At 41.4% G+C, this 121896-nt stretch overlaps 1 protein-coding gene, 1 long non-coding RNA gene and 1 pseudogene across 11 annotated transcripts; 1 reads left to right on the top strand and 2 right to left on the bottom strand.

Moving 5' to 3' along the window:
• Nucleotides 1–331: 331 nt before the first annotated feature.
• On the bottom strand, nucleotides 332–56972 carry Wdr89 (WD repeat domain 89). Of its 10 annotated transcripts, none has more exons than XM_063241046.1 (6): nucleotides 48060–48223; nucleotides 47344–47448; nucleotides 35185–35388; nucleotides 10319–11694; nucleotides 7050–7174; nucleotides 332–3771 (listed from the first exon to the last, which is right to left on the bottom strand). In XM_063241046.1, the coding sequence occupies exon 6, from the start codon at nucleotides 3738–3740 to the stop codon at nucleotides 2583–2585; it is 1158 nt and encodes a 385-aa protein (XP_063097116.1). In that variant the 5' UTR covers nucleotides 3741–3771; nucleotides 7050–7174; nucleotides 10319–11694; nucleotides 35185–35388; nucleotides 47344–47448; nucleotides 48060–48223; the 3' UTR covers nucleotides 332–2582. The 10 variants fall into 10 exon arrangements, 9 of the variants coding, with proteins under 9 accessions (XP_063097116.1, XP_063097117.1, XP_063097119.1 ...); XM_063241047.1 differs by having other exon boundaries at nucleotides 7050–7156; XM_063241049.1 differs by lacking the exons at nucleotides 7050–7174; nucleotides 10319–11694 and adding an exon at nucleotides 15428–15505.
• LOC111757551 (uncharacterized) lies at nucleotides 48496–53306 on the top strand. The gene is made up of 2 exons (XR_010044853.1): nucleotides 48496–48725; nucleotides 48942–53306. It is a non-coding gene; the product is annotated as an uncharacterized LOC111757551 (long non-coding RNA).
• Nucleotides 56943–58294, bottom strand: LOC100715326 (angio-associated migratory cell protein-like; annotated as a pseudogene).
• Between the last annotated feature and the right edge of the window lie 63602 nt (nucleotides 58295–121896).

Raw genomic sequence — 121896 nt, 5'->3', positions numbered from 1 at the left:
GCTTGTTACCATGTCTTTTTTTATCCTGTCTGCTATATTTTGTTTTATTTTTGTTTATTGTGATTATAACTTGAAGTTATAATCACATACTATAAAATTCACCCATTTAAGGTGGTGGGGTGGGGGGAGTGGGGAAAGGCTGACCAAGGGGTACTAATCTGTGCTTCAAAAGGAGTTCTGAAGTGCTACCGCACAGTAAGGGCACCAATGATCATGATACACCCTCGAAGGAAGGACTTGGAATGGTTTCATCATAGTGCAGTGTTTGAGGAGACAGATGTTTATCCTGACTTAAACATTACATAATGTATACACATACGGAAACACTGCATGGTGCCCCACAAATGTGTAATTTTTATATTTTTATGTATTGGTTAAAAATAAATGTAGACATTTTTAAAAGTGAATAATTTACAGGTTTCTAGTATATTCAGTTATGCAGCCATCATCAGTGCATCACAGAACATTTTCCATACCTCCACAAACAATCTCACACCCTTCAACTGTCACTGATTCTCCCGTGCTTTACAGCCTCTCAGCGCTCAGCAACCACTAATACATGTTTCTCTCCATACACTGTGCTATTCTTGGCATTGCACAGACTCATACAATACATGGCCTTTCACTTCTGTACTTAATATGGTTTCAAGATTCATGTAAATCGGGGCTGGGGGTTTAGCTCAGCGGCATAAGCACCTGCCTTGCAAGCAGGCAGTCGTGAGTTTGATCCCCGGTACTGATAAAAAAGAAAAAGAAAAAAAAAAATAAAAAGATTCATGTAAATCATAGCAAGTGAAAACATTGCCTTTTTTTTGTGGCTAATAGCTCATTGAATGGATACATCACTTTTTTTTTTTTTGGTATCAGGGATTGAACTCACAACTTTGCACTTGCCAGGCAGGTGCTTATGCCACTGAGCTAAGTCCTCGGGTCTGATAGATCACATTTTGTTCATCCATCCATCTACTGATGCACTTAGATGGCTTCTATCTTTTGGCTATCATGAACACACTTAATGTGTCCCACAATATTCTTCTGGCTTTTTTCCAAGTATATTTGACAACTATTCATACTTTATAGCACCTTGGTGCTATAGTACATTCAACCCCCAGCACCACCAAAAAAAGAACGCCATATTTTAAATATATTGAAGTGACTTACCTATTGTTGTCTCAGGTGAGTTAAACTGATTCACAGCCTAAATGTAAGCTGCGTTCATTTACAGGAAAATAAATTTTCTTCTACTTGCACAGATTCAAAGGTGTTCTTATTAACTTCTAAAAGCATGTATTAAAGATTCCAAAACAACATTTGTGCTTTTTCTGTGCTTTTATATCTATAAAAGGATGTTCTTACCTTAAAGATACTAGATATTCAGTAAAATTAACTTTTTTTTAATTGATTTTTTTACAGAAATATTTTTTAAAACTGACAAAATAAGCAGTAAGTAGAACTTCAATTATGGGAGAAAATTTTATCACAAAACATTGTTGAAAGGATACCTTAAAATAAAAATAATCCTAAATGTTCAAATGTAGTAACAATTTCCTCTTCATCAAGACATTTGCTTACTGTTTAACCAACAGTAAGAAGTATTAAATCGCTGATACAAATACTTACTATATTTCTCATTTTATAAATGTCTACACTTTATTTCTAAGAAAATCAACTCTATCTATCACTATTGAGTATTTACATTTAAATACCCAAATCTGTTGTGGGTATTAAGCAGGCATAAACTCCTCAAAGATAACACTTATTTGATTCTAGAAAGGATGAAGATAATTAGAGCTGAAGATAACTTTTCTTTTAAAAGAAAACTCAAATTTTGTTATTTCTCTGATTTTTTTTTTTTTTTTTTTTTTTTTTTTTGTCTTTTTGAGACAGGGTCTTGCTATGTGGTTCAGGCTGGCCTTCGGCTCAAAATTCGTCCAAGCTGGTCTCGAACTTGCAACAATCAGCTTGCCTTAGCCTCCCAAGTGCTGAGATTACAGGTGTGCCACCATGCTTGGCTCAAAGAGATACTTCTTTAATATTTTCTAAATGAAACATGGCCTTATAAAATGAGGATCTAATTTTACTTTCAAGTCACTGGTTTTTACAATCGACTGAAGGTTTTAAAAATATTTTATTTATTATTTTTTTTTTGGTATTGGGAATTGAACTCATGACCTCACACTTGCCAGGCAGGCACTGTGCTACTGAGCTATATTCCCAGTTTAAAAATATTTTGGAAGTCAGGCATGGTGATGCATGCCTGTAATACCAGGGCTCAGGGGGCTGAGACAAGAGAATAGTTGAGTTCAAGGCCAGCCTGGACTATATATTAAGTTCAAAGTCAGTGAGACTCTGTCTCAAACAAAAGAAATTTTACTACTACATATGGACCTGAATTAAACAATTTTCAAAATCTGTTCAGGCCTCTGAGCTAACTTGCTTGGTTTTCTGTTTTTGGGTTTTTTGTTGTTATTTGTTGACTGCTTTAACCTATAAGCTTTAAACACATTTACCAGAGGCAGTACACCAGAAAAACTACTTGAGATTATAAAACCGCTGAAGTAAACGTCTAACATTAAGTAATATCATTGTTTTTTTCTTTTTTTGTAAGGGTTTTTACTATCAACAAGTACTTTTTGGTGCTCAGAAAATGCTCTTTTCATGCTGTCTTTCAAAGTGCTCTCTATAGCTCCAGATTTCCAAAGTACCAAGCGTGCATCTTCTCCCCCAGTGAGCAAAGCATTACCCTGCACATCCCAACAGAAGGAACGGACAGTGGCAGCATGCCCTCTGCCAAGGCTGGTCACAGGAGTCAGTCCTGACGGGGTGCAGGTCATTAAGTGAATCCTTCCTGTGTGTGCTCCTCCAATAATGAACAATTTGTCTATTTTTTCATGATATAGACCTCCAATCAAATAGTCCAAACTACCTTCTTTCACATTAATTATTTCTCTGACATCCTGAATGTTCAAACGTGTAATTGGTTCCTCAGTATCTAAGTGATTAAGATCCCACCAACAAAATCCTTCTCCGTATGTCATGCAATAAATCTGCTTATAATCTCTCCCAGACCAACCGACGCAGCTCACTGAGGAAGTGGAGTTACATGTTGTAATCAGTGCACGTTCTTCATCATCGGCACTAATATCAAACACATTTACCAAACCATCAGTGGAACCTGTGACGACCATGTTGGGATCACTGGGATGGAAACGCACTTGAGTGATATCATCACTATGGGTCTCTGAGTATGCACCAAGTGGGTCTCTAGTAGTGGACAAAGCCTCAGAATTAATTCTTGCATCCCAAAATACTAACAATGCATCATCATCAACTTTTTCTGTACCAGCGCAAATAACATGATCATTACAGTTGATATCAAAACTAAGGAAAACATTGGAAGGGTAACCCTTGAATAGCTGAACAGGCTTCTCACCAGCTAAGCGAGCATCCCAACATTTTACAGTGCCATCAGTACTTGCTGAATATATGCTGTCACAGGAATTTGCAAATCTGATTCCATTAAGAAGTCCAGGGCGTCCACTAATTTCTCGCAGCACATTTAATGTTTCTTTATCATATATTCTTATTGATCCATTAGAACATAAAACAGCAACCGAGCTTCTTTTCGCTGCTTGTATAGTCTTTGATGTGTCTATGCCAAGTACGTAAGTGGGTTCTTTGGGTTCTGAGGAACATTTAACAATATGCAGATTAACAAAGCGTTCCTCAATCTTCTCCATATCAACAGTAGCATCCAGTGGTAGTAAAAGGCTGTAATACAAATATAAAAATTAAACTTTAAGACTCCCTAGTTGCAATGAATTGTTTTACTATCTAGCGTAAAAATAAAAGTAAAATGCATTCTACTATTTTAATTACTTCCCTCTACAATGTAACTAAAACTTAAGATAGCTTCTAATTAAATCAGTCTGCAATACTGGATTTACCAATATATTTTATGCTAGTTAGAGAGTCAGTATAATTTACACTACTCAGTAGTTCCGCTCAAACCCAATTTTTTTTTTTTTTGTCTTTTTCGTTTTTATCAGTACCAGGGATCGAACTCATGACTGCCTGCTTCCAAGGCAGGTGCTTATGCTGCTGAGCTAAATCCCCAGCCCCAAACCCAATTGGTGCTACTCACAGTCCTTACCACTGGCTAGGATTTGAAATCACCTTCTTCATGCAACACAGAAATGTACAGGCAAAACACACAAGCAAAATAAAAAGTCTCTCAAAAATGTTCATGCCCTAAATCAGGCGTGCTGATGCATATCCATAATCCCAGCACTCAGGAAGTTGAGGCGTGAGGCCAGCCTGGGATACACAAGTGAGTTCAAGGCCAGCCTGCACTACATAGCATGACACTGTCTCAAACCAAAACCAAAACTAAAACCAATGAAACACACAAACACATACACAGACAAGATACTCAGGCTTTAATCCCTGGGACCTGAAAATACTAGGTCACATGGCAAAGTGCAAGTTGCAGATCAAATTCAAATTCCTAATCAGCCTAATCAAAGCTGACCCTAAAATAGGGAGATTACCCCAGATTACCTAGGGAGGTCCTGTGTAACCATGAATGACTTTAAAAGTACAAGAGGGAGGCGGAGGAAGATAGCACAGAGAGACAGTATTGCTGAATTTAAGAGGGATCATAAGCCAAAAAGTGCGGGTGGCTCCTAGAGTGTGCCAAATGCAAGGAAACATTTCCAGATGGAAATGCGGTCCCGCAGACATCTTAATTTCAGCCCAGGGACTTCTATTTTGAACGTCTGGCCTTCAGAATTACAGGCCAGTCCACTTGAGTTGTTTCACGCTGCCAAGCCCTAGTTAAGAGTTCTGGAGAAATGCTGCTCAGGTAGTAGCAGCCATCAAATGATGAACTGGGACTCTGGAAGCATGCTCTTCACCACCGCACTACACTGACTCTCCGGGGTAGGTGGTGTGTAGAACAAGTTCAAACTCAGAAAATTATGCGTTCCGAGTGAGTTTCAGGCATATTTCTCTATGGTGTGGTTCATCAATGAATATCCTAGTGTGCCTCACAAATTCACATGTTCATTCATTCCTTTTTTTTTTTTTTTTTTAAAGCACTAGGAACTGAACCTAGAGCCTCTGAACCTAGCTATATCCTCAGCCTTTTAAAATGTTTTTGTTTTGAGACAAGGTCTCACTAATTGCTAAGTTACCCAGGTGGGGGGAAAAGAGGGTCAAGCTTGTGGAGCATGGGGGTTACAGGTGTGTACCACTGTGTCCAACTCAATCTTAAAGTAAAAAAAAATTTCTGTTGCCTTAGTAGTATCTTTCTAAGCATCTGTCTTTTCATCTTTATTTTTTGGCAATAAATATACACAACTTCATATTTCAAAGATATCTCAACACAGGTGTTAAAATACAAATACAGAATAACTTCACACTAAAAATGATGGTTTGGGGGCTAGGGACGTAGCTCAGTGGTTCAAGTGATGGCCTGGTAAGTGCGAGGTCATGAGTTCAACCCCTGGTACCAAATAAAATAAAATTTAAAAATGATGGTATGTTAAGATTCCTCTAACCCAAATAGAAGATAAAAATTCTTAATGGATACATAATAAGCATATTCTTTATATATATTTTATTAGTGTACATTTGCAATAGAGCGGTGGTGCTCATTTTGGGGAATTGCATCTTATAACAGCTTATTTTATCTTTTTTTTCTTTTCCTTTTTAGGTGCTTTAAACAATTTGTTTAACTGAAATGAACTTTCACTTATTTTACTGAATTGACTTCCATTTATTTATTTTTTTGTCGGTACCAGGGATTGAACTTGTGACTGCCTGCTTGCAAGGCAGGTGCTTATGCCACTGAGCTAAATCCCCAGCCCCCTACTTCCATTTATTTTGATACATATTTTCCCCATGGTGATTTACAGGATGTTAAAGTCAATATAAATACTTCACAAAAATATGGCATGGTATACATGTGCACAATACCTCGGCAATCTCTTTCAGCAAGAAAAGCACTCAAGAGTAAAGGCCTGACACAATTAACCAGGTAGAATGAAAATCTGCTCCAAATACTTGTTTCAGAGGTAAAGGAACCGCATCTGTTCAACTAAGAACACCATCCTTACACAGGATGCCTTTTTTTATTTTTAAGTAGGGCCCAGAACAGTCAGCCCCTTATTAGGTGCTGAATGGCAGAGCTACATTCCCTGCTTATGTCGTGAATTTACAGGGAAAGGGTCCCAGCGACTCAGGCTCCTTCCCATCGGTTCTCACAAGTGCGCCTCACTGGGCGGGGCAGGCAGGCGCTTCATTTAAACCCAGATACCTTTCTCTCTGGCTTCTTTTTCTGATCATTTTCCTTGACACATTTCAGGAAGCTGTCACCACACTGTGAGTGTTTCATACGCTCAATATGCACATTAACCCTTGTGGCAAGTATCTTGCCTTAACTTGCCTATTTACAGCAGTGCCAACAGCGTGCTGGGTAACACAGACTTCCTGTTTCGCCATGGTGACATTTGTGTGGCATTCCTTTTTGCCCTGTACCCACTCCCTCAATGTCTACCACACCACCCTTCGTGTAGACTCGTATGTACATGGCGAAAGGAACAATCTCACGTGTTGGAAAAGGCCCAGACCACATATACAGGGCCCCCCCTCTTTCCCTCTGTGTTTGTCATTTGGCAAATTACTGGAAGATGGTGGTTCTGGCTACAGGGAAGGCGGCTTACCTTTGATCCTTCACTTCCTCTTTCCCTAACCTTCTTCCTCATCTCTAAAAATCTGCCTTTTGTTTCCTACCTTGTTTCTTTTGGCTTTCTGTTTGTTTTTGAAACAGACTCTGGCTGTGCAGTTCAGGCTGGCTCTGAACTCACTGCGTAGCCCACACTGGCCTCAAACAGTGATCCTCCCGCCTGACTCTCCTTAGCGCTGGGATCACAGGTGTGTGCCACCAAGTCTGACCCGATTTCCCCTTTATTTTGTTCATTTTCCCCTTGTTTTCATATAACAGAAACCGCGCAATACTTGTATTTAACTTTCTGTGTCTGACTTACTGGCATTAATTAGCATTACGGTCTCAGGTCCCATCCATTTTTCCACAAATGACATGGTTTCATTGTTTTTTATGGGTAAATATTCCAATGTGTGTTGTCTTTTCCATCTTTAAAAGTGGAAGTAACTGTTAAAAGAGAATTAACTGAACATATATATGAAATGTATTCTGTACAATCTGATGTGGTAAAGTATACATTCAGTAAGTAGGATGTAAGTTACCTGTATAATCACTACCAATACCACTAGTATCTCATGCGAAAGAGTAGCGCTGTCAAGGTAGCTCCAAATAGCACAATTAAACTAGTAGGCAGAAAATATTAAAAAGCTGTATTTAAATTCAAAATAGGACTATATACTACTCCTACTTTAATTTTGAATTCTTAAAAATGTGCCAAAAAGCAGGAAAAACAGGGCAGTAAATACACACACAGCACTTCACCTCCTATGTTCCTCAACTGTTAATTTCATGTCACGCACATCTTTTTTTTTTTTCTTTTTTGATGAACCATTTCAAAGTTAGTTGCAGGTAAAATATCACTTCACTTCTGAACACTTTATTTTTTTTCCCACGGGGCAACAACAGTGCATACATTGTGCATTATCATCTCCAAATCATTCACCCAGAGCACAAGACATAGGCATTCAACTGTCCAAACAGCACCAGCAAAACGAACACTTCAACACAGCAACACCTACCCAACATTTTCCCATGACATTAAATGTTTAAAAGTCCAGACCTCTTGTCTCAGAAGTCCCCCATTCTGGGTTGGCCTAACTGCATAACTGAATCTCAGTTTAACACTGTGAGCTAGAACTCCACGGAGATGCCTCTCCAGCTGAATATCAGCACTGAGGTGCAGACAGTGCAGTGTGAGTACTTGTTCACAGTGGTGACTAAATTAAATTAAAGGCTGATCTCTCCATTTATAGTTAATAAATAACCAAGGAGTGATACTGTGAGATTTTAGAATAGGCTAATCTTAACCGCTCTTTCTTCCTTTCTGTTTTGTTTTCTTGAGACAGAGTGCCACTATGTAGTTCAGGTTGGCCTCAAATTCAGGGCAATTCTCCTGCCTCAGCCTCCCAAGTGCTGGGATTACAGGCATGTGCCACCAGACTCAGCTTCAACAACATTTTGACTAAAGATTTTTGGCACTAATGATTTATGCTTGCCTGAATTAAATGGTACTCTTAAAATGAGCTCTGTGTGGCCCAGGCCTCAAACCTTGGGATCAAGCGATGCTCGCGGCTGCCTCAGGACCGCAGCACAGTGCTGCTCTGCTAGGAGCAGCTCTGCCGGCTGTGTTCCACATGAGTGACTCCTTCCTGCTAACGGAGCTGTGAGACACACACAGATCCTACTCACCAGCCCACATGAAGAAGCGCCCTTCGTGTTTGTTACACTGCTTATTCAAAACTTTTAAGTGTTAGTTATCAACTACTTCAAATGTACAATGAAGGGTAGAAAACACTCTTACTAGATACCCAAGTACGTAACACTGAGATGTAACAGATGCTAACATTTTGCCATATTCACTTTAGCTTTTTATTTACTGAAACATGACAAACTAAAACTTTACACCTGTCGGAATTTATAAAAAATGGTCTCATGCTTATATATCTTCTCTTGAAACTGCTCATTTCATTCAATATATTTCTTGAAAAATGTTACTTTACTGCCAAACTTGTTACCTGGTTCATTCCTGCTTAACTGTCATTAAAAATGGTCATTCAAGACAGGAGTGGTAACATGTGTCTATAATCCTGGCTACTCAGGAGACTGAAACAGGAGGATCAAAAATTGGAGGCCAGCCTGCGAAATACAGACCCTGTATGAAAATAAAGAGCAAGCGAGCGTTGGGGATCAAATCCAGTGAGTGTAAAGGACCCATGGGTTGGACCTCCAGTGTCATCAATAACAAAATAAAACAAAAAGAAGAAGAAAAGAAAAAGCTCTAAGAGTTCTAAGAGCAACAGGTAAAACAAAAAGGACTTTACATGCATCTCTATTTGTAGGGAGGAGATGCTTACAAAAATTACCTTCTTTTTGGTACTGGGAATTGAACTCATGAGCTCACGCTTGCCAGGCAGGTGTTTGTGCTACTGAGCTAAACCTCCAGCCCCCTGCTTATAGAAATTATTAAAAGAATTAAATTCTTTATAAAAGTATTACAAAGCACAAAGGTAATAGTGAGATTTTATATTTATGAAGAAAACACTAGTTGTGATTCTTTACCACAAACTATTTACATATATCCTGAACTAAAACTTTGTATTTATTTACTTTTTTTTTTGGTCTTTTTGAGACAGGGTCTTGCTATGCAATTCAGGCGGGCCTTGGGCTCACTTTGTAGCCCAGGTTGGTCTCGAATTCGCAATGATCCTCCTACCTCAGCCTCCCAAGTGCTGGGAGCCACCATGCCCGGCTATTTTGGTTTTTTTTGAGACAGGGTCTCACTATGTAGCTCACACTGGCTTTGTATACACCATGTAATTCATGGCTGTCCTTAAAGTCAGATCAATGCTCCTGCCTCAGCCTCTTCAGTGCTAGGATTGCAGGCATGCACCACCACGCCCAGCAAGACAATTTTTTACTACAACTTAATACTGATCTCTGCATATAAGAGATCAGGGGGATAAAAAACAGGAAAGTACAATGTGACTTCTGAATAGGTAATAATTTACAGGACGAGGCTTGCCCATAGAAATTGTCCCCTGCAAAGCGTCAGTTCAAGGAATGCTGGGATTTGAAGGTCAGGCAAGCAGAGAAGGCCCCAGATGGAAGGCAACAGCAAGCACCCCATGGTTAACAACGGTACAATCAGAGGTGGGCTACATGTGCACGGTTTAAATGAAGTTAAATGAGGTACACTCACAAAGCAACCAACAGTCTACAGTGGATCCTTGACTTATGAACGCTATTTGTATACAAAGGTTGGTTATAACTCAAGTTGGTTGTAAATCAAGACTACTTTTCCCTGGAGCCAGGAATTTTAGCTCAGTGGCACAGGTGATGGCCTGGTATGTACAAGTTTGTGAGTTCAATGCCTGGTAACAAAAAAACTACTTTTCTCATAAGAAATAATGGTAATATTCATAATGTGTTTCAAATCTCCATAAGCACCCCTTATCCAAGCTTTTCATAATAAAAGAAAAGAGTTGTATAATGTGTGTTACCAGAAACACCAAAAATTTTCCTAGTGTATTCACCACAAAGTTATAAAACGTGCCTAGGTCACCAGAAACAGCAATTTCATACCGTACTCACCATTCAGGTGGACAGCTTGGGCTTGCAGGGAGGGAGGATGAATGGAAGGGGGTTACTGCTTGGAAGGGGAGTCCCCTTCCACAAGAACAGCAGGAATCTGGCTCTCTGGGGTCCTTGCTCTCCTTGGGAGAGTCTGCAGCTCACTGGGACCTGCTTCGGGGTCACTAGGTCTCAGCCTTTTCAGGATTAAGAGCTGGTCTAAGGCCGTCTGTTTCTCTCTTTTCTTTAACACTGTCCTGTAGTACGACATGACCTTGTCATTAAGCAGGTGAATGCAGTGACTGGCGTTTTCCCTGTCTGGGTGGGTCTTCACTATAAATGTTTGTAGCTCTGTCCATTTTTTCAGGACTTCCTTTATTTCAGAAGAACTTTGTACCAACTGCTGACACTTTTCCTCTTGAGAAAGCTCCTCAGCTGCCATTCTCTGCTGCTCAGTCAGAAGCAGCTGAAGTTCCCGTGTGGACGATTCCTCTGAGTGTTCCTCCTCCGGTTCCTTAACATCACCGCTGTCTAGCTGCAAGCCTAGGTATGCTCTCTGGGGCATTTTCTTCCAGAAAAGGCCACTTTCATCACAGTTGAAAACTTGATGAGAGCAAAAGCCACTTCTCTGTGTCATCTTTCCAAAGTGATGCACGTAAGTCTCGGCAGTCCTTTTACCAGCTCTGCCTGCTTTACCATACCTAGTTATGCTCTGAACTCCGGTTCTTGCTTTAAAATTGTGAAACCAGCCCTTACTGGCACGAAATGTTTTACCATTATCACTTACCGATGGATTATCCTTTACAAGATCTGCATTTAGAGCCCTAGCTTTTTCACAAATTATAGACTCAGATAGGTTACAACCTGCTGCCTGTCTTTCATTTATCCACACTAGTAACAGCCTTTCCACCTCATCTAACACTGTTGGTCGTGACTTACTAATCTGAGTGACACCTTTAGCAACACTAGCTTCCTTATACAAATCTTTTCTCTGTAAGATTGTCGAGATGGTGGACTTTGACATACTGTACATGTTAGCAAGATCAGTCACACGAATGCCACTCTCATATTTCTCCACGATTTCCTTCTTTTTTTCAATTGTGATTGCTTTCTTTACCTTCCCTTCCTTTCTTAGCTTCTTTTCTAGCTTTCTGGGAGCCATTTTGATAGCAGTAATCATAATGATGATACAAAGCACTAAGCAAAATCACATCCACAAATGAGCACACCTGGGCTCAGACTGATGCTTACACATGCTTTTCTGTTATCACAAGTCTTTGTTTACAACCGCATGAGCAGCTGCATTCAGGTAGTAACCCAAGACTTTGGTGACAAAGTAAAGCTAAAATTCCAGTCGTAACTCGAGGGTCCACTGTACTTCAAAAGGAGGAGGGAGGCTAGAGGGAAGGAAGATAAGAAGAATGATGTTGGAGAGAGCTACATACATTCCCATCATTCTCTGAAGCTATAGAGCTTATGTTCACTCATGGATACAAAGACTGAGACAGTTTAATTACTTACAGGGAGCAGGGATCCTTAACCCACGCTTTTACACATTAACATGCAAATGAGTGAGAAGTGAAATATAACAATTTAAGATTACATAATTTTTAATCTGACATACTAATGAGTCATTCCAGAACGGTGAATACATTCTTCTAGGTAGAGACCCCATCTTGAGTTTTCTTTGCACTTCCCAGGCATTAGGAGAAGCTATCAGATCTTTTTTCTCTTCATTACACATTTTCCCAGGACGACTTCATTCATATTCATGTTTTCAAATGCCACCCACTGCCAATGATTCTTACACTTCCAACTGTCTACTGACTACTGTATTTCTCTTTGGATATGTTGCCTTCTTCCCAAGAAACCTCAAAAAGAAACGACAATCACTTTTGCCATTTTGGTCAATGGCCTTGGCATTGTAATGCAACTCTGATCTGGCTGTCGAAAGTGGAAACCATTATAAATATCTAATCCTCCACGCACGTCAGGAAATCTCAAAATCTACTTTTGGGTTATAGGTTGCTTAAAGAAGCACTGGACCCTCAAGTTACAACTGGAATTTTAGGTTTAACTTAATACCAAAGTCTTGAATTATGACCTTAATGCCAGGTGCTTGTGCAGCTATAAACAAGGATTTGCAATACCAGAAAAAGTGTGAAGTTTTAAGGAAGTGTCCGTCTGAGCCCAGATGTGCATGTGATTTTCATCAGTGCTTTATATGATCACTATGATTACTGCTATCCAAATGGCTCCAAAAGCTAAAAAAGAAGCTAAGAACGGAAGAGAAGGTAAAGAAAACAATCAGAAACAAAAAGAACAGTGTTTAAAAACAAAACAAAACAAAACAAAACACCACAGCCTTAAACCAGCTTTCAGTTCTGAAAAGGTTGACCCAGTGATCCAGAAGCAGGTCCCAGTGACCTGCAGACTCCAGAGAGCCAGATTCCTGCTGTTCTTGTGGAAGGGAACTCCCCTTCCAAACAGTAACCCCCTTCCATTCATCCTCCCTCCCTGCAAACCAAAACTGTCCACCTGAATGGCGAGTACAGTACGAAATTGCTGTTTCTGGTAACCTAGGCATGTTTTATAACTTTGTGGTGAATATACTAGGAAAATTTTTGGTGTTTCTGGTAACACATATTATACAACCCTTTTCTTTTACTATGAAAAGGTTAGATAAGGGGTGCCTTGGAAGATCTGGAATACATTATGGATATTTCCGTTCTTATGGGAAAAGTAGACAGAAGGTACTATATAACATAATTTTGTCTGAAATAAAACCCAGCAGTACCATGTGGTACAGAAGTGCACACCTGTAATCCCACCTGCTCAAGAAGCTGAGAGAAGATTACAAATTCAGGGACAGCTTGGGCAACTAGTGCATCCCAGTCTCAAAATAAAAATTTTAGCCAGGTGTATAGTGGCACCCACCTGTAATCCCAGCACTCAGGAGGCTAAGGCATGATTGCTTTGAGGGGCTAGCCGGCCAGCCTAGACTACACAGTGAGACCAATGCTAGCCTGGACTACAGAGCAAAATGCTGTTTCAAAAAAGACAAAAGGAAACACATTTTTAAGAGACAGAAGTCCGCATGTGTCTTTAATCCCAGCACTTGGGAGGCTGAGGCAGGAGGATCATTGCAAATTCCAGCCTGGGCTACAAAGTGAGCTCAAGGCCTGCCTGAACTGCACAGTGAGACCTTGCCTCAAAAAGACAAAAAATAAATAAATTAATCTAAAAAAAAAAGAAGAGAGATGGACAGGCCAGGTGTGGTGGTACTGGCCTGTAATTCCAGCACTTGGCAGGTGATAAGAGGATGGCCATGAATTCAAGGCCAGCCTGGGCTATAATATGTGAAGGCCAGCCTGAAATACACAGAGATCCAGTCTTAAAAAACAGAGAGAGACAGGGATATACTTCAGTGTTCCCTAGTTTCAATCTCTACTACTGAAAAATAAAATTAATAAGTATTCTTAGACAAACATCAATCAATCAATCTGTGTGTGTATAATTTTTTTTTTTTTTTTTTGAGACAGGTTCTCACTGTATAGCCCAGGTTTGCCTTGAACTCACAGCAATCCTCTTGCTTCAGCCTCCCAAGTGCTGGGATTACAAGTGTGTGCCACCACATCTAGCTAGCATAGATGTTTTTATTTTTAGGTGTAACTGTTCATCATAATTGAAAGAGCTGACAGCATAACCACTGTATATAAGTACCTTTGAAAAATACTGAAAGTAACAAGTGCATCTGAAGCACATGCTGCATAAGAGACTTAACAGGACTGTTTTCTTTTGAGACAGCTGGAACTGCCCTTAGCTGGAACTCGGTACTGCCTGTTGACCTAGTGTACAACAACTGTGAAATGCATGTGTCCAACTAACGTGTCCCAGATGCAAGGATAGCGAGATGGAAGGGTCATTCTGGGGTGAGCTCCAAAGAATCCATGCTTACTATCTAAGTACAATAATACTTCTGCATCTATTAAACGGGGAGTGGGTTAACAGCCTAACAAGAAAATAATCGCAAGCGTCAGATGTGACAGGCTGAGGCAGGCGTACTGTGAGTTCAAGGCCAGCCTGAATGTATACTAAGACCCTGTCTCAAAAAAATAAAAATAAATAAAAACCACCATAAGTGAAATTTAACATGCTAGGCTACATGCTAGAAACTAATTCTTTACCCCTGTGAAGCAGTATTAACATCATCACTTTATGGATGAAGTGAAGCTCAGAGAGTTCATCCTGCTTTCATGACAACTAAGTGCATGTATCAAGGAACTCGGTCTGATTCAGTAGACTTCAAACTCTGTTAACTTGTGTTTGATCAAATACTAGGCAACTGCTCCTCTATGGAATGTATTAAAGCGCTACAGTTGGAGTATCCCTACTCTGAAAATCCAAAATGCTCCAAAGCCAAAACTTTTTTGAATGCCAGTGTGATACTAAAAGTGAAAAACTGCTATCTCATGTGATCACAGTAGAGCGCAGGTGCAGGAGCTGGGGACTGAACCCAGTGGCTTAAGCGCCTGTCTCGCACACACACAGTCATGAGTTCAATCCCCAGTACCACCCCATTAAAAACCAAATACACAGACACATACACAAACACAGGTGCACTGAAAGCATCGTTTAGTGCAGTGACGGCAATCTTTTAGCACTTTCAGTGACACAAACAACCTGCTGTGGCATGAATACCACAGACTCACCTTCGGCCCCCACCCTTTTTTTTAAAACCCATTTTACTCAAGGATAAAAAGAAAGATAAAGGAGGAGGAGGAGGAGAAGACTACAACAAAATTTCAAAACACATCAATGGGGATACGTACACAGCACACTGTCATGCAAAAGGGCTTTGCATTTATACTCCAAGCCCCATCCCCAAGACAGTTACACATTCCAAAATTAGAATAGTCCAAAATCTGAAACACTGGGCTGGGGACTTAGCTCAGCAGCATAAATGCCTGCCTGGCAAGTGTGAGGTCGTGAGTTTGACCCCCAGTACCAAAAAATAAATAAATAAATAAATAAAATTTTAAAAAATTAAATAAATCTGAAACACTTTCAGTCCTGAGGATTTCTGGTAAAAGACAAGCTTTATTGTCAACTTTGAGAATATATACATACCAATAATTCCAGCACTCTGAGAGGCTAAAGCAGGAGAATCCCAAGTTTCAGCCCAGCCTTGAGCAATTTAGCAGGACTCTATTTCCAAATAAAAACACAAAAGGATTGGACAGTGCAGAGAAGCTGGAATTAATTAGCTCAGTGCAGAGAAGCTGGAATTAATCCCCAGTATGGAAGGGAAAAAAGTATCAAGTGCAGTAGGCTTTGAGGAGTTATGTACATATTAACCCTACATATTGGCAGAAGAGAAAGTATGACAAAAACTACATACCAACCTAAAAATGGTGATAGTAAACAATGGTAGTGCTTGATATATTGTGTCAACTTGAGAAGTCTAGAAGTTTAACTAAGCCACTCCGCAGGAAGCCAGAATCCTTTGTAAACATTCTCAACCAGTGCAAGAAGAGGGCATGAGGTTCTGTGATTCCTACACATGCAGTGAAGGGGTGGAAGCCCACTTACAATACAAGGAAGAGGAGGCTTGCCCCGGCGGCCTCCTTTTGTTTTTGTTGCTTTGCTGTTTTCTGCCACCTAAAGCTGTTGCCTCTGTGACATTCCACCCTGCCAAGAGCCAGCTATTTATGGACTGAAACCTTCACAAACTGTGAGCTAAATCAACCTTTCCTTCCTTCATTTTCAGTGTTGGGCATTTTGTCCCAGCAATGTCAGAAAAGTAACAAAAACAACCACCATTCTTTTTAATTTTTCTTGTGTTCCACTTTATTTTAAAAACGTCTGTCACAGAATACATATAGAGAAGGTAATAGTAAACTATGCTCTCTATAGCCCTCATCTAGGACACCGTCCATTGGAACATAGGGGCCAGCCAAACAATACGATTTGTTGAAAAAGCAATTAAGAAACCTGAATGGACAGAATGATGTCAATGCCAATGCAGCATCACTGTGGGTATCTGGACTTCAGTCCAGTTCCAGGGGGAACTCCGATTAGCCAAAACCAATTAGTGGGATCTTATCCTTTTTTTTTTTCTATCAGTAGTTTCATAAAAACACCTATTTCTATAGGCATTCCTCTCCTGACTACCAATTGTCCAGATGGGGACACTAACTTTAAAGTCAAGCCCAATAGAAGGATCTTTTAACAGCACAGGTGATAAGACATTTCTAGTTATTTAAATCACCCTGCTTCCAAGCTGCTTTCTTGTCGGTGTAACCACAACCAGCCTAATTAGACATGATCAAATAAAGGCTTGAGTAGATCATCAAGTACAGACCTAAGAAGACTTCTACAAAGAAAACTTTAGGGAAAATAGTTTTAATTAGTCCATGTTTGAAGAATATAATGGTAACTTTTTTTTTTTTTTGAGACAGGGTCATGCTACACAGTTCAGGTTAGCCTTGGAACTTAGGGTGATTCTCCTGCTTCAACCTCCTGTGCCACCACACCTGGCTGATGATTTTGCATGTTGATTTATTTCACTTAACATTTTATTCTTAGAAAAATACTTTTTAAAAAAGTCAAGTTGGATTGGAGACCAAGATAGTGGAACAGTAAGCAGCAGAGACAACAGCCTCTCTGAGTCACTGTTCAGATGCTGGAATAGAGCATCATGAGGAAGACAAGGAGGGAAGTGAGAAGAATTCTTCCCAGGAAGAATCTGAAGTGTAAATTTCAGCCCATGGAGACAGTGAAGGAGGAGGTAGCTGGCTGCACCTTTTCCAAGATGGGACTCACTGCACAAGAGAAGCAGTTCAAACCCAAGAGCTGTGATAGTAGAGGGGATGTGAGAGCAGATGTGAGAGACTACACTAGCTGATGGTGAATGCAGAGGAATTGGTCCTCCAAAGGGAGAGCGTGATTATATAGGAGCCATCTTGGAAACGGGCCAGATAAGCCCAGAATCCACAACAACTGCCGCTCCATCTAGCAGCTCCCAGCTGTGCTCAGACCCATGGAAACTGCTTGGATGCTAGCAAGCCAAATGATTCTGGTTTTAAGGTAGGCCTGCTGAGATTATCCACTACCCCTGCAAAAAGCTGCTGCTGGCTTGCTAGGTAACTCACCACAGATCAGGACTCTGTTGTCTAAGACTACAACCAGAGAGAATCCTGGAAGTGGACACTTTTCATTTTTGTCTTTATTTTTTTCTTTCTTGTTCATTGTTTGATCTTGTTTTTGTATGAGTGTGAATGACGTTCCCAGCCTTTTTCTGGTTGTATTTTTGTTTTTTTCTTTCTTTTACCTCTTCCATCTCTTTTCCTTCAGAGTTCTGCACCAGCTTCTCAAAGTTGGTGTGTTGGTCCGTTGTCCTCTGACTTTACTTCTAATCTTCTCTATTTTCTCCTTAATCCATTTTAAAGCCTAAACTTTAAGGGCAAAATTGATTTGTATACTGCATATAACCTTTGGGTTTGTTTTAGGTTTTGTTACATAACCACAAATCTAGTTCATACAGTGACAAATTAAGGATTTGCTCAGTTTATCATTTGCTAGGATGTTTTTGATTCTATTGGTACCACTATAGCCAAAATAGAAGCAACTGCTCATCCCAGTATTCTATCACTGAGATTAACTAAGGGTCACAGAAAATACTGTGGCACAGTGTCAAAGGACAAGGGACTGGGCCAAACAAGCAACAACTTCTCATCTTGAACAAACTAAAGAGATAAGATCTTCCAACAGACTCAAACTCAAAAACCAGCTGTACTTGGAAGAAATCTTAGAGAAGTAGCCATCATCTACAGATCCTAAATATTAGCATTAAAACAACACATCACAGGCAATTTACAAGCAAGAAGAATTAGATCAAAAAAAGAAAAGATGAAAAGACACTTAAACAAAATGCAACCATAGACATTAAGTTCATGAAAGGCAAATCCAGGGAGCAATGAGGTGGTGCAATTCAGAAGTCCCCCACCTGGCTTCCCTGAAGTGGTAACTATTGTTACCACTGAATGAGGCTCTGGAAAAATGAAATCAGAAATAATCTCTTACATAACTGCAGAGATTACCAAAATATATACCATGCTTAGTGATGTTAGAAGAGATACAAAACAAAAAAATAAGCAAGCTTAAGAAAATTATGGAAGCTCACAGACAAAAGAAATGGAATCCATAAAACACATTGAAGTAGACAATAAAAACTCATTGAAAATATTCAAAGCAGATGAGGCCAGTGTGAGGACAGGATGTCTGATACTGAAGACAGGCTTGCAGTCAGTGACCAGGAAAAGAACCATTTCTCAAAAATAGCAAGGGGCCATGAAAAATCAATCCAGCAACTGCTAGGATAAGACAAAGAAGAATAACTTAAGCTTGATTGGAGTCAATGAACAAGCAGACCATACCACAAATGATATTTAAAGTGTTCACAGATGTCATAGCATAAAACTTCTCTGGTACAGAAAAAGAATTTGACATGCAGATAAGCAAAGCATATAAAACTCAGGTTAGCCATCATCAAAAAAAAACAAAACAAAACAAAACAAAAAACCAAAACTACACAGCCAGGCATATCATAGTCAAGATTCCAAAAATTCAGCACAAGAATAGAATACTAAAAGCTGTTATGGGAAAGAAGCAAATCACCTATAAAGGAAAGCCCATCAGAATCACAGTTGACTTCTCAGCACAAACTCTCAAGTCAAGGAGAGTTTGGAATGAAGTCATCCAAGCTCTAAAGCACAATAACTTTCATCCCACACTGATGTACCCTGCAAAACTATCTTTCAAACCAGATGGAAAAACAAGATACTTTCATGACAAAGAACATCTGAGGAAATTTATAACCAAACCAGCACTCCGAAATGTTCTAAAGGACACTCTAGAAAGAGATAATAAGAACTAGAGCTCCATGAACCCCAACAGACGGAATCCACCAGGCAAGGCAAACAATTGGGTGAGGGGTAACAACAGGAAAATAACATGACAAGCATAAGCCAATATATACCAGTTTCAACCATTAATGTTAATAGTCTCAATTTACTAGCCAAAAGACACAGAGTGGCAGAATGGATCAAGAAGCAACATTCAACATCATGCTGCATACAAGAAACATATTTAGTTCAAAAAGAAATTCACAGACTGAAAATCAAAGGATGAAAACCAATATCCCATGTGATAGAAACCCAGGAAAAAGCTAGGGTAGCTATTCTATTTGCAGGAAAGTGAATTTCAAACTAAGACTGACTAAGAGAGATAAAGAAGATCACTATATGCTCATAAAGGGAACAATTCAAAAGAAAGAGATAACAATCATAAATATAAATGCAACAAATGCCAGAGCACCAAACTACATAAAACAGTTACTAATGTACGTGAAAACTCAAGTAAATCCTAATACAATTTCACTGGGAGAACTCAATACCCCATCACAAAAAGCCAGATCAACTAGACACAAAAATCAATGACACATTAGAACTAAATCAAACTTTTGAGCAAATGGACTTAGTGGATGTACATAGAGTGTTCCACCCCACAACATCAGAATACACATTCTTCTCAGCTGCACATAGAACATTCTCCAAAATAGACCATACGTTGGCTCATAGAACATGGTTAAGTGAATGTAAAGGAATTGAAATTTCCATGCATACTCTCAGACTACAGTGCAATGAATTGGAAATCCATACAAGAACTTCATAAACACGTGGAAATTAAGTAGCACCTACTAAACAACTAATGGGTCACAGATGAAATTAAAGAAGAAATTAGACAGTTTTTACAGTTGAATGATAACAATACAACATACTGGAACATGTGGGACACAATGAAAGCAGTTTTAATAGGAAATTTATAGCAGTAAATGCCCATATCAGTAAAACAGAGCAAGCACATATCAACAACTTAATGATAAACATCAAATTTCTAGAAATAGAAGAGCTGGCTAAACCAAAAGCTCATATGAAGAAGGAATTATAAAGATCAGAGTAAAAATTAAAGCACTGAGAGAAAAGTTAACACCTCCTGAGAATTGGCCATACTGGGACTGGAAAGAGCCCACCAAGAAGCCAACTAGCCAGCCTTTCTGGTAAGCCGTGAAAGTCATGTGGGACCAAGGAAGAGAAAAGTCAGACAGCAACTCCTATAAGTCTACCGGTATGCGGGCTGAGAATCAGGACACCATCTCCCACACCCTCATAAGCAACAGGCTGGTACGGAGAACAGGCTGACTTCATAGCAACTGAAGTACAAAAAGCAACTGAATGTATTGTTTGGTTGACTTTGCAGGCCTATGTCCAGCAGTCTGAGCATCTATTAGGAGAATCATAGTATGCAATATAACAAATATAGGGCATTTCCTTCTATCTTGTCTTTGAAATCTAATATTGTTGTTTTGTTCTGATTGTTTTGCTTTATTACATGTTCTGTTTTTATTTGTTGTATTTTGTCTTGGTTTGGCTTGATTTTGCCTATATCTGATGGAATGAACACGTATTATAAAGATAACAAAATATACTATGGTAGCCATTGTTGTTTTCCTAGTATACTGCTTCTAAGTTCTGTACCAATTTTACTGCTTTGTTTTGATTGACTTTATTCTGCTTTGCTGGATTTTATTATTTTTAAAATAAATTAATGCATTGCAGAATAAAAAAACTACAAAGAACCCAAGAGTTGGTTTTTGAAAGATTAAGTAAAATTTGACAAAACCTTAGCAGCCTCATCAAAAAAAGGAAAGACTCAAATTCATACAATTAAGAATAAAAGGGTTGAAATCCCAGCCCCTGCAGAAATCCAGAAGATCATCTATACCTACTTTGAAAACTTGTATTCTAATAAGATAGAAAACACAGAAGAAAGGGACAGATTCCTAGGTACACATGAATTACCAAAGTTGAATCAAGATACAAAAATCCTAAGTAACCCAATATCAATAAATGAAATTGAAGATGTAATTAAAACCCTATCAATAAAGAAAAGCCCAGGCTCTGATGGATTCATTACTGAATTCTACAAGAAGTTTAGAGAAGACTTAATACCACTATTTCTCAAACTCTTTAATAAAATTCAAAGGGAAGCAATACTCCCAAATTCATTCCTGGAAGCAAGCATTACACCCTGATACCAAAATCAGAAAGGACCCAACCAAGAAAGAGAATTATAGGCCAATTTCCTTAATTAATATAGATATAAAAATACTAACAAACAGATATAAGATACTAACAAAAAGAATGTAGCAAATCATCAAGAAGATTATACACCACGATGAAGTGGGATTCATCCCAGGGATGCAGGGATGGTTCAAAATACTTAAGTCCATAAATGTAATATACCATATTAAAAGCATCAAGGGCAAAAATCATATGATCCACCCAACAGCTGTAGAAAAAGCTTCTGACAAACTCTCGCACCTATTCATGATATAACTGAAATACATGGTCTTTAACTCAATCACCAAAAAAGCCATCTATGACAAACCAACAGCCAACATCATACTAAAGGGACAAAAACAAAGCTTTTTTTTTCTAATCAGGAATAAGACAAAAATGTCCACTGTCTCCACTTTTATTCACCATAGTCCTGGAAACTTTAGCTCGAGCAATTATACAAAAGAAAGAAAATAAGGAATAAAGATGGAAAACTAAGTTAAACTTTCATTGTTTGCAGATAACATGAGACGCTCCATAGAAGACTCTAAAACCCCAAAACTCCACTAAAAAACCGATAGGTTAGTAGTAAGGCTGTCAACACTCAAACATCAATAACCTTTCTGTGCATGAATAAGAATCTCACTGAGAAAGAAATCATAGAAACAACAGGTTTTACAATAGCATCCAAAAAAATGAAATACCTAGGAATCAATCTAACAGAAGAGGTAAAAAACTTCTATATTGAAAACTCCAGTACTATAAAATAGGAGATTGAAAAGGATATTACAAAATGGAGAGCTATCCCTTGCTCTTGGGATGGAAAAATCAATATAGTGAAAACAGCCATACTTCCAAAACTATTATACAGATTCAGTGAAATCTCGGTCAAAATTCCAATTGCATATCTCACATAATTAAAGAAAACAATCCTAAAATTAATCTAGAACCAGAAGAGACTTAGAATAGTAAAGGCAATCCTGGGCAACAAGACAAGACAAGGGCCATTACAATCCCTGACTTGAAATTATACTACAAAACTACTGTGAAAAAAAAAATGTGGTACTAGCAAAAAAACAGACCTGAAGATAAATGGAACAGATTAAAAGATGCAGAAACAACTGTCGACACACTATGTCCCCTTATCTTTGACAAAGGTGCCAAACATATTCACTGTAAGAAACTCCTTAATAAATGGTACCGGACAAAATGACTCTACATGTGACAAAGATTAAAACTGGACCCGTATCTTTCACCATGCACTAAGCTAAAATCAAAATGAATCAAAGATTTTAATATTAAAACAGTAACATTAAGCCTGCTGGAAGATAAGAGTAAGTAAAACTCTTAAAGACATTAGTGTAGGCAAAGATTTTATGAATGAAACCCATAGTGCACAGGAATTACAACAAAGAATCAACAATTGGGATATCATCATATTGAAAACTTTTGCACAGCAAGAAAAACCAGCAACAGCATGAAAAGATAACCCACAACAGAGAAAATGTTTGCCAGTTACTTCTTAGACAAAGGATTACTACTCAGAACATATAATGAACTCCAAACAATCAGTCCTCCCACATTGGAAGACCCAATCCAAAAAATGGGCATCTGAGATGAATACACATTTCTCAGACGAAGAAATGTGCACTGTAAATAAATATGTGAAAAACTGTTAAATATCACTGGTAATTCGATACAAACTAGAACAGCACTGAGATTCCGCCTCATTCCGCAAAGAATAGCTATTATCAACAAATCAACCAACAGCAAATGCTGGAGAGGCTGTGGGGAAAAAGGAACCCTTCTCCACTGTTAGTGGGCATGCAGACTGGTGCAACTGCAATCAGTGTGCAGATTCTTCAAAAAACTAGGACTAGAGGTCCCATTTGACCCAGTTATTTCCCTTCTGGGTATCTTCCCAAGAGAACAAAACACATCACACCACAGTAATATATGTGCACCCATGTTCATAGCAGCACGATTTGTAACATCCACATCTTGGAAACAACCTAAATGCCCATCAACTGAGGAATGGATAAGAAAGATATGTTTTTTTTATACAATGGAATACTACACAGCCATAAAGCAGAAGAAACTTGACTTTTTGTAAGTAAATGGATAAAGTTTGAGACCATACTCACAAGTGAAATAAGACACACATGTGTAAACATCATACTGTCTCACTTGTGTAAGAAGCTGAAAGAAACATGTGTGTGTACACACACACACACACACACACACACACACACACAAAACTAGTTAAGGTAGTTATACTACTGATTTCTCTGAATTCACTTAAGAGAAATATCTGTGCTGGTAGTGTTCAACAATTGAATGCAGATGTCTCATTCTCTGTGTGAATGAGCTAGAGATGACAATGTGCAATGTATGCACCATAGTTGCCCCCTGATTGATGTCTTCTGAAATTTTGTTGTAGTTTTTTTTTTTCTTGTTTTTTTTTTAATCCTCAAAATAAAATGGATTTAGGGAGAAAAAAACATCAATCTGGTAAATTTATATACTAACAATGTATATATATTGCTGACATCTAGCATAGTTCAAAACTCAAAAGGCTCCAAAGCTGTTTAGAACATTTTTGTCTTCAAGCCTTCTTCCTCTCCCAGGAAGCAATAGATGTCACCAGTTTCTTATGAATACTTTCAGAAATGGTCATCTTTGAGTTTAATGTAAATACTCTTTTTTTTTTTTGTCCTTTTGGTACTGAGAATTGAACTTAGGACCTTGTGTTTGCCAGGCAGATGGTTTTGTCGCTGAGCTACATCCCTGCCCCAGAGTTTAATGTAAATAATACAGCAGAATACTGTTTTACCAAAACTAGCAAAATAACTTAGTAAGAATCTCCTTCTCCAAACCAATAACCTTCCCCCAAAATATTCCTGATCCAAAGTAAAAATACAATTTTGAGAATTCTCACTAGTACTCCTAGACCTTGGGGAAGCAAGCCAAGGGCCTAAGTGACCTCAGAAAAACTCAGGAGTGTCCCCGCAAGGAGGCAAATGCCTGTAATCCCAACACTTGGGAGGAAGAATAGCATTTGAGGTCAGCCTGAGCTACAGTGAGCTCAAGGCCAACCCGAACTATTCAGAGTAAGACACTGTCAAGAAATGAAAGAAAGCAAGAAAGCAAGAAGAAAGAAAGGAGGGAAGAAAGGCAGGCCTGGCATATAGCTCAGCAGTACAAGCACCTGCCAGCAACTGCAAAATCCTGATTTGGATTCCCAGTACAAAAAAAAAAAAAAAAAAAAAAAAAAAGGAGGAGGAGGAGAGGGGAGAAGAGGGGAAGGGAAGAGAAGGGAGGGGAGAGGAGGGGAGGGTTGAGACACTGAAGAGTAAACACTCCTGCAGGGCCTCAGTTCTGTTTTTCAGGATCTCCAATCTCCATGCTAAATCTGAAGAATGAAAGACAGCCCCTTGGGACTTGGTACACGGCTTTTAATGGGATCTGAAGTCCAGATTCCCAGTAGCAATTCTCTCAGCCACAGCACAGGGTTAGATTTTGCCAATAAAAAGGATGCATGCCACTTTTAGGCCATGTAAGTAAGAGGTAATGTCCCTACCATCTCTTCTTCACCTGCCTGCTGAAGGACTCCAAAGGTACAAGATGGCAGAGCCATGACAGAAAAGGAGGCTGAGCCCTCATCCTAACAGGAAAAGTTGCCTGTGACAGGAAGCCGCACTGGACTTCAGCAGTTACTCAGTTGTGCTTAATGTTAAACATGCAACAATTCAACCTCTTAATTTATCTTAACAAAAATCAAACTCAAAATAACTTTAAAAACCACAATCTCTAGTACTAAATTCCTGAATTCTAATCAACGCATTAACTCTGTGTATTAAATCCAACTTCAACAAATGTAGTATTACCTAAGAGCAAATGAGTGACTTACTATTTCACTTTAGTTATTCCTGTGGATTTGTACCTGCTTATCCTAACTGAATACAGGCACAGGAAACTTTCCAGCATAGTGACCCACAATGCATGGGAGGGCTGCCTTCTGGTTCTCCTTACTGCTGAAAGTCTTAATGATCATGTCATGGTAATAATCCCCCCAGCAAAAACTGTGCATTTTACTGATGAGAATAGCCTAGGTAATATACAATAATATTGTTTTCCGAATTCAAGCATTCTTGTTCCAGAGCCCATGCTAACAATTCCTGTATCATATTGTCTCTGTGTTAAGTACATGTCTTTTTCAAAAATGGGATTATGTACTATGCTGCCTCTAGATTGTTTGCTTTTTTTTTTTCTCCCCCAATGGGCAATACTAGCAGAGCATCTGGAAACAGCTGCTGCTAGTGCCTAATGTCATGCATCAGGGGTAAGGCCAAGGGCAAACTGAAAACCTGGATGGCAGTCACACTAGCTCTACACTGGACACTGAAGAAGCGTATTATTCACAAGATTTCTCTAATGTTGGCTCATCTAAAGCAAAAGGAAGCTTAGGAATCTGGGTATTAACATTTCAGAAAAGTAGGTAGGAGTGAAGCAGGAACGATCACTCACACGCATTCCCAGCACATCAGGGAGGAGCAGCACCTTCCACTACAAAGCATGCGCTGGTATAATTTCTGCAAACCTTCCCTACAAAACAGTTTTATCAGCAATTCAGAGAAATTTGTGTGTATGTTTTACAGTAACACAAATTAACTTTTAAAATGCTCTGCCAAATAACGATTTGTTTTAAATAGGAAAGAAATATAGAATATTTAGTGGAAGTTATGCTAACTAACACCTGCTAAAACTCCTATATAACTTTTAATTTTGTATCGTTGACTGAAATTCAATCTTTATAAATGAATTCAGCTCACCGAGTCTGAATATGCTACTGCTACTCATATAAATGATCAAGATACTGGTTGTAGTAACATGGCCTCCCATGCATTAAATATATTAAATTTCTTAGGGAAAATGTTACAGCAAAGTCAGATTTACTAGTGGCATGGGAAACACAAGCGGCACTTGGGAGAAATGGAAGGAACCAAGCTTTATTAAGCTAGTTGGCCCAGAGGAGTTGATCACTCCAAATTCTGAGCCCTAAACTTTTAGGGAAGCAAGGATTTTATAATTTTTAACTGGGCAGAGTTAAGAGGTGAGCTTGTTATAGAAAATGCTACAGCTCACAGCAAAGGCCACAGCAGACTGAGACCAATAATCAAGAGGCAGCCAAGGTTTGGAGGCAAGTTTACAGCTTTATTGACACCAGCAGTCCAGAGTAGGGGTGCTCCCAGACTGAGGCCGTGAATTCTCAGTGTGCTTTTATAGGGACTGTAAGCAAGTAGGAAGTACAGAAGCGGAGTGCATGTTAACTGACTGGACAAAAAGTTACACTGGGTTTCACCTTTTCTGCATACAGCTGAACTGGTGTTACATGATTGGTCAAAAGGTTACATTCTAGTTTTACCTATTTTAATAAGCAAGAAGAGGAATGCATTGTTCTAGGAAACAGAAACTTATTGAGAGGATAAAAGGCTTATTTAAGAGTGGGGGTAATCCACTGGGAACAAATGGATTTTCCTGCGTTAAGCTGAGTGGAATTGTACAGAAGCAGTTTACCAGTTTTTTGGGTTTTTTTTTTTTTTTTTTTTTTTTTTTTTGGTACCAGGAATCAAACTCATAGTAGGTGCCATTAACTTGGTGTTACCAGGTGGGAGGGCCTAGGGTCCAGTGGGCACAGAGACCGTAGGATCTTTTGGTTAAAAGGTATCACTAACAGAAGCTGTTGGAACAGTGTGGATATAAAGTAGAAGAGAGCCAGAGTAAAACATTAACTGTCAGGCAGGGCATGGGGCTGAGCCTTGGAGAGAGAAGGGGGTTCCTAGGTGACCTATTTTCTCCTATTATCCTCTCCGTAGGCAGTTTCATAGGATATCATTAGTAGCTACAGGGCTGTGATGAATGAGCTCCCAACAGCAGGCGGTGGACTGGTTGTATGTTGAGAGCTTAAACTCATTTTTGGAGGAACTCTGTAAGGCACTTAAACAGGTAGGGACTGAGCAATCTAAAGAAGATAAAGCCCCGTGGCCCAACTAAGGGTATAAGCCATCACCTGGAGCTGCATATCTGGGACCATTCTGAGTATGTTTGCCTGGTCTCAGAGACTTCTGACTGCCTGATGAGTGACCTCTGATGGGTTAACATAATGGGGGGAAATGAGGTGCGGGTTTCATTGGCCTGTGACAATGGTGACAAGGAGAGGCAGCCTGATTAAGGTTTTTGGCAACAGCCATTATCAGTGAGGCCAAAAGTGGATAATTTATCTTTTAAAGAAAGTGGGTAATCTATTTTTAAAAAGAAACAGGAGAAACACCCTATACAGAGGGTCAAGAGGGTTTTTTGGGCAGTAGTCCACTGGACTGGTGTGACTACAGTGAGGCCAGTGGTAAAAACCTGGGTAAGCAGTCCAAGGAGACCTAAGAGCCAAGGAGAACACTCCAGGAAGTAAGGACCTGTGACCAGCGTCCTTAGGTTTAAGCCATGCATAGACTGGTCAGCTCTCAGTGACTAAAGCAGGGTGGTCATCTGTTGGGTTCAGTCTCCAGTCACGTTTGGGTTGATGTGGCTTGCAATGGAGTTGGGTCTTGAGGGATATGGTGGGTGGTCTCAGTCAATGGGTAATTTGGGGGTTAGCCTTTTTGATCTGGGTAACAGTCATGGGGTGCAGACTGTAACCATGACAGCAATGGGGGCAGCAAACACAACGTGAGGTCCAGTACAGATAGGCTGAGACTCCTTTTACCAGTCTTTTAATCTCCTGGTCGAACTGGATGTACAAGATTGCCAGCGGGGATAAAAGCACTGCCTCGGATGGTTGTGATGATCTGAAACGTTTTCCCCGACATCTGTAATTCTGCTATACACCTATCTTGCAGTTGTGTAACATCTCCACTGAAATGTCTAATTATTGGAGGCCTTTCAGACATTACCCTCATAGGCAAAATAGTCCTTGGGTCCAGGCACACATCTGATTCTCAGCAGGGCTAAGAGGAGCATTTCTGTACAGTCTGTTCCTGTTTTTCACAGAACTTGGCCATGATGGCCTTTAGGGTCCAATTCACATACTCTTTTTGCTCTGAACTTGGTGGAGGTTGGCTTTATGTGGATTCCTTTTCATCTTTCAGAGGTCTGAGAGGCCTTCAACAGTCTGAACCATACAGGCAATCCCACTGTCACTTCCACTCAACAGAGAGAGCTAATTATCAGGGGATAACTTCTTTGAACTTCTTGAGCCTTCTCTGTCTTGACTGGTTTGGCCTCTACCCATCCTGAATAGGTACAATTACTAGCACATATTATACCTAAAACAGAGCTTCATTTCAATAGTCTATCTGTAGATCCTCAGTGAGGTGTCCATGTGTTGAATTCCCACGAGTAACTGTGGCCTTTGCGAAGACTGTTAGGAGCACAAGTATGACATCTTTGCCAGACAGTGGCACAGAGCAATGGAGTCTTCCAAGTAATATCTCCCAAAAAGAGTCTTTAGAGCAGTCTTCCCAAGCTGCATCTTCTGGTGGCCTTCTTGAACAAAATTAACCCTCTTGGGCCATGAAAGTGTTGTGATCCTGGAGTATCCATCATCCTCCCATCAGAAAGCAAAAAGCAATGTTGTGGGGTTAGCCAAATGCAAAAGGCATCTTTGACGCCCACACAGGTAAACTAGGTTGTTTTTGGTGGAAGTTGGCTCAGAAGAATGTAGGGGTTGGGTACAACCAGGTGAAGCATAATGTTGGCACTGACAGCTTGGAGGTACGGACTAGCCAGTATCCATTTCCTCTGGGCTTTTTTTTTTTTTTTTGTATCAGGGATTGAACTCATGACCTTGCACTTGCCAGTCAGGCACTTATGCCACTGAGTTAAATCCCCAGCCCACTCTGGGCTTCGTGACAGGAATATGGTTTTAGGGAGATTGGCACTTGCTAAGGATTCCTGCCTCTCATAGCCAACTGATATGTTCTTGGATTCCCATTTGTGTTATAGTCTTATTTTGGCAGATGTTGCTTCTGGCTTGAGGTCTACTATGATTGGAGGCTGGCCTTTTTTTTTTTTTTTTTTTGGCCAGTCCTTTTTTTTTGGCCAGTCTAAACTTCTGGGTATGTCTCAAGCAAGTCTAGAGGAATGACTTCTTTCTGTGTGTGTCTCTAGTTCTCTTCCTATGTGACCATTACAGAGAATGTCATGGCAAAACGAACCAAACAGAGGGACACACAGCACCGAGATGCTCTAGGAGACAGTAAATATCAGTAGACCTGATTGGGCTCGCTCCTAAAGAATCAGCGCCCTGCCCAGTGGGGTTTTAGGGCTTTTATGGGAACAGTAAGTGGGAGGTACAGAAGCAGATTTGGCACATTATGATTAGAAGGTTGGAAGACATCATGAGTTGCCAAGGGAGTTTAAATGTCTTTACATGGCAAGGCTATCAGTTACACAAAGGAAGGAATGTCTGCTATCAGACTTGTCTACACATGTCCAGTTGGTTTTAGCAGGCATTCTTGGTGGGCTTTTACTGTAAAATTTTAATTCTCTTTCATATCCCCTTCTTTTAGTCATCAGAAAAATCATTTCCAGACATATTGGTGTTTAGGGCTCTGTAGGAGAGACCTGATCTGAGTCATCTAAAGGCTGATACTACTAATTATGTTTTGTAATAAAGGAGGTGAATCAATTTAATAAGCAAGATCCAATTAGGAGTATAAGGAAGAGGCCCGATAGTGGTCCTAACACATCTCCCAACCGTAACTCCCAGTTTCCCAGGGAGCTACACCAAAAGGAGCCTGTCTGACTCAGACCCACTGGTTTATTCATTCTCACAGTTGATAAACAGTTTGCCTAACAACACCAGACTTACCAGCATAACAGCAGCATCTTTCCTCTAAGCACAAGTACATGCCTTTTTCTTGGGCCATAAGGTCTAACGCCCTGTGGTTTTGGAGAACTACTGTGGGTAGGGAATCAATGTGGTCTTGTACCATGTCAAGGGCTCCCTGAATTACTGTAAAATCATCCTATATTTGGGTGCCTAACTATAAATACTGTTGCTGGCCCATGACCAAGGCAGTGGCCCTAAGGGCTTGACTCTTTGCTATTGCTATTCCGGCCACCACTGACAGTACTACTAGATCACCCTTTTGGCGGGGCTGGTGGGGCTAAGTGTGGCCTTACTGACCTGAACAGACAAGAGGTCAAACAAGAAACAGGCAAGTGCACAGACACTAATCTTTGTGCTTGAAAACACCCAATGGATCCCATCAGAGCAAATGAAGGTTCCATAAGGGGTCATCAGGTAGCCTGAGGTAGCAATCAGAACATCCATAGTCAGCTGAGACATCTGGTTTTACAGAGGAACCCAGGAGACATGTGGTATTCCCCTCTATCTCCGGAGGGTGGAGACGGAGTAAGGGACCAGTGGCAGAAGAGTTAAGGTAGGTACTGTTTAGGGTCAAGCCTACAGCATGTGAGGGCCATGAGGGGCATACATGGCCAACAATCACTGGCCAATTTAGGATCTACTGCTTGGAGGACCTAATGGGTGCTGTTAACGAGGTACAGGTCTGGCATGGGGGAGGGAAGTGTTTGGGAACTATTGGATTGAGGGACCAGGGACACCAAGGGAAAAAGTGATGGTTTTGGTATAGGGATCTTGACATGGGAGATACAAACCTTCTTAAAGATTACTATCATTCCTGGATCCTTTCCCCTACCATCAATTCGAACACCAACTTGACGACCTTTTAGCCAGTCTTTGTGGTTGGGATCAGTGATTGTATACTTTATGGGATTACAGGTTCCCTGCTGGCAGTTTGGACTGGATGGCAGCTGAGTAAAGGGGACCTTGTCCCAGTTGAAGGTCCCGTATCCTGGGTAGAACAAATTTGGACAGCCCCAGGAATCACAGAACCAGTTCTCAGGATCACTACAAAATCCTCTCTTCAGTTTAGGTTCTTCCTCCCACCCCAGACAGACATACTTGTTGTTGCCACGATATTCTCGCTCCCAGTTTAAGCCTCCGCAGCCTGAGGAAAAGGAGCTAGCTATGTTGGGGCAGGCATCAAAATACAGAGACACAGTAGCCTGAGAGGGGTCCCACCTGGTTTGGTTAAGGACTGTCACAGTGCCAGCCAACTGGACTTGGAACTCCCAGTACCATAAATTTGCACAGCAAGCACATGGGCCAAGCAAGCCGAGTAAAAGCAGACACAGATTGGTACTGGCAATCATCTTGACCCCAGGAAAGGCAGTACAGAGGATACAGTATAGAAGAGAACAAGTGATCTTATGGTACAGGTCTTACAGCCCAGATCCCTGGGGCAAATAATAAAATTATCTAGAAACTAAACTGGGTAGCAGAACATGAATCAATCAGGACAGAAGCTCTGGTGTACGGTGTCTGTCTGGCATCAGCTGTGCATAGATACGTGCATTTCCAGGTGATAGGACGTGCTTTGAGTGTGTTTTCTTTTCACTGTCTTCAGAGGAGTGGATTCATCCAGATAGCCTCTCGATCCAAGAATGACAGATCCACAGCTGGATCTCAGACACCTTTATTGCTGTGGGAGTCATCAAAATAATTATGTAAGGGCCACTTCACATGGGCCTCTTTTTTTTATTCCAATCTTTTACTCACCTAGGTCCCCAGGTTGAAAATGTGTGCAGGTGTGTGTGTGCGTGTGCACACATGTGTGTGATGGGTCCCTGTGGGGATGATTGGCCTTTCAACTATGTTCTTGTGTGAGTTTTTTTAAACTGTATAAGCTGTTGCCATGGAGATCTGTTACTTAGCTGTTGAAGGCTCCCTGGGAGACCCCTAACTATGGATAGAGTCTCCCATGCAAATTCAAAGGGTGTGTATCTCATGGACCCTTGTGAACTTGGGACCTTGAGGAGGGCCACAAGAGGCAAATCTACCCATTGTGCCAGTCTCTTGGTGATATTTAGTCATTATGGACTGTAAAGTCCTATTCATTTTTTCAACTTTTCCAGTTTTATAGCCTGTATGCTTTATGTTAAGTTCTGATTTTTAATTCCTTAGTCAGTTTCTGGGTTATTTCTGCCACAAATGCAGGTCTACTGTCGCTGCCTATGGGCAGCCCATATCTAGGAATTATTTCCTTCCCTAATAACCTATAGACTTCAGTGATCTTTTCCTTTTTAGAGCAAACTGTCTCTGGCCACCCAGAATAAGTACAGATGCATGCCAGGAGATATATGTAACTTTCTACATGGCTTGATTTCTATAAAATCTGTTTGTGTATGTGACAAAAGGGGGAAAGTCCATTATGTTTGATACTGGGTGGGGCTTAAGTCTAGATGGAGGTTCTGTCCTTATGCAGGTTGACATCTCTGACTGATCAAGGCACAAATTGAGGCTTATTTTGGAAATAACAATAGCAACCTAGAAACTGATTCACAGCAGCAGCTTTTGCTTCATGGGTGATAACATGATGGCATTTTACTCTGGCATAGACCAAATTTTTAAGAATGATCATCTGATTATTGGGCGAAGTTCAAACACTGTTTGGCCAATGAGGACCTCTACCTGTTGAGCCAGTTTCTTCCTTGGAGTAGTAGAGGATCTCGCTGCAGAGACAGGGTAGTTTTAGTGGGTGTTTCATGTTGGGTTTCTGAGTTGGGCTTCAAGTAATTTGCATTCCAGGTGGAGCCCTCAGCTGCCATTTTTGCAGCTTTATCAGCCTTCAGATTTCCCAGAGTGACAGTGTCTTTTACTTTCCAGTGTCCCTTACAGTGGATAATGGCAATCCTTTTTAGTTTCCAAATTGTAGTCAAGAACTAGGAAATTTCATCCTTGCTTTTAATTTGCCTTCCTTCTGCCATGGAGCCTACACTCCTTGTATAACAAACATACCATGGACAGAGAAGGTAGTGAAAGCAAACCTTGAGTCAGTGGAGATGCTTATCTTTTTCCTTTTGCCCAGTTGAGAGCTTGGATTAAGGCCCACAGTTCAGCCTACTGGGCAGGCCACTTTTGGGTAAGAGGCCTGGTTCCTCATGGTAACAATAGCATAACCAGCCTGAGTTTTCCATCCTTCACTGAGCTACTTCTATTAAACAGGGTATGCTCAGCACCAGACAAGGGCTCCATCTGCAGATCTGGCCAGGTAGCAAAAAGCTCAATGGTCAAAGTGAGACAGTCATGGTCAGGGGGCTAAGCTCAGTGAGCAAGAAGATAGCTGGGTTCAGAGGTTTGGTCTATCAGAAGATGAGCCAGAGTTTCACAAAGCAGTCCTTTGAGAAATACAGCTGTGAGAGCCAGTGGTAACCTCAACTATTTAGTAACAGCATATCAGACTTGGACGATCAGCTTTTGTCACAGGGTTAATCTGTCTGTCTCTCTGATCGGGAGGACGGTTGACACCAGTGCTATCAGGCAAGAGGCCAACCCTTAGAGTCGACATTACTTGACAAACAGGCAATGGGTCTTTCCCATGGCCAATCTTTTGGGTTAGGACTCCTAATGCTACATGTCTTTGTTCATCAACAAACAGGTTCAAGGGTCTAGTCATATCAGGAATGCCTAGTACTGGGGCAGCTGATAGTAGTCATTTTGTGGTCCAAAAGGATTCAGTCTGTTCTAAGGTCTAGTTTAACAGCTCTTTCATTTTCTCGTCCTGTCAGCAAAGCCTACAAAGGCCTAGCCTTGTCAGTAAACCCCAGAATCCAAATTTGACAGAAGCCTGTGTCACCAAGGAATACTCTACGCTATCTTTTATTCTCGGGCCTTAGAATGAAACACATGACTTCTTTTCTCTTGGGGTCCAGGCACCTGAATCCTTTTTCTAAGTCAAACCCCAAATAATGTACTTTCTGTTTGTATATTTGAGCCTCATTCCAGGAAATTTTATAGCCTGTGGCTAGCAGGTGGCAGAGGAGGGCTTGTGATCACTGAGGTCCAGAGTCTGAGGGTATTTACTGGCCTGCACTGTTCTCTGGTATTGAAGAGGGTCAAGAGTAGCTGGCAACAATCATCCTAAGTAGGGAGGTGAGTCTGGTGGACAGACTCCAAGAATCCAGGCATCAGAACAAAGAAATAGGTGGCCTCTGACAGTTTTTCATAATGCATGCACTATCTGGATGTCTAAGGTTCCTTCAGGAGCCATCGAACACTAAATTGGAACTAATCTATTTCACAGAGGGTCTAAAATTTTGTGGGCTTCAACTTAATTCCATACTGTCCATTAAATCCCTCCTTGAAATTCTTAATCACATGGTCTAAGACTGTGGGCTTACTGTGTATGCTGCCTACGGGTTATGTCCCTTGAATGGAGGTACAACAAAAGTGGGTATCCCCAGAGGATACCATTCAGATGCCTGCTTGGCCATGCCCCATGTGGGAACTTAGGCATGTCTTGGCAAAGGTGCACCCATATAAACCCAAGTCTGGTCAGCCTCCTATTATGGGGGGAGAGTCACCATTATGCTATAGGACACTGCCATGGAAATGTTAGTTAGGGCCCAACAAGACTACATGGTTTGGGATAGTTACTGTATAGTTGCACAGACTGGTTGTCATATGTCATTCACACACATGCTGACAGACATTCAGAGTTTAAACATTCTTCCCCTCTGGGAAATCCCTTACTGAGTTTTCTGGCCTGAGACCTTGGAAGGTAATCAAGCTCCCCTTCTGTCTGCTGGAACAGACCCAACTGAGCCTGAACTCCAGGGCCTTACCTCTAAAGTCTAAACAGATGACCAGTCCACTTGTCCTCTGAGTCTAGTCTGAAGAAGAGGGTGCAGTCATCAGTTGCCCTCACCCAATGAAGGAGGTCCTGCTGACCAGGGCAGGGTCGTGCCACCTTGTTCTCTTGGAAGGGTTCCTAGCAGCTGCTCTCCAACGCCGAGCTGGTGGCTCAATGGGCCAGCGTGGTCAGTTATCTGGTCAGGGAACCAAATGTTACAGGAAAGTCAGATTTACCAGTGGTGTAGGAAACACAAGCGGCACTCTGGAGAAGTACAAAGAACCAAGCTTTATTGAGCCAGCTGGCACAGAGGAGTGGATCACTCCAAATTCTGAGCCCTGAGCTCCAGGGAAGTAGAGGTTTTATACCTCTGTTTTAGTTAGGTGGGTGTCAGGGTGAGCTGAGTGGAATTTTACAGAAGCAGAAGTTTAGCAGATATTTTCTTGAAGTTACACAATGAGGGCAGTTAAGATACAGTGAAAACAGAGGCTGTGGTTAAAAGAGAGCACTAACAAAAGCTGTGGGAACATTGTGGTTTCAACCAGAACAGAGCCAGAGTAAAACATTAACTATTAGGTGGGGGTGTTGTGGCTGAGCCCTTACAGAGAGGAGAGAGTCCCAAAGGGATTTACTGTTTATCTCAAAAACTGCAATTTTTGAAGTGTAGAAACTTGTTACAAAAGAAAAGGAGGGAGGAGTGGGAGAAAATGGATCATTTCCTCTCACAAAGGAAGATTATTCTTCAGATTACAGATGTAACAAAGTAACTTTTAAAAAATAAAGGTTTTCCTCATAACACCTTGAGATGTCCAATTTTTCAAGTAACTGACCCACAAGTCACTTTTCACAAGGAGGTCATGTATGCCAGCTTCTTTCAACAAGAACAATTAACAGCCTTTTCATTTCCAGAATAACCATCTGGTTAACCAGAGAAATGAAACTTTCCTAGTGACCCAGTGTCTTAATATGGAATGGTTAGAAGCAGTGTAAACCAGGTACATGCCTTGTAATTTCAGCACTCAGGAGGCTGAGGCAAGAGGACCACTGTGAGTTCAAGGCCCGCCTGGGCTATAAAGTGAATTTAAGGCTAGGCTAAACTACATAGTGAAACCCTGTCTCAAAAAGAAAAAAAAAAAAAAAAAAAAAGCAGCAGCAATGTAGAATATCATGATTCTGGAAACTATATGTTTACTATTTCTTCTGTTTAAAAATGATATTAAAAGCCAGGTGTGATGGCAAACACCTGTAATCCCAGCACTCGGGAGGCTGAAGCAGGAGGATTGTTGCGAGTTCGAGACCTGCCTGGGCTACAAAGTGAGCTCAAGGCCAGCCTGAACTGCAAAGCAAGACCCTGTCTCAAACAGACAAAAAACAACAAAGTGGTACTTAAAAATCAGAGCTGTCCTCCCAGCACTCAGGAGGCTGAGGCAGGAGGATCACTGCAAATTCGAGGCCAATTTGGGCTACAAAGTAAGTTCAATGCCAGCCTGAAACCCTGCCTCAAAAAAGACAAAGAAAAAAAAAAAAAGCACACGCTGGCTATAATTATATATATAAAAAAATCATGTTAACACTGTCTAAAAGCCAGCTACTTCAATATCATGTATCATAGTTAGAAATAAGTAAGTTCTAACAACATTAAAAATAATCAAATTCCCCATTCAAGAATTTGCAAAGCAAGCTAGATACAGTGGTAAACATCTATAGCTCCAGCTACTTTAAACACTCAGGCAGTAGAATCACCTGAGTCCAAGAATACCTGGCTGGCCAAGGCAACAGCGTGAAACCCAGCTCAAATAAAACAAGAACAAAAACAAAAGGAAATTTAAAAACATATCAACCATCAACGTAAAAAGTAACTCATGACGGATTACACCAGGTAGGCTTAGAACACTGCATTCAGCTGGGAACCTGAGGTACTGACCGCATGAAGGCTGCTGAGAGGACGCACATGTAAGTGACTAGGGATGAAGTCAACGCTGAGCATTACAGAAAGCAATGTGGGACAAGGCAAGAAGGGCACGGCAGGAAAGCCCTCTGGACTCAACTGCTAAAGAGAAGCTTTCCCCTGAGATGACACCTGACACCTAAGACCTGAACAGAACAGGAAGCAAGATACTGGACTTGGGCAGAGAAGAAAGGGAGGCCAGGGCAGTAACTGGTGAGAAACAGAAAGTCAGCTTGGGCTAAGAAAGGAGGCTGAGGAAGAAGCCAGAGCCAGTACAAGTTCTGTAGGCAACTGCAGTCTGCCACAGCAGGGACTGGACTCAGGGGTGCCCTCTCCCTGAGCTACACCCCAGGCCTCTTTTAGCTCCCAAGACTTGCTCAATTCTCCAGACTGCTTTTGCACTTACCATCCTCTTGCCTCAGCCTACTGAATAGCAGTACTAGAAGTGTGCATCTCACACTAGCTCCTAATTTAATTCCTAAGACTAAGCCTGAGAGAAAGTATGACAAACTTAAGCAAATTCCAAGTAAGACATGAAAAATTCTTTCAAAGGGCCTTGACACACTTAAACCAGATGAAGGAAAAACCCATGAATTCATTTAAGACAGGGCAAAAGAAATTATCCAATCTGAAATACCTAAAGTAACACAGGCGAGGAGTGGCAGACTGACTGCAGATCCTCCACATTCATGAGCTCTGCAATGCCACAACACAGGCCTTGCGCCACACAGCCGGCTTGGACACAGCACAGGCTTCCCTAGCTACGCCTGGGAGGCTCCCAAGGCAACACGGGTCAGTCACATCTGCGGCACACAGCATGCATAGCCATCTCCAGTCAGGTCTGCAGGGACAGGGAAGGGACGGTGAGCCCAAACTCAGGTTTCACAACATATCCTTTGGGAGAGCCATCAGCAAGTCCAGCGGACCACCTTCCGAGGACCCAGCAACATAATCTAAGGGCCCTCCATGAGATCCCATTTCCTAAGGCTTCCAGCATTTACCTCTCCTCCGGCTTGGAGCAAACCATATGGGCCTAAGACCAACACTTCATCCAAACCCAAGTGGAATTTGAGGGGCATGTGCCAAGATTCAACTCTAACCTAATGTAATTCAAATTCCAAAAGGGGAAAGGACTGAAACATAAAGAGTTAATGGTGAAGAATTAACAGGCATAAACTACATGTCTTTATAAGATATGATCACAATTATGGTGAATGCTGCTGCATGCCACCCAATGTGTGTCCTCCTCCACCTTCCTCTCGGGTTCTGGCACAGGCAGCAGCTGGCTTTTTCCTGAAGTCAGAATGACCTCGGAAAGTAAACATTTTGAGCCAGGCACGGTGGCTCACACCTGTCACCCAGCACTCAGGAAGCTGACACAGTGGGATCACTGGGAATTTTGAAGCCAGACTGCATTCAGCCAAGAATCCACGGCACTGGCTTCATGAAGCCGCTGAGGGGACAAACACGTAAGGGACAGTAAGGATGAAAGTCAAGGCTGAGCATTACAGAGAGCAGCACGGGACAAGACAAGAAAAGCACACATCTGTGAGTTAAGGCCAGCCTGACTACATATGAAGGCCCTATTTCAAAAAAAGTAAGGAATTTCAATCAATTTAAGGACAGCTGTGCAAACATAAAGACACAGCAAAGAGGACTCACAGAGCTGCTCAAAAAGAGGCAGGAACAACAGGAAGTACGGTGGAGGGGATGATGGCAATGTATCTTTTACTATTAAAAATGTTTAAATTTAATCGTTCACTGTATTTTTCAACCAGACTGTTTTGATGTAATTGGACACTTCTATGGTAAATCCATGGTGTGACTGTTCCTCCAAAAATGGTAACCTACATCACCACGAAGAAATACGCTTTAACTTACTTATATTAATGATTCTTTAACTTTCCACCGTGAATCAGTGACTGACGTAAGATTAAGTCAGAATGAGGCTCCCTGACACAGGACAGCTATGTTAAAACCTCTCATACGATGAGAAAATGTTTTGTTTTGGATGCTAGAAACCAAACTCAGGGCTTTGTGCATACTAAGCAGGTGCTCAGTTACACCCCACAACTCTGGCAACACTGTAACAGACATAAACTGACAGACAGAAATCCATTTTGTTGTTGTTTTTAAGACATTTTGAGGTAGTGCTGGGCATAGTGGCTCATACCTGTAATCCTAGACTGGGGAAGCTGAGGCAGGAGGATCATTGAGTTCAAGACCAAACTAGACTACAAGTAAGCTCAAGGCCAGCCTGAACTGCACAATGAAACTTTATCTCAAAAGCAAACAAAAACCCCCAGATATTTTGAGGTACAATCATTACTTAGTACTTGAAATTACAAGAATATCCAAAAGAAGTATGTTGAAACAAATCAACATAGTAGTGAAAACCTTAAGCATAAATATTTATAGATTTTCTAATACTGTACTATAAATATTAAACATTTTTGCTATGTCTTGCCAAGATCAGATCTGGTAAGTTCTGAACTCATTTCCTCTCTTCTGAACCTAGTAAGGACCCTGAGATCAGAGAAAAATCCAACAAAAGGCAAAATCCTTGAGCCATCCTGTAAAGCTGAATATTATAACCAAAAAATTAACACTTCCTAAATCTGATGTGAGGGTTAAAGGGACTTAACCCAGTGTAGTGTCAACTGTGACTTTACTAACATGTGAATTAAGACACACGTTATCCAACTATTCCAGTGTTTGCCTGCCCTGCCCTTGGCCCTGGTCACTACAGCCATCTAGTAGCCAGTCCAAAACAAAGTGAATCACAACCATTTAGGACCTGACTCCAGTCTCCCAACACGATGGTTTAGCATATTAATAATTACTCAAATTTTTGTTGTTAACCATAAGAAGTTAAAATAGAACTGAACTTTCCTCAGAAGTTCCTCTCTTACCTAAGTAATATAAATTATTACCTCTGTGTAAACTCACAGGCTTTTACCTCAGTTCTGATCTCTCTCCAAAATTTTAATGCCATATTTCTAATGTCTGAAGTCAGAATGACCTCGGAAAGTAAACGTTTTGAGCCAGGCACGGTGGCACACACCCGTCACCCAGCACTTGGGAAGCTGACACAGTGCCTAGATCCCTACTCGTAGATATGCTGCTAAAACTTCAAATTAAATACTCTTGCACGCCTATAATCTTTATTCTTTGTTAACCTCACAATCTCTTTAGTTACCTAGGCTTAAAATCAGAATCATTCTTATTTAAAAGAAAACAGACAAGAGTCAACAAGCTCATAAGTCCTGCCCTTCACACCTACCTCCTCAGTGGGAGCCTTCCACTGGCCCCCTCTTACCTCGGATCTGAACACACGGCAGAACAGGAAACACTGCTCTCAACATCTAAATAGTTCCTAGATAACGATGGCAACAACAGGACTGATTCTTACTTTCTACAGGAGGAACTTCAAATGAAGTTTCTATTCTTAGAAATTAAAATATCAAAAATACTGAAATTCAGCATGACACTAAGTGGGAAACAAAAGCAAACATGATTTTACCAACATTTCTTAAGTATATAAAACTTCACTACCATAATACATTCTTGTTTCTGTAAGATATTAAAAGTTTCAATTTGTGAATTACTGCATTTCACACTCATCAATATTTTAAATGGTAAAATGTGTTACTCAGTAAAATTTTTCCTACAACTACAAAGACAACTGTCACTCTAAGAATTTTACAACCTTTTGTTGTTACCTGGATACTATCCCTGCTCCTAGAGCCACTTCAGATTCTTCTAGTTTATAAAAATCTTAATCCAACAAATATGAGTTTTTACTTCCTGTGAATGCCAGAATATTGCCTGTTATTCATAAAGAAATAATTTGGCACTAAACGTACTGCAGTGTTAATTTTCCATTTCTCTTAGAGACAACACAGTATGAACTTCTTAATGGCAGGGAATCAGTTTTTCTATCAATTTGAGGCTGAGAAATCCTACTTCCTGTCAAAGAATGTACAAATATAAATACCCACAAAATATACTAAATAGAGGAAAACAAGCAAAGCCAAGGACTACACTCATATATATATGCAATAGCTGGCTTAAACAGGGAACAAAACCCTTGAGCCTCAGAAGCAACTGTCTTTTTTCCATTTTTGTTTTTGGAAAGCAACAATGCTGCCTAAGAAATAAATTGACTTGGGATAATATTGATAAAATATGCATTACTCTGAGAGGGCCAATTTACCCCAACAGCTAAAGAAAGAGTTAGAATTCGGAAAGATCACTGCATAGTCATATCCTACATTACCCTAGACAGAAAGCCTTCAACCAACACTTGATAGTTGGATGTAATTTCTAGCTCTAACAATATATTCAAAATGTGACTTTTACAGAATTCTTTAGAAGATCAAACTATCTCTATGAATGTTCTAATATAAAAAAATCCATGTATTAATCATTCAAGATTTTTTAAAAAAGATTCACAAATTTGGAATTTACATGATTCTCAAACTCCAACTTTAGATCCTAAGAAAAATCTTAGCTTGATTTTACAATCTCAGAGCAAAACAGGGAGAAATTTTAAGAATTCCTTCATAAAAAAATCTTAAAACCCTCCCAGACCTGGTGACACATACCTGGAATCCCAGAACTTGGGAGACTGAGGCAGGAGGATCGTTGCAAGTTCAAGGTCAGCCTGCACTATACAGAAAGACTCTCTCAAAAAAACAAGAATCCTGAAAAATCCCGTTTCAAAACTTACTGTAGCTGGGGATAGTAGGAGGGTGAGAAGGAGGATCACCTTGAGCTCAATGCCAGCCTGGGTGAGTTCAAGGCCAACCTGAATACCAATGATGCAAAACACAGCACCACAGGTTGCTGGGGGCAAATGTGGAAGTTTTCCAACTATTTAAAATAGACTAGTTAGATAGCCCAAGATTGCACAGCTAGTAACCAGAATTAGGGGCTCAACCCAGTGAGACATGTGTGCCAGAAATGGTAATTTTTCTTTTAGCCAACAAAAAGGGAAGATACAGTTCACCAGTACAGTGCTCACTTGCTCAGTATTGTGTGAGGCCCTGGGTTCCATGCCCAGCACCACTGGAATGAGAAGGGGGTTTCAATAAAAAGCACTGGCCGTCAAGATGAATGTTTAGAAACTGGAGCTACCAAGCTTGGTGATACTTATCTGTAATCCCAGCACTTAGGAGGCTGAGGCAGGAGGGTCGCTGAGAGTTCAAGGCCAGCCTGAACTATATAGTGAGACTCGGTCTCAAAAAAAAAAAAAGAAAAAAAGAGAGAGAGAGACTGGAGCCAGTATTTGTTTCAGTGGCTACCTACTAAATACTAAGGGAACACCTTAGTGACATGACAGAGCAATGCACATTGCTGTAAGCAGATTTTTAATTATGACGGCACACCAAGTTTATTCATCTTTAGAAGAGCTTTCTTCTAATCTCCCTGTGACGGGTAGTATTCATAAAGCTAAGTGAAATTTGAAGGCACGCTAACGTTATTATTTTTGTCTTTTTGAGACAGGGTCTCATTATGCAGTCCAGGCTGACCTTGTGCTCACTTAATAGCCCAGGCAGGTCTCAAACTCAGTTTGATCCTCCTACCTCAGGCTCCCAGTGCTGGGATTACAGGCATGCACCACCACTTTATGATCCAATCAACTTCTAAAACGGCAAAACTATGATAGAGCTAAATACATAAAAACACAAATACCAGTAGAGTTCAAACAAACTTAATGCTAACTCTGAAATCTTTTTTTAAGGTACTAAGACAACATATTATATTTTGTCAGCAAAATAATTTTACATATTTTTCTTTTTATATTTTAAGCCTGCTTGCCATATTGATCAAATTCACTGTAGATAATCTGTACCTGTTCATAGTAAGTACATGTGATTTTTCTCCACTGTCCTCCCCACCCCTCTTTAACACTTCATCCCCTCCCATTTACAAAAGGTTATATTTTGAATGCTGACTTTTTATCTTTATATTAGTCTGTTTGCCCTATTGATCGAATTCAGCATAGACAATTTGTACCTGTACATAGTGTATCTTATTTTTTCCTCACTGTCCTCCCATCCCTCCAACATTTTACCCCTGCCCATTTATACAACCTAAGGTTATATTTTGTGAGCAAAATAATTTCATGTATTTTTATCTTTGTTTGTCTGCCATTTTGATGAAATTGGAGTCTCACAAATGATCACTGATGTTGAACATGTTTTCATATTTATTTGCTGTTTGTACATCTTTATCTAAGAAGGTTCTATTTCACTAAGGTGTTCTTTGGATTGGGTCTTTACATTTGGGGGGTCTGATTTGAATTCTTTATGCATATTCTAGGTATTAGTCCTCTGTCTGAGAAGAAGCTGATAAAAATTGTTTTCCATTCTGTGAGTTGTCTGTTCACTCTACTGGAGGTTTCTTCTGCTGTGCAAACACTTTTTAGTAAGATGAGATCCTGGCTGCTGATCTTTGGGGCAGTCCCTATTGGACTGGGGTTTTGTTTATGAATCTTTGCCTACTCCTACATTTTCTAAAACTTTACCCTTTTTATCTTCCAGCCGATTTAGTGTCTGTTTTAATATTTAGACTTCTGATCCATTTCTACTTTAGTTCAGACGTGGGTCTAGGTTCAGTCTTCGACATGTGGAAAGCCAGTTTTCCCAGCACTATTAACAAACCTATCTTCCCTCCAACTGAAAGTGCTTGCCCACTCTGTCAAAGATAAGGTAGCTGAGTGTGCTTAGACTTGTTTCTGCAATCTCACTGATCAAGTCTAGTTTTCTGTTTTTTGTCAATACTATGCTGCTTTAATCACTGTAGCTTTGTAGCATAATTTCAAGTCAGGGATCATGATGTACTACTCTGCCTTGCTCTTGTTGTCAAGAATGTTACATTTTGCAAAGGACTACTGTATTTACTATTTTGTTCGATTCTCACTATGTAAATTGTAAGTAGGGCAGGTATTTGTCAAATTACTCTTAGTTTACAAATAAGCACACTAGGGGGCTGGGGATTTAGCTCAGTGGCATAAGCACCTGCCTTGCAAGCAGGCAGTCGTGGGTTCGATCCCTGGTACCGATAAAAAAAGGAAAAAGACAAAAAAAAATTTACAAAAAATTTAAAAAACAAAACAAAACAAAACAAATAAGCACACTAAAGCTCAAAAGTTAAAAATTTTCATGGTCTCTACATCTTCTAACTTGAACTACTCCTGTTATCACAGATGCTGCCAAAAATTTTATGTAAAAATTTTATGTTTCAAGTTGTTTAATAACAATTAATGATTGACCAAGAAAATCTAGAAAGTAATACAGAACACACAATGCGGGTTTTTTGAGTCAGGGTCTTACTATGTAATTTAGGCTGGCCTTAAAACTCCCAGTGATCCTCCTGCCTCAGCCTCCAAATGCTGGGATTATAGGCAAGAAAATGTTATAAGCCAGGTATCATGGCATATGCTTGACCTGATCTCCTATAAATTTTCTTTTCAGATAGGGTCTCATCATGTCATGCAGGCTTATATAGCCCAGACTGGACCCAAACTTACATCGAACCTCCTGCCTCAGCCTTCCAATTGCTGGGATTACAGGTGTGTACCACCACTCCTGGCCCTTGTAGTTGATACAAGACTCATGCTGAAAAGGTCTGGACTAGCTGTCTACCTGCTTGAGAGTACAGGAAGAAACTCTCAATCAGCACAAGAGGAAATAGCTACTTAGCACTGTTCTTGGCCTACAGAGCCAGATTCTTATCAAGGCCAAGACTTTGTACTGCCAACTCACAGCAACACAGGTCTGGAACCCACTTCAATGGGACTCTGCCCAACAGATGTCTTGAGAGACATTTGGATAACAATGTAGAGTTTAAAGGGTAGAGAAACTAAGGGCTGGAAACTTCAAGGCTCAGCGCAAATTCTAAGCTGGCCAGTACATACCATTATAATACAGCCTCATGTTACCAGCTAGAGAGACTAGGTTAAATGTCTCTACATGTCATGCTCCAATGGAATCTGAGAGAAAATAATGTAGGTTACTTCCAGGCCTGGCCCCAGGATCTTCTCACATATACTTCTCCTCCCCTCTCCCTACTCTCCATATAAACAAGAGAGGTCTTTACTGCCTAGCCATTATGAATGTCTAACTAGAGGTGGGTTTTCATTCACTAACTTACTCCAAGTAACCATACTAGTATAGTCGGCAACATACCAACTCAATCAGTTCCTGTCTCCTAAAAATTATGAATTCCTGCCAGAGATGCAAAAGCAAGACATCGCTGTGTTGCTCTGAAGAAAGACCCTGGTCATCGCAATTACTGTCTTCCTGCCGAGGGAAGAAGATAACATCAGTTCAGCACATTCTGATGGAACCCAAGCGGTAACTGATTTAGCTAATTAAATGGTTTCCTTATCATGAATTCCCATCACCTGAAGTCACATTACTTAAAATGAAGGATACAAAACTAAGACTAGTTTTCTACAAAAAAGGTATGTTCCAAATAGTCCATAAAGTAATTATAAATAGCATTAATTATGAACATAGTACAAAACAATGCAAAGGTCACAGTAAATTTAAAAGACAGTAAAACTTTAGCCTTCTTGCAGGGCATGGTGAACCATGCCTATAATCCTCACATGAGAATGAGACATTGACTGCAAACTTTAGCTCCACGTCAAAAACTGACTAACTTAGTGAGACCCTATCTCAAAATAAACTTTAAAAAGAATGTGGGAGATGTAGGATAGCAACAAGGTCCTGAGTTCAATTTCAAACGCTAGGGGAAAAACCAGGACTGGGGATGTAGGTCAGATGTGGAGCACTTGCCCAGCATGCACAAGTTCCTAGGTTGGAGCCCCAGTACTACAGAACAAACAAAAAACTTTATTACTCTAAAGGACTTAATTTAGATTTCATGTGTACCTATTATAGTAATATTTATCTGTTGTTAAAGTCCAGTGGAAAAAGTACAGAAGCACTAAACGGTGGTAACACTGAAGGTTATTTTCATAGCAATATAACTTAATGTAAACTTGTTTTTTTTCTCTAAAGCTGCACTATTACAGTATGATTCACGCTTCTTTATACCCTCTGGAATAGGCTGAATAACGGCCCCCCAAAATACCCACGTCCTGATACCTAGAACCTAAGGACATTTCAACATGTAACAAAAGGGGTGTTACAAATCTAATTAAGCACCCTTAGAGCAACTGTCCTTGAAGACTGGGCCTACACAGAACATAATGGCCCTATAAAAGTGATCAGAGGGGATCTGACTACAGAAGAGAAGGTGGCAGAAGCAGATACTGAAGGGCACTGAGGAAGACTCAGAAGGAACATTGTCAGCAACTAGAAAGTCAGACACAGTGGGAAATGGGTCTTCCTCTCAGAGCTTCCAAAAAAGATAATCAGGCCTGCAACACCTTAACTTTAACCCACTGAAAATGACTTCAGCCTTCTAACCTCCAAGCAAAGACAGATTAGCACTCATTTGCACATAATCCATCCTAAAATACTAGCAACCTGACAACATGAAGGTCATTCTGGTTCAGATATTTCTTGTTTTGGGGATCAAATAAGTGAAAATATAGAGAATTCAGTTAAAATGTGGTTCTTTCCAGCATTGTAGTGCAACCTCAAAAAAGCAATGTCTTAAGTTCTATTTATAAAGAGAAAGTCAAGATTTTAGGTTAAATCAAAGATACTACTCACAGCATCATGAATAAGGAGAAAAGAACTCAGAAAAGTAGTAATATGGGCTGATCTGCCTTTCCTTTATGCCGCCCGAACTGTCAAGGTGATACCTCAAATCTGACTCTTTTTCTGTTCACAAAAGGAAAACTGTCCTCATTCCTGCGCTAGTCAACTTAAGGGCCCTACAGGCTGAAGGGAAATTTCATACTAGTGTTACTGGGATTCACAATACCAGTTTCATTCTGTGTAGAAGTTCGAATGCCAGTACAGAAGTGGCAGGGGAAAAAAATGGGAACAACAACAGTCAGATGTAACTTGTATCAATAAATTATATTTTGGGCAAGGGATACAGCTCAGTGGTATAAGTTCTTGCCTAGCAAGCCCAAGGTTCTGAGTTTGATTCCCAGTATCAAACAAACAACCTTACATTTTATATTTTCTCACTTGATCATCACAGCTCTAAGTAGTAGTCAAGTCTGTAGTCACTAGCTCTGCAGTGCAGAATCTAAGCAATCTGATAACTTACCTAAGTAAATGCCTCCAACCCTGAAGTCTTCTCACTGGATCTTTCTATCTCCTGAACAGTAATCCACTTCCAAGTAAGTTGCATTCACTTTTTAAACAATTGTATCTTAGGAAACAAAATAGAAACGACATTTTACAATGCCATCTTTATTACAACTCCATGGAAACTGAATGCCAAGCTCAATGTGTCGGAGCACAAGACAACATCAGAGTAACTTAACCCATAGGTCCATTTCTTCTTAGGAAAACGAAAACACAAACATCACTCCCGTTCCAGGGAGACAAGCCACATCAATTCTGAGGTAAAAACCTAACTCAGGAAAGTGGCATTTAACTTAACCAAGTGGTACCATTTTATAAAAATAACAACAACTTAGAAAAATAGAACTTACCTCAACCCATCACCCTAACCCACTGTCCCCCCATGCGGTCACCCTTACCAACGTCTCCTAAGCCCAGAGACCCGTACCCATGAACACCCCCTGGTGACCGTCGCCGGAGGCAATAAAATCTCCTCCGTAAAGTCAGTCGCGAAGGTTACCGCGTTGGCTTGGCTAGGGATGTCCTCTGACCTAACACTCCCTACTTGCAGGGAGCCCCGGCACGTACTCCGTCCCCGGTGCTTCCCACCCCAGGAGTTCGGTGACTCCGGCTTCCTAAAAACAGAGTAGGCACCGCTGCCGTTCATCCCTCGCCCAACCCGGCCTTTGCGAGTACCTCGGCAACAACCCTCACTCTGAGCGGGAGGAAAAGCACGCCAGAGCCGCGACTGGAACCCCGCCCTCTACCTCTCCTTCGCGTTAAAGCGCTAAGACAAAGGCACAAGATTGGTCGGAAGCAAATATGCAGGCCGCACCGAGAGTAACGAAAGAGGAGGCAAGTTTAGGCGCCCAGAGCATGCCGGTAGGTGGCCTTACTAGCTCCTGATTGGACAACAGCAAAGATATCTGCGGATGCATTGAGCCAACTTCCTCGAAGCACCACACAGCACCGCCCTGTACGTTACGTATGTTGAAGTTTCAAGGATCCCATTGGTTGAGAAGAGCTCTCTGACTGCGTGACCAATAAAGGACAAGAATAAAGTGAGTTCCGCCTTTTCCTCTATGGACCGGATATTCCTGTTGTTTTCCGGCTACTTTTCGCTATTCTTGTACCTTCGAACGTTAGAAAGGTCGCGTACCGCTCCATTTGCTGGTCGAGAATTTTTGCGGTAACTAGAACGATTCTTCTGAGGATTTGAAATATGTTGGAACCCAAAAGCGACCCCCAAACACCACAGAGGTACAGAAAGCCTCGGAAACAGTTTAACGTGGAACCAGTTCTTCCCGCCCGCTGGTGGGAGTTCTCTGGCTGCTATTGGAGGACTGAGTTATCAATTTGAAGGTAGCCCCGTCTCAGCCCTGGGAGCTCTGGGATTTGTAGTCCGCGATTCCCGTTGTAGTGTAGCTGTTGCTTGTTGGGAACGTCTGCTGAGGTTTCTGGGGCTCTGGTCTCCGTTAAGCGTTTCAGAAACACTGGGGGGAAATGGAAAGATTTGGAGTGTGTTCGTAAAGGATGAATGTTAAGTGTCTCCAACAAACGTTCTATCGAATTCTGCAGCTGGCGCTCCGATAGGTGTTCGTGACCGCTGTTTCCAACATTCTTGCAGTCACAGTCAAGCGTCTTTCATACTCATTTTAGTGCCCATTTGAGGATATTTGAACAGAATTAAGAGTGATGCATAGTACGACACGGAGAGCAGCTGTTTACAAAAACCTAGTGTTGCTGGCACGGGAACCAGAAGTGGGTGCTATCCTGACAGAAGGGTGGCGCTGTAGTCAGGATGCCCAGCGTGACCGGCGCCGAGAGGACGCTCACCGTGTAATCAAAGACTAGCATAAAATCCCTTCTCAGTTGTTACTGAGACAATGTTTCCTTTGTGCCTTCAGCAAATGTAAAAAAATCAATTTCTAAATACCAAAAATTTCCTGAGATGTTCATTGTCACAAATTTTGACTTTTTTTTTTTCCTGTTTAATATGTAATGGGAACTGTTTGGTTTGTGTAAGAAAAAAACAAGCAAACAAAAATCCATGATTTGGGATATCTAAGAGTTCTATGGTTGGGTGTGGTGTTGCACAGCTGTAATCCCAGCTCTCAGGAGGTTAAGAGAGGAGGATCACCTTGAGTTCCAGGGCAGCCAGGTCTATATACTGAATTCAAGGCCAGCTTGAGATACATAGTGAGACCCTGTCTCAAAAAATAGAGTTCTATCTTTCTAAGTTACAAGTTAAGTACACTTTATAGGGCTATAAAAAAATTGCTTTTATTACTTATGCTTGAAATAAGTGCATTTTGTTTAAAAATCAATCTTAAAAATCTTTTCAAAATGATGAGATGTTTAAGACTAAATGAAACATTATAGATATAGTTCCTTAATATTACCAATAAAATGAAGTACTAAATTAGGTGTAACCAACTCTATGTTTCTCCTTTTAATATTCTCTTTGATGTACTAAGTAAAATGTGTGAATATAGTGATGATCACACAGGCAAAAAAAGCAGAATTATCTATTTTAATGCTTTTCATTAACTGGCATTTTAATGACATTTTCCTTTTGCCTTCTATTTTGTTTTGTTTTGATCTATTTTGTATCAGTGGTCTAGCTGGGATGTTAAATGTCATGTGACTAAGAATTAAAAAGAAACTATCAAAGTTTCCACGGAGGTTTAAGATACGAAGACTGTTCTGTGGTTAGCAGTGTTAATTGAGTGATAAGTCAATGGACTGAATTATGGGCAGTTTTGTCTGATCTGTATTAACCTAAATATAAGTTTTCATTCAGTAGACTTGTGGAAGTTTCCAGAGTGATCTCTTTCATTTCATGTGCAGGGTATTTGTATATGTATACAGACATTTTTGTTTTCTTTTTCTGTTGGATGCATACCAAAAGGTTAAATGGCTGATTCCTATGGTAACTATTAACATTTGGGGTGAGTGTGCTGAGGATTGATCCCAGGTCCCTGCCCATGCTAAACACAGTCTCTACCACTGAAATAGATACCCACTCCTAAATGTTCTCTTTCTCTCTCTTTTGGTATTGAGAACCAAACCCAAGTACACTCTACCACTGGTCCCCAGCCTCTTAAAATTTTTATTTTGAGATAGAGCCTCAAGAATTTACACAGGTGGGGCTCCAACTTGAGGTCTTCCTGCCTCAGGCTCCCCCCAGTGCTGGATTACAGGCTTGTGTCACCATACCCAGCTAAGTGTTCCATTTTAAAGACAAAGTACTTTAATTTATTGAGAATTTAAAAGTCCACATTGAAGCAGGCACAATTACTGCTTTTAATGCTATGAATGCCTAGGTAGACTTTTTTTTTTCCCCTTGAGATAGGGTCTCACTATGTGGTCCAAGCGTGCCTTCAACTCACTGTGTAGCCCAGGCTGGCCTCAAACTCACAGCAATCCTCCTGCCTCAGCCTCCTGAGTGCTGGGATTCAGACATGTACCACTATGCCCAGCTGCTGAGTCATTTTTATATCATCTATTGGGCAGTAATTTAAGGAAAGACCTCAGAGTGAAATAAATACAAAGTGACCCAAAATGGGAGGTGAGCATTAGAACACCTGTTAGTGTATACTTTTTAATATAAACTATTTTTGTTTTTTAAAAATCACACATAACAATATAAAGCTTTTAATATATGTATAAAGCATATTGGTAAATATAAATATGTCTACTGAGAGTCGTATAAGGAAAAAAATCTACTGAGGTTAATAAGTTTAGGACAAGACAACTGCAGTTTAAAATAAAAATCTTGGGGAAAGAGGTCACAGAAGAAGACATAGATGTTTTTATAATCATTTAATCAGAAGGAAAATTACTGGGACATAGTGATCTAGGCGTATAACTCCAGCATTCAGGAAGTTGAGGCAGGAGGACCACAAATTCAAGAACAGTCTCCATCATATAGTGAGATTTTTGTCTCAAAAAACAAAGCAAGAAACGCTGAATTTTCATTAGAAAGGAAAGAGGCTGAATGCTTGTTGGTTTTGGTTTTGGTTTTTGGCCCAGGCTGTTCCTGCCTCAGCCTCTCAGAGTGCTGGAGTCATTACTGGGTTTGGGGTGTTGGAGTCCCGTTCTGGAGGTGGTTTCTAGGTTCTTTCTGACCTGCACAAAGAACTGGTCAAGACAAGGACAAACTGTAGCGGAGTTTTACATGAATGACAGGATAATAAACAGGCTCTGCAGAGCAAAGATGGGCCAAGTAAAAGTGGAAAAATACTCCCCACAGCTCCTGCCCCTGGGGAGGGCTATGGTGTGAGGCAGGACACAGCGGCAGGCCTCATGCTCAGTGAGGACTGTCCTTTTGGTTTTTTTGTTTTTTTATTCGTACCGGGGATCAAACTCACAACCATGTGCTTGCAAGGCAGGCACTTATGCCGCTGAGCTAAATCCCCAGAACTACCCTTTTGTATCCCCTACTCCCCAGGTCGGCTCAGGTCCAGGCCATCTTATTGGAAAACCTGTGAGATCTCCCAGAAGCACAGTGGAGGCTTTGGGGCCTGCTCTGCACCTGTGTCCTGGGATTTTGTAATTAACAGGCCATGCCTACCTCCCCAGCCAGCCTGCTCTGCCCTGGACCTCAGGATTATAAGCATGTGCCACTGCACCTCAACTCTGAGTGCTGTTCTTAAATTGAACTTGTCAGTAAAGAGGTGCCAGAAGTTTTTGTTTGTTTTGAAAGCAGTTTTTATAGCTGGAGACTGAGGTAGGGAGCACTAAGCTACAGCCCCCAGCCCTTTTCATTTTATTGTGAGGTAGGTTGATAAATTGCCCAAGATGGTGTCAAACTCGTAATCTTTTTGCCTCAACCTCCCAAGTAGATGGGATTACAGATGTGGACTATGAAACCTGGCTCTCAAGTTTAAGAAACAATTTTAAACTGTAGTATAAAGGGTTTAAATCATAGTTTAAGAAACTATTTACGAGTACAAATCATATATGATATGCAACATAAACACCACAAAGAAAATATACAATATACAATAAAGCTTCAGTTGTACAGAGTGCTACTTGTAAGTTCTCGTGCTCAGTGACCGTGTCAGGGCTCAACCAGAGAACAGAACTAATAGAGATACTTGAAGAGCTTTTTCTTCCTGTGCGAAGAATTGCTCGCACAGTTGTTGGGGGCTGGTCAGGCAGGTCTGAAGTCTGTAGACCAAGCCATTGGGAAAGGCAGGCTGGAATTCTCAGGAAGAGTGCTGTCGTCCAAGAATTTCCTTGGCAAACCTGCTCAGCTCTAAGGGTCTTTCAACTGACTAAATCAGCCCCACTCAGACTATCTAGGATAATTTCCTGCACTTAGTCTATTCATTATGGAGGGGGGTGGGAGGTGGAGATTGAACCCATTCTCTTTTTTGTTGTTTTGGTTTGGTTTTGGTTTTAGTTTTTTTGAGACAGGGTCTCAAATTTGAGATCTTTCTTCCCCAACCTCCCAGAGTGCTGGGATTATAAGCATGTACCACCACACCAGGTCTAATTATGAAATCTTTTCACCTGTATAAAATACCTTCCCAGCAATACATGTCTTAGTGTATAAATAACAGAAGACTAAAATTTAGGTACATAGATAACTGCTTCTCAAGTTAAAAACTGATCATGACAACCACATCTGTATAACTTCAGATCAGTCATCCCAGCATGAGATTTGAGAGTCAAAATTTGTTCCAGAAAACTGTATTTGAGATTTGTTTGTTTGGTTTTTGTCTTTTTTCAGACAGTGTCTTGATGTGCATTCAGGCTGGCCTGGAGTGCACTTTGTAACCCAGGCTGGTCTCGAATTTGCAAGGGTCCTCCTACCTCAGCCTCCCACGTGCTGGGATTACAGAAGTGCGCCACCACTGCCAACTCTTGTATTTGAGATTTTGTCTTCCGTTCGTGGGAGTGGGTTAGTCTAAGCATATAAAGCATTCAGGCCAATACTATTTCTCCCTGTCTGGTAAAATAGTCTGAAAGGAACAGCCCTAGCTCGAAGTCCTCACCAGCCGTGGCTGTCTAACTCCTGCCTTGCTCACGTGACTGTCCTTGACACTGGCCTTTTGAAGACTCCAACTCTGGTCCTCAGCACCATATTCCTTTGCCATGCTGTGATGGTCTCCCATTGTGTAGAATGCCCACACCTATGCACACATGCCTCCATTGCGCAAGGAGTACCAGCTGCAGGCCCAGAGCTTTGGCGCTTCAGGAAATGTCGACAAGACGCCCTTGAAACCAGAGGCCCCGGGATGCTAGGGACAGCCTGTGACAGGTGCTGGCTGCTTTTATATAGTCTCTATTTACTGCCCTTTCCAGGTAGTGGTGGCTTTACTGCTTCAGTTTTAAGATGGACTTCACTACTGGCCCTTTTAGTTTATATAAACAGAAAGTTGGGGAACAGGTGGGACCAGTATTGGAACTGATAATTATGTTAATAGGAAATGCCAGCTACTTCCAGAAAACCTTCTCATTCAGCTACTTGAAAATGGTAATTGAGTGGCTTTGGCTTCACATTCTTTTCCTATCACTTTGAAGTAAAAGAATGAACAAATAGTAAAATAGCTTGAATGAGTGGATTTAGAAGAAAAAGGCCAGAGTACCTGACAAGTCAGGGTCCAGGGCTTCTAATCAAGAAGTAGGCCATCGTATCACCATGTGGGCCGAACTTGTAGTTCCACAAAGAATGAAGCTGGGAACCCAAGGAAGAGATTAGGTAGGAGGGACAAAGAAGGACTGCTGTGTACTAACAGGACACTGGGAAGTTGTCATGAACAGAAAGGGAAGGGGACAAAGAAGAAAAACAACAACACAGGGCATGATGCCAAGCTGACCATACCCAGGGTAAATACGCACAGTGTCCCACCTCGGGAGTGCCCAGGAGGTGAAGTTACATTACGCACTCTTTAATCTAAGTGGCAGACACTGCTCTCTGTAGCTTAGAAAATAAGCTGCAGGACGGCAAGGGCTCCATTTTGCTTACCATTATCTAGAATGTACCTGGGAGGTAACAGGTGGCAAATAACATGGGTTGACCTAATCGACTTCCATCAAAGAAGAGACATAGGTGGGGTGTGGTGGTGGGTGCCTGTAATCTCAGCTACTCAAGAGACTGAGGCAGGAGGACTGAAAGTACAAGGCCAGCCTGGCAACTCTTTGTCCTTTTGGTGCTGGAGACTGAATCCAGGGCCTCACAAGTACCAAGTAAGCTCTCTAGCACTGAGCTACAAAATCTCTTCCCATGATTTTGCTTTTTGAAAGAAAAAGCCTTGTATTTTTGCTGCTCATTTTGTTCTAAGTAATAAACAAGGGTGTTTTGTTGTGGTTATTGCTGTTTGTCTTTTTGAAACAAGGTCTCTCTATGCAGATCAGGCTGGACTTGAGCTCACTTTGTAGCCCAGGCTGGTCTGGAATTTGCAGTGATCCTCCTGCCTCACCCTCCTGAATGCTGGGATTACAGGTGTGTGCCATCACATCCAGCAATAAACAAGTTTTTGAAATATATTTTTTTAATGTGGGAGATTTCCTGAAAATTACTATGTTCTACAAATTTAGGTGATAACCGTTACCAAAAGTAATAAATTTTGTAGCATCAATCTATAATTATCATGTATCAATTTTTAATATTTAAACTTGAGGGTGGATAAATGAAAATTAATTAGATGAATATATTCATAGCAGAGACTATAATCTGCTTAATGTTCCTTTTATTTTCTCCCAAACCTAGGAATAACTTTTACTCCATAAGCTTGGCAGCAATCATCTGTAATCATTTGTAATCATCTGATTACAAATTTATTCAAGTTTCTGGTTCTCACTGTGTCTGTATCTTATCTCCATCATCAACAAGCAATTTTTAAACATGTTTGAAAGTGAAGAAAATATAGCTTTTGTTGCAACATGATTATTATTGCTCAGATATTAAAATCCTGGCAGTCACAATCAGATTCATCTTTACAGTTCTTGGGGCAACCTAGGATACTGTGGTAACTGGTAAAGAAATTTATTTAGCATAATGCTTAGAAAATTAAATCCAACCTCTTAATAAATACTTCTTCTGGGTAATATATGAAAGTCAAGAAAATGTGTAAATTCAGAAAGTAGACAATGAGTAAGGGTACTATTGGTATTCAAATATAGGGGCAAAAAACTCCAAAAAGCATACAAAAGAAATCAGAAGGCTTTCGCGTATCTTTTACAGCTCAGGTAAGTAGTTTTGTATTATACCATCACACACACCATGTAAAAATCACTTGAGATGGTGTGGAAGTGCACGCCTGTAATCCCAGCACTTGGGAGGCTGAGGCAGGATCGCTGTGGGTTCAAGGCCAGCATGGACTACATACTGAGATCTTGTCTCAAGGAAAACAACATAAAACACTTGAAAACAAAGAAAAATCTTAACATATCACATTAGTCAGAGTCTTATTTCATAGACATTTGTATTAACTGCATAGTAGTTTTCTTTTAAATACTTTTCTCTGCCTTTACCATTGTTCTGTTTCATTTATTCTCCCTTAATTGTACTTCTTGGCTCTTATATATTCCTGTTATTTTTAAGGTCATTTTCAACAGTGTCAGAGCCAGCAAACATACCCCTGTGCTTGTCACTCTGAGATAGGAGATCAGGGCTTGCCAAGCCGGCTGGGAAGTAGGCTGACCTGACTTGCTAGTTACCAGATCCTGGGATGGAACACTTCCCAGAGTCCAGCGTGGGGACTTCGCAGTGAACTGAGCAGGTTTTCTGCAGGATGGCCTGGACCTGGCATCACCCTGAGGCGTGGGACCCCAGCACTGCCTCTCTCCACCTGTATGTGGAAGTTCTCACTAGTTTTCTCAAGATTTGGATGGCATAAAATGACACAGACGTCAAGAACTTGCTAGTACAGCTTTCCTCACAGTAGCCTAGATTGTCCAGGGTCTACTTTTTTCTTGCTTTTTGCTTTTTTCTAGGCCCACAGCATTTTGCTTGTTTTGTTCAATTCTTTGTTCAAGATGAGAACATAGACTCCAACTCCAGAAGGACACACAAGTGCCACAAAACCAGTCCCACTTCCCCTTTCTGTTCACGACAACTTCCCCCACACCGAACTTCCCAGTGTCCTGTTAGTACACAGCAGTCCCTTTTTGTCTCCAGTTTTGCTCTCCACGATTTCAGTTACCGACACACTCGACCATGGTCCAAAAACATTACTTGGAAAACTCCAGAAATAGATATTTTTTAAACATAAGTTGTTAGGATTTTTTGGAATTATATTTTATTTACATTTTAAAAATAAGTAACTAGTATCTCTTTGTTCTTCCATCCCCCAGAACTTGGAAGGGTAAGAACAGGAACCTCAAACACCTACTCCGCACATACAAATACTTACCCTGCGGCTCACTCCAACATGTGAAAGGGAAGAGTCCTCTCCTCGGGGGGCCCAAGGCTGAGCCTAACAAGGAAAAAGAGGCAGAGGGGTAGGAAAGTAGTCCAGCTCCCCTCCTCTCTCCTTCCCTCTGTACCCTGTGCCTCAGCCTGTGGGGACACGGTTCTCCCTTCCTCCCCATCAACACCACACACCGTGCCGGAGGCTGCAGCCCTTAACAGTCAGGTCTCTAGACACAAAATGCTTTCACTTCATGGTTGCTTGAGGTCACCACCAGACAGGTTTCTTTGCTGAGGGCAAAGTCCAGGATCTTGCCAGTGTTGCCCTGGTAGGCAGGGAGCAAGCACCTCACCAGGAGGTGAATGACACCGGCCAGGCTTCAGGGGTAAATCATGGCAGTGCCAGCCTCCCACAATGCCTGAATACTGCAGAAGCCCACGGACAACACCCAGGTGGATTCACTCTCCTCTCCTTATCTGAGATTGAGCCAGGAGGCCACAGTCTGTGGTCTCAAAACACCCACCCCCGTGCCACTGCCGGCACTGACCAGCGAGGTCTGGCAGTCCAGGAAGCCAGTAAGGATCAGGCTGCCATCCTGATTGGTAGCAACACAGGTCAGAGGGCTTTGGTGACCCTCAGACCCTTTCAGACCATGATGGGGTTTCCCTGGTTGGGGTCCCAAATCCTGATGGTGGTGTCTTCACAGCCCACCACAGCTCTCTTCCCATTAATGAGGACACAACCGCTGGTGGCTGAGCAGTCAGGGCCCTCGAAGCTTTTGTAGTCACCATTGGGACCTTGTACACCTAGGTGTTGCCAGTAGGACAGGTGCCCAAGGGTGCCACTCTATCCACTATAGGCCCCTGCTTCAAAGTACCAGATGCCCTCCTTGGTAGCTACCTGCCACACTTTCAAAAGACCGCTCAAGTCCCCCATGGCCACCAGGTGAAACTGGCTGAAACCAGCACAAGTCACAGTCTTTATGTCCCACACACTCGAAGGGCAGCTGTCCAACACTGAGCCTCCACGCAAAGGCTTTGTCATGCTCCCCCGTCACTGCTGAGGTCTCTGTCCTGGGGCCCAGGCTCACATAAAACACCGGTATGGAGTGCAGTGCAGAGGTGACCTTGCTGTCACTGGGACCCTCTGTCCTGCTGACCACCCCTTGCTGGGGTTCCGGCACCCGACCCTCATCATTGTCTCTCCCCTTCCCTTTCTTCTCCTGTCCCTTCCTCTCCTTTTCCTTCTCTTCCCCTTCCCCCCCCCCTTCCCTCTCTCCCCCTCCTCCTCCTCTTTCTGATCTGGGGCGCCAAGATCCAGTTCTACCACCTTGATAATCTCATCACTTGGAAGCTCAGGGTCTCGGGCAGGGGGCATTTCAATCCCAGACCCGCTGTCCGATTTGGACTCCACGTGGTGCAACCAGTAGATCCACTTTTCTGGGCCCAAACGCCTCCCACAGTCAGCGCTGCACAATGATACAGCACTCGAACCCCAAACATAAATTTTCACAGGTGTATCGTTTCCAGGGTCGTGAATCCGACCTTTGGCAGTGGTCCAGACCATGCAGGCTGCCTCTCTGGGGACACTTAGTTATCAGATCCACTGTCAGAACATGACAGCTTGTGATACTCAGTCACTTGACAAAGGCCCCGAAGTGCAATAGTAGTGATAGTGGCAACATTATTACGGTGTATTGGTATGATTACTCTGTTTTATTATGTTACTGTCAACAGCATTGTTGACAACTCTGGGGACCCTGTCACCAGGCAGCAAGTCATGTATTTACCCATTTTGCCCTCTGGTTGGCTGGCTCCAAGCAGGCACTGGTCTCTGCTACAGAAAGCTGTTCATGGGAGGCTTTCTCAGCAGAGATGACAAGGGCATATGTGGCCAGAGGAAAGTAGATGCGGGGAATGTTTTTTCTGGGGTGGTAGAGGTTTATTCATTGGATTTGTTTGTGTTTATGGTACTGGGGATGGAACCTTGGGCCTCTGCACTTAGCTACATCCTTGGCCCTTTTCCTTTTTAATTTTGAGACAGGGTCTCCCTCAGTTGCTCAAGCTGGCTTCAAGGTCACAATCCTCTTCCATCAGCCTCCAGAGTAACTGGGATCACAGGCATGTGCCACATGTCCAGCTGAAACTTCAGGGGTATGTGACTGTGACCCGACATCAACGGTGGCAAACCTATGGCATGTGTGCCATGGAGGGCTTTTGTTATCATTGAATGCTCTAAAAGGTTCGCCATCTACCCTACACACGCCCCTCCTCACTCCCACTCAGCCCCAGACAGGACACAGGTCTGCTCCTGCCTTCTCATGCCTGGCATTGTGCCCTTAGTTCCTGGGTCGGGGTTGATCCCGAGCGAGTGTATACTCAGGGTCTAAGATAGCAGCTGTGTCCTTTCCGGCCCTGAAGTAGAGTTTCAAAAACAGCAATGTTAGAGCCACGCTAACACGTATCGCCTGAAAGTCAACCTGGCAGAATGAAGAAAAATAAAGCAAGTGCCGGCCACATTCCTGTAATCCCAGCACTAATGGAGGCTGAGGCAGGAGGATCACAAGTTGGAGATCTACCTGGCCAAGACCTTACCTCGAAAGAAAGAAAGAGAGAAAGACAGAAAGAAAGAAAGAAGAAAGAAAGGGGAAAAAGAAAGAAAAAAAGAAAGGGAGAGGATGGGGATGTAGCTCACTGGGCGATTGTGTGTATGTCCGTGTGTACAAGTGCATGCTCAGTGCTGATACTGTATGTGATAGTGATGTGTTCATTACTTGAGCACTCTGGAGAAGGCTATCTGCCCTCACTGCTGAGGATGCTGCCGTGGTGACAGACCTGGGGGAGCCAAAGTGAACCTTGGCATCTTTTGCTGACGCTGCCCTTTGTGCTGCCGTGGGCCAGTCACTGTTTTAGGGTTTGGTTAACAATACATTACTGTTCCCTGCAGGGTGACCCATAGGGCAGAGAGAATGCCGGGGTGCACCAAAGCCCTGCGGCACTGAGGCTAAGCTGCCAGGCCTGAGGAGCCCTGGGAGCAGCCCGAGCCCTTCCCGGAGCTGCTCTGCCCGGAGCTCAGGCATGCGTCTTCCAAGACCTTCGATGTCCCTGTACCTTCATGTGACTCTCCAGCTCTGTCTTTTACTTCTCTCTGCCAAAACGTAAGCCTGTTCCATTCCCAAACAGACTTTCCCGTGACCCTGACTAGCTCTTACTTTAGGGTTTCGGCTTCTGTGAACTGCTCTGCTCTGCTGCCTGCTTCATTCTTCCCTTTTGTTCTTTGACCTACAGGACTGCGGCTTTAGTCTTCGGGCTTCTAGGAGCGTCTCCTTCTCTCCGGGGTCATAAAGCAGCTTTCTGTTGGCCCAAGCCCAGGACTCCTGCTTCTGCGACACTGTTCACTCCGGCTCTCCGTCCCAGGCCTCTTCCCTTCCCGTCACCTGCCCTTGCCTCAGGGCTTCGGCTTCCTGTCACCCTGGCCCCTCACCCTCCGGTGTCTCCCGAAGAGCAGCCCATTCTCTTTCTTTTGTTTCCCCTCACTCTGCTCTCCTTGGGCTTTGCAGTGACTTTAAACACATGTGCTTAAACTGGGCGTGGTGGCACAGGCCTGTAATCCCAGTACTCAGGAGGCTGAGGCAGAGGATCTCCATGAGTTCAAGGCCAGCCGGGGATACAAACTGAGTTCAGGGTCAGCCTGCACTGCATAGTGAGACCATCTCAACAAAAAACCACACGTGCTTCCCTTCCTCCTGCCGTGTTTCTGTAATAACCAATGTTTTTGTTGGGTATTTGTTTTTTGATGTGGTAGTAAGCATCAAACCCAGGACCTTAACACTGTGCTGCGTCCCCAGCCCCGAGTCCCCAAATTGCCTAGTCTGGGCCCTTATTATTTGTGCTCCTTAGATTTTTTATTTTAAAAATTAGAGTAATACAAGAGTTTCTCTTTTGTCCTACTTTCTAAAATGACCATAAAAGAATTTTTAAAAGCTAACCCCAAAGGCTAAAACAAATGAAGGAAGAAAAATGACCTTACAGATTTATGGAAGATGGAAATTGGGTGGAAGTGTGACAATTGATTTGGCAGGCAGAGGAAGCAGCAGTTTAAGGGACAGAAAATCAAAAATGTGAATGAAGGGGGCTGGGGGTTTAGCTCAGTGGCATAAGCACCTGCCTTGCAAGCAGGCGGTTGTGAGTTCGATCCCCGGTACCGATAAAAATGAAAAAGACAAACAAACAAACAAACAAACAAAAAAATGTGAATGAAAAGCATTTCACTCCGCAGAAACTCCGGGAGGCTCAGTCCCTACGGGAGCAGTCTGCATGTACAGCCACAATGAGACCCAGGACCCCATTCCCCTTTCATGGGCAGCTACAAAGATGAACAAAAACTCCAGACATCCCAGGAAAACCTGCAGCACAGGCTTCACAAAACAAAGACAGGACAAAAAGTTCCCGGGGAAAGTAGAGCCATTGCAGGAAAAATTTAAAAACAATCATACTTGTAAGACTTTGCAAGGGCGACCCACTTCCGGACCCCCTTCTATCTCACTCTGATAGAAGCTTTTCTTCCTTTTGATAAATTCTTCCTACTCCAGAAGGAGAGAGAGAGAGAGAGAGAGACAGAGAGAGAGAGAGAGAGAGAGAGAGAGAGAGAGAGAGAGGGTTTACATCCTCAAAAGAATAGGAGTGAGGAGTGTAGCGAACACCTGTGGTCCCAGCACTGGGGAAGGGAGGCTGAGGCAGGAGCATCACCTGGAATTCAACGCCAACCTAGGCTACATAGTGGGTTCAAGGCCAGTGTGGACTGCACAGCAAGACCCTTCTCAAAAAAGAAATCAAAAGAGCAACAGGAATGTGTGTGTACATCACATACTGCTAAGTTTGGCTCTGAATCGTCCTGTTTCCACGAGGGGAGGGGGGTTCACCAGCACGGTGTGTTCAGCAGGCTCACCCACCCTGAGCTCGGGAGCTGGAGGTCCTGCTGGAGGAGGCCCACAGGTGGTGCTCTTGGGGTGGCCTAGAAGGGAGGGCTCCAGCTGCTCCTGCCTGAGGCCTGGCTACACTGGGCCAGCGGACTCTGCAGCCTTTTGAGGTCTCAGTTCATTGACCTGTGAGCGCATACAAATCACTCCTCTTCTCAGATGTGGGCGTGGGCATTTTTTACAGCAATGGAAAACTAATACATATTTTATGTCTTCTGTATAATAAACTCTGTCATCAATTTATGTAATTTTATATATATATCTTAATTCACAAGAAAGAACTTGGTTCATTATATGTTTCATGTATTTGTATGTATACATCAAAAAAGCTCATGGAAATGGAAGAAACAGAAAGTAGATCAAAAAGAGAACAAGACAAAAAATTTTTTAAAAAAGACTATTCTGAAGGTCCAATTAATAAGAAGTATGAAACAGAAAAGAAATTAAACAGAAGGTATTTATCCAAGAAATAAAACGAGAACGTGTCTGAGAGGAAAAGACATGATCTGAAGCATGCCCCAAGCAAGGCGCCAGGCCTCACACTAAGATGTGCATTGTTAGTTTTGTGTCTGTCTGTGACACGGTCTCACTCTGTAGTCCAGGCTGGCCTCGAATTCAAGGCAATCTTCCTGCCTCAGCGCCCCCTTCTAGGAGAGTTTGGGACAGCTGCCTGGTGATCAGAAGAGTGGAGATGGATAAAGCAGCAATTTCTTATAGCCTCCTCATGGCCTGGAGATGCAGCTTGGTGGTAGAATGCTTGGCTGTTATGTGTGAGGCTGTGGGTTCAAACCCTGGCACCATAAGCTTGAAAAGCTTTTTTGTACTTTGTCTCTTTAAAACTATAAATAGTCAGGTGTGACAGTGCTGCCCCTCTGTAATCCCAGTTTTCGGGAGGCTGGGGCAGGAGGATCTCTGTGATTTCAAGCCTAGCTGAGCTACACATCCAGATCCTTTCTCAAAAAAACAAATCATAAATAAATAAACAAACTATAAATACATGTTACCTTGGTAAAAATAAATGTGAACAAAATACCTTTCTAACATTTCTGCCATTTTTTACCAACCTCCACATCACTCTTGGAAACCAGGCCTCCCCCACCTTCTGACCTCGTGCTGGTGTGTGTCAGAAGATAAAATGTGACAGTTAATCTTGATCATTAACCAGACTGGATGAAGAGAGGCACACTTGCCAGGCGTGGCAGTGCTCAGGAGGCTGAGGCAGGAGGATCACCGTGAGTTTGAGGCCAGCCAGGGCTACAGAGCGAGACCCTGTCTCAAAATAAATTAATGAATAAATAAATATAGAGAAGCACATTTGTGTAGGGTGGGTGCAGAGATGACTGGCACACTGAAAGGGGAGACCCAGACTGAGTGTGACTGTACCTACCCAGTAGGCTCAAAGCCTGGATGGAAGAGGAAGAGGAGAGGGGGTTGGGGGGAGAAAGAGGAGAGGAAATCAGCAGCATTTGCTGCTGACTTCACCTTGTGTGTCCGATCAGATTCCTACTTCTTCAGCCTTTCTGTGAGGGCACATCTCAGTGCTTAGACCGGAAGCTTCGGGCTTCAGCCCCAGACGGGTATGACAGCCTTCTTCCCTGGGATTCTGAGGCTTTCAGCTTCTTGGGCTGAGTGGCTGCTGACCCTCCAGGTCCCTGGCCTGCCGAAGGCCACTGTGGACTGTGGTGTCTGACCCTGTGAGCCAATCACAATCGCTCTCATAATCACAATCACACAATCAAAAATCACACACACACAATCACAGTCGACCCTCTCACAATCACAGGCACCGGCATAATACTATGCCCAGCCTGTACTTGCATGACATTTCCTGCATACTATGCTGCTGTTGCTCTAGAGAATCATAACAAGTACAGATGTCTTTGTCATCAGCAGCGGACTAAGGCAGACACAGGCATAAAAACATCAGTACACTCCCAGGATTTGGTGGTTTAGAGAAAGAATAGACTAAGACTTCTTCTGTGGAATTCCAAGAGAAGGAGAAACACATTGCCCAAGTTTGCCTCGCGGCCATGCTGCCTGCCCGTGGTAACTCCGGGTGGTTGGTTTGGGTCTTGTCTGTGTGTGTGCGCGGGAGAATTACTCAAGCTTGTGTCTTGTAAGTCCTGCCCTTGGCCTCTTCCCAGACCCAGAGACTTTTCCTCCAGTCACTTTGTCCATTTGCTGACTAGGTTTCAGCTAGATGATGAAGTTCTATTAGCAATTCCAGTGCCAAGGTCCTAAGGACTCTGGCATTCCCTAGCTCTGTGGCAGGGCTGGGCATCTGACTCAGGGCCTCTCTCGTGTTAGGTAAGAACTCTCCATCCCTGCTTCCTTTTCCAGGAAATTCGAGCACATGGTTCCAAAGACATAGATGAGAACAATTCCCCTGGTCACCAGTCCCTCAGCAGCCAGATGCCCCAGCAAGATGCAGCAAGCATCCATGTCTCCTGCTGCCCCTGCCGGGGCTGCTCTGCCCGGAGGAGCTGGGCGTGCCTGCAGCAGCCTGGTCTGCACTTAGGTTTCCGTCAGTTGACCGTGTGGTGTAGAGATGTGCTCGTGGGCACACACACAAAGCATACGTTCTCTTATCATTCTGCTTATTGTGCATGTAGCATAATGGCGCAATTGTTATTATAAACAATATTACAACAAATGACCTTATTCATGTATCCTTATGCACGCATATACACAAGTGTATCGCTTCATAGTCTTTAGAAACACAGCTGTTGCTGGGCATGGTGCTGCACCCCTGTAATCCCAGTACTCTAGGAGGCAGAAGCAGAAGAATCGTAAATTTGAGCCCAGGCTGGTCCATGTAGTAATTTGGTGGAACCCTATCTCAAAAAAAAAAAAAAAAAGTTCAGCCAAAGTGCATTTTACACTTTGCTGACACTTCTAAAATTACCTTCATACAATATCTGTTTCTCTGACCTTAGTACACACTGAATTATGAAAATATTTTGTTATCTGATAAATGAAAAAATGCCATTATATTACAGGTGTTTTTCCATTTCAACAAACTATTCCTTTCACTTACTCTCTGCCGCGTTACTGGTTTCCCAGATTCAGGAGAACTTTTCCTACAGGAGGGCTGTCCTGGGAAGGGGGGCCGCGCAGACATGGAAGGGGCGGGCCGGGGGAGGAGCCAGGCAGCGCCTGGTCCCGCCCATTGCCCCCCATAGCTGTGATGAGCTGCACCCGGAGATGGGGACAAGCCCAGGGCACCCTGCCCCTCCCACACCCGTCCCCAGTTCCATGGGCTTTTGGAGGCTCAGTGTGCATCACGGTTTCAATCAGGTTCATGCCCCCTGCCACCCAGCCTTGTACCTCCTCTCCCTCCCCATTATTCCGTGTGTTTCAGAGGCCTTCACGACTGAACGGTAATGACTGGTGCAGACTTCTCCACCGTGCCGCTTGCAGAGTGACTCGCTGAGGTTTAGGAGAAAACAGAACTGCTCTTTCATTTCTTTTTTTTTTTTTTTGGCAGGGTTTCACTATATGGTTCAGACTGGCCTTGCGCTCACTATGTAGCCCAGGCTGGCCTCAAACTCACAGGGATCTTTCTGCCTCAGCCTTCCAAGTTCTATGATTATAGGTATGTGCCACCATACCAGGATATTGTATTTCTTTTATTAATCTAAAAACAGGAAATTAGGCTGGGCATGGTGGTGCACACCTGTAAACCCAGTTCTTCAGGGGCTGAGGCAGGAAGGTCACTGTGAGTTTGAGGCTGGCCTGGGATACATAGTCAGTTCAAGGCCAGCCTGAACTACATGATGAGCCCCTGCTCAAAAAACCAAAATAAATAAATAAATAAAATAGAAGCATGGGATTTCTTCTGATATTTAGAATGTGGGGTGACCCTTGCATCCCCACCAATCTGAAGTTCACACAAGGTGGTTACCCAAGGTCAGGGCATTCAGGGACAAGAGCAGGAATTCTGTGTCGCCTCCACTTGCCCCTATGCAGCGTACTCTGAGACTTTGCACAGTGCTTAAGTAAAGATTTACCAGGCATACAATCTAACTTTAATTAAACCAAGCCCATAAATGGGTGTTGGCTCCCCACCCAGAGTCCACTTATTGGGCAGCCCACCCCCACTCTTGGTCCTAGTACTTGGTGTCCTGCATGGAAAGCTGACCAGGAACGCCAGGAGCCACCCAGCTGAAGCGCTCACCCTACCACCACCCTCCGCTCCGGCAGCCTGGGGTCAGAGACTGAGCCACACGGCGGGGACAGGTCTGCGGTACCATCAGCACTCCACGGCTTCTGCGGCAAACTCGGGGCAGACCGAGTGGGTGCTGCCCCTCCACAGTGCCTTTGCTTGGCCTCCTCCCTTGTCCTGTTCTGTCGCCTCCCAGCTCCTCAGAAGTTTCAGCTCAGGTCACTCAAAAACTTCAGGAGGGCTGGGGATTTAGCCTGACTCGCAAGTGCAAGGTTGTGAGTTCAATCCCCGGTACCAAAACAAAACAAAACTTCAGGAAAAAAGGTGCAGCCTGAGACCAGAGGTTCAAGCGAAGTAAAGCAGACATGCAGGCCTAAACACCACAGAGTTCCTCCTACATGAGACACCCAACGTGTAAATGAAGAGTGGGATAGAATGGGCAAGGGGAGGCGGGGAAGGAATGCAGAGGTGGAGGGAGGAGAAGAAAGGAAGGGGAGGGGGTGGGAGAGGAGCCAGTTCCACACAGGGGCTGCAGGCATGCACTATGGGAAAAAGAGAGCCAGACTGGAAAAAAAATCACCGGCACAAAAATCCCCATGTCACGCTCTGCTTCTTGAGGACTTGACCCAAAAAGAAAGAAATATGATTTTAAAATAGTCATGCAAAGAACAGAAGCATTTCAAAGATCGGAAATAAAAGCATCAACAGCACAGTGGCAGAGTTAGCTCTTGTCCTACTTCCGAGCTCTTAGCTGAAGCACGTGACCAAATGATGGCTTAGTAGCTCTGACAGGGAGCCTGCCATCCGACAGAGGCCGAGTGAAAGCCGGATTTCTACCCACTTTGCTAGCAAATGCATGTGCTTGCCCTAGTGAGGGTAGTGATCTGACACATTATACTGTGTTATCGAGTACGCCATACCTAGGCATCAGTGCAGCACACCGCAGTTGCACTGCATTAACTGACATGCATGTAAAATGCTCTTTCTAGTCTCTGATGTTTCTTTCGTCAGTGAATGCCCCCTCCCCAAAAAGAAGTGAGTACAGTGATATATGTGCACCCCTGTTTATAGCTGCACAAATTGTGATAGCCAGATCTTGGAAACAGCCTACATGCCCAGGAACTGAGGGATGGATAGAAAAGATGTGACATTTTTATACAGTACAGTACTACTCGGCCATAAAGAAGGCTAAACTGGAGACTTTTATAGGTAAATGAATGCAATTTGAGATCAAGCTTGTAAGTGAAATAAATAAGACATACATGGGTAAATATATTGTTTCACCAGTGTGAGAAGCTGAAAGAAACAACGAATGTATATGTATATAAAAAAGATAGTTAAGATAGTTATACTACTGATTTCCCTGAGGTCATTGAAGAGAAAGATTTGTGCTGGTGTTTTTTGGACAATTGACTGCAGATGTCTTAGGCTCTGAATGAGGGATTCGGGGCTGACAATGTGCAACGTATATATCACTATTGCCCCCTGATTGACATGTTTTGAAGTTTCTTTCTTTTTTTCTTCTTTGAAATAAAATGAATTAGAAAAAAAGAAGTGAGTAAAAACAAAACAACTCCTACGCTGCTGAGGAAATGTTTCTTTTCCACCTCTTAAAACAGCTCAGATATTATAGAGTTTTTTTTTTAAAAGAACTCAAATTCAAACTAGGCATGGCAGTACATGCCTGTAAGCTCAGCACTCAGGAGGCTGAGGCAGGGGGATTTCTGTGAGTTCAAGGCCAGCCTAGGCTACAAAGTGAGTTGAAGGCCAGCCTGAACTGAGTAGCAAACTCAAAAACATGTTCTTTTGTAAAAAAAAAAAAAAAAAAAAAAAAAAAAAAACACTTATTCTTTTGTTAACAAATACTGCAGCGGGGGGCTGGGGATTTAGCTCAGCAGCATAAGCATCTGCCTTGCAAGTTCACAGTCATAAGTTTGATTCCCCATACCAAAAAAAAAAAAAAAAAAAAAAAACTGCAGGAAATCTGCATACACAGTATAATGGAAAAATCATATAAACAATGTACAGGATAAATTATACCACATGGGAAGTTACTGGTTTTCTTTCTTCCCTTGAGACAGGCTTGCTATGTGCTAGTGGTGACAGTACCCATGAACTCAAACATGGCAGGGAGGAGTCATTATAAAGAGAAGGAGGAGCTACACTACACAAACTTCCCCATGTCATTTATCTAGCAGTTTTAATCCAACAATGCTTCAAAAATTTAGCACAACCTCTTTACAGTGTTTTTTCCGTACTGACATCCACCTCTGCGGCACACTGGCCACTAAGCTACACCCCCAGCTCTTTCCCTTCTGAGATGGGATCTCAACTCTCCAGGAAACTCAGCTGTCTTCCAGATAGCTAGGATTCTGGGCATGTGCCAGCCAGCATCATGACGGTAACTTTTAAGTGACCTGTGGAAAGGGCCTACATTTTTTATATAACAGAAGGGTTCTGGCATTTTGCAGCAAAATATTTACAAAATCTGCCACAATTAAGAGGAATGATCCAATTTCCTTTTTAAAACAAAACAAAGACCTGACATCATTCTGGGAGGCTGAGGCACAAGGCCAAGCCTGAACAGTTTAGCACCTTAGGGAGACTCTGTCTCAAAGTGAAAAATAAAAAGCACTGGGATGTAGCTCAGTGTTAGAGTCCTGAGGTCAATCTTCATACCAGAGAAAGAAAAAAAGCAAGTAAGACATGAGGATAGCACGGGGGCATAAATGCCTGCTTGACATGCGTAAGGTCCTGAGTTCAATTCCTGGTACCAAAAAAAAAAAAAAAAAGCAAGTATAATCTGAAGTGTTCCTACAGTTCTGGGATTTCATAACTATAACTCTTCATATAATCATGGAATATAACTGAAAAGTGAGTATTCTGATTATTTCTATTTCTCTCTGAATCTTACTACCTTTGTAAGGTTGTTCATTCTGAATAAGAAATAAATATAAATGAATGTGAATGTAAAGGCAGACCCTCAAGTAGCTCAATCTCTGAGGTATTAAACCAAGAAAAAAAATTAACCTATTAATACTGACACGTTTAGCTTGAGCCGAATAGATCATCATTAGTAAAGCACTTTGGGTCCACGTTGTTCAAGGACTATGGAGAAACAAAGCAGAGGGACCACACAAGCCACTGTCCTGCACAGCCCGCCCACCCCGGGGAGAAAGCTGTCTCAGGAGACGCTGTGTTCTCAGCAGCTCACCAGTCAGGTGTCGCGGCTTACACCCCTGCAGGGGGAGGAAAGGTGGCAGCATCACCCTGAGAAGCCCCGCAGGATGGAAACTTGAGCAGACGCGACTGTCTCACTGGCTGGGGCCAAAATGTGCCAAGATGAGAGAATCAGTTCCTTCCAAAGCCATAAAAAACCCTAAAGGCAGCTGGTTACAAATGTAATAGACAAAACCCAGTAGCCGAGTCGGGCGTGGTGGTGCACACCTGTAATCCCAGTGCTAGGGAGCCTGAGGCAGCAGGATCAGCGGGAGTTTGAGGCCCACCTGGGATAGACAGTGGGTTCAAGGCCAGCCTGAACAGCAAGACACTGTCTCAAAAATCAAAAACAAAAAACTCAGTAGCTGAACTGGGCATGGTGACACCACCTGTAATCCCATCACGTGGAAGGCTGAGGCGGGGTGTGTGTGTGTGTGTGTGTGTGTGTGTGTGTGTGTGTGTGTGTGTGAAATGCAGGCCCAGCCTGCACCACGTAGCAATTTAGTGAGACCCTATCTCAAAAAATAAATGAAGGCTGGGATGGAGCTCAGAGAGAGGGCCCCGGGTTCAATCCCCAATACTGCAAACTTTTAAAAAAATTTTAAAGATCTTATATTATCATAACAAAAAGATTACATTCTCAGGGACAAACTTTAAAAATGTACAAAGTCAGTGTGAAGCCAGTTGGAGGCTACCGAGGGTGACTCCGGTGTATTTTCCAGCATCAGCCCAGTTGTCACTTCCTCCGGCAACATGGGCACATCCCTCTGAACAGCCAAAATCACATCGTATCAATTCACTGGGCTGGGGATATAGCTCAGCGACATAGGCATCTGACCGGCAAGCACAAGGTCCTGAGTTCAATTCCCAATACAAAAAAAAAGAAATACTCCAATTCCCTGTGAGACCTCACATTGCCTTTGCACTGAAAACTTTACAATTGTATGTTTATTGGTTCCACTGTATGCTTAACTGTCAAGTCCTCCTCTAGATTTCAGATCTTTTATAACAGACACATTATTTCATTTACATTTTTCTATTTCCTACAAGTCCTGGAGTATTAGGTGCTCAATAAATTTCTCAAGTGAATGGATGATTATATGAAAGTTAGTCATACATTATGCTGGTTAGGAAGAGTTAATGTAAAGTGTGACATGTGTGTAAATTAATCTGTATAAAGAATATTATGATGATCATAGTATCCATGGCATTACTTTTGGAAGTTGACAAAATGTCATTAGGATTCATCTTTCTGACTACACAGGGAGGCCCTGTCTCAAAAACAAAAAGCTATAGTAGTTGAATCTCTTTGAATCCAGTTAATGAATCGATGAGGTTGAATAAAGAGTTCAGATTCCTGGTACCAAAAAAAAAAAAAAATCCCAAATAAAGAGTTCAGAAAAACATTAATATTTATATGGGAATTTAGTATATGATAAACATGAGACTTTCACATGAAAGCTTAAGGAGTGGATTAATCAAGAAATAGTTTTGGGTAAGCTGGCTGTAGTGGCACTTGCCTGTAATTCCAGCACTCGGGAGGTTGAGGCAGGAGGATTGCTGAGTTTGAGTCCATCCTGGGCTACATAGTGACTTACTGAGTTCAAGGAGAAAAAAACAAATACTGTTGAGAAACCAAGAGAGCCATAAAATAAAAGACTGAATTTGAATTGTCCACTTCTTTAGAAAAGTTATTGACTCTGAGTAGCTGATTTGTATCTATAGTAAACAACACAAATCTTAAAACAGTACAAAACACATACATTAAAAAGTGACTCTTCTCCCACTCTGTATGCTCATTTCTCTTTGCAAAAGCAATCATTACAATTGAGTGAGTATCTTTAGAAATACTCCACAGAGCAGGGCGTGGTGGCTCACGCCTGTAATTCCAGCACTCGGGAGGCTGAGGCAGGAGGATCGTTTGGAGTTGGAGACCAGCCTGGGTTACAAAGTGAGCTCAAGGCCAGCCTGAACTGCATTGAGGCTAAAAAAAAAAAAAAGAAATACTCCACAGTACACACGTGCACATGTGCACACACACACTACAGAATGAATACAAATTGGATTAGTCAGTTGCTGGGACAAAATATTCGGCACCTGCAGTTAGAGGAGGACAGGGTGAGTGTGGCTCACGGTTTCAGAGGGTTCGCTTGACTGGCTCCAGAGTGGAAATGGTAGATGATGGGGGATGGCAGAAGGAAGCTACTCATCCCGTGTCCACCAGGAAGCTGAGCTAGGAAGGAAGGAGGAGCTATGTCACACCTCCAGGGATCCACTGCTCCCAATGATTAGAATGCCCCCACGATCTAATCACTTCCCCAAACCCACCTTGGAACACGTGAGACTCTTGGAGGACATTTTAGATCTAAACAACACACACAGACATAAATATGTATCTGAGCTTTTGTATTTTTTTTGTGGTTTTTTTGAGACAGGGTGTCACTTTGTAGTGCAGGCTGGCCTTGAACTCACTATGTCACCCAGGCCAGCCTCACACCCAGGGTGATCCTCCTCCCTCTGCCTCCCAGATTCTGGGATTACAGGTGTGTACCACCATGCCCAGGGTTTTGGTAGTCAAAGGGAAGTACATTTCTTTCTTTCTTCTTTTTTTCTCTCTTCCTTCCTTCCTTCTCTCTTTCTTTCTCTCTTCCTTCCTTCCTTCCTTCCTTCCTTCCTTCCTTCCTTCCTTTCTCTTTCTTTCTTTCTTTTTTTATATATACTTTTCTTCTCTTGCCTTTTCTCTTGGAAATATTTTGCAATTAACTCCTTGTAAGTATGCACAGAATTGTCCCTTTCTGGTGGTTACTGGCTACATAAAGTAATCCCTTAGACAAATAATATATAAGGACTTACATGGTACCTGTGTAGCTTAGAGACAAATATATATATTTGTCAAAAAATCAGTAAGACAAAGAAAAACAAGCTTAAGAAAATGAAACAAACATCTGAATATCTAAAATGGCCATGACCCATACCTCAAAGAACCTTGAGGTTCTTGTGGTGAAGGACCTCGAGAGGATGAGAAGATAAAGAAGAGACAACGCTGGGGTCGGGTGGAGCTCTCCCCCACCACCGCAGCACATTTATTCATACACTCCAGAGACGTCCGTTTGAACCCACTTCCTCGAAACTTGTTTGCCTGGCTGGCCTGGGCCTCTTGCCTTCTTGGTGCTGGAACAGCTTGTTTACATGGCTTGTTCTGGGCTCTCTGTTTCCAGGGCTGGTCGTCTTTTAGTTCCACACATGCGGTCAATCTCCAGCTTCAACAGCTCCCAACATACTCCTTTTTTTTTTTTTTTTTTTTTTTGCTTTGTTGTTGCACAGGTTGTGTGGTCAGCTCTAGCTGGAGGAGCTGGATTGGAGAACTCTGTAGAAGATCTTTTCATTTTAAGTGCAGTCCAAAGATTTTCAGTCCCTGCATTCTGCATCTGAAACCCTGTGCAGTCCATTAATCCATGACAGTAGTGAGCTACCAGTGTAGCTGGCAATTGTCAGAAAGTGTTAGTGATTTGAATTTCTTTTATAACATATTACTTTAGGATTGCTCTATACTCTTCTAGTAGTTATATATTTTCTGCAGGATGTTCAAGACCAAGTTAAGGTGAGACCTGTTTTAAATACCATAAATTTTTGTTATCTGTCAAGGTCAGTTGAGTCTTTTCAGGAATATCCTGGAACCACGCATAGCACCTCTTGGTTCTTTTGTCCGTGAAGTCATTTGGATGTCGCTTGACTAAGTTGCTTTCCGTGAAAGCGTGGGAGACCTTTTCTCCTGTTCAATCTCCTTAGGCATACTACACATCAACGATCCTCTTCCTCAGTGGTCTCATAATCCTCTTGATCAAAAGATTAGGGACTCACTGAGTACAAAACAATGCAGCAGAGGTTCACTAATGTCCTGGGTCCTCACTGACCTTAGAGGGTAAGGGTTAAAATATTGGCTATCCTCTTAGCCCATCTGGCTCTCTGACTTTTGGTCTCTAAACCTCAGTTGTTGAACATTCAGAAGAAGATTGATAAGAGTACCCTGTAGCAGAGGCAGTAAGCTTAACATTATTATCTTACCTAATTATAAAACACCCTAGAACATGGAATAGCTATTTTCTACCATCCATGGATCTTTTAACATCAGAATAGAGTGCTAACAGTTACCTATTTTACACAGAAAATTAGAAATCAAAACCATATACAGCATTATAGCATGACAACCATCATGAGACTTTTGTAACACATCTGAATTTCCATTTTGACATCAAATATCTTCTTTTAGTCCTCCTTATCTAATATGTAAGAAGCTTTTACCTAACTTGCTGACCTTTGGTGGGATATACATCTCATAAGTTTTTGTAAAAGGCAGGGGCCTGAATCTGAAACAAAATTCTGTCATCATAACAATCTCTGTTTTACACTTTGGAAAACTTGTACATCTGGAAGCATGAATACACTGATACACCATAAGGTTTATAACAATCATTTGTTATAGCACGAAAACCTTTGTATGGGCATCTTTAAATCAAAAACTTTATTGTATTATTTCTTTTGACAATGGCCAATGTGAACATATTACAATAATTTTTTTATAACTTTAGTTGGAATGTCCCCTATAAGGCTATGGAGATCACTGGGGTTTCTGATTAATGAACAAGAACTGATTAAATGTTACAGGTGGCCACTTTCTTATTCATCATTTGAAGTCCTGTCCAACAATCTCTCCCCACCCCAAGGGATTTTGTTAATTGTCTTAATAATTTTTTAATGATTTAAGAAAAACCCAATCACAACATTTAATGTATTATTTTTCAACAAGAGAGACTCAAGTTATGATAAACAACAATGTACATTGCATTTACATAACCAATGTTAGCACCATTTTGACTAACTGGGAACCCAGGTGGAAGCATGCTTTTTAAGTCTGTTACCAAAATTAAACTTTGATTAAATGATCCAAAAATGTTTAAAAGACAGAGAAAAAAATTGTTGAGCTCAAATAAAAAAGGACAACTGTTTATGGAATGGACATATGCACAAACATGGACGGATGATCTGTACAGATTCAAACAGACACAGAAACAAATAGAGTTGTCAGTAAGAACTGTCTAAGTTCCCAGAGGCTATTTATACACATGTATCTCACTCCCAGATTGGACTAGCTTACTTCTTATAGCTGGTGTTCTCGAGATTGGAACACCTGTCACCTTCAGCACCCTATGCCATCGGGACGTTTCTCAGGCACTCCATGCCACTTGGGCACTCCTGTATGGTCCTTGTGCTTTTGGCCCTGTACATGTAAACAATCACTAGCTCAGCTGACTCCCCAAAACCACGTAACAGATTGGACAAACAGACAAACATACACAGGCAGACTGATAAACATCTTACAAAATCAGAGTGCACTCAAATATATTTTAGTCAAATTGCATTACACTAATTTTTACAATTATAGAATTTGTAACTATAGATAGACTAGTCAGATTTGTGGTAGGTCAATCAGCAGAGCTCTCTTGTAAAAGAATTTGGAAAAAACAAAATCTTATCTATAATTCACATATTTTTGTCACAGGACTTAGCATACAGTCCTGCCATCTATTTAGACCCTTGGTTCTATTTTTGGTTACCATCTCCTGGGCATCCTGGGTCAATTAAGGTTGATTCTCGCTTCATCCTTTTCAATCCCTTGTGACCAGGTCTCTGAGGCATTACTGTCATAGGATGAGGTGGAGTCAACTCCTTCTCTGGGTTTGGGTCCATGACAGCAGGATAACATGTGCTGGCACCAGACAGGCCAATTAGCACTGAGCTGGGTCCCTTCCATTGTCTAGTATAGAAGTATCCTTCTGGCTTCTTTCTTTTACCTGACTGAATTGTCTTGCTCCTGCAGTGGTTCCATCCTCAGGATTTAAACTTTAATAGTACATAATGCCCAATGAAGTCTAGGTAAAGTTCCCCTTTTTTGTTTTGTAATTAAATTTTGAGCAAGATTAACAATTTTAGCCGGTATCAGGGTTAAACGGAATTGTTCGGTCAGGCAGAAGTATTTTGATGGAAAGTGGCCTGGGAACAGTCTGAGGGAGTAACAGTTGATAGCAGTGGAACACAGAGAGCAAAGCAGGCAAGCATACTACCCCCCTCCTCCCATTGTAAACAGGCAGCACCCACACCATCTCTGGGCCCTACTCCTGCACAGTACAAGCACATTTACAAAAGAGAAACCCGGCTCCCCCACTCCACCGAGTCACTCAGCCAAGCTTCCAAAACTTCAAGTTGTCACAATGTATCAGTCATTTCAATTCACCATTGTCGACTTGGCAATCAGACATTACTTTAAACTAGTTTCTAGTTACAAAGGCATGCTTACTTTTAACATTTTACAACTTGAATATTTTAATCCTGAATTAGCAATCCTTAAGAAATAGTAGTAGACCTAGGACCTCTGACCTCCACCTCTGAGGGCAGCTGATCCCAGGCCTACCCTCCCCTGACCTCCTGGATCTTTGGCTGCCCCTCTTCCTCCCAGAACATAGGATTGCAGTGGAATAACCTTGCTGGGTTGATGGGAGACTCAGTAACCTCTCATCCAAACAGAGGACCTCAGCACCTTCTGCCAGTCTGGTGAGTCTGCTGCTAAACTAGAAGACTTCATTGAGAAAACAGGAGCAATAGCAAATCCCCACCTCCCACCCCGTTTTTTAAACATTGGCAAGCCTTGCAAGAGTGTGGGTGAGCCCTTCCTCCACACAGAGAATGTCAGATAGGTTGAGGAGTGTGCCAAAGGCCTTCCCACCAAATTTCAGCTGGTTTTGCAACATTGAAAAGTGATGAATGCCGTAGTGACATCCTGCTTTTACAAGGTGCATCTCTTTTACACTTTCTTGCATCAGGAACAGGAAAACTAGTAGGCAACATAGACATTAAACAACAGAGTTTATGACACCATCTAGGAGATCTGGGAATGTGGTCGCCAGCATATTTTCAACACATGGATCACTTTAAAATATGTTGAGTGATTTTTCTAGCTTTCGCTAAAAATATGAATTCTAAAAATGTAGTGACTCATGGCTATAATCTCAGCACTTGGAAACTAAGGAGACAGGAGAAATGATTTTGAGACCAACCTGGATTTGTCTCAACCTTAATTGAGATCAACCTGAAGTCACCCGGATACATGGGGAGACACTGTCTCAAAAGAAGAAGCACCCGCTGTAGGTTTGTAATATGCTGGTGGAAACGATAACACTGAGAGATTAACGTTAAAGTTTAACAAATTAATTTGATCAGGAAACCCCTCACATATTAAATGAACACTAAATGCAGAAAATCTATTCATTCCAAGAGCTTTTTAATAGAATTTCTGAGTACACACCAAGTCTGAGGCATGTAAATAACTGCTACAAACATAAGGCAATAATACAATATTTATGGTCAGGGAATCATAATATATTTAATAATTCTACATGCAAAACTTAGATTTAAAGTGGTACACAGGATATTTTTATTAAAATATAAATTAAAGTCCTGGTGTTTTTGCAAGTCAGTGAGGGACAGCCAACTATTTTTGTTCTGTCTGAAGATTAAAATGGTTTTCATACTTAATAATGTACAGAATAATTATTGTTTCAAACTTTAAAATGTACAGAGCAATATTCCTTACAATACCAAGTTTATTTGAAATGCAAATGTCACCATCTTTCATAATGTTAGGGCCGACGCCGCAGGGAAAGAGACCCCAAGGACTCAATTCTTGGTGAGGGAAAAAAGTTTATTTCCATGCGCATGGGGTCCCCCAGGCAAACAAGTGCGGAGGACCTCGAAGGGGAATTGTGTAGGGTTTTTAAGGGCGCAGGGAGGCAAGCGAATTTACAGAAGCAGATTGCATTGGTTAATTTTGAGCAGGATAGGACTTGGCAGAAGTTGATTGGAGGGGTTTGGGGTTGAGTAACCATGGAGACTGGGGGTCCTAGCCCAGTCACTATGTGCCCAGAACAGAACAGTTACTTGTCTTACTTATCTCGTTGAGACAGAACAACCTTGCAGGTGCATTCTTTCTTTTTTTTTTTCTCTGCTCTGATAGCTCTGGGGAGTTAGGCATTTCTTTCTGCTCTGCTCTGATAGCTCTGGGGAGTTAGGGAGTTAACCCTTTCATTCCCCGCTCTGGGGAGGGGGTTATAGCAGGGGGGTCAACTCTCACATTCCCCCCTTTTCTTTTTTGATGACTTTTAATCTTAAAGGTCCTGTATTGGTAAGGGGTCATACTGTTGACGTAGCATCATAACCTTTACTTGAGAGATCTGAGCCCTCACAAACTGGGTTACTCGGTTAATGAGGTAAGGGGCTATAGCCATGACTATAATGAATCTAGCCAGGGGTCCCAGTAAAGGGAGAATATAGGGCAGGATTGATTTCCAGAAGGAGAACATTTTGGCTTTATTTGAAGGGGGCTCTCGAGATTTAATTTTTTTTTTTTAGCTTTTTTATTGCATCTGTTTATAATCTTGTATGTGTTTTTAAAATCACAAGCTTTTAAGAACTTTGACATAGTTTATCAACTTGTTTACAACATAAGGCCCAGTAGGAGGATTAACAAAGGTCTTGTAGCTGTCATTAAAGCTGTTAACCAAAAGGAGAAAGAAAACCAACATTTAAATTTACTTTGTTTTATCATACAAGTAACAATTTTTAAGTCAGACAGAGGCCTCCTTGGGGTCTCTATAAAGGAGGAGAACACAAAATTATCAGTTATATTGGACAATCTTAAGCTTTAAAGTGTCCTTGGAAGAAATGACAGTTTACTTATTTGTAGGCTGACGGTCTTTTGAAGTTGGGACTTGTCTGCATTGGGAACGTTGAATCTAGGCAGGCTTTTAGATATTTTGACAATCTATTGCGGCTCAAGAGATTTACGGTGAGGTCGCTCTCAAGAGATTTACGGTGAGGTCGCTTGTCTAGGTGTCTAGGCTCTTTAGCTGCAGTGGGCAGCAGCGAAGTAACCAGTGGATGGAAGTCACAGCTAGCTAAAAAGTCTGGGGAGACTTAATAAGATCTTGATTAGTTAAATTAGCTAATTTTTAGAAACCTCACATAAAACCTCAAAAGAGGAAATATCTACAACATAGGGGGTGTATCACGCATGTAAAGGGGCAGAAGGAAAAGAGACTCACCCAGTTTTCGCCAGTTTTTAAGGCCATTAGTAATTATAGTCTTTAAAATCTAACTTATCTTTTTACCTTTTTTGAACTCTGAGGCTGGTAAGCCCAATCGAGTTTTTTTAATTGATCTGTAAAGCTTAGGTTAATTTGAGTTACTAGGCTATAAAAGCCAGGCCATTGTTGGACCCCACGGATAAAAAGGGAGACCAAATCAGAGAAACTGTTATCAGAGCTGACTCAGACTAAGTAGAAAACACTTATATTTTTGAAGTTTAGGCTTTTTATTTTTGTAAAATCTATTTTTTAGTGTTTTTAGGCATAGTCCCACGATAACCAGTGGTTTTTATTTGTTGTAGTACTTTTAGATTTACCAATTGGCACTGAGGGCATCTGAAGCTCACAGACTGGGCTAGCTTGATATTAGCCCCTGGAATCTCTTGGAAGTTGAGCTGCCAGATGCTGGTCTTTTTAAGTGTAAATGGGCTCTTGAGAGACATAACTGTTTTTATCAGAGAAGTAGGATGGAACTCTAGACAGTAGCTTATCAACTACATAAGGTCGATGTTTCGTGAGGTGATCAATGAGGCAACGAGGGGTCATCCTCAGGCAGCAAAGTAGCCGAGTTTGAAGCTGTTGTTTCCAGAAATAGTGCCTGATAATGTATGGCTCAGGAATTAGACATCTATCAGTCTGGTGGGACCTTGATGAGAGTCTCCAGTGAATAGGAGGAAACAATTAAGAGTTTGTGTCCAAAAGTCAATTTTTAAGCCTCCTTTATGAGGGGGCCATTGAAGAAATCACCGCAGACAGGGTGGCCATCTGGTTGCCACAGAACCAAGTCTCTTGGAAAGGTAGACAATAGGCCTCTGCCAGGGTCCTAAACTCTGGATCAGTCCTGTGGCTCTTAGAAATTTTGTACTTGTCTTTTAGTCACAGGGACTGGAATCCGTTAGATGGCTTACAACAACCAGTGTAGTCTTTTTTTGTGTAGACTGGTTCTGATAAGGTCGGGGGGACTCGCATCAGAGCAGTTACTTTTTCGGCTGGCCTCTCTGATGTGATTGTTACTCTTTTAGCGGCCTGATCTGCCAAATTGTTTTCTCAGGTGAATAGCAGTAATCTGCTGACAGCCAGACTGCTGTCAGCAAATTTAGGATTTGTGGAGCCCTCTCTTTTTTTTTTTTTTTTTTTTAATCTTAGCTCTGGCCAAGGTTAAGAGACCTCGCTCTTAATAGATGGCTCTATGTATATGTATAGTAGCAAAAGCATATTTACTATCAGTATAGATGTTTACCCTCTTTTTTGTGGCTAGTTTTAGTACATCAGTCAAAGCAATGAGCTCCGCCTTTTGGGCAGAGGTGCCAGGCTCTAACCCTTTAACCCAGAGTACCTCCTTTTTGGTGGTCACTGCTGTTCCGGCCACTCATCTGTCTCTGCCGTTTTGGATGAAGCTGCTTTCATCGAACAGTTGTCGGCATTTTCCAAAAGCTGGTCAGTAAGATCAGCCTGTAGGTTCCGCTGCAGTTTGAGGATGTCAGCACACTCATGGAGAGGTGTCCTTTGTTCCTCCAGGTCATCATCAGGCATAAGGGTGGCTGGGTTTAAAGCTGAAGAAGTCTTGAATATCACTGACTCTGGGTCTAGAAGCAGGGCTTGACAGTAGAATTCTGGCATTGGAGAGCCTTTTTTAGGAGGGGTTTTGATAAGAGTCTCTAAACTGTGAGAGGTTACCACCGAAATTACTTGCCTAAAGCGAGTTTTTTTGTCTCCTTAAGTAGCATTGTCACAGTAGTTAGTATTTTTAGGCAGGGGGCCATACTCCTGTTACTGGATTCAGTCTTTTGGAGAGGTAGGCTATAGGCCTCTTTTAAGGGCCAATGTCCTGAGTTAGGACTCCTTTGGCAATGTCCCTGAGTTTATCTATGAACAAGATGAAAGGCTTGGTAACGTCAGGGAGTCCCAGGGCTGGGGCCTCTGTCAAGGCCTGCTTGAGCTGTTGGAAGGCCTGTTTACATTTATCAGTCCAGTTCAGCGAATTTTGAGTTTCTCCCTTATGAGAGTCATATAGAGGCAAGCATTTTAGTAAAATTTAGCCTACAGTATCTAATTGCCCCCAGAAACTCTCGTCTGTTTTTTAAAAGTTTTTTTTTTTTTTTTATAACACCTTGGCTATCTTTTTGTAAATTTTTTTTTTTAGTTCTCAAAGACCTTTTTGTGTTATATTTATTAACTGGCTGAGGGGCATTTTTTTAAACCTCTCAAACCTTTGTAATTTTTGTCTAACATGTGGGGCCGACTGAGTTACAAAGAGAACAACTGGCGATACTGGGAAACCTCCTTACCTCTGGATGTCCAGTCAGGGTGGCACAAAAGGAGAACATGGTTTTGGCATTCCGGATCAGAGTGCCAGCTTTATCTGGATGGCACACTGCTTTTTGTCCAAGGGTGTCACATGGCAGGCCATCATTTTATTAAAATTATATTTTTAACAAAAAGGGCTTTTTCAAAGATAACAAAATTGTGCTGTATAATCTCCCAGATGTTCACAGCACATGTAAGAACTTGTATCTTATTTGTAGTATCACCTATAATCTCATTTTAATGGAAACATTTTGCAGCAACGTACAATCTTATGTATACTTTTACCAAAACTGATCTAATACTGTCAAATTTTAAACACATTTACTTCCTGTCAAACCTGTTATTTGCAGTACTATAAATTAAGACAAAAAAAATTTACATCTTCTTGAGCCTTTTACAACTTACAATAATATCTCTCAAACTAAGCTTTAATCTTTTTTTACATTTTGGCATAGCCAGACACCTTTACTTGAAGACCACTTTCTTTGTCCCTCTTTTTACTATTACCAGTCAATTAACTTTTTTTTTTTTTTTACTTCTCAGACAACATCAAAACTCTCAACAAAACCCTTGAAGTCACCTTTTAGTAGTCCAAAACATACTTATTTTATGTCTTTTTACCACATAAAAATGTTGTATTTTAAAAACAAAACTGTAACTTTTTAACTGGCCCAAATATACTACCATCTGGTTTTTACTTGGTAAAGTTGATATGATTTTTAATAACCAGAGATATACATATATATGTGCACATGTTTACATTTTTACCAGAGAGAAAAAAATACTCCTTTTAAAAGGTATGTTGAGGTTGCAAGCAATCAATTGAAGTCTTACATATTAAACAAGATGCCACAACATTAAAGACACAAACAAAGGGAGCTTCTTGCATAGTTTGGTCAGCTAAAAGAAATAATTTTTCTTATCATGAACCTTTAATCTAATAAGCCATATGGATCCTGCAACAGAAATGGGCAACAAGCCCCTAAGTTAGTAACAAGTTTAAATAGGCAACCAAGGAGAGGGCGGAGGAAGGAAGGGTTTTACCCATGGTGGGGGCTCTTCCCTGAGGTCCTGTCATACCAAGATGTAGGCAATCCGGTCGAGGTGGCCCTCTCATCCAGGGCAGAAGATGATGTTCTTAACTGCTAAGATGAGGGGAAGGTGGAAAGTCCCCTCCGGTGGCCAACCCACGGAGAATGTGGGCCACTCAGACGAGCAGAAAGTCTGCCATTTACTTTTTTAACCTGTAAGGAGAGATTGTGAGCCCTCTCTCAAACCTCTGACCAATGGTCGAGGGTGAGGGACAATGGGGACGATGTCGTTTGTCCCATGGTGTTCTGAAGACAAAGAGTGGTTAGCGTATGCGCGACACAACAAATAACCGATCACAACAGTCACAACACACAGGACAAACAGGCCGGCCACCTCATTCTCACGCATTAGTTTCATATCAAACGAGTCACCTTAGGGGGTGCCTCCAGATTGGCCCGGATGGACCACAGATTGGGAATGAAATTCCCCAGATTGGCCCAGACGGACCACAGATTGGGAATGAAATTCCCCAGATTGGCCCAGAAGGACCACAGATTGGGAATGAAATTCCCCAGATTGGCCCAGAAGGACCACAGATTGGGAATGAAATTCCCCAGATTGGCCCAGAAGGACCACAGATTGGGAATGAAATTCCCCAGATTGGCCCAGAAGGACCACAGATTGGGAATGAAATTCCCCAGATTGGCCCAGACGGACCACAGATTGGGAATGAAATTCCCCAGATTGGCCCAGAAGGACCACAGATTGGGAATGAAATTCCCCAGATTGGCCCAGAAGGACCACAGATTGGGAATGAAATTCCCCAGATTGGCCCAGAAGGACCACAGATTGGGAATGAAATTCCCCAGATTGGCCCAGAAGGACCACAGATTGGGAATGAAATTCCCCAGATTGGCCCAGAAGGACCACAGATTGGGAATGAAATTCCCCAGATTGGCCCAGAAGGACCACAGATTGGGAATGAAATTCCCCAGATTGGCCCAGAAGGACCACAGATTGGGAATGAAATTCCCCAGATTGGCCCAGAAGGACCACAGATTGGGAATGAAATTCCCCAGATTGGCCCAGAAGGACCACAGATTGGGAATGAAATTCCCCAGATTGGCCCAGAAGGACCACAGATTGGGAATGAAATTCCCCAGATTGGCCCAGAAGGACCACAGATTGGGAATGAAATTCCCCAGACCGATAGGAAAATCCTATCGCAGACGGTGAGTCACGGAAAACCGTGTGGGGCGTCCCCCGGTCACCAGAGAACAGAGAACAGATAACAAAAACAGGTAACAAAAATTGCCCGGTTGGCTCGGGGCGTAAAATACCGGTAGATTGATCCTCAGAGTAAAAATAAGAAGCGACCGGTCGTACTCACCCATCGCAGAGCCGTTGAGGTCACCTCCCGTGAGACGTGCTATCTCGCTGGGGCCTCCAAGATGTTAGGGCCGACGCTGCAGGGAAAGAGACCCCAAGGACTCAATTCTTGGTGAGGGAAAAAAGTTTATTTCCATGCGCATGGGGTCCCCCAGGCAAACAAGTGCGGAGGACCTCGAAGGGGAATTGTGTAGGGTTTTTAAGGGCGCAGAGAGGCAAGCGAATTTACAGAAGCAGATTGCATTGGTTAATTTTGAGCAGGATAGGACTTGGCAGAAGTTGATTGGAGGGGTTTGGGGTTGAGTAACCATGGAGACTGGGGGTCCTAGCCCAGTCACTATGTGCCCAGAACAGAACAGTTACTTGTCTTACTTATCTCGTTGAGACAGAACAACCTTGCAGGTGCATTTTTTCTTTTTTTTTTTTCTCTGCTCTGATAGCTCTGGGGAGTTAGGCATTTCTTTCTGCTCTGCTCTGATAGCTCTGGGGAGTTAGGGAGTTAACCCTTTTATTCCCCGCTCTGGGGAGTTAGGGAGTTAACCCTTTCATTCCCCGCTCTGGGGAGGGGGTTATAGCAGGGGGGTCAACTCTCACAATAATACTTTATGTTCAAGACAGAGATTTGGTTTAGTGGCATAAACACCTGCTGGCAAGCTCTAGGTCATGAGTGTGATCCCCAGGACTAAAAAAGAAAGAAAGACATTCATTTGTTTATATATCAGCTGTGGCTGCTTTCACACTAAAATAGCAGAGTGGACTGCCTGAGATGAACCCCATGAATGGCCTGGAAAGTCTAAAATATTTACTAACTAGTCTGTTCGCAGAATGGGGTTGCCTACTGGTAAGGTAATTAATCATTCAGTATTTAAAAGCCTGAATTAAGAGTTGTCCCATTAATCTTAGGAAGATACTAGGTGTCAACCTTATGTTACAGACCTTTGCTTCTCTGAGCTTTGCTGTGTTCCTGAGCTCACTGATGAAGCCACGAGGCTGAATTTGCATCCTGGAGGCACCAAGCCAGGTGGCTGCATCACAAGGAAGCACTAGGATGGAACCACTCAGTCCAGCGGGACTGAAGTAGGTGTGTTTTAGTCACACGCTGCTTAGAACTACCACGTATGTGTCTTGTCACTTATAAAGACACTTATAAAACCTTCTACAGGCAAATAAGAGAAAATGCATAAATTACAAGAAAGAATCAACTCATTACATCATCTCAGTGTTCAACAATGGGGTAACCCCAGTTGATGGATTTAATTCTTAAAACTTTTTTCCAAATGGCATCAAATCTCTTGCAAAGGATGAAACTTTGTCCAAAAGTGCCCACGTTCTCACAGAAGTGCCTAATCACGATAACCACAAACATTGGAGCAACTGACACTATGACTCAGACAGGGATGAAGGCTCGCAGATACACCTGGAAAGTAACAAACTTCAATAAGGAAATGATAGTGCGTGTGTGCAGAAGTTCGTAGTATTTCATCAGAGCTAGCACGCCATTAGAGCTCAATAGAAACACAATGACATTTATTAAAAATAACAACTCCAAAACAATCTAAAATAATTTCTTTATAGATGATGGGGAAATGAGCTGGAAGAACTGTGATCTGTGACACAGGTTTGACAGTTACTCATAACAGTCAAATTGATTGATGCAGGACTGCCAAAGAAATTAGTAAAATACACTCCTAGGTATATTTGTGGGCGTTCCCAGAGATAATTAGAGCATAAAGACACTAAATTCATTGGTGAACTAACCCATTCATATGATCATGATTGGATGGCACTTCTGGAAGGTAACAGAAACAGGAGGCTGGGCCTGGTTGAAGACATGGTCTTGGCTGCTATGTATAGTTCCTGACTCCTTCTTCAAGGTTCTTTCCTGTTCTCTCTGTTTCTAGGCTGTCATTAGGCTGCCATCAAACCCTTCTGCTGTGACTCCTGCCTCACTTCAGGCCCAGAGCAACAGAACTACATACTCACAGACTAAAACCTCTGCAAATCTTAGCCAAACACATTTTTCCTTCTTATAAGCTGTTTTATATCTCGTGTTTAGTCACAGAGACAAAAAGCAGACCGATAATAGAAATAACCAAAAATAATAATAATAATGATACCCCCCAAAAAAGTAAACGCCCCCCTAAAAAAAAGTAAGGACTAATAAACAACTGCCACAGAGTCATCCAGAATCAGACAAGGACATGATCTCATCGTAGTTAAGTGACTTAACCTGCCAGTGAACAGCCTTATTAAGTCTGGTTACCACCTGTGTATAAACTATGCACTCATTTGGGTATCTATGGATTTCCAAAAATGGAACCCTCAGAATAAGGAAGTCAATTATGGGGCGCATTCTTTGGCATGAAACCTCTTCTCTCAGACAGTAAACAGCCTAAGCCACCCTCAGCCCACTTGCCGCCGTGGGTTCCCTCACACCCTGGCTTCAGCTGCAAGCCAGCCTTCTCCTGACGCCATTCTCTACCTCTGCCCTTGTCTCTGATCAAACATCCTGCAGTCCTGTGGCCATCTGACATGCAATATATTTTATTTTTCATTCAGCTACCATCTCTCTGCCCTCATAAGAAAATAATTTCTATGAGACCAGAGATTTTTATCTTTACTTATTTTGTTCACTATTGTATTAGAATCTCAAAAGGCAACGTATGATATTATGTTGAAGTTGTAGAAGGAATCACACAGCTTCTAGAATATCCCAAACATGACTGATGTGGCTTTACATTTTGGGGGTTTTTTTTTTTACTCTGATAATCCATTATAGTTCATCTAAATCAACAAAAATTATGACTTAGTGCAAGAAACCACTAACAAAAGCTTTCCCTACATAGAAACTTAATAGTGTTTTTTCATTCTATTGATGGATGACAAATATGGCAAGGTGCATAGGAAACAAACATAACCCTTGAGTAGACCAATCAGAACCAAACCGCTGAGCAGGGTATGGTGAAGCACCAGTAATCCCAGCGCTTTGGAGGTTGAGGTAGGAGGGTCATTCAAGGCCAGCCTGGGCTACATAGTGAGTTCAAGGGCAGACTGAATTACATTGTGAGATCCTGTCTTAGCACACACACCCTAAATTGTTCCCACATGAATATTTCACATCACATTGAAAAAATATGCTGAGTTTCCTAAATTGCAGTGATTTGAGGATAACCTCCCAAGTTTTTGAATGAACGTTTCATAATATATCTGAGCTGGTGCCAGGAGAAGGCCGTGTAGTTGATCTTGAAGGCTGAGCTCCTCTTCTTCTGACCTCTTAAGAAGTCAGAATTATCTAATGCAACTTTTATTTCTCTGTAGAAGGAGGAGTTTGCATAAAGCTCAGCTAAGTTTTCTACAACTGGTTTATTTCTCTTGTAAAACTCTAGTCTCTTTGGCTTTGGAATAACAATAGATGAATACAAGAAACATTAAATACAGAAATAAAATAATTGATTTGACACAGTTTTCTCTGACTTTTTCTTGGATAACATCTTTATGTGAAAACTCATGCACACACAAAAAAATCACTAGTTTTTTCATTACTTTACACGTGAGGAAAAGACAGCTATCTGACCTGGCTACCACATAGTCTTATGGATATACCATAATCACTGAGCTTTTTTCTAACAATTCGAATGCTAATTCTTAAAACAGACTTGTTACCATACAAATTTATAATTCTTATTATAAAAATTCAGTCCATACTTTCTATGTGCAAATATAAAAAGTGCCAAATGTCTGATTTTTAAAATATTATAAAGAATGAGCAGTTTTGGGGGCTGGGGATTTAGCTCAGCGGCATAAGCACCCACCTTGCAAGCAGGCGGTCGTGAGCTCGACCTCTGGTACCGATAAAAAGTTTAAAAAGTAAAAAAAAAAAAAAAAAATGCTCACTTACTAATTAAATCAAAATACCTACACCACTCATAGACAACAACGCCTGTCTGCTGACTGGTATCAGAACAAAGCATTCACAGAAACGTATAAAATCATGTTGTCATGAGTCATTATATTAATGAACTTTAGATAAACCAGTTAGGCAAAACTCTGTGAACCCAAAAGAGTCACATGCCTTCAGAACTTTCTTCCTCTGTGTTTGCTAAAACAGAGCCTTCTTCCTGCCTGGGTCCTACAACAGAGGAGTCACCAGTCTTCTCAACCTCTGAGTCCTGCATCAGTCATGTGTCCACAGTCTTCTCCCTCTATGTTTAATACAACAGAGGAGTCTCCAAATATGACATCTAAAAAGAAGTCTGCAGGGTTGTTGTAGGGCTCACAGTGGTAACCTAGGAGAAAGGTTACACAAGAAAACAAACCTGAAGGTCTTGGAACACAGGGGACTCACTGACAGAGGGTAAGGGAGGTAACACCAGGGAAGACAGACTCTAACAACTTCTCCCTCATCTTCTTGCTCTTTTCTTCCCTCAATAATTTATCCTTTTTTTATTTTAAAGAGGGAAAAACAAAACAAAACAGGATACAAGAAAAACAAGAAACAAAATAGACAAATAATGATAACAAAAAACCCAAAACAATAACAATATAGATAGGTATTGATGATCCTCTGTATTTCTATAGGATCTGTAGTGATTTCACCATTTTCATTCCTTATTGCATGAATTTGAATTTTTTTCTCTTTTTTGATAAGGTTGGCTAGGGCTTATCAGTTTTATTTATTTTGTCAAAGAACCACCTTTTTGATTTGTTAATTCTTTGGATTATTTTCTTAGTCTCAATTGCCTTAATATCTGTGCTGATCTTTATAATTTCTTCCCTTCTTTGGCTTTGGGCTTGACCTGCCTTTCTCTTTTTAGATGTTTGAGGTGTACATCAGGTTGTTTATTCATGTTCATTCTGTTTCCCTGATGTTACAGTTCACCACGATGAATTTCCCTCTGAGGACTGCTTTCATTGTGTCCCACAAGTTCCAGGAAGTTGTATTTGCATTTGCATCTGCTTGTACATAGTCTTTAATTTCTTCTTTAATTTCCTCTGTGACCCATTGATTGTTCAGGAATTTATTATTTAATTTCCATGCATTTATGGAGTTTTTCAAGTTTCTTTTGTCATTAATTTCTAGTTTCATGGCATTATGGTCAAATAATATGGATAATTTGGGTTCTGTTGAATTTACTTAAGCATGTGCTATGGGCTAATATACGGTCTTTTTTAGAGAATGTCCTGTGTGAAGCTGAGAAGAATGTGTACTCTGACGTTGGGTGGGATACTCTGTACATGTCTACTAAGTGTATTTGTTCACAAGCTTCATTCAGTTCTGTTGTTACTTTGCTGATTTTTTGTCTAGTTGATCTGTCTGTTTGTGTCGAAGGGGTGCTAAGATCTTTCATTACAATTTTGTTATTGTTTATTTTATTTTTCATGTCCATTAATATTTGTCTTACATAGTTGAGTGCTCCTACATTTGGTACATACATATTTAAGATTGTTATCTCTTCCTCGTCATGTTTTCCCTGAGCAGTATGTAATGACTTTCTTTAGCCTTTCACATTGTCTGCAAACAGAATAACTACCCCTGCCTTTTTCCTGGGTTCCTGCTGCTTGAAGTATTGTTTTCCAGCCTTTAACTTTCAGTCTACAAATTTCCTTTTGGGTTAGATGGGTTTCTTGTACACAACATATGTTTGGATGGTGTTTCTTGAAACATTCTGCCAGTCTTTTTATTTTAATTAGTGAATTGAGGCCATTTACATCAGCATAGAGATTCCTCAAAAAGTTAGGATTAGAAGTCTCATTTGCCCCAGTTATTCCCCTTCTGGGTTATTTTCCCAGAATTAAAAACATCATACCACAGTAACATAGGTGCACCCAAGTTTATACAGCCCAACTTGTAATAGCTAAATCCTGAAAACAACCCAAATGGCCATCAACCTAGGAATGAATAAAAAAGATGTGGTATTTTTATACAATGGAATGCTATTCAGCTATAACGAAGGATAAACTTGAAGCTTTTTAGGTAACTTGATGCAACTGGAGACCATACTCATAAGTGAAATAAATCAGATTTACATGTGTAAACGTCATATTGTCTCCCTCGTGTAAGAAACTGAACAAATAAATAGATCTAAAATCTATAGTAGGCATCGTGAAAAGTAAAGAAACTGCTGAAAAGGAAAGAACAACTGGGATAGGGAAAAAGGAGAAAAGAAAGAAGGGAAAAAAATATATATATATACACACATACAAGATAGCTAAGATAATTAATTTCTTTTAGTTCATTGAAAAGAACAGTTCGTACCTATATTGTTTGATCAATTTTGTATGCCTATATCTTATGATCTGAGCAAGTACTTTGAAAATAACTTTGCAATATATTAACCATTGTTAATTTCCTGTTACCTAGTTATGAAATTCTCTATACTGAAAAAAGAAACAAAACTGCATTTAAGAGTACCTGTTAGAGTACTCCTCCAATGACTGTGATTATAAAGGATTAAAACTTAGATAAAAAAAGATTTAAAAGCCATGTGTGGTGGTGTACTCCTGTAATCCCAGCTCTCAGAAAGCTGCAGCACGAGGATCTTTGCAAGTTCAAGACCAGCCTGGGCTACAAAGTGAACCCAAGGTCAACCTGAACTGCATAGCAAGAACCTTTCTCAAAATTACAAAAAGAAAGAAAGAAAGAAAGATTTAGAAAAGCCACACTGGATTTTGCATGTGAGTTCAGCAACTGACAAGACAATTTAGATATTTTTACTATATACAGCATTTTAAGATAATAATCATGACTGGTAAGAGTCATACTAAGAGCTATGGATTTTATAAATTTTACAAATATCAATAATATATTTTGAATTTTTTGCATATACAATTATATATGTTAATTACAATTCTTAATTCTTAGTAACTTTACATTTTAGGGAGGATTCAGCTCCCTCATCCCCCATAAGCAAGTGGCTGGTTCAAAGGACAGGCTGAGTTGATGGGAACTGAGGTTCAAAAGCAACCGAATGTTTGATTAACATTGTTTGATTAACACTGCAGGGCTGGGGCCCACGGTCTGAGCATCCAGTGGGAGGACAACAGTGTGCAATACAGCAAATATCGGGGACTTGCTTCTATCCTGTTCTTGCAATACAGTATTGTTCTCACTGTTTTCTTTTGTTCAACTTTATTCAGTGTTCTGTTTTGATTGGTTTTATTCTGTTTTGGTTTGGTTTGATTTTCCTGTACCTGATGGAATGGACAGCTATTCTGAAGACAGCAAGATGCGCTGTGGTAGCCACTGCCGCTTCCCCATTATCTTGCTGTGAAGTTCTGCACCAATTTCACTGCTATGTTTTGCTTGGATTTGTTGCTTTGTTTGTTGGGTTTTATTACCTTTGAAATAAAATGTTTAAAAATGTTTTAAGAGTAATATAGCAAATATCATTTTATAGTAATATTCATTTACCTAGAAACAAACCAAATAAAAGTTATAAAGTAATCACTTAAAAGATTTTAAAACAACTTAACTCTTAAGTTTTTAAAGCAATCAGAAATTAAAAACAGTTGAAAACATTTAAAAATCTTTATTTCCTAGATTAATTCATATAACTTGATTAAAAGCATCAATAGTTTTAGTAAAACTTCATTACTTTTCACAGAGAAAATTGGATTCTGGTTTTATATTAGTGCATTAAAGATTGGTTTTTTTCCCTAATTATACCTCACTGGATAACATGTAAATTTTCTTTCATAAAATTCATCCTGAATAAACTTATTACTTACTGAATTTTGCTTTAATTTTGCTTTACCAGAAACATAAGTTTATTATAAGTTTCTTTCTGCCTTGATTTTTACCTTAACTATATTTTTAACCAATGTCTATAAAATCATTGAATTCAAACAAAATTATTTTTCCTTCATTAAAACAAATTTCCCTTTCAATAGATTCTTTCATTAAACTATATATTTTGAATTTTTTGCATATAGAATTACATATGTTAATTACAATTCTTAATTCTTAGTAACCTTACATTTTAGGGAAGATTCAGAAATAAATCTTAAATTGTTAATTCATATACCAAAAGTTTATGTCCTTTGACAGTTACTGTCCTTTGACAGAATTAAAGAAGTCAAGAGTTTTCGAATATATGTTAAGCAACTGATGTTTCCGAATTTCAGTTTACTTAGAAACAACACAGAAGCTTTAGCTCTATTACTTAATGTAATATAACTTACATTACATAAGGAATACAGTTATTAAGTTATTAATATAATTTAATTTACATTACATAAGGAATACAGTTACATACATATTATATTAATTGAAGTTAATTATTTTCAACAGTTAGACCTAGTTTAATTTCATTCAGGAAAAGAGCTAGAACTCAAATATCACATGATTTCTCTTATATCAGAAGTGCAAACTATAAATAAAGAGCAGCATAAAATACAGACGATAGGAATTAGGGAGACAGAGCTTCCTCAGATGAGAAGGCATCAAGCGATGGAAGGAGTGGGGAGGGAGAGGAGGGGGAGAGGATGAGGAAAGGACCAGGCTGTGCGGTGTCCCGGTACCAGCTCCCCAAGGGGAACGTGACCCTTGTGGGTTTCAAACATGCGCTGATAAAAAATAAAAACTTTAAAGCAAACAACAAACTGAAAAGCAAGAACATTCTTAAATATAATCATAGTACAAATGTCAAAATCAGGATGATATAATACAGTCCACGGGCCTTTCTTTACAAATGGATAGAATTTGAGAGCATCATATTAAGTCACACAGAGAAGGACAGCTACATGCACATGTCCTCACATGTATAGAAACAGCAACAAAAAATAACCTTCCTGGCAACAGGAGACCGATTACCAGGCTGCGAGTAGGAAAGGAGAGCAGGAAAAGGGTCCCAGAAATGATCCATTCATGATGTGGGCATGTATGAAAATACCTTACTGAATCCATCATTTCTACAAGTAATATTTTTTTTTTTACAAGTAACATTTTTACGAAATTCTACTAATATATACACTAAATAAATAAAATACACCATTGCCAGAAAATTGAACATAAAACCACTCAAAAATAAAATTACATTAGAAAATTAAGGAAAAAACCCATAAGCAGTGTAGGAGAAAACCCTGCACAAAGAGTAGAATAACTTTGGAAACTCTGCCGAAAGCTGTGCCTAGGAATTCTGGGAACAGTTTACTTTGATGGGTCTGAATTAAATTCTACCCAGTGCAGTCCTGAGAGTCCATTTGCAGGCCATTTCTCTCCTGGCCTCAGAACATTAGGCCCAGGAGCAATTATACAAGAAAACTGTTTTCCCTCATCAAGACACAGATCTAAAAGTCACTCTAATTTGGAGAATATAAATGAATTGGACTGAGACACAGCTGGTCAAAGATATACTTATGTTAATTTATGCTAGAACCAGATGTCAAGACTCTTGCAGTAAAGTACAAACAAGACCACAGAAGTGTTTCCAGCAGTCAAATATTAGATGTCCCCAAAGCCAGAAAGAGGCCAGAAGAGCATTTTTTCAGGAAGTTAAAAGAGAAATTCCACCTACAAAGATCTTTTGAATTTTTTTAAACTCAGAACTCTCTCAAAAAGTGCCAAACCACAGCTTCCTGACAGAAATCAAATACCAGGCATCTATCTCTAAAAGGAGTCTCACAATGGAAGCCAAATCACAGAGAAACACAAACGGAAGCCTGGTCATTTCTATAGAAGTTCCCTGCAGGATGAGATGTCTTCCAGATCAGCTTCTGTTTCTATAGCATAAGAGCTGAGATTACCCACAGATGGTCAGCAGTGCTGACCAGTGGGAAAACGCCTGGGGATAGTGTCTGTGACAGGTGACTGAAGAATGTGCCCAGGGGCGTCTGCAGTCTCTCAGGGCCTGCAAGGAGCTAACATTTGGGAGAGATGATGCTTCAGGACCAGGCACACTGTGCCTGCTGCACAGTACATCAATCACTAAAATGACAAGTCCTGAGAAGGACAAAATGTTTATTTAAGAGTCACCCAAGTGTGAGGAGACATAACTCTCAAATCTGCTTGCCCAAAGCAAGCTTAGGGATTAAGAACAAGATTAAGTTACTTGAATGACTACTTCTGAGCTAGCAATGTATAATATATCAACTAGTGATGGTTTCTTAACGTTATTTTTTCTTAATATTATTTTTTTGAAATTCTGTATCATTTCTACCCTTTTTTCTGTTTTTTTTTTTTTTTTTTTTTTTTTTTTCATTTAAAAAGAACAGGATTAAAGCATGGAAAAGGCCAGTGGAGGAAAAGAAATCAGTGGTCTGTACATGTGATATCAATATTTGTATCTTTTCTTAGGATTTGTGTTCCAAAGTGGCACATTAGCAGGACTTTAAACTGGCAGGCCACAGTTTCTCTGTTAGTCTTTCCTTTCTAGGATCAGCCCTGTGTGGGCAGCTGACTGAGACATAGAAAGAAACGAGCCTTAGCTTTAGGTCATATTGGGATTTTTTTCCTTAAATAATGGGTTACACATATATTAAAAAGAAAAGAAGTAAAGGTGTCATCAAGTTTAAAGACATCTTTATTTTATCAACTGATGTAAATTAGACCACTGTTAAGCTATGTGAACCAAAAAGCATCTGGGCTAGTACTGTGTTGATAAGCCAAAGTAAGCAGAACATGGCCTGAAAACTGACATACAGAACCATCCACATTAACCTGAATCATACATAACCTTTATGTTATCAAACATTAAGGCTTTTATCTGAAGTCCCATGTAGGCTTCAAGACCATCAGCCCCCATTCTGTAATGTCTTGGGTGAGCTTGGCTATTCCCAAACACATGTATAACCTGCTTTACACAGAAGACGCAAAAACCACAAGTTCATACAGACAAAAACCATTGATATAACCTTCAAACCTTCAGCAAACCAAGTGTAAGTATCTTGATCAGATTAAAGCAACAAGCAATGAACAGAGAACACAGAAAACTACTTTTAAATTCCGGCACACTCGTAGATGTATTGGCCAACTGGACTATAATCATCTGTTACAGTTCCGGGTGTATGACTATAAACAGACTACTTAGGACATTGTAAAGGGTGAGCAAGTATCACTTTGTTTCCTTTTTCTTTCACTAAGGAGATCTCTTGTAACATGATAACACCAATAAAAAAGGGAAAGAAAAAAAAGCTTGCACATTGTGAAACTGATGACTGTTTAAAGAATGATTACACTGTTAGTGTTGGAACAGCTGTCACCACAGAGCAGGCCCCTCCCGGTCCTCTGTACTGGAGCTGTTACAGGAATCTGTTCCACCGAGAGCGTTTCCCTGTGTTAGATACCATGTCAACCTGCTTTTAACACAGTACACAGCTCACAGAGAAATAAGCTCCCTCTAACTCTCAGCACTTCTCTGGAAGAGAGGTTTGGTGATAAGGGCAGTCCTTAGCGTCTTCTGTTAGTCTTTCTTTTTCTTGCTCTTCCTCTTTTTCTTCCTTTTCCTGCTTGCAACAGCAAGAACACAAATCTGCTCCTATGGCCAGACAGCGTTACCTGTGCCATGTGATGAGACCTCATCTTGGGAGGTCCTCCCAAGGACCAATCCTCAATGTGGATAGAAAGGTCTAGATTGCATATATCTTGATGGCCCCCAGCAGTGACAGAGAGCCCTCCTGAGGATGTCCTTTAGCTCATCCTCCAGGGGAGAGGGCAGTGGTACAAAGTGGCCATTGTCTGGAAAAGTGGCAATCTCTGTACCCAACTCTAAAGGAAGTGGCCGAGAGGTTTCAAAATCAGCTCCCCTGCCCCCTGAGCCCTGGAGGTCATGTGACCGAAGAGCAAGGCCCACTGCCAGTAGGTTGGATGATAACACACCTGAGCACACTCCTTTAACTTTGATCTTTGTCCTCAGAAACTTTTCTCAGAGAATCTAGAGTGTTGCTGGGCAGACACTGGCTCTATGAGTGTTAGGACGAGGGCCCAGGCAACTGTGACATCAGAGGAGCCCAGAATGTGAACAAGGGCTCTAACCAGCTTCTGGACCTATCAATCTATCAAGACCAATCTGAACAAAAAAGGAGTGGGATCTGTCAGACTAGGAGAGACAGAAAGGCTCTGATGGCGTGGTCGCAGGTCACCCGGGACAAGGGACAGCTGGCGAGCACCAAGAGAGTTCACCGCTCACCTCACGGAGGACTGCAGGCTGGGCAGGATGGGCCTGTCCTCTGCAGCTATCTGGGAGCGTTCACCTGCCCATTAGAGTGCCCGATTCCTGAGAATGTAAAAAGGACAGGGAAGGAGGAGACCGTGTGTGGGGTCCAGCCGTTCTGTCATACTTTCATCTCCACAGAGATGTCCAGCCCCCTATTGGGCATGAAGGATGCAACCAGCTTTCTCTTCCTGGGCTCCAGTCTTGAGGGTGGCAGAAGAATGAAGTTAACAAGCAGCAGTGGGGGACACAGCAGGTGTGGTTCATCAGAAAGAACAAAGAAAACCCCTCAGTTTTGGAGGGGAGCTCCAAAGTAAGATGTCGTGGAGGCGCCTGAATCTAGGGTTTACATGGAGCTCTTGGCGCATGAAAGGAGCAGATGGCTATGTGAGAGAGCAGGTGTGCAGGTGCTGCTGCTTGCCAGGCTTCATGTCCACAGGTGTGATTAGTCATTTGCCCTTTGCACGACAATCAGGCCTTTGTCCCTTGTGCTCCAGGATCCTGAGGGTGGGGTAACGAATTTGTGTACACTCAGTCTTGCTCTGCATGAACATACTGTGTAATGGCAGGAAGACAAGATATTAATCTATACCACGCTGTTCAGTGATGCGAAGCGAGCAGGATATTCAGGAGTTTAGAGAAGGAGCAGGTCACACGGGCTTCTCAAAAAAAGGTGGCTAGCACCTTTGAGAATGAGAAAAGTTATGCAGGTGAGGACAAATTGAATCAGAAGAACATTCCGGATAAGAACAAAAACATAAGGGTCATGGCAAAGACCTCAAAAAAGAAAAAATAAAGAAAGAGAGAGAGAGAGAGAGAGGAGGTGATGAGAGGATGGGTTCTGTTTGGGATAGAGAGTCTGAGGCACTGACAGAAGGTATTTAGCATGAAGCCAGTCATATGGGGCTGGAATTTAGGGATGACCTGGGCCCCAGATGTGGTATAGATGTGAGAGATAGGAAGCGATAGTTTAAAAATGCGCAAGTTGATTAAACCAGTCAGGGAGGGTTTACAGAATGAGAATAACATTTCAAATTAGGATGTCAAAGGAAAAAATGAGCCCAAGAAGGAAAGAGAATAGAGAGGCCAGGAGCACACACAAGAACATGTGGCATGTGGAAATCAAGACATAGCACTGAAGTCAAGCTGTGTAGATAAATTGGAGACTAAAACATCTAACAATGGCAGAAGAAACCATCTGAGTGAACAAAGGACTTTTATTCCTGGTCAAGATAATTTCAGTGACTTGTGAGATAATGTGGTCTGGCAGTATTTGAGGATATGAATCTTTGAAAAATGGACTTCTTAGACGTCAACAGACATAGTGCACAGTTATCTGAAAACTGGTTTTCCTTCCCCACCTATGTAACACCACGAACCCCGATGTAACCAATAGGAAGGGGTGGGGTGGTAAGGGTGGGGAGATCACAGGCTTGTGGGGACATGGAGCACTGGGCTGTTCCAGGACAGAGAGCAAGATAAGAGCCCCTGAAGACTTCTCAGCACAGGGAAACTGAACCCATGATGCCTGACAGATCCTGTTCCCCATGTCCTCCTCAATTTACCCCCTAACCAGCTCAGCAGTGGGCCACTCCCGTTGCCAGGTTCTGGACCAAACACTGAACATTCCAGGCCAGCCCTGTGGCTTAGGCAACTGCTCACACAGCCTTGTGCCATGCCATGGAGTGGCCAGCCACTGTGGGTCTTTGGACCCTTCTCTTAATTTCATAGAGAACTTTTTGCTCTATTAGAAGTCAGTTTGCAGTGAGGAGAGAAAAAGGGCTCATTCTCCAGCTTGCAAGACTCATTAAGGAAAAAATGCCAATTCTTGGACAAAGTCAGCCAGCTTCAGAAAGAACACAAAGCCTTAGAGACAGCTCTCAAGGAGGCCCACCGGAAAGACGAGGTCATGGAAGCACAGCATTGGGAGGTGGCCAACAAGAAGGTGTCGAGGGACAGAGCCAAGATTAGAGGGCAATACACTTTGTCCTCAACGAGCTCAAAGAAGAGCAATCAGAACGTTTTTGACAACAGCAATCAGAGATGGCTGAGATATCCAACAGGATCCAGACCCTAGCAGGGGAAACAGCATCACTCACATCTGAAGGAGGTCGTCCTGTTGAACATGCTCTGGAAAGCCACGGTGGATGCTCTGGGTGAGAATGCCCAACTCCAGGGAAGCCACTCACAGCTTTTCCAGGAAGCTCAAGTGTGGAAGGAACAAGTGGGTGAACTCACCTCACAGAAAAGGGTGCTGCACTGCCAGGCTCGAGCAGAACAACTACTCTGGAAGAAAGGAAAGCATGTCAAGCTCTCCCTGAGCGCCTGCTCATCGTGGGAGGCTGGCCTTCTGGGCCTCCAGAAGACACCACACAGACTGAGAACTCACAGTGGGAAGTCCAGAGTCAACTGGAAAATGGTCCTGGCCTAGGTCATCAACCAAAAGTGCCTTTGGAGAAACTGGTCTATGGTGTTGGGTTAAATGCATCCTTAAAGACCATAGAAGAACAAAGAAACCAACTTCGCACTCAACTCTCCAAAGCAGAGAAAAATAAGAAAGAACTGGTAGAGTCTCTGCAACATCTCCAGACTCAACAAGCATCTCTGCAGTCAGCAAACGGACAACTGCGAAGGGATAACCAGAAGCTCACAGTGAGGAGCAAAGTTCACCACCAAACAGTGCTGAGCTGCCACCACAAACTGAGACCGCAGGCCAAAGCCTGGGCAGAGCAAGAGCAGAAACTGTCCATACTGGAAGAAGTGGGCCACACTGCTGAAGAACTGAGACCCACAGGAAGATAGCCCAGGATAGCAGGAGGAGTGGGAGAGGACCGTTCGATTCTACCAAAGGCAGGTGACCTCCACGCAGACAGAAGCCCTCGAGAACTGGGCTGCAGCTGCCATCGCTGAAAGACACCTCCAGGAGTTAAGGAGGGAAAATCCTCACACCAGACAAATCCTGCATGCAATGGAGCTGGAGGCTCCCGTTAGGCCAAGATCCTGCCCCTCTCAGTGTGGAGAAGAGCCCGCTGGCAGAGAGCAGTGCCAGCATGGTCTTTCTCCTCGGGGTCGACCTGCATCTGCAAGATCTGCTATGGAAGGAGCTGCTGGGATCCTCAGCTTCCTCTCCAGCAGGACCAGGAAGCCCATCCTGAGGCTCTCAGAAGGGCGTAGTTCAACTCTGCCTGCCCCCAGCCAAGCCCCTGGACAGGGCTTGATTCCTCCAGCCTCCCCCCACCATTTCTAAGCTGTTCCAACAGGCCAGGTTCTCAGAAGTCCCCTCCTTCTATTCTGCCTCCTCCAAGAGTGTCTCCATATCATCGGCCACCAAGGTAACTCCCCGACCCACAGCCAGCATTCCCCATGAGAAAAGTCTCTTCCCCGTGGCTATTCCTCAGGCTCCTTTTCCCAAAGCTGGCGTTTTCCCAATTGCCACACTCTGTATGGAGGGGCCCCTTTGGGACCCACTCCCACTTCCTAGGAGCCTGCTGCACAACACACAGCCCCACACCCAGCAGGCTGCCTGGCCCAGCTCTACCCTCCCTTCAGGAGTCACCCTCCATTCCCTGTCACTGCCTCCGCTTCTGCTCTTTCTTGGGATTAGTATTCAGTAATAAAGAGAATTTAAATATGAAAAACTGCAGATGCTCAGTTCCTAACTCTATATGAAATACAAGTTAATAAACAGAAATAGTGTGGATTTCACTGTGGGTAGACAGACAACCCCCAGGAGGAACCCTCTCCTGCCTCACTTCAGGCAAGCAGAGCTGCCGGAAGCGTGCACCTGAGTTCAGTTTGCAGGGCTCCATTGCCTTTATCCACTGGACTTACAGCAACAGGTGGAGTGAATGGATTCAAACGATTGAATCCATTCTGCCTGGCACACTGGGCTCTGCTCCAGTTAAAACATCCAAGCAGAAGCTGCCAGGCTGACTGCAGTAGGAAACGCAGGGCTCTGGCTGAGGCTGAGCTTCACAGTCTTCAAGGACCAGGTGAATCAGAAAGAGGAAGACGACAAAGCGGAGTGTAAGAGACGTGAGATGTAAGAGTTACCAGCAGTAGATAAGGGTATTTTGTTGTTTGTTTGGTTTTCTTTTTAATATAAGGATGTCCTCAGCTTTCCTCAAGAGTGAGTAAGATAGAATACCTAAGCTTAGAAAAAACCTACCATTATTTAAAATGCATTTAGGGCCATTTTGGACACTGCAGTGATAAAAAGGATTGCTTTAAAATATCAACATGACAAAATAGATACCATTTACGTCCTTTTATTGACACTGTCACTGTGCTTTTACTTGACCATCTATAAAAGTAATAAATGATCCCTAAGGCTTTAAGACATGCTGAGAACTAGCACATTTTGAATATGGAGCCCTATTTAAAACTTTGAGAAGGGTTTCCATTTACAACAATAATCACAATAACACAGAAAACATAGCAAACAGAGTGACAATTTGACAGTAGATTAGTAAAAGAATAAAATGCATTCACCTTTAGTAACTATGTCTCTATCCTCAGTAGCTAAGATAGAATGTGATGAAAATACTGATTTGGAAACAAGTACTTGAAAAATTACTACAATTGTGCAACTGTTTATAAAAGCAGGGAATCTGTAATCTTCAGTTGTAAAACCTGGTAAATGACAAGAGGAAAGTACAAGGAAGTGAAAGGGTATTAAACATGCAGCCAAGATAATATCTCAAATTTATTAGTTCAGAAAAGCAAAGGTAATGCCCCAGGAACAGGCATTTGCAGGACTAGGAAGTGACGTCAGGGGCTCTGAGCTATGAAGTCAGCTGGGAACCACCAGCAGCTCTCAGGGAGGAGCAGTGTGTAGATGATATCGCGAGGCCATGTAACCCGGGTACCTCTCTGACCTCCCAGTGTTCTCTTCCTTCCATAGAGAAGGGAAGAAATGACAAAAGGAAACACAGCCAGGCCTTTGGGGCGTACGCTGTCACCCCACATTCTGGGAGACTGGGCATATCATATAAACACCCATCCATCTTACAGGCACCAACCAGAGAAAAGTGTAAGCAGTAAGCACAGTAAGAGACCTGGGCTCAGGAGGAACACCGCGAGAGAACACCAGGACCTGATCACCAGGGAGCTGCAGTACTTCCAAGGGGCTGCCTCTTGGGAGGCGCCAGGGCAGAAGGAACTGGGCAGGAGACAGTTACTTCTATAACCCTTGAAAAGCAGGCTTTGTTCCAAAAAGTACCCGTGATACAAATTACTGACCATGAACTTTTGAAACTGCATGACTTTGCTAGCACCAAGGGGATGACTTTCTGATGATTCCCTGGCTCTACTCGTAAATGTTTAAACCATCACTATCTACCAAGTATGTTACACTAATACCTGCGGCTGTAATTAAGGCCATGGTACTCTTATTCACCAGCCCTGCACTAGGTAGCAGTACTGACAAAAAGCAATGTAGTGGCAAAAATGCTCACTGTTAAAGGTGAAAGTTCTGCCCACCATCTAGTACAAAGGTTAATAATTGACCTCAGAAATGCGACTCTAAGCCAGGTTTGGTGGCAGAGGCCTCTCATCGCAGCATTTGGGAGGCTGAGGAAGGAGAATCTCCACGAGTTTCAGTCCAGCCTGCACTACAAAATGTTTTCAAAGCCTGCCTGAACTACATAAGAGAAACCTATCTCAAAACAAAACAAAACACCTAAATAAAATAAAAAGAAGTAATTCTATATATCGGGTATTTCAGTTAGGTGAGGATATAATCTAAGTCTCAAAAATCCAATGCTATTTCTCTCTACACTCAAAATCCTAAAGTCACATTCAGTGAGCAATGTTTGGCTATACAAGAGATTTGTCAAAAGCTACAGAGTTGGCAAGTAAGGCAGACACCAGGTTCCCCTGCCCTGTCATAGCTTCCCATAGTCATGACAGTGATGCCACGGCTTCCTCTGGATTCCTCCTAAAACAGAGTCACAGAACAGGCCAGGGGTATGATGCCTCCTGTGTCGATGTCCGCTCCCGGCCGGCAGGAAGGACACACGACAAAGTCTGGTAGTGGACAACCTTTTCTTTTTATTTTCCTTCTCCGTACAGCCTGCCCTGGGATCGCTCCCAGCTGAAGCCTCCTCTGGTCCGCTCCCCGCGGCTCCTTTTGTGCTTCAGTCTGCCCCAAAGCCTCTACCGGTCCGCTCTCCGCGGCTCCTTTTGGGCTTCTACTTCCGGGCTTCTACCTGGCTTCTACTTCCGCCCAGGGGTGGCACCGGTATATATACGGGTACAGTGTCCAATCATGTTAAAGTAAGCAAGGCAAGCTGATTGGCTAACATCATCAGTTGCCAGGCAGACTATATTGTTGAGCGGGTTGTTTACGCGGTAAGCAGGAAACTAACATATTCGATGGGAGGGGTAATCTACCTCAGGCTTTGCTCTTTACCACAGGCCGCACGTCCGCCGCGCAAGGCGAGCTATCACAGACGCGGCTCCCAACACTCCTGCTTTGCCTTTGTTACCCAGAAATACCTTGGCTATTCTAGGTGTCTTCTGGTTCCACATGAATTTTAGACCTCTCCAGTTCTGTGAGGTATGCAAATGGTGTCTTGATTGAGATTGCATTAAATCTGTACAACAATTTTGGGAGAATGGCCATTTTCACATTGTTTGTTCTTCCTATCTATGAATAAGGAATGTCTTTCTATTTTCTGAAATCCTCTGCAATTTGTTTTTTCAGAGTACTGGAATGTTTAGTGTATATATCTTTTACTTCCTTTGTTAGATTGATTGCTAATTATTTCATTTATCTGGATGCTATTGTGAAGAGTGTAGTTTCTCTGATTTCTCTCTCAGTGAGTTTGTTGTTTGCATACAGAAATGCTATTGAATTTAGAGTGTTAACCTTATATCTAGCTACATTACTGAATTTGATTATTACATCTAGAAGTCTTTTGATAGAGTTTTGGGGGTCTTCTATGTGGAGTATCATGTCATCTGCAGATAATGATAATTTAGCTTATTCCTTTCCTATACTTGTTCCTTTTATTTCTCTGTCTTGTCCAATTGTTCTGTTTTCTTTTTCTTTTTTTCTTTTCTTTTTTTTTTGTCTTTTTCCCTTTTTATCGGTACCAGGGATCGAACTCACGACTGCCTGCTTATAAGCCGGCGCTTATGCCGCTGAGCTAAATCCCCAGCCCCTTGTCCAATTGTTCTGGCTAATGTTTCCAGAATTATATTGCATAGGAGTGGTGATAGTGGACATCCTTGTATTGTTCCTGACTTTAGAGTGAAAGCTTTCAGTTTTTGGCCATTTAATAAAATGCTGGCTGTTGGTTTGTCATAGTTGGCTTTTATTAGATTGAGGTAGATAACCATCTATTACAATTTTCTATAGGGTTCTTAGCATGAATGAGTATTGGACTTTATCAAAATCTTTTTTTGGATCTATTGAGATGATCATGTGATTCTTATTTTTGGCTCTACTGATATGTGGGTTACATTTACTGATTTGCTTATGGTAAACCATTCCTGCATTCCTGGGATGAATCCCACTTGACTGTGGTGTACAATCTTCTTGATGACTTGCTGCATTCTGTTTGCCAGTATTTTACTGAGAATTTTTGCGTCTGTGTTCATTAGGGAGCTTGGCCTCTTTTTTGGTGGATTTACTCTGGTTTTGGTGTTAGATAATACCTATTTCCAGGTGTGAGTTAGGGAGACTTATATCCCTTTTAATTTCACTGAGTTTGAAGAGTGTTGGCAGTAAGTCTTCCTGGAGTTTCTTGTAGAATTCAGCTGTGAATCCATCAAAACCTGGGCTTTTTTTTTTGTTGGTAAGGTTCTAATTGCATTTTTAATTTCATTAACTGAAATTGGTTTATTAGCAATTTTACAGCTTCTTGATCCAGCTTTGGCAATTGATATGTTTCTTGGAATCTGTCCGTTTCTTCTGTATTATCAAACCTATGAAAGTAAAGGTTTTCAAAGTAGGGTGAGATGATCTGTATTTCCACAGGGTCTATAATGGTTTTTCCCTTTTCATTCATTATTGCATGAATTTGAGTTTTATCTTTTCTTTTTTTAGTAAGGTTGGCTAGCAGTTTATTGATTTTATTTTTTTCAAAACACTACCTCTGATTCGTTAATTCTTTGTATCGTTTTCTTAGTTTCAATTGCATTAATTTATGTGCTGATCTTTATAATTTCCTCCCTACTTATAGCTTTAGGCCTGACTTGCTCATCTTTTCTAGATGTTTGAGGTGTAGCATCAGGTTATTTATTCATATTCATTCTGTTTTCCTGACGTGGGAATTCACTACAATAAATTTCCCTCTAAGGGCTGCTTTCACTGCATCCCTCAGGTTCCAGTAAGTTGTATTTTCATTTTTGTTTGCTTGTAGATATTAATTTCATCTTTAATTTCCTCTGTGACCATTGAGTGTTCAGGAGTGTATTATTTAATTTCCATGCATTATGGAGTTTTCACAGTTTCTTTTGCTGTTAATTTCTAGTTTCATGGCACTATGATCAGAAAATATGCACGGGATAATTTGGATTCTGTTGAATTTACTTAATCATGTTCTATGAGCTAGTATGTTGTCTATTTTAGAGAATGTCCTGTGTGAAGCTGAGAAGAGTATATACTCTGATGTTGTTGGGTGGAACACTCTGTACATGTCTACTAGGTCCATTTATTCATGAGTTTGATTAAGTTCTGTTATTTCTTTGCTGATTTTCGGTCTAGTTGATCTGTCTCTATGTCATTGAGGTGTTAATGTCTCCCATTATAATTGTATTACTTATTTGATTTTTCATTTCTGTTAATATTTGTTTTATATAGCTGGGTGCTTCCAAATTTGGTGCATATATATATTTAAAATTGTTATCTCTTCCTCTTCAAGTTTTCCTCTAACTAGTATGTAGTGATCTTCTTTATCACACTTGATCATTCTTGGCTTGAAGTTCATATTGTCTACAAACAGAAATAGCTTACTTTTGCTTTTTTGTAAGGGAGGGGAAGGTTTCTGTTGCATTAATTATTGTTTTCCATCCTTTGACTTTCAGTCTATGAATTTTCTTTTGGGTTAGATAGGTTTCTCCTATGCAGCATATCGTTGGATGTTGTTTCTTGATTCATTCTGCCAGTATGTTTCTTTTAATTGGTGAATTGAGGCCATTTACATTAATGGTTATAAGTGATATATATATAAGTCTAATTTTATCATGTTATCTTTCTTCTGTTGGTTCTTTACCTTTCCCCTGTTTAACTGTTTCCCCTGCTTGGTGTTTTTTTTTTCTTTCGGTGTTTGTGAAGTCATAGTTATTTTTATGTCTATCTAGAATATCTTTCAGTGTTCTTTGTGGGGTTAGTTTGGTAGTCATGAAGTGTTCTTCAGCTGTTCTTTGTCATGCAAAGATCTTATTTCTCCATTGACTTTGAAGGATAATTTTGCAGTGCACATCAATCTGGATTGCAAGTCATTTTCCTTTAGGATTTGAAATATCTCACTCCATGGTCTTCTTGACTTGATTGTTTCTGTTGAGAAATCTGTTGTGATGGGCTTTCCTTTATGGTGATTTGTTTCTTTTCTCTAATAGCTTTTAATATTCTGTTCTTATGCTGAATTTCTGGAATTTGATTATTATACATCGGAGTGTAGATTTATTTTGGCTGTGGCTAGTTGGAGTTCTATATGCTTCACTTATCTGTATATCAGTTTCCTTTCCATGTTTAGGAAATTTTGTGCTATTTCTGGAAACGGTCTTTTCATATCCTTTGTGATGTCATCTTTTTCATTTATACCTATCAATCTTATATTATTATTCTTTGCATCATCTTGCAGCTGTTGAATTGTTATTTCTTGAATCCTTATTGTTTTTAAAGATCTTTCCTTTCCTGTTCACTAGTTGCATTCTTGTCTTGGAGATCTCAGAGTCTACCTTCACATTCTTTCAGACAGGTTTGCCACCTTTCGATGGAATTTTTGATTTCTTCGATATCTCTTTGAATCTGTTTTGTGCATTCTAACTCTTTCTCATATTGGTCATTCAAAGTTTCCATCATTTTGTAGAGCTCCTCAATTTTTTAAACATCTTCTTTAGATGTGTTCAGCATTTTTTTTCATTACATTTATCGTTTTTGTTTTCCCTGGGAGATGGTTTCTGATCTGAGTTCCTTTGCAGCTTCATGGAATGATTTCTATACTTCAGTTGTTATCATTTCACAAGTTTCAGGTATGTGGATTACACTTGCTTCTCTGTCCATGTCGCTTAGGTTTGTCTGGGATGGGCTTGAGGTTTGAGATTGCATTTTGCTCCTTTGTTTCGTCATTTTCCTATATTCTCCTAGGGCAGCCGATTGCAAGGTCTCAGTTGTTTCCTGGGTTGAGGATGACTTTCCATATTTGAAGGGGCTTCCCCAGCTGAGTGAAGGTCATTAGGCAGGCCTTACCAGATCCTGGAAGCACTCAGAGGCTCCCAGAATGGGTAGAGTATGCTGGGTGGACATTCAGCACACCCATACCATGCACTGAGACTTCTGGCCTGATTTGGTTTGTGGTGCAGGGCTCCACCAGGCCCTGAGTGACCTCCAAGGCAGCACAGCTAGGTGGAGTATGTTGTGGAGGGCTTCAGTTCATGCCAGGTATCATGCTCTCCAGCTATTTGGAGTTGGTGGGGCGGGGCCATACCGGGTCCAGAGTGGTGTGCCAAGGTTCTGTGGCTATTTAAGGTCACTGGGCAGTGCCCTGCCAGGACCCAACTGGTGCACCAAGCTTACCTGGCTGCTTGGGGTCACTGCATGGGGCACTACCAGGACCCAAAAGACACACCAAGCCTCCTTGGTTGCTTGGAGTTGCTGGACAGGGCCCCACCAGGTCCTGAGTGGCCTCCAAGGCTGCACAGCTATATGGAGTATGCTGTGCAGGACTTCAGCTCATGCCACACAGCACAGCAATGCTCTCCAGGTGTTTCGGGTCAGTGGGGGCATGGTCCTACCAGGTCCAGAGTGTTGCACCAAGGATCCCTGGCTGTTTGAGGTTACTGGGCAGGGTCCTACCAGGACCCAAATTGTGCACCAAAGCTGCCAGGCTGCTTGAGGTCACAGCATGGGATACTACCAGGACCCAAAAGGTACACCAAGGCTTGTTGGTTGCTTGGGGTGCTGGGCAGGGCCATACCAGGTTCTGAGTGGACAACCAAAGCTGCACAGCTAGGTACAGCACACTGTGCAGGCCTTCAACTCACCCCACATGGCACACCCAAGTGCCCTAGTAGCTTGGGGTTGCTGTGAGGGGCCTTTCCAGTACCCAGCTAGGTACCAAGTCTGCATGGTTAGGTGGAATACACTGTGCAAGCTTCAACTTGCATCAGACAGCACACTGAAGCTCCCCAGCCTCATTTCTTCTTATATAGACACTTCAACAATTATCTGTGCCCCCCTCAAATATATATGTAATGAATATTGAACTATTCTGAACATATTTCAACTATCCTTAACTTTCATAAGGTCTAGAACTCAAAGAACTATCAGAATGTTCTGGTGCTACATGAAACTTGGTTCTAGAAAGAAAATATCAAATTCCTGGGTGTGTTCCCCTCTCAGAGTTCCCCTCTCAGTTCCTCTGTCTTCTGTGAAATGTGAAAACTGCAGTACATATCAGTAATGATTCTTTGTTTTTTTTTTTTTTTGTCTGTTTCCTTTTTATCGGTGCCAGGGATCGAACTCACGACTGCCTGCTTGCAAGGCAGGCTCTTATGCCGCTGAGCTAAATCCCCAGCCCCAATTCTTTCTATACCTACTAAATCCAGAGGTCTAAACTAACATCTGTTGTGCTGTCATAAGTTCAAATAGAGAACAAACTCTCAGGGGGGTTCTCCCCAGATAACATGACCATCACAGCACCCCTGAACTCTGATCTCAGCTTCTTGTGACACAGTCTCTGAAGATGACCTGAAGCCTGACTCTTACAAGTAAACTCTCCTGGATTTTCCCATATGCGCTTCATCAGTTTTAAAGAAATAGACTAAACAAACAAAGAATGGCAATTAGTGAATATTTAAAACTTTTATTTATTTATTTATTTGGTTTCAGGAATTCTCAGGGCCTTGCACATGATAGGCAGATGCTCTACCACCAAGCTATACCTTCAGCCCTTAAAACTGTATTTGAAGTCATGGTTAAACATCTATAATCATATCCAAATATTTTTAAAATGAAGCAAACTGCATGAAATATTTTTAAAAATTACTTAATTCTATGTGAATACAAAGAACTAGATGTTGCAGAAATGACAGAAACCTTAGCCCTGTGAAGGTCAGACTTACTATTTGATTGACTAATAATTCATTCACATCCATTCACAGCCCAAATCTGTAATCTAATTTTACTGGAGAATGAACTAGCAGAGAGATTGGCAGATCTTTTGCTGCTTAGCCCCCCTCAGGCGGGGCGGACCTCAGAGGGTGAGGATTTTTGGCTAGCCTTCCCCCTCTGACCTTCTGGACTTAGTGCTTCTGTGGATCTTTGGCTATGCCTCCTCCTCCCAGGACATTTTATTGCAGTAGACTAACTTTGCTGGGTTGATGAGAGACTCAGTAACCCCTCATCCACACAGAGGACCTCAGCAGGCTTGCATCAGTGTGGTGAGTCTGCCCCTAAAATAGAGGACCTCAGTGGGAAAACATAAGAAGTAGCAAAGTGCCGTCCAGCTATTCAACCTTAGTTAGGCTGGCAAGAGTATGGGTGAGTCCTTCCTCCATATGGGGAACATCAGGTGGGTTGAGGAGTGTGCCAGTAAGCCCTCCCCCAACCTGGAGAAATCAAAAGGGCTTATGAGATACCCAATGACACAGTAAGGTCCCAACTAATGCCAACACTATAGCCAGGTAGATCTGGTAGCCTGAAACAACCCGAAGACATAGTAACAGCAGGAACTAAGGGTTGACTTACACCAATACCCCTAGGCTAGTCAGCCTAGGAAGATATAGTACTCTCCCAAAATGTCCTGCAGGAGGAATTCAGGTGACTGGCTCCTCCATTTCATTGTGGAACCCAGCAATTGGACAAATGTCAACCACACAGTAGGATCCTGAGACACACACAATGATCAGCTGATACTACTGGGATTGAAAAGACCAAAATACTAACCCATGAGGTGAAAATGACAAAACAATAAAGCAAAATACAATCTCAAACATCTAGGCCACGAGGAGCAAGTACAGGAGACAATGAAATAGAGGACTTTAAAAGTCATACAACGGAAATTTCTGAAAAGATAGCAAGTGAAATAAAACAAACCCATGAGGCTATAGAGGAAATCAAATTAGAAATAATCTCTCATGTAAAGACAGAAATGACAGCCTTAATAAATGAGTTACTCAGCACAGACAGAGAAGAAACAGACAAAAAAAGTCCAGGAGCATGGGAAAATGATGGAAACCTTGAATGAACAACATAGAAAAAAAGTAGAAAACATGAAACAAATTCAAAGAGATATCCAAGAAATAAAAAATTCTATTGAAAGCTGGTGAAACTGTCTAAATGAAGCTGAGGATAGAATTTCAGGCCTTGAGGACAGGATCACAGCTAGCAATAATGAAAGGATAGAATTTTTTAAAATAACAAGGCAGCATGAAGTGACAATCCAACAGCTTCAAGATGATGCCAAGAGGAACAATATAAGACTAATAGGCATCAGTGAAGATGCCGGAATCAACACAAATAACATTGGTAAACTATTTACAGAAGAAATAGCAGAAAATTTCCAGAACATGGGGAAAGAATCTGATGTTCAGATAAGTGAGGCATATAGAATAACCAAGATAAATAATCAAAATAAATCCACTCTCAGACATATATTAAGGTCCCAGACATATTGCATAAAGACAGAATACTGAAAGCTGTTCGAGAAAAGACATAAGTCATCTATCAAGGAAAGCCCATTAGAATCATGGCAGACTTTTCAGCACAAACCCTCGAGTTAAAATGAGCTTGATGTAAAGTATTTCAAGCCCTGAAAGTAAACAACTTTCAACCCAGATTGATGTATGCTGCAAAAACTTCTTTGAGATGTAATGGAGAAATAAGATACTTTCATGACAAAGAAGAATTGAAGAAATTCAGGTCCACCAAACCAACCCTAGAAAGAGTACAATGGACATACCAGATAGAGATAAAAATGACTACAATTTCCAGAACAACAATAAAAGAAAACTACCAGACAGGGCAAGCAATTAAACAAGGGGGGAAAACAGAAAGCCAGCCACAGGAAAATAACATGACAAAGTTGAGCCAGTAAATATAAATTATATCCATCAATGTAAATGGCCTCAATTCACCTATTAAAATAAACAGATTGACAGAATGAGTCAAGAAACAGACAGACTGACAGAATGGATCAAGAAACAGGATCCAACAATATGTTGTATATAAGAAACATACCTGACTCAAAAGGAAACTCAAAGCAAAAGTCAAAGGATGAAAAACAATATTCCATGTGACAGGAACTCGGAAAAAAGCAGGGGTAGCTATTCTATTTGCAGACAATGTGAACTTCGAACAAAAAAATGATTAAAAGAGATAAAGTAGGTCACCACATACTTGTCAGGGGAATAATTCAAGAAGAACTAACAATCATAAACATATATGCACCAAATACAAGAGCACTCAACGATATAAGACAAATACTAATATATATGAAAAATCAAATAAGCAACAACAGAATCGTAATAGGGGACCTTAATACCCAATTGTCCCAAAGATACAGATAAACTAGAAAAAAGATCAGCAAAGAAATAACAAAACTGAATCAAACCTGTGAGCAAATGGACTTAGTGTTCCACCCAACCACATCAGAATAAACATTCTTCTCACGTACACATGGGACATTCTCCAAAAGAGAGAATTTACTACAGATCCTATGGAAAGTCAAAAGATCATGAATACTTACTTTAAAATCTTTATTCACATAGGTGGAAAACACAGAGGAAATGGACAGATTTCTAGAAATGTATGAACTACTAAAGCTCCATCAAGGAGATATAACAATTTTGGAACCAGGGATTGAACTCATGACCTTGCACTTGCCATGCAGGAGCTTATGCCTCTGAGCCAAATCCCTAGCCCTTATATAACAATTTTGAATAACCCAATATCAGCCACTGAAATTGAAACTGTGATCAAAAACTTACCAACAAGGAAAAGCCCAGGTCTTTATGAGTTCACGAATGAACTCTACAAGAAATGTAGAGAAGGTTTAATGCCAATGCTCAAACTCTTCAATGAATAGAAAGGGAAGCAATCCTCCCTAACTCATTCCTGGAGGCAAGTATTACTCTGATGCCAAAACCAGAGAAAGGCCCAAACAAAAAGGAGAACTATAGGCCAGTTTCACTAATGAACATTGATGCAAAGATTCTCAATAAAATACTGGCAAATAGAATACAGCAAATCATCAAGAAGATTATATATTACGGCCGTGGGATTCATTCCAGGAATGCAGGGATGGTTTAACATACGCAAATCAATAAATGTAATACACCACATCAACAGAGCCAAAACCAAAAATCACATGATCATCTCAACAGAAAAACCTTTGATTAAGCTCAACACTGTTCATGATAAAAACTCTACAGAAACCCGGAGTAGATGATATCTACCTCAATCTCATGAAGGCTATCTATGACAAACCAACAGTCAACATTATACTAAATGGATAAAAACTGAAAGTTTTCACTCTAAAATCAGAAACAAGACAAGGATGTCCACTATCACCATTCCTACTCAATATAGTTCTGAGAACATCAGACAGAGCAATCCGACAAGAGAGAGAAATAAAAGGAATAAGAAAAGAAGTTAAATTATCAACATTTGCAGATGATGTGATACTCTCCATAGAAGATCCCAAAAACTCCATTAGAAGACTACTAGAGTTAATAAGCATATTCAGCAGTGTAGCTGACTACAAAGTCAGTGCTCAATAGCATTCCTGTACACAAATCAATAGCATTCCTGTATACAAAACAACAAACTCACTGAGAGAGAAATTATGGAAATAACACGTTTCACAATAGCATCCAAGAAATGAAATGAAATACTTAGGAATCAACCTAAGAATGTAAGAGACCTACATGCTGAAAATTATACTACTTTAAAAAAGAGAGATTAAAGAAGATATTAGAAAATGGAAGGATATTCCTTGCTCTTGATTAGGAAGAAGCAACACTAAAAATGGCTATATTCCCAAAACTGTTATACAGATTTAATGTGATCCCAATCAAAATACTATTAACATACCTTACATATCTAGAGAAAACATTCCTAAAGTTCATTTGAAAACAGAAGAAACCTAGAATAGCAAAGGCAATTCTGGGCAACAAAGGCAAGGCAGGTGGCATCTCAATCCCTGACTTGAAATTATACTACAAAGCTACAATGATAAAATCAGCATGGTACTGGCAAAGAACTAGACCTGAGGATCAATGAACAGATTAGAAGATGCAAACACAACTACAAAGGCACTCAACCACCTTATATTTGGCAAGGGGTCTAAACATGTTCACTGGAAGGATAGCCTCTTTAATAAATGGTGTTGGAAAAATTGGCTGTCTACATGCCAAAGACTAAAACTAAACCCATATCTATTATCATGCACAAAACTAAAGTCCAAATGGATAAAATATCTAAATATTAAAGCAGAAACACTAAGTCTACTGGAAGACAAGTAGGTGGAAATCTTGGAGACATAGGAGTAGGCAAAAAGTTCATGAACAAAATGCAAACTGCATGGGAAGCACTTCAAAGAATCGACAACTGGGATCTCATCTTATTAAAAATGTTTTTGCATATAGAAAGAAATATCCAACAGAGTAAAAAGGAAACCCATGAATTTTGAAAAAATCTTCATGAACTGTCCTTCAGGCAAAGGACTTATATCCAGAACATATAAAGAACTGAAAAATATCAACCCCCCCAAATTCAAAGATCCTCTCCAAAAATGAGCATCTGAGATGAACACACAGTTTTCAGATGAAGTTATACAAATGGCAAGTAAATACATGAGGGCATGTTCACTATTACTGGTCATTTGAGAAGTGCAAATTAAAACAGCATTGTAGGGGCTGGGGATTTAGCTCAGCGGCATAAGCGCCTGCCTTGCAAGCAGGCAGTCGTGAGTTCAATCCCCAGTACCGATAAAAAAGGAAAAAGACAAAAAAAAAAAAACCAGCATTGTAATTTCATCTCACTCCAGAAAGAATGGCTACCATCAAGAAAACAACTGATAACAAATAATGGAGGCTGGGGGGTGGGGAAGGAACACCTCTCCACTGTTGGTGGGCGTGTAGACTGTTGCAGCCACTATGGAAATCAGTATGAAGATTCCTCAAAAAACTAGAGTTGGAAGTTCCACTCAATCCAGCTATTCTTCTCCTGGATATTTTCCTAGAAAAATTGAAAAGATCATGTCACAGAGATATATGTGCACCCATATTTATAGCAGTGCAATTTGTAATAGCTAAATCTTGGAAACAACTGAAATGCCTATCAACCACAGAATGGATAAAAAAGATGTGGTATTTTTCTACAATGGAATATTACTCAGCTATAAAAAGTATTTATCTTGAGGCTTTTATAGGTAAACAGAGGCAACTTGAGACTATTTTCACAACAGTCTCATAAATCAGACTCACATTTGTAAATATCATATTGTATCTCTAGTATAAAAAATAATAAAAACTGAAAGGACAGTAAGTTCAAAAATGTATAATAAATATTGTAATAATTAAAGGGAAAGAAAGTGCTCTAAAGAATATGTATGTAAAAAAAGAATATGTATGTATGTTTAAATGTGCAAGATATTTTTATGCTTTGATTTTGTAACATGAACAACTACTTCTAAGATAACAATATGTAATTTATCAAATAGTGATTTCTTACTGGTTTTTTTGACTAATCATTCTTACTATTATTTTTACCCTTTTTTGTTTTGATTTTTTTTCTCTTAAAAAAAAAGAACCAATAGTAAGTGTATTACGTTAGAACCTGAACATTTCACCCTTATTACTGAAAAAAGCAACATTTTTCTCTTCTTTGCCTCACCAATCTCTGGGCTGGTGGAGCTCTTTTTTATTCATTCAAGAGGAAGATGTCAGTTTGAACCCACTTCCTCCAGACTTGTTTGCCTGGCTGGCCTGGGCCGCTGGCCTTCTTGGTGCTGGAACAGCTTGTTTACATGGCTTGCTTTGGGCTGTGTTTTCAGGGCTGGTCTTCTTTTAGTTCCGCACATGTGATCAATCTCCAGCTTCAACAGCTCCCAACATAAAGCAAAGAAACATTTTTGGAAAAATAATGTCTGGAATGAGGAATTTTCACTCAGAATGAAAAAGCAAGAAAAGCCTTTCGTGATGCCGAATGAGGAGACAGGAGCACTTGTGTCCCATGAGTGAGGGTGTAAATTGACACGCAGGCAGGCAGCTTGACAATGTTTACCAACATGCAAAATTCACCAGAATATTGACTGATTGACCTCAACTCCCATAAGTGCATTACAATGTCTATGCAAGATTGATCACTGTTATCACTGTAATTTTTCAAACCATACAATATCCTAAATGTGCAATAGAATTCTAGCTCAGTACACTGTGAAAATAAAGTGATACGCAGGCATTCAAATGACAGAGATCTGTCGGGTACATGGCTGAGTAAAGGAAGCTACAGAGCCATATATCTAGTTTCTTTTCACAGAAATTACTTGTAAAATGATGAGTGCTATTATGTCCATTTTTAAAGTCTATGGAATAACTGGTTACTGGTGGTTACCTCTGAGGAGTGAGATTATGCCCCTGGGAGTGTGGGAGGGAGATTTTAATTTTTAATTTTAATCTTTCCTGCATGAAAACAACTACATTGAAATGTCAAGTACCAGGGGCTGGGTGCCGCTCAGTCGCCCAATGCTTGCCTAGTGTGTGCAGGGCTTTGGGCTTGATCTTCAACCCTGGGTGAAAGTCCTGTACTCGAACACAAACTTTGCTGCAATACCCTTTAGGATAAGTAACCCTGAAACCTCAAGGACAGGGCCTCCTACTGATGACCACACAGCAAGTAAAGACCTGAGATTCCAGATGCAGACCACTCTGCCAAAGGAGGAACAGAGTGGGATTACAAAGCCGGAAGTGCTTGGTCTACATTTCAGATAATTTCCAGCAAAAGGGGCAGTCTTTATGAAAGTTGACTAATTAAAAATAAGTTAATCAAATACTTTCAAATCTCATAACATTCTAGTTAATTTTTCTTAGGTGACATTTAACTATAAGTTGATATACCTTGATGCATAGATAATGTTAAACTTTACAACTTATTCTTGATTTATTTTATTTCATATACATATAGACTTTTGGGGGAGACAGGATCTTGCTATGTTGTTCAGGCTAGACTTGAACTCACTATGTTGCCACCCTGGCCTCCAACTCACAGCAGACCTCCTGCCTCAACCTCGGGAATGCTAGGATTATAGGTATGCACCACCACACTTGGACTATCTGATTAATTTTAGAGCTTCTCTATCAAGGATCATGGGGGCTGGGGATTTAGCTCAGCGGCACAAGCGCCTGCCTTGCAAGCAGGCAGTCGTGAGTTCGATCCCTGGTACCGATAAAAAGGAAAAAAAAAAAAAAAAAAAAAGAAATGGTAAGAGTACACAAGATACAAAAAAACTCAATAAATATAGTGAAAGGATAAGAATCTGCTTAAAGGGGAAAATAATATCTCAGGGAAAATGAAGAAAAAGGAAGGGAAAAGAAAAAATACTAAAATTATATAAACATACTTAGGGTAGCTAAGATGATTGTGCTACAAATTTTATAAGTTCTTGGAACAAAATAATTAACATTCATAGGACTGGAACAATTCTGCATATTATTGTATGGTGATCTGAGTAGCTCTTGAAGATCACTATGTAAAATAACAACCTTAGTTATGCTCCTTGTTTTGAAGTTTGCTCTTGTTTTGAAGGCCTATATTGTCAGTGTTTTGGGCTGTTTGCTCTTGTCATTTATTGTCTTTTTTGTTTCGTGTTCTTCTAGGAATTTGTTTTGTTTTGTTTTTCCCCCTAATACAGAAAGGATAGGTATACATGTAGAGACTTGTACACGCATAGAACGTCTAAACAGTTTATGAGAATCAATTATATAATGCAGGATGACAGCTACTTTGAAGAAAGAGACACTAAGGTACCCAGTGCTGATTCCGTAACGTCTTGCTGTGAAATCCAGCAATGCTTTTATTCTTTGTTCAGAGTGATTTTAGTCTGCTTTTGTTTTAATTTCAACATGCATAAAGGTATGCACAGCTATTTTGAAGAGAACGAGAGACATTATGACAGCCATTGTTGATTTACCTATTGTCTGATTTTGAAGGCCTAAAATGTCTGCATCATCTTGTTCTCATCACTTTAATACTATTTTTTTTTTGTCTTTTTCATTTTTATCGGTACTGGGGATCAAACTCACGACCGCCTGCTTGCAAGGCAGGTACTTACGCCGCTGAGCTAAACCCCCAGCCCCTAATACTATTTTTTGTATGAATTCATTGTGTGTGAAGATATGGACAACTATTTGGAAGCAAACAAGAGACAATATGATAGACAGTGATGATCTCCTGTTTCTTGCTTTGAAATTTGTGTCTCTTACATTGTTTTTTTCTGATCTGCTTCGTTCTGTTTTGTTATATTTAGTTTTATCTTCTTTAAAATAATTTTTTTAAATAAAAATAAATTAAAAATACAAACATGATTTTTAAAAATTTATTTATGTATCAGGTTTTTGAGACAGAGTCTTGCTAATTTTTAAGGCTAGTTCAAATGCAACTTTTAACCCATCAAAAACAAACACTCTTTAAAAATAATATTAAGGTTACCATTCTGTAGCGGGGATAGTGGGAAACATGCCTGCAATCCCAGCACTCAGAAGACTGAGGCCGGAGGATCACTGGGAGTTTGAGGCCAGTCTGGGCTTCACAGGGAGACATTGTCTCAAAAAAAAATTACCATTCTAGAAAAATCATATACAGAAACAGAATAAGCTCTTTTTAAGACATGCCATTGTTGCACTGAATACTTATTTGTGAGACGTTTAGATAGTGAGAGTTTTGACAAAGGCATAATAGGCAAGTTAGTGTCCCATCAGTGATTCTAGAGACACTTGCAGACACACACACACACTGAAATACTGAAAATAAGGACCGAAGAATTTCTCACGCTTCCTTTTGAGCAGGAAGAACCATGGGTCCCTGGCAACTGCCAGAGGACTTGCTTTGAAACCTGTATTTCTTTAAATTCTTTCTTTTTGAACTGTTTTGATGTTTAATCTTACCCTCTTTAAGATAAAAAACAAGTACGTAGGACTGATAACCATATTACTAAGTTTTTGTTAGATCATTGAGCAGAACTATTGGCAGTGTCACTATTTGAATGTCACTTGACATACTTTAATTTTGTAACCTGAACAACTATTTCTAAGATGACAATATGTAACATCAACTGGTGATTTCTTACCGTTTATTTTTCTGTAATTCTGTGTTATTTCTACCCTTTTTTTCTCTATGTATTTTGTTGTTGTTGTTGTTTCTTTCTCTTTAAATAAAAAAAAAAATAACATACAGTCTCTCCTAACCCATCCTGTACTGTTGGGAGTTTGACCTGTAGTAAATCATTAACAGTTTGTTCTCGTTACTGCGTGGTCTGTTTTGGACCTGGGAACATCTGTCACGTGAGCAGGCCCGACTTCATGGAAATCTCAGACTTCAGTAACATGAGTTATGTGGTTCATTCCAGCCACTTCACTTTCATAATTTTTTGTAGCCCATTTTACACACACACACACACACACACACACACACACACACACACTGCTGTACTGAGGCTTGAACCTGGTGTGTTCACAATAAGCTACATCCTCAGACTTTTTCCAATTTTTTTGAGTCACCAAGGCTGTCGTCCAGCTCTCACTACTTCTGCCTCAGTCTCCCAGGATGCTGCAGTTATAGGTGTGTGCCACCGCACCCAGTAAAATTTAGTTTATTTAATACACACTATTGAATGAACTACATGTAGTTTTAGATGATGTTTTGTAAACATTCTTCCTGTCTTCTTTCAAATTAAATTGTGTATATGGATTATTTTTGAGGAAGAAAAAAATTACTGTTTTACATTGACAGTTTCAATAGAACCCTATCAATTTAAATGTTAAGGTTATTGAAATGTGGTCCTTGATAGTGTTTTATTAACAAGCATCAATGATACATGATCATTCATAGCACTTTTGAAATTTGGATTAAAAAATAATGGATTTGCATTTAAGTGATTGCGATGAGTTTAAAAATGGTAAAATTATACTAAGCATGGCAGTACACTTCTGTAATCCCAGTACTCGGGAGGCGGAGGCAAGAGGATCACTGTGGGTTTGAGGTCCACCTGGGTAGCATAATGAGTTCAAGGCCAGCCTGAACTGCATAATGAGACCTTGCCTCAACAAACAAACAAAAAACAGAAGCATGGTAAAATTAAAATGACCTATAAAGATTTTGAAGACATGGATTTAAAACTGAATCACAAACACCTTCAGCCATTTCAAGGTATATGGTAATCTGAAACTGGTTATATAAAGATTTTCATAGTTACAAGACGAAGACAAATACAGGAGTTAAGCATGTCACTTTTATATCTTGTTTTTTGTTTTGTCTTGTTTTTTGTTTGTTTGTTTGAGACAGGGTCTCACTATGTAGGTCAGGCTGGCCCTAAACTCAGTTGTAGCCCAGGTTGGTCTCAAATTTGCCATTTCAAATTCGGTCTCCTCCTGCATCAGCCTCTTGAGTGCTGAGATTACAGGTGTCATCCCACTAAATTTGGCAGGTTATTTCTTTTTTTTTTCAAACTATTTTATTTGGTATATTTTGTTTGTGCGTTTGTTTTGTCTCCCTATATAATTTAGACTGGGCTTGAACTCACGCTGTAGCCTAGGCTGGCCTTGAACTCGCAGCAGTCTTCCTGCCTAAGCCTCCTGAGTGCTGGGATTACAGGCATGAACCGCCACACCTGACCCAGCAGATTATTTCTTTACACGCTTTTAAATGGGTGTGCAAATATCTATTAAGCCAATGCTACATTGTTCATTTTTTTTATTTTTTAAAAAAATCCATTTTATTCAAGAATAACAAGAAGGAAGTAGAAAAAAAAACTACAACAAAATGTTAAACCCCGTCCATCGGGGCCGACAATGGTACACACATCGCGCACTGTCACCCCCAGCCGTTCTACACTTCTATTGTACATGATTGACTACTAGAAGTCATTTTTAATTCGTTGCGTTGGTTTTGATTTGTCTCATTCTGTTGGAACAACGTCTTGATAGGCTGCCCAGCTGGCCTCGAACTTGAGATCCTCTCATCGCAGCCTTCCAAGCGCCGAGATCACAAGCGCGCACCACCGCAGCGGGCTCTCAATTCTGCTGAAAAGGAGAATACTGGTGAGTCAGTGTTCCCGCCCGCGGCGCCAGCGTTAATCACGTGGTTATCGATCCGTCTCGCCCCCCCCCCCCCCAGCTGGTCCGGGCCCTGACCGCAGGGCGCAGCAGTCCACGCAGAGGGCCGTGCGGGGGCGCACCCCGCCTCTGGGACTCCACCGCCGCTGCACGAGGCAGCCGATGCGCGCCCCGCCAGGGCGAGTCCTCCGCCCGCCGGCCGGAAGGGGGCGCTCCCGGAGGGTCGGGGACGCGGCGCCCGTGCGCTCCGGCCACCCTGGCAGCCCCGCGCTCTGGGCTTTCCTTCCTCTCCAGCATCGCCGCCTCCCCGCCCCCACCCCCCGGGGCGAGCCCGCCGGGCACCTCGCCGGCACCTCCGAGCTGGGGGCCTCGCGGCTCCTGCACCGGGGGGCGCTTTTAAGTAAAAGAGGGGTTACCTGCTGGCCCACCGGGGACGGTTCGCGTCTCGGGAAGGGTGGCGCAGGGTGGCAGGAGAGGCCCCACTCCATCCTAGGGCGCACGGTTTAAGGCTTAGAGAGCCGCGGGATCCTCCGTGCACCACTCAGACCACGGTGACCACGGGGTTACTCTAAAGCGCAAAGGACCGACCTAAAGCAAGCCGTTTTACAAAAGGAAGAAGTGCTGCAACACCAGTGCCCTAAACGAGCTGAGAGCAACGATGCGTAAACGGTGCGCCCTCCACGTCGTGGTCCTGAGCGCGCTGGAGTTGGCTCCGGATGCCTGGGACGCCTTAGTGCAGGGACAGCAGGCCATGGTGGGGACCATGGACTCTAACAGGCTGCTCCTGGATGGGGGAAAAAATGATCTTTCCTTTAGCTCGGGCTCTTAAAATAGACCATAGCTGGCCAGTCTGGCTCGCAAAACCCTTGAAAGACTTTCAGTCCTCCCTTGCCACTTGAAAGGGTTTGGTGTGAAGAGAATCTGGGTCAGGCAAAGTGAGTGGGTCAGCAGTTTAATAACTACGTGGTTTATTTAATGAGAAAAAGCTGCTCCAGTGCATAATCTGAGCAATAACTTGATTGCGCATCTGAAGTACCTGGTGGGTTTGCTAACCTGCTGCCTGGGGAGGCCGGGTTTTTCCAGTCAGTGAGTCTGGCCGCCTGCTGTGGTCCTGGCATTGCACGAGGAGAGTCACCACTTCAGGTAGTTGAGCTGATTCCCTTGCTGTAATAATTCCCAGAATTGTCTCTGCTTTTTGAGGAGTGCAAGACAAAAGTCACACAAATGGCATTAGACTTTATTGTTGAAGATCAGTGCCGCAGTCAGCTGCTGCATAGTGTTCGAGTTAGGTTTTATTTACCCTTTCCCTCCCCTGTGCACAGGGATTGAAACAAGGGCCTTCACACTGAGCTGCACTTCCAGCCCTGTTTGGTTTGAGACAGTCTCATAAAGCTGTGCAGGCTGGAGTGGAATTTGCAACCCTCCTGCTCCAGTCTCCTGGAGTGCTGGGATTATAGGAATGTGCCTCCGCAGCTAGCTGTATTTACCCCTCAATTAGAGGTAGTCTGATTTTAGACATAATGTGGATTTTTTTAAATGCACGTAATGAAAACAATATTATAACATGGGTACCAATTTTATAAACCTACAAACCTGGCATATGTGCTTGCTGCCTCTTTCTCCAGTTCCTTCCTCTCTCTAACCTGTTGCAATCCAGGAGTGCATTTTTCCCTTGCAGGTTCTCTACTGAGCAGTAATACGGAGCATCTTTCCATGTGTGTGTATTACTATTTGGTGCATCTCCTCTGGAGAAGTGTCATCGAAACCCTTTGCCTAGTTCTTAGATTGGATATTTATTATGTTTTTCTAAATTGATGTTATTTTAAAAAAACTAAAACAAAATTTCAATGCATGTCAATCAGGGGCAACAATATTGTCCATTGTCATCCCCAAATCATTCACACAGAGCACGGGACATCTGCTTGTTTGCTTCCTTCTTTCTTCTCTCTCTCTCTCTCTCTCTCTCTCTCTCTTTCTCTCTTTCCCTCTCTCTCTCTCTCTCTCTTTCTCTCCCCATTCCTCTCTTTCTTTCTTTTTGACACTGGGGATTGAATTCACGATATTGTGCTTGTCAGACAAGTGCTTTTCCCTAAATCCCTGGCCCAAGAGCATTCAGTTGTCTGAACAATACCAGCACAAATCTTTCTCTTCAGTGAACTCAGAGAAATCAGTAGTATTACTGTCTTAACTACTTTTTATGCATACACACACATGCATATATAAGTATGTTGTTTCTTTCAGCTTCTCCCACCAGTGAGACAATACAATGTTTACACACACGTGTCTTGTCTATTTCACTTATGAGTATGGTCTCAAGTTTCATCCATTTACCTATAAAATTGTCCAGTTTCTTCTTTATAGCTGAGTAGTACTGCATTATATAAAAATGCCACATCTTTTTTAAGATTGGATATTTTAAAATCATGAGTTGTTAGGATCCTTTATGATAACTACCAGATCCTTTATCAGATAAATGACTAGCAAACGTTTTCCTCCCATTCTATTGATGGTTTTCACTCTTCCTTTATGGGATTCTTTTTTCTTTCATTTTAAAGAAGTCCAACTTATCTAATTTTTTCTCTTGTTGAATATTTTTGGTGTAATTTCTAAGAATTTATTACCTAATCAAAGATTTTAAAAAGTTTATTAGCCCTAGTGATCCTTCTAAGAATGTTATGGTTTTAACTCTGGGATCCATTTTAAAATTTGTTTATTTTTATTAGTACATGCCTGCAGCACACACTGATTCCATTCATTTTAGGAGTTGGTGCAAGATGTAATACATTGTCATGCCTTGTTCATTATCTTTCCTTGTCCTCCATCCCTCTCCCTCCCTCCCTTGGTCCCTTTCCCTTTTGCCAAAGATCTTTCTCCCTATTTCTTATTATTTATCTTTTATTTTGTTTTTTAAGTTATTTATATTTTGGTATTGTCACATAAAGAAACTGCAGTATTTAAGTTTGTATGTCTGATTTATTTTACTTAATATTTACATCAATTTTCAATAAATGACACACATTTATCCTTCTTTATGACAAGTAATACTCCACTGTGTATAAACACCACATTGTCTTTATCCATACATCTGCTAATGGACACACAGACTGCTCTAGAATTCAACTATTATGAATTGTGCTGCTATAAATCTGAGCGTGCATATATTACTATGAGATGAGAGTTTTAACTGTTTTGGAAAGATAACTACAGAAGAATAGCAGAGTTGAATGGAA

This window comes from Cavia porcellus, unplaced genomic scaffold (assembly GCF_034190915.1).
Source record: "Cavia porcellus strain 051 isolate PalLab524CR breed Dunkin Hartley unplaced genomic scaffold, mCavPor4.1 scaffold_31, whole genome shotgun sequence".
NCBI classification, from domain to species: domain Eukaryota; kingdom Metazoa; phylum Chordata; class Mammalia; order Rodentia; family Caviidae; genus Cavia; species Cavia porcellus.
Note: the sequence above shows the minus strand (reverse complement) of the source record. Positions and strands in the feature narration are given on the sequence as shown.

Bases quoted from the DNA above. Each gene is read 5' to 3' on its own strand.
- Wdr89 (XM_063241044.1), bottom strand. From the start codon at position 3,740: ATGGAGAAGATTGAGGAACGCTTTGTTAATCTGCATATTGTTAAATGT.